At 60.8% G+C, this 119,883-nt stretch overlaps 1 protein-coding gene across 10 annotated transcripts; it reads right to left on the minus strand.

Moving 5' to 3' along the window:
- Positions 1 to 1,791: 1,791 nt before the first annotated feature.
- On the minus strand, positions 1,792 to 70,801 carry PTPRS (protein tyrosine phosphatase receptor type S). Of its 10 annotated transcripts, XM_042928115.1 has the most exons (36): positions 70,699 to 70,800; positions 64,477 to 64,670; positions 57,978 to 58,123; positions 57,348 to 57,489; positions 52,263 to 52,451; positions 49,254 to 49,271; positions 46,714 to 46,824; positions 35,698 to 35,967; positions 33,698 to 34,279; positions 32,608 to 32,741; positions 32,208 to 32,352; positions 22,504 to 22,562; positions 22,257 to 22,371; positions 20,956 to 21,149; positions 18,117 to 18,234; positions 15,827 to 16,432; positions 15,279 to 15,376; positions 14,377 to 14,630; positions 13,724 to 13,817; positions 13,417 to 13,632; positions 12,874 to 13,031; positions 12,358 to 12,369; positions 11,978 to 12,090; positions 10,506 to 10,553; positions 9,321 to 9,418; positions 9,110 to 9,233; positions 8,450 to 8,625; positions 8,252 to 8,371; positions 6,758 to 6,912; positions 6,394 to 6,679; positions 6,061 to 6,239; positions 5,300 to 5,426; positions 5,037 to 5,162; positions 3,964 to 4,118; positions 3,634 to 3,769; positions 1,792 to 3,097 (listed from the first exon to the last, which is right to left on the minus strand). In XM_042928115.1, the coding sequence occupies exons 2-36, from the start codon at positions 64,565 to 64,567 to the stop codon at positions 3,029 to 3,031; spliced, it is 5,664 nt and encodes a 1,887-aa protein (XP_042784049.1). In that variant the 5' UTR covers positions 64,568 to 64,670; positions 70,699 to 70,800; the 3' UTR covers positions 1,792 to 3,028. The 10 variants fall into 10 exon arrangements, with proteins under 10 accessions (XP_042784049.1, XP_042784040.1, XP_042784041.1 ...); XM_042928106.1 differs by having other exon boundaries at positions 22,257 to 22,562; XM_042928107.1 differs by lacking the exon at positions 70,699 to 70,800 and adding an exon at positions 69,916 to 70,091 and having other exon boundaries at positions 22,257 to 22,562.
- Positions 70,802 to 119,883: the final 49,082 nt, after the last annotated feature.

Below are 119,883 nucleotides of genomic sequence, written 5' to 3' on the forward strand. Positions count from 1 at the left end.
TTGAGGGCAGGATTCTCTGCGCAGAGCAGTCTTGGTCAAGTCCCGAACGATTCAGGCACGACCAGGCTTGGGTCAGAATCTGCCGGTTCCGTCCGTCTTTGTCCCACAGTCTGTTACTAAGAAGATCCCTTCCCCCCTACTTGTCATCTGGGCTCAGGAACTCTGATGTGGTCCTGCTTCTTCCTAATCTTTTTCCCTTCACTGTCCGCGCCCCCCTCCCCCCCCCCCATCCCACAGTGGGACAAGGGAGACCCACACACCAGCTCACCACCTCCGCCGGCGCCCCTGATGCGTTTCACAAGGAAAGAGAAGCGAGCTTCCATCTGTAGTGATTTCCACCTTCCTGGTTACTCTCTTTTCTTGATTGTTGTACTTAGCTCAGATTTATCTAACTTCTGGGGTTTTCAAAGGTTTTCGTTCGGTGGATGCAAAACGATAACCTCGGGGGGGCACCTGAGTGGCTCAGTCAGTTAAGCATCCGACTTCGGCTCAGGCCATGATCTCACGGTTTGTGGGTTCGAGCCCCACGTCGGGCTCTGTGCTGACCGCTGGGAGCCTGGGGCCTGCTTCCGATTCTGTCTCCTCCCCCTCCCCACCCCCCCTGCTCCTCCCCTGCTCATGCTCTCTCTTTCAAAAAATATTAAAAAAAACCCAAAAAACCTCGAAACCGTCCAGAAGTTAAATCTTTTTAGCTTGCTTTCTTTTTTACCGACATTTATTCTTTTTTAGTTAGTTGAATCGAAAGCTTGGTTCAGGTCTTTCTCGTTTTCAACATGTTCTAGGCTGTACATGTTGCTCTGGGTCTCCCTCTGTCTGCGTCTGACAGGTTACATGATGTCACCTACTATCCGAATTGCTGTTTCAAAAGCTTTGTAAGTTTCATGTTGATTCCTTCCTTAACCTGTGCCTTGCTTAGAAATGTGCTTTACGTTTTTTTACTTTCCATTTTTTTTTTTTTTTTACCTAAGCCCTTCTTAAGGGAGGCTAACACCCCTTGAGGCCAACATCTGGTTATCTACTTGTTTCTTGGGATTTGTGAAGATCTCCACTGCTGATCTGTAGAAATGTTCTGCGTGTGTCTGAGATCCTGGGGGTGGGGGATATAGGGTCTGATAAATCTGTTTGACTAAGCTTGTTAATGGCGTTACTTCCAGCTACGTTATAGACTTTCTGACTCCTGGATCTGATGGTTTCTCAAACGGGTGACCCTACCCTTTCCTAGGCTGGGCCCCTGCCCCAAGGCCACCCTTTCTTGTCCCTGGAGCTCCTCTGTGACCACGGGAGGGATCGTTCAACCCACCCCCCGGCACCCCTGCCAGAGGAGGAAGGCTCGGGCACACCCTGCAGCCCCCAGCGTCTGACCAGCTCAGCGTATGGATCCACTCACTGGGTGGCCCATGGCGTGGGGGAACAGTGGCTCCAACCCCGTGCTTCCCTCCACGGACTCCGCTCCGTCAGGGGAGGGCAGCATGGCGTGGCCTTTGGCGGGGCACGAGTCCCAGCTCTGCTTTAAACCCACTGTGTGACTTGACTTGCAGGCAGCACCTGTCCCTCTCTGAGCCTCTGTTTCCCCATCTGTAAACTGGGCTGATGACTGCCCTGTCAGAGCTGGCCCGGCCCCTCTGGTTCTGGGTTCTCAGATCCCAGTACGGCCCTTTAGACACCGTGTGACCTTGGACGAGCAACACGACCTCTCCGGGCCACATTCTTACAGACCAGCTCTCCGGGCACCCGCCTGCCCCAGGGACGGGACGGGACGGACGGGGTTAGGACAAAGACTCCACCACCGGCCGGGGTCAGACGATCTTCCTTTAATACAAAGTTGATATATCTACATACGCAGAGGTGGGAAAACCACCCAGCTGCTTCCGTTTGAATAAACAGTGTTGAAAGCGACGGCAGACCCACTCTTATACAAAGAGAAAAACTCACTTTCTCGGGGGTGGGGGGGATCCCAGTCTTCCGCCCCGTAGTCCCAGAGGGAAAGGGTCCCCGATCCGCGCAGAACATGGTCTCTCTCTCTCCCAGAAGAAGTGGGACCCCCCCTGTTTTGTCCAGTCCCCCCTCCACAAGGGCGGGAGACGGCTGGGGCTCAGGCGGCGGGGTGGGGGGGGGTCGCTGCCCTCTCCTCGGAGGCAGCACCCACCCCGGTGGGTTTGAACCTGACGCTGGTGGGCCGGAGTCCCCCCGCTGCCCCACCCTCAGAACGGTCCTTGATATGTTTCAGAATTAAAAAAAGAAAGAAAAGAAAAAAAAAGAAAAATGCAAAAAAAGGGAAGAAACCAGGAGCAAAAGGGCCTTCTGTTCTTAAGTGGGGCCCACCTTCCGAAGGCAGGAGAAGGAAGCCAGGCGGCCCTGGGGGCTGGCTGACCGACCCCGCACGCGCAGGCCTGGGAACACAGCCGTCGCTCGAGAACGTTCTCTACGGTGAAAAAATAGACTGTCTGTGAATGGAACAGGAATACGCAAAGTTCTTCTTTTTAAATTTGTTGACTGGTAAGTCTTTTTTTTTTCTGTTTGTTTCTTCTTTAAAAAAAAATGAAAAAAAAAAATACACTATTTAAAAAAAGAAATGTCACTGGATACAGTTACACTGAGTTGGAAAAGAAAGCTGAATCCTGAGCCCCTTGCCCAGTGGGACCCCCCACCCCCCACACCAGGCTGCAGGGCAGGAGGGCTCTCCGGGGGCGGGGGCGGGGGGAGGGGCGGGGTAGGACCGGGGCTCGAGCTGGCCGCCCTGCCCGCCTCCGGTTCCGGGGAGAACCCCTGTTTGCTCACCGCCCCCCCACCCCCCCACCCCGGAATCTCTCGGTTCAGAATCGGAAGGAAATGAGGAATGTGACAGTAGCCGGAGGCGGTGGCCGGGCCGGCGAGGCTGCGGGGGGCCGCATCGTTCCTGGAGGCCGAGCGGAAACGTGGCCGCTGCCCGCTCCTGCCCTGGCGGCCGGGGGTCCAGGTCTCCGGGGGCCCACCCGGCAGGGGCAGAGGCATCCAGGCCGGTGGCACGGGGCCAGCGGCGACCATGGCGTTAGGTTGCATAGTGGTCAAAGCTTCCGAGGTACTCCAGCGCGGCCTGGTAACAGAACTGGTACTCGTCCTGCGGGAGGGAGGGAACCGCGGCTCAGGTCGGCGCCTCTGCACCTCCTTAGCCTGCCGGGGCTCCCCGCTGCCCTCGGGAGCAAGGCGGGCGCCCGGCTCCTGCAGCAGGGGCAAGTCGCACCTCTGCACGGTGGCGGAGGCTGGGCGCCGTCCCCGCACGCCCTCCCCCACTGCAACAGTGCCCTCGGGGCTGGGAGTCCCACTCCAGCACTGTCTCCCGAGCGACGGGACGGTCTTGAGGGACGCGGTCGCAGAGAAGTCCCTTCTAGCTCTGGGCCTCGCTTTCCCCATCTGGGGAGCAGGGGGACTTCGGGGGCCGTGGCCTGTGTCGGGGCCTGGCTGAGCCATGAATGTGCTGTGACTTGGGAAGCTGCCCCCCGGCTCTGGATTTCGGTCTATCCTCGTGTCAAAAGGGCCGACTCATCCCCTTCCGGCCCCAAACAGGTGCCGAGGACCTTCCCAGACGACCCAGGATGCAAGGTGACCGCCCCCATCTCCCAGAACAGGAACCTGAGGCCCGCCCGCCGCCCTCACCTCTGTCTGCACCATGGCCGGCCTCTGGGTTCGCAGCATCTTCACGGTCTGGAAAATGTCCACGACGCCCTCGTACCGCATGCGCTCTAGCACGATGCTGAGTGTGATGAACACACCCGTCCTGCCCACGCCGGCGCTGTTGGGGGGGGAGGGGGAGGGCACAGCCGGTCAGGGGCCCGGGCGAGCGAACCCCGTGTGACCGCCCGATGCCTCAGGGACGCAGACAGCCCCAGCGGGACCGCCTGGGTGGGGCTCGAGGCTGCGCTCGCTGGGCCTCAGTTTCCCCAGCCGGGCAGCGGGCGCGCTGGGGCCTGAGGGACAGCGGCTCACCTGCAGTGGACGGAGATGGGGCCGTCCTGGCCGAACTGTTCCTTGGTCTTGTGCACTTGGCCGATGAAGTCGATGAAGCCCTCCCCCGACTTCGGGACGCCCTGTTCCGGCCAGTCCGTGAACTGGAACTGCCGCACGGTCCGGGACTGCCCGTCCTGCAACGGAGGGGGTCCGGCCGCGCCGCTCAGGTCGGCAGCGGTCACGGCTGGCTTCCCGCCCGGGCCCGCCTCCGGCCCCGCCTTCCGTCACCGGCCAACGCCACCCTCCAGCAGCCCCCTCGTCCAGTGCTGCCATCTCACGAGCCGCCACCCAGAGCTCCTGTGTCCCCTCCCGTCCAGCGGGAGCCCCACGCCACGCCGTCGCCTTTCGCTTTCATCCTTCACCACCCACGGCTGCCACCCTCGCCGCATCCAGCAACACCATCCACTGATTCTCCGGTCCCGCGTCCCGCCAATCCCGTGGGCCCGCCCCGCCCCGCCCCGCCCCGCCCCGCCCCGCCCCGATCGCCGCGACCAACAGCTGTTCGCTGTTCGTTCATCAGCCTTCGCCACCCGCTGGCAACGTCTCGACTGACCCGCCCCTTCGTCCCAGCCAATCCCCGCCCCCTTCCACCCCTACCCGCGTGACGCCCCGTCGCCCCTCCCCACTGCGGTGGGACCACCCCGTCCCCGCCGCTCGCTCGCAGCCCCCGGCCCCGCACCCTGTGTCACGTCTCCCCCACCCTGCTTTCAGCGCTGCGACACAGAGCTCCGCAGACTGCTGCTTCCAGGGGACACCCCGCTCGCTCCCTCTCGCACGGCCCCTTGGGCCTTGTTCCCTAGGGAGCAGCGCGGCACACGCTCGACTGTGGGACCCGCACGGGACACAAACCTCTCTTCCCCCTTGTGGTGGTACGAGTGACCGTTCAGCTCGAGGACCCGCTCTTCCTCCTCCCAACCCCCAATGCTTACTCCTACCCCCGGGCCTTTGCTTCTACCCCCAACTAGGGAAGCCTTCTCCACCTCACGAGGTGGTGCTGAGCAGAGTCCGGCCCGGGGTCCCAGGCCCTCCCAGCCACCCCTCCCCATACTCACCCGGGCGTCTGTGACCTTGAACTCCCGCAGGATATACTGAGGCATGTTGTATTCCGCCATCGGATCCACCACGAAGTACTGGTAGCGGGCGGAGCGCTCGGCAGGCCAGTACTGGTGACATTTTTCCTGTTGAGAAGGCGGGCTGCGGTCGGCTCGGGCCCCACCCCTGCTCCCTGGCCCCACCCTCGCCCCGCCCCCGGCCCCGCCCCAGCCGCGCCCCGGCTCCCGTGGCCCCGCCCCACCAGCGGCCCCGCCCCGCTCACCCTGCCCATCTCCCGCAGCTTGGTCAGCATCACCACGATGGTGGAGTTGTTCTCCCACAGCGCACGCCAGAAATCCTCCGTGGTCTCCGCCAGCGGCCCCTGCGTCGCGATGTAGGCCTTCTGCTGCCTGCGGTGTGGGGGTGGGGGGCATGTGAGATGCAGTGCCCGCCCCTGCCACGCCCCTGCCGACTCAGGACCCCCCGGTCACTGCGCCGTCTCCCCGTCTGTCTCGTTCGGTCCTCTCCGTGAGCCCGTTGTGCACCCGGGGAAACCGCCAGCCTCGGGAGCTGCATCACCTCCCAGAGGCTGCCGGGCCTCCCCCGACCTCCCCCACCTCGTCAGGTGCCCGGAAACTCCTTCCGGGTGTCTGCACAGGTTGTTTCCTGTCACCCTCCAGCCTCTGAACAGGCGGGGACTTCTGCTGCCACACCCCACCCCTGTGCCAGGGTGTCTCAACCTCAGCACTGACATTTGCGGCTGGGTCGTTCCCCGGGCTGGGCAGTGCGAGGCGTCCAGCAGCATCCCTGGCCTCCACCCACTCCCATTAGGACCAGCATGTCCCCAGGCACTGGTCGGTTTTCCCTGGGCGGCAGAACCGCCCAGGTTGAAAACCAGCGACGGGAGAGGACAGAGGGAGACAGCAGCCATCGGTTAAATACCCAGCTAAAGAGCCCCTCCCCCTCGGCCGCGCCTGCCTGTGTCCAGCTCCGTTTCCCCTGTGAGGCTGGAGGCCCCTTGGGGGCGGGGCGAAGGCGAGGTACCTGTAGCCGTCGATGAAGCTGGCGTTGATGTAGTCGGAGCCCTCCACGCCACGGATAGGCTGCAGGCAGACCCGTGTGCTCTCATAGGGCATGATGTTCACCAGGCGGTTCTTGAACTTGTTACAAGGCAGATTGGCACTGATGAAGCGGGATGTGTGGGCTTTGGAGTTGGCCAGCCGCTGCGGAGACCGGGAGGCCCGGGGTCACCGGCGGGGCGGCCTCCGGCCCCCGGGGCCGGGCAGGGCTGTGTGTTTTCCCAGCCGGAGCGCCAACGGCAGCCCCGATCCCGATCTCGCCGCCCCCGCCGCCCCCGCCGGCGTCCCGCCTCCCAACCTTGAACTCGAGCTCCATGCCGGTGACGTGCTCGCCGGGCTCCACCTGGGCCAGCTTCTGGATGTAGGCGTAGAGGCTGCGGGCGGGCACCTCCGTGTTGCCGCAGCCCACGGCCTCCAGCAGGGCCTCGTGGATGAAGCTGTACTGGTCCTCGGTCTGCACCATATAGTTGCGCTGGGACCGCATGAGGGTCACGTGGCCGTACACGTCCACCGTCTTCTCCGGCTTGATCCGCTCCAGCATGGCGTCGATGACGATGAAGCAGCCCGTGCGGCCCACGCCGGCGCTGCGGGGACACGCGTCGCGGTCAGGGGCCCCCGAGGGAGGGCCGGGGGCGGGGGGCGGGGGGGGCGGGCAGGGGTACCTGCAGTGCACGACCACGGGGCCCGCGTCTGGCGGGTTGCAGGCCTTCACCCTCCGCAGGAAAGCCAGGAATGGCGTCGGGTACTCGGGCACCCCGTGGTCCGGCCACGCCGTGAACTGGAACTGCCGTACCTCGCGTTTCTCGCTGGAGCCGTTCTGGGGGCCACGGGGACACTGCCCGTCACCGCGGCCCACGACGCACGAGCCGAGGCGGCCAGCTTCGCGCCCCACCTCTCCCCCCAAACCCACCCCCGGATCTCGGCCGGGGGCAGCTCCCTCCTCCCAGGTGTTCTGGCCAGAACTCAGAGGAGGAGTGGCCCTTGACCCAGCGGCCCCCCCCCCCCACCCCGCATCCAACACAGGAGCCCAGACTGGTGGCTCTGCCTCCGTCTATACTCCCTGGTCCAGTCCCTTCTGCCCTGGTCCCGCCGCTCCAATCCTCACCGCCCTAGTCTGTCCTCCCCGTAGTAGCCCCCAGAGAGCACTTGTGAGCACCTGAATCAGGTTGGCCCTCCTCTGCCCACCACCCTCCAGGGCTCCCATCCACCTTGCGGCGAGAGACCAAGTCCTCCCCAAGGCTCTGTATTCTCTGCCGGGTCCCCTCCCGGCCCTCCCCTCCTCGGTCACTCTGCCACAGCCATGATATAGGGCCTTCTCACTGGTGGTTCATCATGCCAGGCATGATCCTGCCCCAGGACCTTTGCACAGGCTGAGCCTCTGCCAGGAATGCGGTTTTCCCAGACCTCATGGCTCCCTTCCTCACCATCTCCAGGTCTCCCGACAGATACTTTATTTTTCTCCTTCTATGTGTTAAGATTTCTTATTTGACGTATTTGTTGTCAGTGCCTTGTCAACTAGACTTACGCTCTGAAAGAGCAAGACAGTTTGTCTGTCTTGGTCCTTGGGGTGTCTCAGCACCCAAATCAAGCCCTGACATACCACGTGTGCTTAGTTTTGACAGAAGACCTGGCTGGAGTCTGGGGAACGTTGGGGTACCAGTAGCACCTCCGCTCCCCATAGTAACAATTAAAAAATGCCCTCCAGATGGCAAACTGTCCCAGTTGAGAACAACTGATATAGAGAGACACATGGAACCATGTCACTGACAGCAGCCATCAGTTAAATACATGTCTAAAGATTCCCTCTGCCCCAGTCCTGACTACCCCAGCTGGCAGGGACTTTCTAGCTTTGTTTCCCACCCATCACAGGCCTAGACTGTGCGAGGCCAGAGGGCAAGGAGACAACAGGTTCATTGCTAAGTTGGGTTCTGCTGGTTTTGTCCTTCTGGTGTGGCTGGAGAGGAGAGGTGCCCTCCTCTGAGCCTCAGTTTCCCCATCTACGAAGTGGGCTACAAGACCATGTGGTCAGCCTGGGCCGACATGCCTGGTTTTCTGTGTCTCTTGGGGAGCTCCCAGGGCAGAAGCTGGGGCCTCCAGTCTTCCTCTTCCGCCCCCACCACCCCCTCCCACAGCCCCAGCCCCAGCCCGGGTCCTACCTTGTGCAAAGAGAAGGTCCGAACGCAGAACGTGGCCAGCTCGATGGTGTCGAGCAGCGTCACCTGGATGAAGCCATACGTCTCCGTGCCCCGGTTGGGCCAGTACTGATCACACTTGACCTGTGGAAGGCAAGAGAACGGAGGTGAGCATGGGCGGGGGTTGGCCGGGGGCTCGGGGGCCGCAGGGTCCAGCCTCACCCGTGATTTCTCCTCTAGCCGCGTCATCATGACGATGGTAGCTGAGCGCTGTTCCCACACCATGCGCCAGAAGTCGCCGAAGGTCTCGGGCAGCGGCCCCTGTGTGGCAATGTATGCGTTCTGCCTCCGGTAGCCGTCCACATAGTTGGCGTTGATGTAATCGCTACCCACAATGCCTACAGCCCGGGGAGAAGCCAGAGATCAACAGGGGTGCTGTCGTCTCCTACACTGGTTCTCTCTGGCCCACCGCTTCCTGCAAGTCCTCCTAGACTGCCCCAAGCTCTCCCCAAAGAAACCACGGAGCATGAATTTTGTGGTTTCTCCTCCTGAGCGCTACAACCACTGGGGGCCAGCTTTCTCTGTGGCGGGGCTGTTCTGTGCATCGCGGGGTCGGAGCGGCGTCTCTGGTCCACCCTCGAAACGCTCCTAGCTTCCTCTCCCCCAGCATGTGAATGCTTCCTGGGCATTGAGAACAACTGACACAGAGGGACGTGTGGAAACCGATTACGGACAGCAGCCATCAGTTAAGTACGTATCTAAAACACCCGGGTGGCTTCTGGCTGGAGCCATGACCAGAATCAGGCTTCAGCTTCCCCCTCCGTGTCCTGGCTCGTCCACACTTCAGAACGGGCAAGGGCGGGACGGGGCCCAGACCGCTACCTTCGATGGGCTGCAGGATGACGCGGGAGTGGTCGTATGCGATGACGTTGGCGTAGCGGTTTTTGGGCTTGTTCACCTCCAGGTTGGAATGTTCCCACGTGAACTGCTGGCCTGGATCAATGGACTGCAGGGGAAGGGGAGGTGGGGGGCGTCAGGACGGGCGCTGGGGGGGGCGGGGGGGCGGGGGGGGCAGGAGGCGGGGCTAGCTCACCTCATACTCCTGGGAGAGCTTGAGGCTGTCGTTGGCCTTGAGGCGGTCCGTGTGCTCTGCCATGTCTGCGATGGGGATCGGGGGGTGGCTAAGCATGCCTGGGGGGAGAGCAGACCCCGTGGTGCGGGCCGGTCACTTGGGAGCCGGCCCGGGGACCGGGGGGCGGGGGGCGGGGGGCTCTACAGTGTGAGTGTGCAATGGACGAGCCGCGGTTAGAGGGAGTGGCGGGGGAGGGGAGGGCTCAGGTCGGCCCACGCCGGGGCCAGGACCCCCGGCCTGGGGGTCTGTCTGCAGGTGGAGCGTTCGAGGAGCAGCTCCAGCCGAGTCTGACAACCCCGGCTGACGCCGTCCACCCATCTCAGTGCTCCCAACCCAGCTGGGGACGCAGGGGCTGGGGAAGGGTCGCCCTGGAGGACCTCAAGCTCCCGGAGCCTCATGGCAACAAGCGGGCAAGTGACACAGAAATGGAAGAAGCAGACGGGGCTGGCCAGGCCTTTGGAGAGACACTGTTCCCCAGGGCAGGGGCCGGAGACGCCACCCCTTTCTGGGATCAGATCCTTCTGGGATCAGAAGGACTACAACGTCTTCTGCCGGGCAGAGCTGGGGAACTGGGGAGCAGGGGGCAGTGTGTGTGTGTGTGTGTGTGTGTGTGTGTGTCTGTGTGCGCTCGGGGGTCCCCGTCTGTCTGTGCAGCTGCTTGGAGCAGGTGCGGTGAGCCCCTGACCTCCGGGGGCTCATTTCCTCATCTGGCACATGGAATGGTGGTGACCCTTCGGCGGGAGGGGTTGCTGGAGGGAACGGGGCGGGGGCCTGGCTCTTTCTCCCCAGTGTCTGCGTCTGCACGACCCCTCTCCTCTCCTGGGGCCCGGCAGGCCGAGCTACAGGCCGGGACAGACGTAAAAGACTGCCAGGCGGGCTTACGTACAGCTGCTGCCCTGGGCGCTCCCCAAGAGCCCTTATCTAAGGAGCGAGGGCCGTTTGCCCAGTGGATCCCCCTGCCTGTCACGCCGGAGGACCCCCCCCCCCCCCAGACACACAGTCACAACCAGCAACCTACGGGCCCAACGGACCAGACCCCCGACTCCCTTGAGAAGCCAGCACAGGACAGGTGGACAGAGATGAAAACAAACGGGGGTGTGGGGGTGCGCGAAAGGAAGCTGAGAACAGAGAGACACAGGAACTAACTTTCAAAGTGAAACCCCGGCTCCCTGAGGGGGCTGCTGAGGCCTGAATCTGCAGAAACAGCAAACAATAAATAAATGAAAACACGCAGGGGCCCCGCCTCCCCCCATCCCCCGCTGGACGCACGCACAATGGCCAGCCAACAGACGCAAAGGGCAGAGCAAACTGAAACGACGAGGGACGCACGCTGCCCGGGCCCCGACCCGAGAACCTGCAGCAGCTGCCGTGTACCCCCTCTGACTGGACTTCAGCCGGTCCTGGCTCTTAGCCGTGACCTCGGGAAGATTCTGAGGCCCTAGGCTCTTTTAACGCATCCCCCCAGACCAACCTGGCCTTGGCGCCCGTTAGGGTCAGCAGAGACTTTAGATGAGTGGCAGGATGGTGAGGGAGGAGCTTGGGGGCAGGGGAAGGACATATGGGCCCATGCCGTGAGCTTTAAGAACAGCAGCCGTCAGTTAAATACGTGTGTTAAAAATTAACATCTGGAGGGAAATGGAAAAACCGATGTAACCCAGTCCAGACACAGAAGAAGGAAAGTGGTACGTGAGAGGTGCCGCAGGAGACCCTTCACGATCCCTTATGGAGGACTGCAGCCATCAGTTACACTTTGTCTCAGCCAAAAGGCTGAGCAGTGACTGCAGCCATCAGTTGAATACAGATGTCTAAAATCTCCTTTTGGTCGGAAACAGTTAATACGAGACAGGAGGCCGACAGGAAGCAGAGACTGGGTGCGCATAGATGGTGGATGTAATCATGCTGTGAGCCCAGAAGGAGAACAGCAGCCATCGGTTAAATTAAAAACCCCTTATGTGGTGAGAAGCAGCCGGCATGAGCCCAGTAAGAGGGAAAAGATGAGAAAGTATGTGGGTCACTGCACGTAAAGACGATCGAGGACGAGACCCTGGTTCGTTCAGTCTCCCCGAGGCACGGCAGGCGACTTTAGCTCGCTCCCGTGACTCTACAGGGAACCGTCAGGAGGCGGGGCCGCACACAGGAGCCAGGCAGGGCAGGGGGGAGGGGGGAGGGGGGAGGGGGGGAGGCACCATCGCTGTATCTCGCCACGGGGACATCCCACGGGAGGACGGGCAAAGGCCACGGAAAAACCCGAACACCCACCACTGAGGGGCCCGGAGACCAGAAGTGGGGACGGAAGCATGGCCCTTTCTGCCAGAAGAAAGGAGGGGGTTTCGGTCGGTTTGAGTTTGAGGTGTCCTTTCTGCTCCCAGGGACGACCCCGACCGCCAACGGAAGGCAGCGTTTTGTTTTTAAAAGCCTCACTCGGCTGTCATGGGAACCGGTCTGTGGAATCTCCAAGCTGAGGTCCACGCGGGAAGGTGGGCAGCGGGCGCTTAACTGCGCCGGAGGGCGCAGCAGGGGCAGAGGAGGGGCCGCCGAGCGCCAAGGCGGCTGCTTCCTCCTCCGCTCTGCTACGGCCCCCGGCGGTGAGGATCCCGGCGCCTGCGGGAGGCACGTACCTGGGGTCTGGAAGTTAATGCGTCTCATTTCCACGGGGTCCTTGGGGTGGTGGGGGGCGAGGTCAGCGTTGTTCAGGAGGCATTTGGTGCGGGGCTCTGAGTCCTTGCGTTTACTTCGAGGGAGCAAGCAGAGGAGCCCGTGAGCGTGCCAGCGTGTGCCCAGCGTGCCCAGAGACGCACACGTACGCGTGTGAACACAGGGGCTGTGAGCGACCCAGCCGGGAGGAAAGGGACCGTGCACACGTGGGACTGGGGTTCCCGGGACCGCGCGCAGCCTGCCGGCACAGCCGAGGGTCCCCTCGCCCCACGGGCACGGTGCCACCCCGTTCCTCCTCCTCAGCGCTTGCCCTACGTCTCCTTAGGATGGGGCCAACCCTTACCTGTCGGGCTTGCTGCTCCCGAAAGCACACGCGGGTGAGGAGGAGGGAAAAGAAGACAGGTGAGGCCATGCTGGCCAAAAAGGGCCTGTTCGGGGACGCTGGGTGGCTTGCTTAACCCCTCAGAGCCTTGGTCTCCTCCGGAAAACGGGGCTAATGCTTCCTGCTCGGGTCCCCGCCACGAAAAGGAACGTCCCAGCCTTCCCTTTCCAAGCTGAGACGTGTCCTGTGTGGCCACTACACTCACTGTCCTTGTGAGACTAGGCAGAGGCGGCCTCCACCCCAAATCGTCCCGCTGAGCGGAGCGTGGACCTTAAGAGGAACCGAATCACGAGCCCGCTGTGAACCCCGGCCCTTCCCCAGGCTGTGTGACTTTGACCAGGTGGCTTAACCTCTCTGGGCCGGAGTTTTCTCGTTTCTGTTTCTTCTACGAGAGAACCCTTCCCTGGACCTTCCGGACCCGCCTTCCTCTTCCAGGAAGCCCTCCCTCCTATCAAGCGGGGAGTGCGAGGGGCTCACTTCTTGTAGAGCAAGATGGCGATAACAATGCAGATGATGAAGACCACAGCCAACACGGGCCCAATCACCCAGATGAGGCCCTCCTCGCCGTCCACGATGGGCTGGGGGTCCGGGTTGTCCAGCTGGAAGGGATCTGAGAAGGGGCTGGCCGCAAATGTCTGCAGGAACAGGGCGCGAGGGGCCTCCGTCAGTGCCCGTCCCGCGCCTCGTGGCCAGGTGGGTGGTCCTCAAACACAAACCTGTCTCCCTCCCCTACTCTAAAGCCTCTGATGGCTCCCGAGGACCCCTGACCCCGGGGACCCCCCCCCCCCCCCCCCGAGGACCCGTGACCCCGGGGACCCCCCCCCCCTCCGCCCCACGGCCTGGCCCTTGCCAATCTTTGCTCTCTCCCCTTCCCCCCTGCTCTGCTTCAGCCCGGATCACAGAAGGCAGGGAGGATGGGGGTCCGGCTCGGAGGCCAGCGCCCTGGGGGCTGAGGTCGCTTCGGGGCCTGCCCGCTCAGAGGGCGAGGCTGGACGCAGGCAGGCACCACTCGGGACTCACCGGCTCGCTCTTCTGCAGCACCGCAAGCACGAAGAGGACGTATCGGTGACCGGGCTCCAGGCCCCTGTTGTCAAAGCCGCCGTACTGCTTCTGGTCGCCCGGGTGGAAGGTGGGTGGCAGCACCGAGAAGCGGGCTGCGATGTAGGGGCGGGGCGCCTCCAGCTGGCGGGAGTGCCGCAGGCTGCGCCTCTGCAGCCGTGAGATGTCCTGGATGAGCTGCGGGAACAGAGGCGCGGGTGGCTCAGAGCCCGGCCGGCAGCGCCTGGGCACACAAGAGGCAGGACGGGCCTGGGCCCCGGGCCCTCACCTCCTCCAGGTCCATGTCTTCTGGGCTACCCAGAGGGGCCAGGAACTGGCCACCGCGAGACTTACGCAACGGCACCATCACAATGAAGTAACTCCTGTCGGGAGAAGGAGGATCGGGGGTGCGTCCGAGGGATGCCTTGGTTGGAGGTGGATGGGGGAGCCCCTGCTCTCTGCGTCTTCCCTCCTGCTACTCCCCTGGAGCCCCAGCCATACAGGACTAGGTCCTGACTCAAGCCTCCAGGCTTTTGAAGGGGTGGTTCCTTCTGCCTCGAAAGCCTACTCCGGTTCTGTTTCTTGAACTCCTACACATCCTTCAAAGCCCCAGCTTCCACACCCACAACGTCCCCGGAGTCCTTAATTCTCCTCTGCTTCCCAAGCTGAGCCCTCCTCTCCCCGTTGGGAACCCTCAACCCCGGTTGGATCTCATTCCTGGTATCCGGAATGGCGGAGGAGAAAACACAAGGCCGCCTTTAGCGACGGTGCCCGTGAGAGGTACCAGGGCAACCACGCGAGATGGGGGCTGCTGTGACTCGCGTTTTATAGACACGCGAGGACACCAAAGCACAGAGAGGTTGAGCGCCTGGCCCCGGTCACAAAGCTGGCTAATGGGGGTGGGAGGAACGTTTCGGGGCACTGGGGTGGTTTGGATCATACTGGACAGGCACGGGGCTCTGGCCGTCGGGCAGATACACCATGATGAAGCCGTCAGAGTCGGGCTTGGGGGCCACGCTGGGCTTGGCACTGAGCAGGTTGAAGGCGGTCCAGGCAGTGACCGTCTGCTGAAGGCCACCCAGGCTGCTGCCTCGGTTGGTCAACACAAAGTTGTAGAAGGTGTTGGGCTTGAGGTGCGTGATGAGCTTTTTGGTGGTACGGCCATCCACGTCCAGCGTGAGCCCGTTGTATTGGATCTGTGGGCCAAGGCTAGCTCAGCGGGGGCCTGGGGTGAGCCCCCGACCCTGGCTGAGCCTTGATCCCAGACTGAGCCATAATCCCAGCTGAACCCCAACTCTGAGCACCGATCCCAGAAGCAGCCTCAACCCTGGACTAAGCCCTGACCCTAGACAGACCCTCAATCCCAACTGAGTCCCAGCCCCGACCGAGCCCTAATCCCAATCCTGACTGAACCTCGACCCCAGGCTAAAACTCAGTGCTAGACAGATCCTCAATCCCAGCTGAGCCCTGACCCCAGACTGAGCCTCAATCCTAGCAGAGTCCCCACCCTTGTTAACCCCTAACCTCAGATTGAGCCTGATCCCAGACTGAGCCTCAATCCCTCAAGGCCAGCTGAGCCCTGACCCCAGACTGAGTTCCCGTCCCAGGTTAAGTGCTGACCATGGACCGAGTCTCAACGCCAGCTGAGCCCTGGTCCCAAGACGAGCCCAGCTTCTGAGCCTCAGTCCTCGCACTCGCCTGATCTCAGCCCCGAGTCCAGCTGAACCCCCAGCCTGGTCCAAGCCGCGACTCAAGACCGACGGCCAGCCCTGGCCAAGCCCCAGCCCCTAGCCTGGGCCGCCTGTTGCCGGTGGGGGCGGGGGGCGGGGGGGAGGGGTGAGCACCTTGTAAGGTGTGGGTGAGTTATAGTTGTCAGGAAACTCCCAGCTGAGCAGGACCGACGTCTTCATGATCATCTTCACCTTGAAGTTCTTGGGCGAGACTGTGCGGGGCAGCAGCCAAGTGGGAGAGAGCAGAGGAGAGGCCCCGTGAGTGCGGGGAGGGGCGGGGCGGGGCGGGGCGGTGGGGCGGGGTGGGGTGGGGCGGCCCAGGCGCTCCCTGCCATCCGCTGTGCCTGTGCCCGTGGCCTTCCTGCCTGGCCCTGCCTGGCCCTGTCCCAAGTCCCTGCCGGGGAAGACGGCGCGGCTGCAAGAGAGAAGGAGGGGCGGAGGGGGGAGGGGAGGGGGGGAGCGGGGGTGGGGGTGGGGGGGCGGTGGGGGCGCTGGTCCCACCTTTGCCAACGCCGGAGCCTCGGGGTCCGGACTCGCCTTGAGCGTCCACGAGGAAGCAGAAAAGTGACCACTTACCTGGGCGGGGGGAGAGGGAGGGGGCTGGGGTGGGGGTGGGCACGAGGCCCGGTCCGGCTCTGGTGCGGGGATCGCCGCGCGCCTACCTTGGTCCCGCAGGAACGTCCGGTAGCGGACGGGGGGGCTGTAGGGGCCGGGGCCCTGGCGCGTGTGGGCCCGAACTTGGAGGTCATAAGCCGTGTCGGGCTTGAGGCCCTGCAGCGTGAGCACGTTCTCGGCGCCCGGCTCGGCCACTGCCGGCAGCTCGGTCTCTCGGGCGGGGCCCAAGGCCCCGGCCTCCCGCACGGCCACCGTGTACTTGACGATGGCCCCGTTGCGCTCGGCGGGCACGGGCGGCAGCCACCGGAGCAGGACGGTGCCGGCCGAGGCGTTGCCGGCCGCCTCGAGGATCTGCGGGTGGCCGCGGGGCGCGTCCTCGGGGATGCTCAGGGCCTCGGCCGCCTCCTCGCCCAGGCCTCCTCGGCTGCGGGCCGCCAGCCGGAACACGTACGTGGCCCCCTTATGCACACCCGGCGCCGTGTAGTGGTCCTCGGTGGGCGGGAACTCCAGCGTGGCCAGGGGGGAGTCCTCTCGGCCGAACTGCAGACGGTAGCCCAGCACCTGGTCCTCAGCGGTGCCGGCCGGGGGCTCCCAGTGTGCCAGCAGGCTGCCCTCGGGGGTCTGCTGCACCGACAGGGTGGGGCGGCCCAGCACTGCGGGGAGACAGGGCGAGCGTCAGGGCCACAGGGCCATCCCGGCCTGGGAGCAAGGGCATAGGGCCGCCGAGGGTGGCAGCGGAAACGGTGTTCCGGGCAAGGGAAGCAGCCTGTGCAAAGGCCCTGCGGCGGCACTGTGCCGGGCGAGTGGGAGGGCGGGCGAGGAGGCAGGGGACTCGGGGGACCTGATGCGGGAAAACATCTACAGATGTCAGAAGACGCCCTCGGACGCTTCTCTTTTCTTTTCGTTAGGAAGTGAGTCATCTTGTGCCTCACTGATCTGCCCCTTGCCTCCTGCTGGCACAGGATTAACACCCATGGGACACAGCAATGTCCACGACCCTGCCCTTGCCCCGTGGTTCTCGCAAGCAACGCGCCAAGGTCCTGCTAAGTCCTGCAGTAGAGATGCTCTACAAAGAAAACCAACCCTGAGGTGCCTGGCTGGCTCAGGAGGTTAAGCATCTGACTCTTGGTTTCAGCTCAGGTCATGATCTCACGGTTTGTGGGTCAGAGCCCCGCGTCAGGCTCCCGCAGCTGGCAGCGGGGACCCTGCTTGGGATTCTCTCTCTCTCTCTCTCTCTCTCTCTCTCTCTGTCTCTCTCTCCCCCTCCCTCCCTCCCTCTCCCTCTGTCCCTCTCCCGCTTGCGCGGTCTCTCTCTCAAAATAAACAAATAAACTTTAAAAATCTTCAATAAAACCAGGCTTCTTCCCTGCAGGACTTATCAGGACCTTTTGGGAACTGTGCTCTGAGCAGCCACAGCATGTGTAGTGGGTTCTGTGATGCAACGTCCCTGAGAGAAGAGGAAACGATCAGGGGAGGCTGCTTGGAAGTACCCGGGTAACGAGGGTGCTGGACACAGAAGGATACAGAGACCAGGCAGACAGAGGGAACCACATGGGCAAGGATTGGCAGGAGCGTGGGGAGGGGTTGTCCCGCGGGCCAGGAGCATCAAGCTATGTGGGCAGAGGGAGGGTTGCTGGGGAAGGGGTGGGTGCGGGATGCGTGGGGGAGGCCTCGGGACCCGTCACTCCTGAAACACAACCAACTCGTCCCCCACCCCACACCTTTGCCCGGGCTGTGCCTTCCGCCCAGAACCCTCTCCCCTTACACGGCTGCCTCTCCCTCGTCAGCGTTGGCTGGGGTAAAAACAGTCCCTCGGGACAGGTGGTAGGGGCCTGGAGGGGCCGGAGGGGGAAACTGAGGCAGGGCTGCACGGAGAAGAGGCGTCGCGGGCAGCGGGGACGATGGGCACGGTAACTTTCAACCACAACCCACTCGGGGCCATCACCGCTGTGACGGGGGCAGCATGGGGGTGCTGGGGGTGCCCGGAGGGAGCCCTGGACCGAGGCTGTGGCACGGGGGGCGGGGTGGGGAGGGCTTCCCGAGGAGGGGCGGGCGAATCAAAGACCTAAGGACGGGGAGCAAGCAGCTGGCCCGGAGAAGGGTATCCAGGCAGAAGGAACAGCCCCGGAGAAGCCCGGACGGGACAGAGGCCTGGTAACGGCTTCCACCTTTCGGGAGCTAAGCGGGCAGGGAAGCCAGGGATTAGGACGTGGCAGGGCCGGACGCCCTCCCGGGGAGCCCCCGCACCTTGCCTCTCTGTCCCCGCTGCCCAGCGCACGAGCTCAAGGACTCCGCGGGACGGTCTGGGGACGGGGGGCCCGTGCAGGGGTCTCGTACCTGCTCCCTTGGTCACCACCACCTTGGGTTTGCTGCGAGCACCGTCGCCTTTCATGGTGTAGGCGGCTACCGTGATGGAGTAGGCGGTCTCGGGCTGCAGGTTTGTGATGACCATCTCCTGCGGGCAGGGACGGGGAGGGGTCGGCGACACAGTCGGGGCTGAGAGCAGCCCTGCCCATCCCCCGCCCTCCCCAGGCTGGGGTCAAGCAAGGCAGGCGGTGGGGGGGGGGGGGGGGGGGCCCGGTCCGCGGGCAGAGGCGTGCATCCGAGCGCATGCACACCCCCCGACACGTCACACGTCCGTGCTAAAACGGGCACACGCAGCCCGGCACCCCGTCGTCTTCCACCCGGACGGGCGCCGTCACCCGGGGCTCCCACGCTTGCCGCCCCCGCCCCCCTGTCCTGGCCCCCGGCCCCGCAGCGGCCGCCAGAGGGCACCTGCGAGCACCCACCCTCCTCCCACCTCCCTGGGGCAGAGGGGCTACAGGTTGATGAGGCACCCCGCTCTCATAGGGAGCCTGGAGGTGACACGGTGGGGCAGTATTTACGTCACAGAAGTGGGGACAAGCTACAAATCAGGACTGTCCCCCCCCCCGCCCTGCCCCCAAGAGCTGATGAGTAAACCTCTGTATCACCGTCGATACCCTGCCCCAGCCAGACTTCTAACGAGACGCATACCGTTGACCCTTGGACAACATGGGGGGGAGGGGCGCTGACCAGCCCCCCCCCCCCCCCCCCCCCCCCGCCTCCCGCCCTGTGCAGCCAAAAATCTGCACACAACTTCTGACTCCCCCAAAACTCGACTACAATCAGCCCCCTGTTGGCTAGAAGAAGGCTTACAGGTAACATACTCGATTTCACGCATCCTGTATGCTTTTTTTCTTTTAAAGTTTATTTTGAGCGAGAGCGAGTGTGTACAAGCGGGGGAGGGCCAGGGAGAGAGGGAGGGAGAGAGAATCCCAAGCAGGCTCTGCACTGACAGCACAGAGCCCGACGCGGGGCTCGAACTCACAAACCGTGAGATCACGACCTGAGCCGAAGTCGGACGCTTAACCGACTGAGCCACCCAGGCGCCCCATACACCTTATACGTTATACGTACCAGATGTTGTATATATTTTTAATGTTAATTTTTGAGAGAGCGCGTGCACTCATGCGCATAAGCGGGGGAAGGGCAGAGAGAGGGAGATACAGAATCGGAAGCAGGTTCCAGGCTCTGAGCTGTCAGCACAGAGCCCGACGCGGGGATCGAACCCACGAACCGTGAGATCATGACCTGAGCCGAAGTCAGATGCTTAACCGACTCAGCCACTCAGGTGCCCCGTTCTACACTGTATCCTTAGAGTAAAGCAGTTAAAGAAGAGACAGGAGATCTGAGGAAGGGAAAATACGTTTATGGTGCTGTAGTGTGTTCGTAAAAAAAAAAAAAAAACGTTAACCCAAAAACAAAACAAAAACCCCACATTCTGCATAAAAGTGAAGCTCTACAGTCCAAACCCGCGTTGTTCAAGGGTCAAGTGTATTCACGGCCCTCTCCTGCACTGGACTGTGACCCCCAGGGGGGCGGCCTCAGGTCGGTCTCGGTCCCCTCCACACCTGCAGCAGCCCCTGGCTACACGGGATCTACATACAGTAGGTGCTCGGTAAATGCTTCTCTGGCAAACGTCGGAGCCCTCCAACCCGCACACGTATCTGCGTCCACCCTCACGCGGCTGCACGTGTGCCCACGTCCCCACGCATGCACACTCACAGACACGGTCCAGCATGCCAGGGAGCTGTGGGGCGGCCCCGGGTCAGGGGCACGAGGAGGGGGACAGGGATGCACGGAGAGAGGGTCTCCTGCCCCTGAGCCCCACGTTCACCCCCTCCAGGGGTGTTGGTGCGTGGGAGGGGCTGGGCCAAAACCCCGGTGGGAACTCCCCGCCCCTCCCTTCCCTGGGGGGTGGGACGGGTATCAACTGAACATCAGGCTTGGGGCTCTCCTAAGAGCCCGCGCCTCTGTGTCAGGGCTTCTAGAAAGACAGACGGAGGAGAGGAGGCATAGCAATGCCAACCGGCCCAGGGCCTCCTGAGAAAGCCCGGAGGGGTGGAAAGGGTACTGCAGGCCTCCTTTCCTGCCCTGGGCCCACTGACCCTCTGGCCACTCAAGGGCCCCGATCAAGTGGACACTTTGGCCACAGAGAGAAACTTCGAGGTCAGAGAAGACCGGGAAGGGTGATAAAAGGGTCAGGCTGGGTTGGAGAGAGAGGCCCAGTCTGGATCTGCCAGGCCTGGGTCCAACCGGGGAGGCTGTGGGGTGCAGGGGTGGGTCGGGGCTGCAGGAACAGCTCGAGCCACAGGGAGCAGCGCTGCGGGCTGGACGGGCAGGGGAGCCCGGTCCTAGGGGCCATCCAGGCAAGAGGGCTGACATATACAACCTGTGGGTCACGTCCTGTGCCCTGCGTCCGGGACCCCTGCGGGGTTCCTGTGCCCATTTGCCTGACTTCAAAACCGAGGCTGCCAGCTCCAAGAGGTAACCAGTAGGCATCTGGGGCCCAGGGGGGGAAGACCCTCTTACCAGGGAAGTGCAGGGGAGGGGAGGTGGGGACGGGGTCACGTCACTGCACGGCCCGCGGGAGAACACTGCAATGGCCGAGCAGGGGTGCTACTTACGTATTCGGCTGTGTCATCTGTCTCCCACTGAGCGTGGGAGGAGGCGGCAGGGGAGAGAGGAGTAGGTGAGCAGGTGGCCAGAGAGAGAGACAGAAGCAGCAGCGAGAAGGCAGGAACGCAGGGTCTGGGGGCCGCCCCGCCCACCCGGCGCCCCGCCCGCCCCGGCCCCGCCCCGGCGCCCCGCCCACCTGGGCATCGGCCAGCATGACGTCCTTGATGCGCGGCGGCCCGCGGGCCTCGGCGCCCTCCATGCGTACGTAGTGGACCTGGTAGCCGCGGATCTGGCCGTGCTGCCGGCCGGGCGCGGGCGAGCGCCACAGCACGCGGATGGCCGTGGCGTTGAGCGCCTCCGCCTCCACCTTCCGCGGCGGCGCGCTGGGCACTGGCGGGGGCAGGGGAGGGGCGGGCAGGGCCGTTACTGGGGCGCCCGGCCCTGCCCCGGGCAGCAGCGCTGCCCCGTGCCAGGGAGCCAAGTGGCTGCCGGTTAGCTGGGATGGTCTGAGCGCTCACCACCAACGGGGGAGGCCGTGTGCCCCACTTACAGGTGGGCAGCCGAGGGCCCCCCCCCCCCCAGAGCCTAAGCCCCCTGCCCAGGGCCACACGACTCGAGCGGGCCCCGCACGCTCCGTTCCCCGGGCTTCACCCACACTGCCTCGTCCATCCTAACAGCACCCTTAGAGGCAGGGGCTCTTATTCCCATTTTACAGATGGGAACTGGGGCCTCGATCGCAGGGTGAGGAAGAGGCAAAGCCGGGGCCCGAACCCAGGCAGCCCGGCTGCCCGTTCCCGTGCGAACCAGTATGCAGCTAGCCCCACACGAGAGCCCTCCCTACCTGACGGGGGGGTGGGGGGTGCAGGGGGGCTGCGGGCCCCACCTTTCAGGCAGGCCAGGGCCGGGAAGGCAAGCCGGACTCCCGACGCCCAGGAGCCGCCGTCTTACTGGACTGGCTGTTTGCTTCAGGTCCCCCCGCGCCCCGGCTTCTACCGGCGGACCCCGCGGCCGCGAACTTTCTAGCTAGAAGTCGGCCACGGCAGGAACGTCTGCACCACGGGGCTCGGCCGTGGCTACAGATCGGTGTCCGTGCCCCAGGAGCCGGCCGCATCCCCGGCACGCCACCGCCGACCCACTTGCCCGCGGGGACGGCTCAGCCCAAGGGAACTGCCGATCCCGGCTCGTCCCCTAAAAGCTAGGTTTCCGGGGCCAGCGAGCATCGCGAGCTTGCGGTGAGCAGGCACCGCTTCCAGGCTTTGCCAGCGCCGGACCAAAATGCGGGGCTGCCACGCTCCCCTTCCCAGGCACGGGGCTCGGGGCGAAAATACTGCCCGGAGGGGCCGGGGACGGACGATCCCGGGAGCGAGGAGCCCGGGAATCCTCGGGACGGCTCTCGGTCTCACGCCCGCCCCTCGACACCGGGGCTGCCACCTTCTGACCGCCAGCCAGCCCCGGCTGCGCCGAGGCGGAGGGGGGTGGGCCGGGGTGGGTGCTCACCGTCCTCGTCGGTGCGGATGACCACGGGCGAGCTCTCGGGCCCTGGTCCCACCTCTGTGTGAGCGACCGTCGTGATGCGATACTCCGTCCACTTGTCCAGCGCCTCCAGCAGGATCTGAGTGGCGGTCGGGGGAATGCCGTTCACCTCCTTGGGTTGCGGATCCTCCGAGCCCAGCGGTCGGTAGCGGACGCTATAGCTCACCAGGGCCCCGTTGTGCGTTTCCGGCGGCGGCGGGCGCCAACTTACCAAAATGGCCGTGGAGCGCGTGCTGACGCATTTAACGTCTTGAGGGGGGGCTGACGGTTCTATTGGAGGGGGGAGAACGTGGGGGCGGGGAGGGGAGGCGGGATGGGCGGGGGGAGGGGGGCGGGGAAACAAAAGATGGGAAAGAGAAAATAAAACAGAAGATGATAACAAACAAAACAGAACTAAACCAAAGAGAAGTCGAACCCAGAAGAGGCGGGTGTCAACCAAAGGTGAGATGGACGGGTGGGGGGAGGGGAGGGGCCGGGAGGGCTGGCCAAGAACGCTGCGCTCAGCACCGCCGCCCGCCGCCCGGCGCGCGCAGGCGGCCCTGGGGAGGGGGCGGCCACAGTCCCCGGGGAGCGCGCGTGTGTGCGCGCGCGCGCGTGTGGCTAGCTGTGCGCAGACCCGCAAGAAAAGCCCCGGTCGCGAAGCACCCGTCACACACGGGGCAGGTGCCAGGGCGGCACGGGACGGCCGTAGAAGCATCTATTTATTGAACACCTGCTACGCGCCAAGCACCGGGCCAAGGGCGCCACGGGGTAACGGTAGAGGTACTTAGCGAACACCTACTGTGTGCCAGGGGGATAGCACGGTCAGTGTAGAAGCAGGACGGGTCCCATCTGTTGGGCACCCACTGTGTGCTAGGCAGTGTGAAGCGCTCCACAGGTTTGGGGCACCTGGGTAGCTCGGTCGCTTAAGCATCCGAGTCTCGACTTGGGCTCAGGTCACAGTCTCACAGTTCGTGGGTCTGAGCCTCGCGGCAGGCTCTGCGCTGACGGTGCGGAGGCCGCTTGGGATGCTCTGTCTCCGCCCCCTGCTTCTAGCTCTCAAAACAGGTAAACTTAACACAGAAAAGCCGGTTTTGTTGTTTTTTAAAGAGCGTCGTAGGTTAACGGCAAAAACACCTACGTGGCGGACACCAGTTGGAATCGGGGGCTCCGGAGGCCACCCTAGGGCTGGCTCCCCCTAGGACCGCCCTCTCGGCCTCACTGAAGACAAAACAGCGCCCACGTCTGAGCACCTACTGTGTGCCAGTGAGCATGCCGAGGGCTCTGGAGAGTAATAGCACGAGGGCCTGCTCGCTGGACACCCCTTCCTTGTGCTGGCACCAGGCTCGGGGCCTCACAGGGCGCACAGCCCAAATTAGGCAACTACTGCATGCCAAGGTCGTGACGGACGACAGCTCTTCTGCGTGGAGCCCCTACTGTGTACCTGGCACCACACGACGTCCTTCACAGATCAACGGCAGATCTCATTTACTCGGCACCTACTATGGGCTGGGCATCCTAATCACCCTCTAAACATAAAAATAGACCATTATGTGGCACCTACTACGTGCCAGGCACCGGGCTGGGGGCTTCATCGGATAACAGTACTAGTCCCCACATACTGAGCACCTACTACATGCCAGGCACCGGGCTGGGGCTTCATCGGATAACAGTACTAGCCCCCACATACTAAATACCTACTATGTGCCAGGCACCAGGCTGGGGGCTTCATCGGATAACAGTACTGGTCGCCACATACTGAGCACCTACTACGTGCCTGGCACCGGGCTGGGGGCTTCATCGGATAACAGTACTAGCCCCCACATACTGAGCACCTACTACGTGCCTGGCACCGGGCTGGGGGCTTCATCGGATAACAGTACTAGTCCCCACATACTGAGCACCTACTACGTGCCAGGCACCGGGCAGGGGGCTTCATCGGATAACAGTACTAGTCCCCACGTACTGAGCACCTACTACGTGCCAGGCACCGGGCTGGAGGCTTCATCGGATAACAGTACTAGCCCCCACATACTAAATACCTACTACGTGCTAGGCAGCGGGCTGGGGGCTTCATCGGATAACAGTACTAGTCCCCACATACTAAACACCTACTATGTGCCAGGCAACGGGCTGGGGCTTCATCAGGTAACAGTACTAGTCCCCACATAATGAGCACCTACTACGTGCCAGGCACCGGGCTGGGAGCTTCATCGGATAACAGTACTAGTCCCCACGTAATGAGTACCTACTATGTGCCAGGCACCGGGCTCAGGGCTTTATCAGATAACAGTACTAGTCCCACATACTAAGCACCTACTACGTGCCAGGCACCGGGCTGGGGGCTTCATCGGATAACAGTACTAGCCCCCACATACTGAGCACCTACTACGTACCAGGCACCGGGCTGGGGGCTTCATCGGATAACAGTACTAGCCCCGACATACTGAGCACCTACTATGTACCAGGCACCGGGCTGGGGGCTTCATCGGATAACAGTACTAGCCCCCACATACTGAGCACCTACTACGTACCAGGCACCGGGCTGGGGGCTTCATCGGATAACAGTACTAGCCCCGACATACTGAGCACCTACTATGAGCCAGGCACCGGGCTGGAGGCTTCATCTGGTAATAGTACTAGCCCCCACATAATGAGCACCTACTACGTGCCAGGCACCGGGCTGGGGGCGTCATCAGGTAACAGTACTAGTCCCCACATACTAAGCACCTACTATGTGCCAGGCACTGGGCTGGGGGCTTTATCGGATAACAGTGCTAGTCCCCACATACTGAGCACCTACTACGTGCCAGGCACCGGGCTGGGGGCTTTATCGGATAACAGTACTAGTCCCCACATACTAAACACCTACTACGTGCCAGGCAACGGGCTGGGGGCTTCATTAGGTAACAGTACTAGTCCCCACATACTAAACACCTACTATGTGCCAGGCACCGGGCTGGGGGCTTCATCAGATAACAGTACTAGTCCCCACATAATGAGCACCTACTACGTGCCAGGCACCGGGCTGGGGGTGTCATCAGATAACAGTACTAGTCCCCACGTAATGAGTACCTACTATGTGCCAGGCACCGGGCTCAGGGCTTTATCAGATAACAGTACTAGTCCCCACATACTAAGCACCTACTACGTGCCAGGCACCGGGCTGGGGGCGTCATCAGGTAACAGTACTAGTCCCACATACTGAGCACCTACTACGTGCCAGGCACCGGGCTGGGGGCGTCATCAGATTAACAGTACTAGTCCCCACATACTGAGCACCTACTACGTGCCAGGCACCGGGCTGGGGGCGTCATCACATAACAGTACTAGTCCCCACATACTGAGCACCTACTACGTGCCAGGCACCGGGCTGGGGACTTTATCAGAAAACAGTACTAGTCCCCACATACTGAGCACCTACTGTGTGCCAGGCACCGGGCTGGGGGCTTTATCGGATAACAGTACTAGTCCCCACATACTAAGCACCTACTACGAGCCAGGCACCGGGTTGAGGACTTTATCAGATAACAGTACTAGTCCCCACATACTAAATACCTACTACGTGCCAGGCACTGGGCTGGGGGAGTCATCAGGTAACAGTACTAAACCCCACATACTGAGCACCTACTACGAGCCCGGCACCGGGTTGGGGACTTTATCAGAAAACAGTACTAGTCCCCACATACTGAGCACCTACTGTGTGCCAGGCACCGGGCTGGGGGCTTTATCGGATAACAGTACTAGTCCCCACATACTAAGCACCTACTACGAGCCAGGCACCGGGTTGAGGACTTTATCAGATAACAGGACTAGTCCCCACATACTAAATGCCTACTACGTGCCAGGCACTGGGCTGGGGGAGTCATCAGGTAACAGTACTAGTCCCCACATACTGAGCACCTACTACGAGCCAGGCACCGGGTTGGGGACTTTATCAGATAACAGTACTAGTCCCCACATACTAAATACCTACTACGTGCTAGGCACCGGGCTGGGGGCTTCATCAGATAACAGTATTAGTCCCCACATACTAAACACCTACTACGTGCCAGGCACTGGGCTGGGGGCTTCATCAGATAACAGTACAAGCCCCCACATACTGAGCACCTACTACGTGCCAGAGACCGGGCTGGAGGCTTCATTGGGTAACAGTACTAGCCCCCACATACTAAATACCTACTACGTGCTAGGCACTGGGCTGGGGGCTTCATCAGATAACAGTACTAGTCCCCACATACTGAGCACCTACTACGTGCCAGGCACTGGCTGGGAGCTTTATCGGATAACAGTACTAGTCCCCACATACTAAACACCTACTACGTGCCAGGCACTGTGCTCGGGACTTTATCAGAAAGCAGTACTAGTCCCCACATACTGAGCACCTACTACGTGCCAGGCACCGGGCTGGGGCCTTTATCAAATAACAGTACTAGTCCCCACAAAATGAGCACCTACTACGTGCAAGGCACCGGGCTGGGGGCTTCATCAGATTAACAGTACTAGTCCCCACATAATGAGTACCTACTACGTGCCAGGCAGCAGGCTGGGGGCTTCATAAGATAACAGTACTAGTCCCCACATAACAAGTACCTACTATGTGCCAGGCACCGGGCTGGGGGCTTCATCAGATAACAGTACTAGTCCCCACATACTAAGCACCTACTACGTGCCAGGCACCAGGCTGGGGGCTTTATCAGATAACAGTACTAGTGCCCACATAATGAGTACCTACTTTGCCCCAGGCACCGGGCTCAGGACTTTATCAGATAACAGTACTAGTCCCCACATAATGAGCACCTACTATGTGCCAGGCACTCAGGGCTTCATCGGGTAACCGTACTAGTCCCACATACTAAGCACCTACTACGTGCCAGGCACTGGGCTGGGGACTTTATCAGAAAACAATACTAGTCCCCACATAATGAGTACCTACTACGTGCCAGGCACTGGGCTGGGGGCTTTATCAGATTAACAGTACTAGTCCCCACATAATAAGTACCTACTATGTGCCAGGCACCGGGCTGGGGCTTCATCGGATAACAGTATTAGCCCCCACATACTGAGCACCTACTACGTGGCAGGCACCGGGTTGGGGGCTTCATCAGATTAACAGTACTAGTCCCCACATAATGAGTACCTACTAAGTGCCAGGCACCGGGCTGGGGCTTCATCAGATAACAGTACTAGTCCCCACATACTAAGCACCTACTATGTGCCAGGCACCGGGCTGGGGGCTTCATCAGAAAACAGTACTAGTCCCCACACACTAAGCACCTACTATGTGCCAGGCACCGGGCTGAGGGCTTCATCAGATAACAGTACCAGTCCCCACATACTAAGCACGCACTACGTGCCAGGCACTGGGCTGGGGGTGTCATCAGATAACAGTACTAGTCCCCACATACTAAGCACGCACTACGTGCCAGGCACCGGGCTGGGGGCTTCATCGGATAACAGTATTAGTCCCCACATAATGAGCACCTACTACGTGCCAGGCACCGGGCTGGGGGCTTCATCAGAAAACAGTACTAGTCCCCACGTAATGAGTACCTACTATGTGCCAGGCACCGGGCTCAGGGCTTTATCAGATAACAGTACTAGTCCCCACATAATGAGCACCTACCATGTGTCAGGCACTGGGCTGGGGACTTTATCAGATAACAGTATTAGTCCCCACATAATGAGCACCTACTACGTGCCACGCACCGGGCTGGGGGCTTCATCAGAAAACAGTACTAGTCCCCACGTAATGAGTACCTACTATGTGCCAGGCACCGGGCTCAGGGCTTTATCAGATAACAGTACTAGTCCCCACATAATGAGCACCTACCATGTATCAGGCACTGGGCTGGGGACTTTATCAGATAACAGTATTAGTCCCCACATAATGAACACCTACTACGTGCCAGGCACCGGGCTGGGGGCTTCATCGGATAACAGTACTAGCCCCCACATACTGAGCACCTACTACGTGCCAGGCACCGGGCTGGAGGCTTCATCGGATAACAGTACTAGCGTCCACATACTGAGCACCTACTACGTGCCAGGCACCAGGCTGGAGGCTTCATCGGATAACAGTACTAGCCCCCAGATACTGAGCACCTACTATGAGCCAGGCACCGGGCTGGGGGCTTCATCTGAGAATAGTACTAGTCCCCACATAATAAACACCTACTACGTGCCAGGCACCGGGCTGGGGGCTTCATCAGATAACAGTACTAGCCCCCACATACTAAACACCTACTACGAGCCAGGCACCGGGCTGGGGGCTTCATCGGATAATAGTACTAGTCCCCACATAATAAACACCTACTACGTGCCAGGCACCGGGGCTGGAGGCTTCATCGGATAACAGTACTAGCTCCCACATACTGAGCACCTACTACGTGCCAGGCACCGGGCTGGGGGTGTCATCAGATAACAGTACTAGTCCCCACATAATGAGCACCTACTACGTGCCAGGCACCGGGCTGGAGGCTTCATCGGATAACAGTACTAGTCCCCGCATACTAAGCACCTACTACGTGCCAGGCACTGGGCTGGGGACTTTATAAAAAAACAGTACTAGTCCCCACATAATGAGCACCTACTACGTGCCAAGCACTGGGCTGGAGGCTTTACTGAAAAGCACAGCAAGAGTTCCCAGCTACTAAACACCTACGATGTAAAAGGCACTGTATTCCGGGCCTTGTAGAACATGAATAGTTCTCACTTCTTAAGCACCTACTGTGTGCCAGGTGCTGTGCTAAGGGCCTTATACATAAATCGGAGCAGTTTTTCCTTCTCGAGCACCTCCTGTGTGCACACAGTGTCAAAGGCTCTGCAGGTAACGACTTCACGTTTTGAGCAGAACCTGCGGACCCCAAACCCCATGCTAGGTCCTGTCAGACTGACAACGGTTCCTATCTGAGCATATGCGCCCAGAGCAAGGCCAGCCTCTTGGAAGAAAATGCCACTTATCGAGCACTTACTGTATGCCAGGCATTCTGCCAGGGGCTTCACGGAACAACGATCATGGGCCCCGTGTCTGGGGTTCCTACTGTGCAGGGGACACCAGGGTAAGCTTGTTGCAAATGACTAGCAGCTTCCATCTGGTGAGTGCCAATAAGGGGCCTCGCGCCATGACGATCTGTGTTTAGGTTTAAGAGAGCACTTATGAAGCACCTATTGTGTGCCAGGCAGTGTGCTAAGGGCTTTGCTAAGTAACAGTGATAGTTCCCACATATTAAGCACCTACTGTGTGTGTGTTACAGGCTTTCTGGAATAACACTAAGTCCCCACCTGTATCGTAGCATATCTGCTACGAGACTGGGCTTAAGGCTGTTACTGACGTTAGACCTCACGGTCCGTGCGTCTTCTGGACACCGCACACCCTGAGCCCTTTATGCTCAAAATGTGCCCCCCTGATTAGCCATTCAATTCTCAAGACACTGTAAGTGGCTGAAGCGATCACCCCTCCAGCCTCAGGCCCTGCTCCAGGTGGGGAAACGGGTGTCCAAGCCCATCTGCCTGCTTTTCTATAATCACTTTTTTATCTCCTGGCTGCCAGACCCCACCTACCCGGGGTGCCTTTCACAGATCACCTCCCACTTTACAGATGAGGAAACTGAGGCCCCAAGCCAGCAGGCTGCCTTCCCAAGGGCATGTGGTGAGAGCCGGTATTTGAACCGGGCTCGGCCGTTGTCCAGGGGCTGTCTTGACTTGAGGACGGGGATTCGGACCTCAGCCTGTGTCCTTATCCACTCAGGCCAGTTGAGGACGGCTGGAGCCACCCTACCTCAACTGCCCGTGACTCCAGAATTCTCCTTGCCTAGAGGGAGGCCCAGAGAGGTCACTGGCTTTGCTTCACGGCAAGGCATATAGAACCCTACCATCATGGCAACCCTATTTGTTCACTGAGCACGCGTTTACAGGGTCGTGGTGGGGCTACCCGGTGATGAGAGACGTCCTCAAAGACATCAGGCTACGAGACGTCTCAGACGCCACTCCAGGGTCCACTAAAATGACCCTCCGGGCCCACTTAAAGTGAAATACCGGGGTTCCTTCCTCTGATACTTGGGGCCCTCTCCCCCATTTCTTGACCAGCCACCCCAACCAAAAGTGCCTGGGGGAATCAGGCAGGAGTGGAAAAACCAACCAAGGGATATGCCGGAAGGAATGGATTCGCTGAGAAGGGGGGGGGAGGAAAAATAAAACCAAAACCATAACAAAATAAGAAACAACGGTGATGGTGATGATGATGAGAAAAACCATAATAAAAGAAAGAAAGACGCCTTCCAGAAAAAACTCCCAGTCTGGTTACCTACCTTCCGCTCTTCAACTGCTAACTTATAAGACTTTCTTACGAGGGAGGGAGTGGCGGAGTACCGAGCTACAAGGCCAGACCGAGCTCTGGGTGGGTCTCCGGACGCAAGCAGGCCCCCAGTGTGGGCACGCTGTGGTTCCGGACTGGCGCCGACGAGGCGGGAAGGTGAGACGGTGTGGGGAGACCCACGGCTGAGCGGTCTGGCCTCCACCTACCCTTGAGTTCAGCCTAAGAAGCCCGCAGTCCCCGGGGGGGACATGCCTGGCCCTGAGTCTCGCTGTCAGCTCTCTCGGGCCCCACCCGCCTCGGGGGGAGAAGTGGGGAGCCCCTTCTCCCCCGCTCCCTGTCCTGGGCCGCCCCGGAGTTTCGCGTGGCTGGGCCAAAGCCGCTCTCCTGACGACCACGGAGGCCGCCTCCTTCACAATCCGGCCCAACCTGCGTGACGTCTTGGGGGGGGTGGGGGTGACGGACCCACAGACAGGCTCTCGTGGGAGGTAGCTCCCGGGCCCCCATTTCTGGGGCAGGCGTGGCTCTCGGCCGCGGGGTGGAAAATTTGGGGGGGACCGTGGACCCTGTGCAGCCCAGAGCTGCCGGGGTATGCGGGGCACAGGCCGGGGGGCACGCAGGGTGGGCCGTTTTTGTGAACCTGCTTGAGACCAGCGCGTACTCACCTTCGTGGCACCTGTGCCGGTCTCTCACGTGGCCGCCCAAGCCACAGGACACCCTCACTGATCGCCTCACGCACAAACACGCCCAGACGCCTGTGAGCTGCGGAGCTCTCGGCTCGGCACGCGGGAGGGGGGAGGAGGAAAGGGGGCCGGGTGGGGGAGGGGGGCAGGGGTGCCGCGTCTCCGAGGCCCCTGGTCCGCAGCGGCTCGGACCCCCAGGCCCAAGCTGCTGTCACCCGCGACTGACCCGTGACCCCCTGTGTGCACACATCCGGGGTGGGGGGCGGGGGGGGACTGGAAGGTCTGGACGCCGAGGCTGCTTCCGGAACAAGGCCTGGGGTGGTGCTCTGCGACTGAGAAGGGGGAGGGGAGGGGAGGAGGGCCACGGCGGCGGAGGCCACGGCGGGCGGGGGTGAGCGCGGAGGAGGGGCAGAGGGAGAAGGGGAGGCAGACGGGACAGCGGGATCTGGGGCCTGTCCAGGCCCTGAGCTCCGAGCAGGCCAGGAGGGCGGGGGCAGGGACCCCAGCGGGGCCCAGAGCCAGCTGCCGGCTGCAGAGTTCTGGCCAAAAGGCGACCACGGCAAAGAGCCCCAGGGACTCAAGAGCTCCTGGAGCCCGCACCCCCTGCCCTCCTGCTCCTGCCCCTGGCAATGGGGGGCCTGGTCTGGGGGGCAGGGCCATCTGGGGAGGCGTCTGGTCTCTGGGCGCCGGGCTCTCCGGGAACGACGGGGTGTGGGCGGGGACAGCCTCACACGGCCCTCCAGAGCACCGACCTAGGGGGGAACCTCGTCCCCCAGGGCGACGGACACAGCGGGGCCCGCGGCAGCCGCCGGCGCCGCGTGGGGGCGCACGCGCGAGGCCAGGCGCCCCCCCCCACCCGCTGCGGCGTCCGGCCAAGGTCAGCGTGGGCGGGTGGGGGCGGGGCCCCGCAGAGAAGGGCGGGGTCCGCGAGACACCTACTGGACTGGAGCGTGCGCTGTCGCACCACGGAGGTGAAGGCGCCCAGGCCCTGCGGAGACCGCGCTGCCAGGCGGAAGGCGTACTCCGTGTTGGGCTTGAGGTCGTCCACCACGAACGCTGTGGCCGGGTCGAAGGTCCTCCCCACCTGGGGGCGGTGGCGGGTGGAGACAAAGAGACAGAGACACGGAGATTGTGAAAGAGACACAAGGCCAGCAGAGACCGAGGAACAGAGACGTCGATGAATCAGAGAGCAGAGCACAAAGTAGGGCAGAGGGAAGGAGGAGGAAGAGGGGCGCAGCGGCATCCACGGAGGCGGGGGGCGAGAGCGGAGGAAGAGCGACATCGAGTCGGCGAGACCCGAGGGCGCCGCGCCCGGCCCTCTCCCGCCGGTGCCCAGTACCTCTCTGCCGTGGTCGCCTTCCCGGAACAGGAGCTCGTATTTGATGATGCTCTCCTGCCGTGGGGGGCTCCATGACAGCCCGATGCTCGTCTCCGACTTGGCCTCCGCCCTGAAGTTCATGGGCTGGCCGGGCACTGCGGGGAGGGGAGAGGGGAGGAGGGGAAAGGGGGGGGGGGGGCGTGGGTGACTGGGGAAGGGTCCACTCCATAGGGTGCCCAACCCGCCAGGTGTCCCCAGGCTCCCAAAAAGGGTCCCGTGATGCTCAGCACCGCCCCGAAGGAAAGGCTGCTCTCGATGGTGTTCTGGATGCTTCTGGAATGTTCTCCACTGTTACTTATTTTCCCAGGAGCTCCCTAACTGACAATTTCAATTTCCCCACAAAAAACCTCAAACACGAAAACAAAACCGAACCAAAAAAACCCTCCTTTTCAAATCATGCCGGTGCTCTCTTTGCTTCCCCTACATTAAATGGCAGAGAAATCGTGGGGACGTTTCGAAACACGGCCCCTCGTCCTGTGCCCGCTCTGTAAGGGCAGTTCCAATGCTCCCGTCCCTGCACTTGGACAGCTGCTGGGTCTTTCTGGACTTGAGGTCCTGAAACCTGGGCCCGTAAGGAAAGGACCAGAAACCCGCGGACAGCTGGGGCCCCAGACACCTGGATGCCCCACCCCCACCCTGCCCAGTGGGTGGCCTGGGCGGGCAGGCCGCCAGCCACTGCCTTTGAGCTCATGCGTTTCCCCTTTACAGTTTCAATCTCTCCGAGGACAACGGAGAACGGCAGTTCTCCAACTCAGACACGGCCGCCGGGACCTGTCTGGATGTCCCATCACAGCCCCGGGGCCTCGCCAAATCCAATTTCCCGAGAGAAGAGAGAAACGGGGGCTTTCTGGGACGACCTCCTGCTTTGAGACGCCAGCACGAAAATACCCGAAAGCACCCCGCGCCGCGGTGAATAAACCAGCTGCGGGCCTCCGGGCAACATCAGCCAGCCAGCTGCGCGCTGCGGGGACACAGGACCCCGGCCCCTAATCCCGCTGTCCCCGCCCCACCCCCACCCCCGCAGAGGCCACGCCTCCCCCAGGCCCCTCACCTCCCTGCTGCGTCTTGACCTGGATGGGGTCCGAGAGGGGCCCGTCGCCCACGGAGGTGAAGGCCAGCACGCGCACAGTGTAGGTCTCGTCCTCCAGCAGGCTGCCCACGGTGGTCAGCAGACTGTCATCCACGTTGTGTTTCTGCCAGTTGCCCACGGGGTGCTCAGGCTCCATGGTGTAATAGATCCGGTAGCCCCGGATCAGGCCGTTGGGCTCCACGGGCTCTTCCCACTGGATGATCATGGTGGTGGCGCTCAGCATGCGGGCCTGCACGTTCCGCGGGGCGCTGGCCGGGGCCTGTTCGCCCGTGCGGGTGACCACCGACTCACTGGGGGGCCCCTGGCCGATGGAGTTGACGGCCGACACCCAGATCTCGTACTCCGAGTTGGGGCTCAGGCCCCCGATGCTGTAACGCGTCGTGGTGATGTCCTCCTTGATCTGGTACGGCCCGTCTTGGCTCTTGGATTTATATTCGATGACATAGTAGGACACGGGGTCTGGATTGCCGGAGTCCCACGTGATGGTGATGCTGGTGGCTGTGTTCTCAGTCACCACAGGCGTCCCCGGGGCTTTGGGGAGAGCTGTGGGTGGCAGCCACGGTCACAGGTCAGGCACCCTGGCTGCGGAGCCCGAAGGCCCTCGCTGCGCCTTGACTTCCTCGCCAACGACCCCCGGGCCCGGTGACCCCCGTTCCCACCATCTATAGGAGGGTTCGGCAAACTATGGCCCGAGGACCAGCAGCTGCTTTTATAAATAAAGTTTTATTAGAATACAGCCGCGCCTACGTATCACAGGCGGCTCCTTTCGCGCGACAGGGGCAGGGCTGGGGGGGGGGGGGGCTGCAGCAGAGACCACGTGGCCCATAAAGCTGAAAATGCTGACTTAAAAAAAAAAAAAATTTACTCTTGAAGAAAAACATTGACTTTTGAAATCGCTGGTGCCCGGTCTCCGTGGTTTACTCTGCTCAGCCACGCTGTCTGTTCCCACAGCACACTTGCTGTTCCCTGTACCTGAAATGCTCCAACCCCAGAGGGCCACACGGCCAGCTGTTTCTCGTTCCTTAAAGCTTCCCGCACCACCCAGGCCGCAGGCACCCTCGCCCAGTGCTTAGCAGAGGCCGGAGTTTTGTTCACGATTGTACGCTCCTAGCACCTAGATGATCGTGCCTTTCTCTCCCACTCGTCCCAAGTTCTTACACCACACGGGCCCCAGGAGAGGCTCACTCGCTCAGCAAGATGACCAACAAACCAGCCGATGCTCATGTTTTCCATGGCCCTAGGACAGGGCTTGGCAAACTCCGCCTCCAAAGGGCCACACAGTAACTATTTGAGCTTTGCAGGCCGGAGAGCTGCCACCGACAAGGCATGGATGACTGGGTGTGGTTATGTGCCAATAAAACTTTATTTATAAAAAACAAGGGGAGGGCCAGATTCAGCCCGCAGGCTGTAGTTTGCTGGCCCCTGTTCTAGAGCTAGAAAACGATTTGGGGGCACCTTCCTCTGAATCTCATCACAAACTTGAGCCATCAGGAGACCCCCGCGGTCCCCTGTCCCAGCTCCAGCTCTCTGAGTCTGCACAGGCTGTTTGCTTTTCTTAGAAACACTCTTCAACTTCTTTGGCTCATTCCTGTTCAACTTTTAATCTTTCTCTGACCTAACTTTTCTGGGGGGCCGGGGGGGGGGGTGAGACCCTCGACTCTGGGGGGTCTGAACAGGGCCACACGGTCCCCATCACAGTCTTGATCAACTTGTGTCTGGCTACCTGGGCGTGTCACACGTCGGGGTCTCTGCTCGGCACAAGACCCTGCCTCAGTCCGCGGGGCCGGGCCCAGGATAATGGAAAACCGATAGACGTCCATTCACAAAACAAGCGTCCCCTTCCCAGCCGCGAATGACCAAAGCCGGAACGGTAACTCAGAGGCTCTCTACCTGGACCCCTGACCTGTGCCCGGGGCCCAGGGATGACCTCGGCCTCCCTGTGCCCCATGGGCCACACTTACATTTCACTGTGATCTGGGCCACAGCCTCGATGACGCCCAGGCTGGACATGGCCACGCACGTGTAGTTGGCCGAGTCCTTGACGTCTGTGAGTTCCAGCACATTCCGCCCCACGGGCATGTCGTCTTCGGGCGTCAGGTCCTCGGCCCCCTGCATCCACTTGACGTACGGCATGGGCGAGCCCACGGCCACGCAGGTGATGTTCACGTTGCCGCCTGGCATGATCTCGTGGCTCATGGGCAAAATGGAGAATCGCGGGGCCACGCGGCGGACTGGGGGTGGGCGGCGGGCGGGTGGGAGCGAGATGCACAGGGTGGGGGGTGGGGAGACGGGATGCAGGGGGGAAAAGAAAGAAAAGCAGGAAGAAAGAAAGAAAGAAAGAAAGAAGGAAGGAAAGAAAGAAAGAAAAAAAGGAAAAAAAAAAAGCGGAAAACAATTTAAATATAAACAAGGCTGTTCCCTTCCCCCCAGCTGAAGTTGTTTTTTTTTTTTCTTCCAAATGAAAAGAAAAGAAAAAAACCAAATTAAAAAAGCAAATTCCAACACAAAGAAACCAAAAACTTCAAAGGAAGGTACTCCACAAACAATATAGAGAGAGATATATCGATATATAATAAAAGAGACACAAAGCATTATTCCATAGCAACAGGGTTTCAGAGACCAGAGTGGCTGGTCACAGCACAGTTACGAACACAAAAATTTATCAGCTGTTTCTCATCTTTGCTGACAGACGTGGCTTCGGGGAGCAGCCCCTCCACCCGCTCCCCTAAGCGGGGAGCTGCGGAACATTCAGGCTGCAGGTGGCGGGGGCTCTGAGGACGTCGGGGAGCAGGGGGGTCACGGGAACCAGCGGTGCTGGAAGGCAGAGGGGGCCGGGACCTCGGCCCCCCACCCTCGTCCCCTCCGGTGACTCGGGGGCCCTGCCCACTTCCCGGGGGGGGGGGACCCTCAAGGAAAAGATGAGAAACTCTAATGAAATTTTTGTGGTTTTGGGGTATAGAAACCCTTCTAAAAGCTTCTGTCGGATCTGACAAGTTTCCATTGATAGATGCAGCTCTCAGAATCACAAACAGCATGCAAAATAGGTTGGTTGAGAGAAGGACAGAGAGAGAGGAAGAGAGAGAGAGAGAGAGAGAGAGGGAGAGAAAGAGAAAGGCAGAAGGAGGGACAGAGAGGTGATGCAAGGAAGAAGCCTGGTTTCAGGGGCCTTCGGTGCACATTCGTGGGTGCCAGAGACGAGAGACAGGAGCCACGGGAGAGACAGAACAGGAAGAGAGAGGCCCAGAGAGAGGGGGGCAGAGACAGAGGAGGAGGGAGGAGGGGGCCCACTGCAATCTGCATATTAATTCTAGCGGATGTGACCCAATGTGACATGTCACATTGTCACATCACAGCCCTGGCAGAATAGGATATTAATAATAATAATAATAATAATAATAATAATAATAATAAAACGAGGGAATGAGCTTGAACGTTGAGAAAACAGGGACATGTTCTGTGCGTTTCTCAGCGGGGGAAGCGGGTGCAGCCTTCTGTCCCAACCTCGCGGACCGTGAAGGCGGCAGGAAGCATTTCGGGGGCTCCATTTTCGGAAGTTGGACGGGTTTCGGGGTGGGGGCGGGGGCGGGGCGCGGATGCTAGCGGGACGCCTGAACTTCCAGAAAGGCGTGGCTGCTCCCCAGGAGCCGTGTAACTAACTGCAGCCCGAAGGACTTGGGCTGACCCAGCAGATGGTTCGAGCCAGGAAGAGGCCGTCCCTGGCTAAGAATCGCGGGACCTCCAGCCACGCGGGTGGGTCCCCAGCTTCGGGTAGGTCAAGGGGTCTCGTCTCGCACTAGAGAGAGGACAGACTGGAGGCTCGACAAGGCCACACGGGGGGGCCACGAAGTGACGTGTGGCACCCTGCCCCGCCTGATGTCACCTGCCGTCGGCAGGGGGTGGCTGGCAGGGGCCTGACTTGCCCTAACAGAGGAGGGGGCTCCGGGGGGAACCGGTTCCCGCTCTTCCAGCCCGGGGTTCCGAGCTGGAAGCCCCAACCCTTGCTCCCTGAATCCGGATGGAGGCAAAGAGGAGGCGGGAGCTCCGTGGGGGTGGGAGGCAGAGCAAAGCGGCGGCAGCCCTTCGGAAAAGGAAGCCCCACGAAAAGTCCAGTGTCACGTTGGAGACAGGATGGAGGCCGTAGAAGGTATCGCTGGAGGGGGGGAGTGGGGGGTAGGGGTGGGGGGAGACAGAGGGGCCATGCAGACGGACTGGGGGTGAGGGGCGGGGCGCTGAGATGGGGGGGCGGCTTTCTGGCAGGGCTGGGTGGGGGGGGGGGGGGGAGTCAGAGGGAGAACGGGGTCTGGCCAGCCAGCGGACGCGGTCCAGGCCAGCCGCCGGCATCCACAGCGAGGCACGAGCGGGATGCCCGACGCTGCGTTGTCATGGAAACAGAACATGATGGGGGATGAGTGTGGGGAGCTAATTAATCAAGGACAGAAAACGGCATCGACGTCCAAAGCAAAACCAGGAGAAACAAATGAAAGAACAAAGCGGAAAAAAGGAAAAAAAAAAAACAAAACAACTCAAAAAACCTCAAAAAAAACCAAAAACAAAACCCAACTGAACAACAACAAAAAATCCCCTCGGAAACACAACCCCCAGAAGCAAGAAGGAAAAAAGAACAAAACAAAAACAAAAACACATGGAATGAGTGTGGGGCTGAAAATCGGGGTCTGAAAGGAAGGAGGGCTGTGGATTTCCCAGGGAGGTGCCCCCCCGCCCCCAGCAGAACACAGGGTCTGGCCTGCCCGCCCAGCACCCAGGAGCCCCGGCTGAGGGTTCGAGGTGGCCACGGAGGTGAGATCCTCGCAGAGAAAGAACCTTCGGGGCAAACCAACCCAGCCCCACTTCTCGGGGACACCCTGGCCCTGGTCAGGGCTCAACGAACAGCCCTGATCACAGACTCGCTGACCACACAGCAAGGCAATCCCTCACAACCTCAGAACCTCCCAGAAAACCTCTCCAGGCGGAGGTGGGAGACGGTGACGTGGGTGAAAAAGCCCTGTGGTCTTGGGAAGGCCCCTCAACCTCCCAGAGCCTCGGTTTCTCCACCCATGAAATGGGGGCAATTGGGGACACGCTGAGGAGGCCATGAAGTTGACTGAGGCGTACCCCAGCACACACAAGGTACTCAGCCTGGGCGAGGGGCCTGCGAAGATCCCTTCCAGCCTTCCAGGGTGCGGGGTGGGGCAGGGAGCTCAACTAGATTCTCCACCTCAACAGGGTTTGGGATGGATTAGTTAAAAAGGAGACAGAATTTCTATCGAATGCCCATCTCATTTTATCCCTTCCAACTTTGTGTGGCAGATGAGACGAGGGACTGGAGGCTCAGAGAAGTGACAGGGCTAGCTGGAGGGCGCAAAGGAACTGGTGGGACCAGAGCTCCAAGCCAGGTATGCCTGGACCCTGCCTCTCAGGTAAAGCGGGTCTTGTCTCACCATGGCTAAGTGGTAAGACTTGCAGCCAGGTAGGTGTCTCTTCTTGGCACCTGGCTCTTTCAACTCATGTCTTTCCCTTCCGGGGGGCAGCAAAGAGGGCAAAAGTACCTCATCACCTATATATTCCAATCAAGTGAATAGTAACCAGTGGCCACCGGTTGAATACTACCCAGCAGCCATCATAATAAACATCCAGAAGCCATTAGTAAGACGCCCATATTGAAAGGGATTATGAGAACGTCAAAGGGAGAAAGAGCCAGCTTTATGATTTAAAGGTTAAATATGAGCCAACTTTATCCCCGTGTAAGGCTCAATATCTTGCCCCAAAGACCCCATACACATCTCAACTTATCTTAAAATATCTCCCCGTGGGGAGCCTTGGAAGGTACCTCTGACGTTTTTCAAAAGCACGGACAAAGCATGCTATCTCCAACATGTAAAAGACCAGCTGTACGAGTCGTTCGTGGTAAGTCAGTCCATGCGGAAGGGCACTGGTCAGCAGTAGTCATGTCAGTGCTCACGATCCCGCACATGGCCAGCAGCCATCAGTTAAATGGATCTGCCAAGATGCTATAAAGGCTGACGGTTGAGAACCTTTGCCTACGTGCTTTCTCATCTACCTCGTCTGCTTCTGAGGGTGTGCTGTGTAGGAAGAGGGCTGGTTTGCCACGAGTTTGGGGAGGATCGTGCCCACTGGCACTAGGTGGCTCAGAACCCCCTGGGGGGGGGGGCCTCAGTAGGCCTCTGGGCAACCTCCCAGCCAGCAAGGGCGGGGTGGCTGACACTGTGTTCTGCCCAGTTTGGTGCGGACACCCACCCACGACATCTTTCCACCCCTGGCTGCGAGCTTGAGGTGCGGGTTAGAAAGTAACGTGGGTGCAGAGCCCACAGGACGGAGTGGCCCCGCGGGACCCCCGCCCCCAATTACCGACCTGAATGGAGGGTCCAGGCAGGTTATAAGGGGACCACACCAGCCTTGGTCCTCAGCATGCTCCAGCTGGCTCTCGTTTCCAGCTCTTCTCATCACCGAGTAGCCGGGGGTCCCAGCGGGGGGGACCCGCATGGGTGAGGGGGTCAGGAGGGTGGGCGGTGGGGGGGTGGCGGGTTGGGGGGGGTGGGTCGCTTCAAACCCCGATTCACATGGAAAAACAACTCAAAAACCGTCAAAGCAACCGGGAGACGACCCCTCCCCCAGGCAGGAAGAGGCAGAAACTCAAAAACCAAAAGGGGGTGGGGGTGGGTTCAGGGGAGAAAGGGTGGGGAGGGGTGAGGGAAAACTCAAAAGTGAGGTGATCTGGTTGCAGCACTAGGTAGGGAACTCAACAGTGTCAGACATCTCAACGATTCGGCAAGCCGCAGCTCCAAGGGGGGGTGGGGGGTGGGGGGGGGGGAGAGCTCTGCCTGGCATTTTGGGGTCAGAGAAGCCACCGGGTTACTCCTCCAGACTCCAAAATGAGGGCGCGGGTGGGGAGGGTGGGGGGAGAGATGCCAAGAAGTTTTGCAGCCTCCACGGGTTTACTGAAGCTTAGATTACACCTGTCCGGGGAAGGGAGGGGGGTCCGAGTCTCATCGAGTCCAAAGCCGTTTCTCAGCCCCTCCGTGGAACCCCAGCCTGTGGCCCGGGGAGCGGGGGTGCTGCCCCGTGGCCTGCCTTGGGCGTCTTTCTGCTCCTGCCCCCTTTGCACAATCCTGCCTCCTCCCTCCCACCACCAGCTCCCTCCGCCATCGAGATAGCGTGCAAGGCCCGGAGGGACCTGGCTGGACCCCGGCCCACGGGCTGACCAGCGGCCTCGGCAAGTTGTTAAGCATTTTCAGCTGGATGTTTTGCTGTACTGCAGACATTGATTTTCCTTTTTTTGGTGCCCTCTCTCTCTCTGTCCCCACTTTTTTTTTTTTTTTTAATTTTTTTGTTTGGTTCTAGCAGAAAATGGGTTGACATCTTGCCAATTGAATGACTTCCTTGCCACCCCTCGCTGCGACCGCCAGAGACGCAGGGCTTTCCAGACGACAAGGTGTAATCTAATATTCCCCTCACTCCCCCCCCCCGCCCCCCAACCGCCCAAACAGAGGAAACAGCGATGCAAAGGGTGTGAGGCAGGCAGCAGGCGAGAGGTTCGAGAGCTCAGTGTTCCTGCGGAACGCCCCCTCCCTGCCGCCCGCCAAGCCCAAACAGAGGAAGCCTGCCTCCCCACCCTGGCGCCCCCTCTCCCCTGGGGATGAGGGTGGGATGAGAAGGGCTGGTCCTGTCGGGGTCAGGTCAGGGGCCTCGGGGGCAGGGTAGGGGGAGGCACGGCCAGGCGTGATCAGCAGGGACCAGGAAGCTCAACAACACGCCCCAACGGGAATCCTTCTGGAGATACGGGGATTTCAGGGGGCTTCCAGACCCAGTATCTGTATCTACTCCTGTTTCAGGGGGCCGGGGGGGGGGGGGAAGATCCAGGAGGTAAGGACAACACCTAGGCGTCATATCCACCAATGACACGGCTTGGGGGCCAGAAATTTAACTTGAAGAACAACCTGTCCCATAAAATTCCATGCTATGGTTTGATCTGCAAAGGCCTGGGGACGGGTCACAGAGTTCTGAGGAACAGGAGAAATCGGGGCAATCCAGACCCCCCGCGGGCACTGGGCATCGAGTCCTAGTTTCTCAGCTCAGCATTCGAGACCTGTCATTAAATGATCCCAGCCCCATCTGACTTCCTCCCAAACCCTAACGATACCCTGAGTCCCTGGAAGGTGAGCCGATCTTCCCCCAGAGGGCTCTCCCCGCAAGCTCTCACAACACCAGGAGGGTGGCACACCATTTAACTGGGTCCCGTGCACCGTGGGTTCGATGAATCTATGTTGTTGGGACCAAGTGCTAAAGCTGCCACCTTCAGCCACTGAGCGATCCCTTGAAGCCTGATGTTAAAGAGACAAGCAAGAAAATTCACAGCCAGAGGGAATGTCATCTGATCACCTCGCCGCCTCGTCAAAAACCTAAGCTGCGGCTCTCCCTAGGGGGCTTCTGGAAGGGGCACGCTGGCTGTATTAAAAAAAGAAAAGGCGGGGGCTTGGTTAGGATTTGGGCCTTTGTATCTCAGAGATCCATTTCAAGAGGAGAAGGACGTGGTCTGAACATCCCGCCCCCGGAACCACCGAGGGTCAGCAGAAGCGGGCTAACTAGGAATGGGAGTTAGGCCTGGGGGGACAGAATCCTTGCAGCTAGCTCTGCACTGGCAACAATGTAAAGGGAAAGGTACCGGTGAAAAATGACATCTGAGCACATGAACTGGCTTCTGCCCTACAAGTCGTTTCAAAGCGGTTTACCACGGCCGTCTTACCCAAACAGCGGATCTGTGAAGTAAGTACCTGGTGGGGCAAGTGGGGTCCCCAAGGAAGGAAAGGGACTTGCTCAGATCGCACTCGGGCATTTAATTAGCTCAATGGACTCTTCTGCCAACTACCGTGCGAGCCGGTGCAGGAAGGATCCTTCCGGTTCAGATCAATGGGACCCCAAGCGATCAGGTGACTGGCCCGAGGTCACACAGTCAGGGAGGGGCAGAGGCAGGCTTTGAATCCAGGCTGGCCGGAGCCCAAGACCCTCTGCCGCCCCTCAGTTTGAATTCACTGGGACCCAGGTTTGGCGGAGGTGCTGGGAGACCCGCTCCTCTGAGGGTCGGCCGGGTAGCTCTCGCACTGGGTTAAAAAGGAGACAGGAGAAACGAATCTCCTCTCACTGCATCTGAGGTCCTCTGGCCAACTTGGCCGTGGACTTCACAGTAAGTGAGAGTTTAGGGAAGGAAGGGGAGGGACAAGAGGGGAAAAACCGGTGACCCCAACAGGCTGGCCTCTTCTCTCAACTTCCACTTATGTTGTTGGGTAGGCAGCTGGGGGTGGGGGGGGGCAGGGGCTAGAAATCTAAATCGAGTTTTTATTTGGGGCTGGAGTAGTGTTCTCAAGGGCTTGCCTTTCTTTAGGGAGGGAGCAGACAGGAGTGTGCATCTCTGAAGGTTTGCAGGAGTGAGAGAGACTGGGGGAGGCAGAGACAGAGAGAGAGAGAAAGAGAGAGAGAGAAAGAGAGAGAGGGAGATGCAGGCAGTGGGAGAGCAGGGGAGGCAGAGGGGGAGGGGGAGAGGCTATGTCCAAAGTTCCCCTGGGATTCTCCAGAATTCCACAGTTCTGATGCTCAGGTACTCAGAAAGTGACCGTGCTGTGTTGCTGGACAAGACGTCTGTGACTGGGCCCAGAGCCTGGGGGGGCGGGGGGGGGGGGCAGGTGCGGAGGAAGCGGCCAACACCGCCTGGGAGGCGGAGGCATAGCACTGAAGGGGGGGATAAGCGGCCAAGTATTTCTTCCAAAGTCGGTCACGCTACACTTGCCGACAGGCAGTTTTGTACTCGTGCCCAGCCAGGATGGGAACGTCATCACACAGCTGCCATTCTGAGCGCTGCCTACGTGCCAAGCGCGCGTCGCTTCGGGAGAACGCTCCAGTTTAAGGTAGCCACTCCTCACATTTGGACCGCCGCCACGTGGATCTGAAAATGCTGGCTGCCCATTTAGCTGTGCTTCAAATGCCTGCCTTCTGGGTTGTCTGGGAGAGCGGGGAGGTGGTCTCACGCCGAGGCAGAAAGACGGGAACGTGCCTGCTTCAGCCCCCTTCCGACATGGCTGCGGTGTGGGGCTGAGGGCACCAGCTCTGGGTAAAAGGGGGCTGTCCAGCGAGGGCGGGCAAGCTGGGCTGCTCTCCTCACGCACCCCCAGCATCTGTCTATTATGCCACCTCCCTTGTGCCCCTTGAGCCCGGGCGGTCACTTTCTGCCCCAGCATCCCAGCTGTGGGACCCCGACCCGCCCTCCTGGATGGTAGCTGGGACAGGAACACTGGCTTTTAAATCACAATGCGTTTGGGGAACAACCACAGAACAGCTCAGCCCAAGAAACTGAAACCAAATAGCACGGAAACACGAGACAGAACCAAAGACGAAACGCTTCGGGGGAAGAAGGGGACGGGGCGAACGGGGATGGGAGGGGGAAAAAAAAACGAACGGATCGGTTTTTTCCCCCCCAAGAACAAAACAAAACCCAAATCATAGTAATAATACTTAAATAAAAGGAAAGAAAGAAAATACGAAGAAAACCAAAGGAGAAAGTAAACAGAACGGGAGACGAGAAACACTCCAACAGAAGGCGCTGGGAATTCACCAAACCGACAAGAGTGGCATGCAGAGAAATTTTTACATTCTCCCAGCATGCATCAGGCCCAAGTTACCATGACGACGAGGGGTGCAAAAAACTTAGCAACAACATTACCAACGGATGCATAGAGGCGACCACAATGCAAGCATCGCATGTGTGCGGCCGGCCCTAGGCCGGGCTGGGCGCGGCTGAGATTTTCGTGTCTTTCTGGGTTTTTGCTCTCGCTTGGCGGTTTTTTTTGTTTTGTTTTGTTTTGTTTTGTCCGCTTTGCGCTCACGATTCGTTACTCCGTCTTTTTCGTTTTGTCTGTGTGTTTCCGTGTGCGTGTCTGTGTGTGCGCGCGCGCGGGTGCGTGTCTGTGTGCGTTTCGTGTGTGTGCGTGTCACGTTCGGAATGTAAAAATGTGGGTAAAGAAAGTAAAAAAGAAAAAAACACACCAACCTTCTCGAAGCTCTGAGGGATGTAAAGGGGGTTTGATGCAGAACACAATGACATGGGGAGGAGAGAAAAAATAGGGGAGATACAGAGAGTAAAAAGAGGACTTCTCAAGGCTAAAAGCTGCACGTTTGTTGTTTTTTCTTTAAACCAAAAAGAAAAATTAAAATTAAAAAATAAAAAAGAACAGCAATGAGACCTTTTTTCCTTTGCTCCATATATAAGATCTACATTTGTCCTCCACGATTCTCTTTTTCTTTTTTTCCTTTTTTTTTTTTTTTTTTTTTTAATTCAATTCGGGAGCGTCTGAGACCCAGGCAGAGATTGGGAGGCTGGACCCCCAAAAGATTGGAGGCTCATGCTGGGGACCCCACCTCCAGGGGGCTGAGGACGCGGGGGTCCCCCTCCCTCGCCGCACCCTCGCTAGAGGCCGCCCCCCCCCCGCCCCCCCCCCCCCCCCCCAGCCCCGCCCCATGCCTGTCGTCCACGCTGTCCTTAAACGCTGCCGGACTTACAAACCCCCATCCCAGGTGTTTGCAGAGAAATAAGCAGGTTAGACGAAGACCAGTCAGTTGGAGTCGTGGACGCGCAATACAACTCACCAGAGGTGCCGTGGCAGAGTGGGTCGGTGGGTCCCTGCCCACCCTCGCGCCCACGGCCCCCGCTCCCGCCCCCCGCGCGGCCTCCTCCTCGGGGACAAGACGTAAACCCCCAGGAGCATAACCAAGGAGCTGCTTCGGGGCCAGTGGGGGGGCTGTGCCCGATGGGGACCAAGGTGGGGGGGAGGGGGGGGGGGAGCACCCAGCCTCCCGGCTGGAGAACGCCGGGCGCTTGGTGCCTCAATTGGGGGAAACCGAGGCCCGGAGAGGTGTGGGCGCGGCCACGCCTGCAGAGCCAATCGGGGCCGCCCCCGGGGTTTGAACGGGGGGGCCCTGTTTGCCGGCAGAAGCGGCTGTTTCTAGAAACCACGGATCGGATCAGAAACAGCCACCGGGAGGCGGGAAAGGGAGGACGGCAAACGGTGGAGGAGGAAGCGGGTTAAAATTTTCTGGAAGAACGGAAGAGAACCAGCGCGGGGATAAGAGGAGGGGCGGACGACAGAGGCCCCCGGGGACAAGGGGAGCACCCCCCCCCACCCTGGCGCCTCTGAGGGCACCCCAAGGGGCCCAGGAGGAAGTCCGCGCGCGGCCTCCTTGGGTGGGGGCGGGGCGCTGGGGGCGGGGGGCGGGGCGTGCCGTGCCTGCCGTGGCCCTGGCCTCGGCCTCGCTCGGGCAGAAACGCGTCCTTCCCCGGGGCAACTAGGGGACAGAAGGGCACCAGGCTCTGGGACGGCCGCAGGTGCGGGGACCGGCGAGGGGGGCGGGGCCTCAGAGACCCCTCCCCGGCTCTCGGATGGAGGGCGCTGGGGAGGGGGTGGGCGCGGGGAGGGCGGGGTGTGAAGGGGGGGCTACGAGAGGCCACGGAGTCTGGAGAAGCAAAGCAAAGCACACAGCAGAGGGCAGGCACGATACACCACAGAAGCCGACTCGGGTGGGCGGGCAGGCGGGCGGGGCGGGGCAGAGGCCTCCAGGCTCCCCTGGCCCCGTGGGCCCGAGACCGACCCCCCGGCCCTGCCCCGTTCCCTCCTGCCTCCCCACCAGGTCCTGCCGCCCACGGGGTGTGCGTCACCGGCACGGGGGTGGGGGGGTGGGGTTCGCTGCCCGCCCCCCCCCCGTCTGACAGGTAAGGAAACTGAGGCCCAGAGAGGGATGCCCCCCTCACCCGAGGTCCTGCCGTGACCAGGGGGTACAGCGGTGGTGGTGGGGGCGGGGGCCCTCCTGCTCGGGTCTGCAGGGAACAGGGGAGCCCGGAGGCTGTGAGCCCAAGGAGGGAAGGGGAACAGGACAGGACGGGTCCCTGCCTTCGACCTGGAAACGGCGTTCCCTACCTCGCACGTAGAGGTTGGCGGGTGAGGAGTAGCGCACGCCAGCGCTGTTGGTGGCCACGCACTCGTATTTGCCTTGGTCCGTCTCCTCACTGCTCTCGATCTGCAGGGCCCCTGCGGGGAGAGGGGAGAAAGCCCGGCCAGTCAGGGCAGGCCCGGGCCTGGGCTGGGCGGGCCGTCCCAGAGCCCCCTCCGGCCCGTCTCTCGGTCTGTCTGGGCCAGAGAGGCAGACAAAAGACAGGAGTTAGCCTAGAAACCCTGGGGGGGGGGGGGTGCGGGGGGGGGGGCCTCACCTGGCTCATCTCCCCCCACCCCGAGCCTAGCCCAACACCAGCCTGAACACACTGCGTTCTCCTGCAAACCTCCCCTTCTGTGAAAGCGGGAGGATGCGGGGCAGCGACCGCCCCGTCAAACTACGGAGCCGGGGAGGTCCGGGTCACGGAGGTGTCTTTGCAAAAGCGCGGAGTGAGGCGCTCCAGGCAGAGGGTGGGGGAGACTGAGCTGGCGTTCACAGCCCACAGCAGTCGTCTGAAAGACCCTGGGGCCGAAGGGGCGGCCACAGGATATGTGCAAGTTCGGGAAGCTGCTGCTTGCTCTGCTGGTTCAGGCAGTGCCCATGAGTAAACGAACATAGGTCTGGGTTCCTCCAGTGTGTTTGAAATGGCAGGTCCCAAAGCCTGCGGCCATAAACACAGACAAGGCTGAACTTCTCTAAGATTCACTGGACTTTTAGGACTGGGTTGCCTCTCACATCAGCTAAGGGAAAGGATGTTGAGACTGATACACATCAAGTATGTCTGAAATCAGAAAGCCTCACTCAAAAGCCTCCCGTCCCCGAAACTAATTAAAAAGGAGCTTGAATCTTCCCCGCGGTTGGATTCCCCTAAATAAACCTCAGGAAGCCCGAATTCACCCGCCTGTTGTAAAACCGACAGGCGTGGATTCAGGACCCTGGTGCTGATGGGTAACGAAGCGAACTTCCTCAAGTGTGTTTGCATTTACGGTCCCAGACCCATGGCCATCGTACGCGTGGGCTAGAACGGGAAACCTTTCAAGTGTCTGAAATCAGAGGTCTGAATGAAAAACCTAATGCCCACCAACTGAGGCTGCAACGCCACACGTGTGTTTGAAAATCACCAGCCAGGATCAAAGAATCTGTTGGTTGTGAGTGAATAAAAGTTTAAAGAAGAAGCCAATTCTCAAGCATATATTGAACATCACAGGCCCAAACTAAAGGTCTTGATGCCTAGGAAGGTACGAAAATGCGGCTGATTTCCCCTATGTTTGAAACCACAGGCCCAGATCAAACACCTAGCTCCCCGTCAATATATAAAAATGAACGCCAACGGCTCAGGAATATACAAAAGCCCGGGCCTCGATCAAACACTACAGTGCCCATGAGTAAATGAGAATGAGGCTAACGTTTCCCCCCAAGGATACCTGAAAACCCAAGTCTGGAACAAATGCTCATTGTCACAAGTGAATGAAGCTGCCCTAACATCTTTACGTTTAAAATCGCAGACCTCAGTTAAAATAGCTGAACGCCCAGGAGTAAATAAGAACGAGGCAAAGGTTTCCACAAGTATGTTTGAAATCAAAGGCCTGGATCAAAGTTTCCGTTTTCATAACTAAACAAAACTGAGTGAACAGCCTGGACCCAAATGCTTCTTGGCCACGAGTGAATGAATGAAAGGCGAGAGAGTTATCTCCGGGTGCGTCTGGATCCCAGGCATCAGCGTCCTTGGCACCAAGAGTCCAAAAATCCAGTCCAAGCTCCCCCAGAAGACCCCTCCGCCCAACCGTGTTCGTGGTTGTCTCACGGAAATGATGCGTGCCCACAAATCAGGACCCCAGATTAGTTTCTTTGGGGGCTGTGGATACAGAATCTTCTCCCATTTCACACTTCCTACTTTCCCCCAACCTCAAGCCTCTGGGGAGGCAGGCAGGCAGGTTACTGTGCAGGCCCAGAGAGGGCAGGGAGCCTACTCTAGGTCACACAGCATCTCGTGGCAAAGCGAGGACCAGACACTGACGCTTCCCTAGGGCTCCGACCCAGGCCCATTCTAGTCCGTTCTAGCCAGCACTTGGGGGTGGGGTGGGGGGCCTTTGAGACTGACGGTCTCTCTGCTCCCTCGGGCTGGACCCTCCGCTCAGAAGGAGCTGTGGAGCCAGAAGGCCCCCTCTGCATGCTCGTTTTAGAGAAGGGAAGACTGAGGCTGAAGACAGACGAGGTCCGTGTACAGAGCAGCGATAAGAAACCGGCCCCCAGAGCTCTGGGGGAGGACACGGGAGGCACGGCCCCTTCCTGAGGAGACAGCCCCTTCCCTGCAGCCAGGTGGCCTGGAGGGGCCTCCGTGGCCACACTCGGCCCCACAGCCACACACAGCGACACAGACACAGAGACTGGACAGACACTGGGCGGGGCGGCAAGGGGTAGATATGTGGGAGGGGCCTGGGTGCAGCCCCCCGCGGAGCCTGAGGGGCTGGGTGGGCAGCGAGAGAGCGCGTGAGTGGGTGGAGGGGGTAAGGAAAGAGCCTCTTACCTCGGATCGGAGTGCTTTCTGTAAGGGAAGCAGAGAGAGTCAGGTGAATTTCAGAAGGTGGTCCTCGGGGGCCGGGGGGCCCCAGGGAGGCCAGGCGGGGCCACAAGCCAGGCCTGTCCACTCTGCCCCCAGGGGCGTGGGGGACTGAGCCAGCCCTGAGCCTCTGGACCCTGCAGGCCTTGCCAAGAAGTCGAGGCCAGGCTCCTAGGAGCAGAGCTGGATCTGAGGGCTTGTCAGTCAGGAAGACTTCCTGTAGGAGGTGGAAATCTCCTGAGTCTAGAAACCCCTCTAGACTGGTATTAAATGGGCTGGAGTCCCTACGGCCCAGGGAGGTCTACGGCCCAGCCTGGGCCCGCTGGCTGCCTTCCTTCTGGGCTCAGGCAGGGAGGTCACGGACCTCCCTTCCTTCTTTCCTTCTCAAGAGGGACAGGGAGCGAGGGGGGACTTGGGAATCTTGTTAGTGACAGGGGGAGAGGGGTTAGTGCCCCAGGGCTGGGCGTTAATAGAGCAAAGGGAAGGCATTTCAGACAGGCTGAGTAATGGGGACAGGGAAGGGCAGCGAAAGGGGACAGAGGGCAGAGGGAGGGCCCTACGGCCTCCTCAACTTCCAAAAGGAAAAGAGGAAAGGGCCATCGGCTTGTTCACCCGGGCGCAGGGGGCAGGCGCGACTCGGGACACACACACACACACACACACACACACACACACACACACAAGGCAGTTCTGGGCTAGAGTGTTACATTCTGGGCCACATCATCCCGGGAGAGATCCAGCCGCCTTCCTGCTGGTGGATAGCTGATAACCCCAGGAACAAGGGGACCCCAGGCCGGGGCAGAGAGGCTCACGGGACAGAACGCCGGCCCCTCCCACGTGGCACAGGCACACCGGCGGACAGACAGACGGGCCAACCGAAGCCCAGAGGGTGGGCTGGGTGCTTTGAACCCAGCGCCCCAGCCTCCTAGGCCTCTGGACGATCTCTTACAAGATCCTCAACCCGACGAGGCCCCTTTCTCCTCGCTACCTGGGAGCAAATGGAAATCAGCCTCGGGCTGATGGGGGTCCAGAGGCCAAACAGCGAGACCTCCCGGGACGGCCAAGCAGCCCACGGCCGCTATCGGAAGGGAAGGACAGACCTCGCAGGTATGAAAAGGTGGCTCTGCTTCTGACCCTGAGGAAGAGGAGAAGGAACTTTCCCGGGCCAACATCAGTCACTCCCACGGTTGGTTCAGGGGAGTCAGGCTGGATGTTGGGAAAGGAAGTGCCTGGTGCCAGCCCGGCTAGAAAACTCCTCCTCCGTCCCCTGCCCGTGTCCCAGCTCCCAAAACTTCTGTCATTTCATCATTTTCCAGCCGTGTCAAGGCTGGGGGGGCTGTGCGGTGCAAAAGCCCCCTGACCCTAGGATTCCCTTAATCTTCCCCTTAGCCTCCGATCTGGGGTCTGAACGGCCCCTTGTGGCCTTGTGGGGTTTTTTTGTTTTTCCTCTTTTCCTTTTGGGCTCCTCTCTCTGCAACCCCCTGGAGCCTGATTGGGGAGGGCTGGGCGGCCGGTGGGGGACGGACAGATGGACGGGAGGGGGGGGGGGAGGGTCGTTAGTAAACATGCCACGTGGAGCGGGTCACAGTTACTGTCACAGTGGCTGTTAGTCTGGGGGAGGAGAGGGGGCGGGGGAGGGGTGGGGACGAGGAGGGCGCGTTAGTCGTTGACGCGGTGAAGAGACAGGACTTACCAAAGGTTTCTGAACGTTTACAACAGAGGGACAAGAAAAGAGAACAGGAACATTAATGGGCGCTCGGCGGACGCCTGAATCCTCTCCGGGGGTGGGGGCGGGGCGGGGAGGGGAGGGGAGGGGGGACTGATAATCAGATTTACTCGGATCAGTAAAGCAGCTTCTGTTCGCCGAGCACCTAGTACGTGCCAGGCACAGATGGACCCCTCGGAGGAGGAGGGGCAGCGAGTGGGGGCGGTAGGAACAGCCAGGAGGCCTTCAGGCAGGGGTGGCTCAGGGCGGGCTCCTCAGGGGAAGGGGGGAGAGAAAGCGAAGAGGTGTGCCCCAGCGTGTGTCAGCACGGTGGACCGCAACACACGCGAGCGCACGCCCGCGGGCACGTCCCTACCTCGCGTCTGCACGCAGGCGGCCTAGGGGTGGGGCCTCGACGTGTGCAGGCCGGGACTCACCCAGCGTGCACGTGCCCGGGAGGGGCGGGAACGTGGGTGCACGAGCAGCCAAGATGCAGGGGGCAAGCCTCGCTCTGGGAGGGCGCGGGCGAGCCCACGCGCGGCTGGCGGGACCCGTGCTCGGTGTTGGCCCGCACTCGGGGTGGGGGGGTGGGGGCGGGGGGCAGAAGCCGGTCAGGCCTGCGCCGGGGAGCCCAGACACGCACACGTGGACGCGTCACGAAGCAGGGGGACGAGTGACACGACACACACACGCCCCCCCCCCCCCCCGAGACAGACAGACTCACAGATGGGGCACGTGGGTGCTATGCCGAGGCACAACCGTGGACTAGCCATCCCAAGGTGGCCGAGGCCCTGAGCTGGGCTGCCCGTCTGTCTCGTCCCCTCCTTACTGCTTCAGTCTTGGGAGATGCTCTCTGCCTGTAGCTCTCTGTGGCTCCCCACTGCCTTACCTGTCTGAGGCCTCCAACGTCCTCCCGAGAGGCTCACGGCCTCAGCACTGGAAATACTCACTGGCCCTTGCCTTAGACACCTCCCCTCTCTCCTCTGGCCTGGCCGGACCCGTTCTAGCCTCACTGGACACACCTACGCCATCAGCAGAGAAGGCGCTCTCCCCCTCCCGCCTCCCGCGCCTCGCCATTATCTTGACGGTCCGAGCCCTGTGACGTACCCCGTGGCTAGGCACAGAAGACGGCCATCCTCACCGTTCCCCGTGGCTCCCCACACCTCTGCCTGTCCGTCTCCCGTTAGTCCCCAGGGCTCGGGCCCCGGAGACGCTGCCCTCCCCCTACTGCCCTCTGTGGCTCCCGCGTCCTCCCAGCCACCTGTGCTCACCTGACCGCAGCTGCTTTATGCGCCCGTTGCTGGCGCTGGGGTCCACGGGCAAGAAATCCTTGAACCAGGTGATCTCGGGGTCGGGGTTACCGCTAGCAGCACAGAGCATCGTAGCCGTCCGCGTCCGCTCCACCACCTTCAGCTGGGGGCCCATGTCGATGTTGGGGAAACCGGGGGGCAGCTGGTCCTCTGAGGGCGGGGACAGGGGAAGAACAGGGCGGGGGCCCAGTTGCCGCACGGCCAGCCCTCCAGGGCGGGCTCGGGCGCCGGCAGGATCTCGGTCCGGCCCCTGCCTGGCCGGGGGAGCTCCTGTGGCCCGTTTCCTCCTGTGCGACGTGGATCAGCGCCACACGACGGGGGGGGGGGGGGGGGCACCAGGCCAGAGCTGCTCACCCGGGGCGAGTCTGGGGATGTCTGGGCATGTTCTGATCGCCACAGCTGGGGCGGGGACCAGGGATGTTTCTCGACACCCCATGATGCCCCTGCTGCCCCCCCACCCCCCCGCAAATGATCCAGCCCCGATGTCAGCACCGCTGACCCTGGGGGTACTTTACAGCATCCAGAGGGAGTTTTAAAAACGTAAACCGCGGGCGTCTGGGTGACTCAGTCTGTGAAGTGTCTGACTCTTGGTTTCAGCTCAGGTCACGATCTCGCGGTTGTGGGTTCGAGCCCCACGTCGGGCTCTGGGCTGACAGCTCGGAGCCCGGAGCCCGCCTCGGGTTCTGTGTCCCCCTCTCTCTCTGCCCTTCCCCTGCTCCCGCTCTGTCCCTCTCTCTCTCTCTCAAAAATAAATAAACATTAAAAAATACATAAAAACATCAACCGAACCCCACCCCTCCCCTGCCACACGTCCACTGTGACCCAGGACCCTCGCCTCCCACTGCCCCACTGGTCTCGGCTGTCCCATTTTGAGCCTCCCTCACTCCAGAATATCTCAGTGACCGACTCTATGTATCGTCACGTATCTGTGTCACCGCTGTGTCCCCACTGCCCAGCGCAGGGCCTGGCACACAGTAGGCGCCCAATCAATGAGTGAACGGCTCAGTCCCAGCTGCCGTTAGCCTGGGAAAGTCACCACGCCTCCAGGTGTCAATGTCCCCGTTCCCTGGCCAAGGTCTAGTTTCTCTCCACGCTAAAGGGGGCAGGAGGGACACCAGGAGGAGAAAATGCCCCTCTCCCTGGAGACCCTCAGCCCCCAACGTCCAGTGACCGGCAGGTACGTGGCCGCGGGCTGAGGCGATGAGGCGGGCCGGCTAAGTGCCAGGCGGCCTTCGTCTGCGAGCTTGAAAATCAGAGCAGACTCTGTGGCCTGATTGAGCTGGGGTCTCTCCACGGAAGGGTGGCGGCTCGGGGACCTCCCCCCACCTCCACCTGCTGTCCCACCTCGGTTCTCCCTCTCCTGCACCTGGGCTCCAGGCCCCTTGTGCTCTGACCTCTAACACCTCCAGCTCCGCTCTGGCCTGCCACCCACAACGGACACAGGACTCCCCAGGCCCAGGGACCAGGCTCCTCAGTGCGAATCGAAACAGCCACTAGCCCCGGTGTGGCCGAAACGAGCCCTCCCGCCACCCACAATTCGTACGTCGGACCCCGAACCCCCGGGACCCCAGAATGTGGTTATTTGGAGATCAGGTCTCCACGGGGGTGATTAAATTAGAATGAGGCCACTGGGGTGGGTCCTAATCCAATATGGTGTCCTTACAAGGAGACGTGATGACACAGGTGTGCGGAGGGACGACCCCCGTGGGGACACGGGGAGAAGACGCCGTCTGCACGCCGCGGAGAGCAGCCCCACGAGGAAGCAGCCCCGTCCTGATCTCAGACCTCCCACCTCCAGGACCGGGAGAGAATACGTTAAGCCGCCCAGAGGGGGCGCTACGGCCTGTACTAGGAGGGGAGCTTTGGTGCCACCGGCCAGAGACCCCCAACCCCCAGCTCAGCATCTACGGTTTCCACAGGGCACATGCACCGGAGATGGAATGCAGCTACTCGCAATGGCAAAAGGCCGGAGACAACCTAAACATCCGTCAACTCATTCCGTACAGGCTGGGCCCCCGCGGGACGCGATGCTGAAATTTGCAGACGTCACCTTACGGAGCCTCAGACGCGTTGCTCAGAGCGCAGGGATCAACGGGAAAGACGGTACAGGCCAAGGATCAAAAACTACAGCCCCCAGGGGCCAAATCCGGCCCCTTGCTCACTTTTGTGAATAAAGTTTTATTGGCACACGGCCACGCCCATCTGCGTCCCCATCACCTACGGCGGCTTTCCAGCTGGGGCAGCGGAGCGGAGAAGTTGCGACAGAGAGCGTCTGGCCTGCAGAGTCCACGATATTTGGTCTCTGGCGTTTTACAGAGAACGCTTCCTGCCACCTGGACATCGCTGCTATTTGTGTAAAGAGAAACGATGCACACGTATTTGCTTACGAATGCCCAGAAGGAGCAGAGGCCTGGTGAGTGCTCTGGGGGACGGGCCTGGGGGGCTGGGGAACAGGTTGGAAAAAAGCCCCCGTGGGGGAGAGGTCTGAGCCCCGGGGAAACGGTCAGGGGACAGGAAGCCAAGATGGGGCCAGGGAGAGGCAGGCAGGCGTAGCGCCGTCCCGTTCTTCCAGGGGGACAGGAAAGCGGTGGCCCGCGTCCAGCCGCGCGTGGAGGCCCGGCGGCCCCCGTCCCAAGTCCCGTCCACTGGGTAACCAGGCGCCGTGCAGGTATTTTCCTGTGCCCTCCTCAAAGATGGGAGCTATTTCACAGCGGGGGAAACTGAGGCTCGGACAGAAACATACCCGCCCCGGGTCCTACGGCCAGGACGCAGCAAGGCTCGGACTGGTACCCAGGCCCGCCTGAGCCCTGAGAAAACCGGGAGGGGCCGGCTGCAGAAGTCCCAACCCCCCAGACTGGACCCGTTCGAGTCTGAGGACGTGGCTGGACCCTGTCCAAGGTGGGTCAGGCCCGGTTTGTTCTTCCTGGGCCTGAGGCCTGAACCCCAAAGGTGGTTCTGACCGGCTCCCGGTGGCGTCACGGGAAGTTTAGGCCCAGACCACCGGGCCTCAATTCCTGGAGCTCAAAGCCGGCGTGCGCCCACCCGGGAAGCATCCACACCCCACGCGTGCTCACACGTGAGCCCTTCCCGCGAGCGTGCAGCCCTCGGGGGTCCCCGTGAGTGCGTGTGGGCGGCAGCCAGCAGGGTGGGGGGCAGGCGAGCGGGCGCCGGGGGAGGCTGGGCCGTCTGACGGCACCAGGAGCTCCTAATTAAACAAAAATGTTCGTCGCGTACCACGTTGCGCCCGATTCCTCGGAGTTTAATTAAAACAACAGCACGGGAGGCGTGAGCGGGGTCCACAATCAGATGGTGGGGGGAGGGAGGCGGGGAGAGCCGGGCCCAAGAGCCCAGACCTTCCCCGCTCAGCCGGGGGACCCTGCGGCTCGGGGCCCGGGCGGGGGACGCCCGGAGGACGGGCGCTCCTGGGTCAGAGGCCCCGGGGCTGGGCACCCGGCCCGGGCCCCGCGTCCTCCGGGCGGCCGGAGCGCGGAGCGCAGCCAAGGAGGCCTCGGTGGGGGGCGGGGAGAGCAGCCGGGTCTTTCCCAGACTCCCAGCGACTGGGCGGTTAATAGATTCACAGCGTGTCCTTTTAACTCTCCGAGCGCTTACAATGGAGGCTGGCACGGGACAGCGGGAGGCAGGCTGTTCCGTCTGTGCCCGGGAAAGGTCAGGGCAAGAATATCTATTGGGCAGAGGCGGGGCGGGCCGGGCAGACTCCCCCCCCCCCCCCCCAGGCCTCCCCCTGCAGGGTCTCGGGACCCACGCGAAACAAAGTACGGGGCGTCCTGTTAAACAGACGGTGGGGGCAGAGCCTTCTGAGGGAGGGGCTCCGTGCAGATGACCCCCAGGGTCTGACACAAAGTGGCCCTGACCCCTGGGGTCCGCTGCCCTGGGTGATGCCAGAGAATGCCACCCCGGGTAGCCACCTCCCACCAAAGGGCTGCCTGTGGCTCACGCTTAAAGCTAGGAAAGGGCCAGGGTGTCCCTGTAGGAGACAGGCAGGACCCACCCACCCGAGGGGCACAGGGGGGCTGGTGGCAGCCGCCTGCTGAGCACCGGAGTGAGAAGAATGATGCCCGGTAACAGGTCAGCCAAGCGCTCCTTCCTGGTTCACGTAGCTACCCCTTGCGGCCAGCGTCATTTCCCTACTTGGGGGGGTGAGGAAGTGCAGCTCAGAGGGGTTTATTAACTTGCCCGGGCCACACAGCGCTAGAGGCTAAAACCCCCTCTCTTGGGGGGGGTCTGTGGCGAGGCTGTCTGAAGGAGGAGGCTTTTTGTAAGGAGACAGTGATTTCCTGGTGCCCCCAGCCCCACCCCCCCCCGAACGAGGCTTAGAAAACAGCCCAGCAAAGCAGGGTTCCCGAAGGATCTATGTGAACGTATGGGAAGGGGGGGGTACCTGTTTGTGCCCGTCCATTCCTTTGGGGGAACCGCCCCTTACTGACCCTGCCTGGGTGGGCAGACACACCCCGGACTCCAGGGAGAACTCTGCCAAGCAGACTATCTGCTCCTTGGGGACGGTCATCCGACCCAAGCTGGGCCAGTGAGCAGTCATCCTGGGCCACCCCGTCCTCTCTTTGGGGTGGTGGCCCCGGAGCCTGGAGCGGATGGGGGGAATCCCGAGGATACAGTCAATATAGAAGAAGACAAACCCAGAGGCAGAGGGAGGGTGAGGGCTAAGAACACCGGACGAGCTCCTGGATCTAGCTGAACCTGAAGCCGGCCACAGCGTGGCCATTTTAATGACACGGATCGACGAATTCCCTTTGTTACGTGAACCAGTCTGAGGTGGGCCAGGCTCTTGTAATCAGAGGGGCAAGACCGAGATGACGAACGGTGACCGCGCTAGTCCCTTAACACGGCTCTCCTGCAAAGGCTCAGTAAATCCCTCCCGCCAGGCTCTGGACCCCGGTGGTGTGACAGGCTGGGGAAGGGACATCACGGTGCCCCAAAGAGACAAATCCAAAGCAAGGCTTTCGATGCTTCTTCCTCTCAGGTTTGTCCCTCCCCCCCCGCCCCCCCCCGGCCCCCCCGGGAGGCCAGTACCTCGGAGGACAGTGAGTTTCGCGTGGACCGTGACCTCCCCGACCGAGTTCTGTGCCACGCACTCGTACACGTTCTCATCCCGGGGTGTCCGCAGCGGCTGGATCCTCAGCACGGCCCCCGCACTCTGGTCAAACTCGATCGTCTGCCGCGGGCGAGGGGACAAAGGTGAGGCCGACGACCGGGACGGGGGCCGGGCCTGCGTCCTCCACAGGCACCCTGTGCACAAATGCGCCACGGGCAGAGACTGGGCCCGGGGACGTGCAGGAGGGCGTGTGGGCATGTGGGTGCGTGAGCGGCACAGGGGAGTCCGTGCGACAGGCGCGTGAATCGTGCCGCGTGTGCAAGTGTGGCTGATCCTGTGCGTGAGACGAGACAGAGAGGGCGGGGCCTTGCCTGAGGCCACACAGCACACAGCCTGCAGGGCCGGCCGGCCTGGCGGGGTCCTCCCTGAGCCGGCAGGCGGGGACACACGGCCGGGGAGGGGAGGGGGGACAGTTGCTCTGGCCACGGACGGTGGCCGCCCGTGTGACCCCTGGGAGATATTTCTGCGACGTCTGTGGCCGAGCTACGGCTGCCCCGCGTGCGGAGGGGGCTCTGCCGCCCGACTGTCTCCCCTCACCCCAGACTCACCTCAAAGCGTTGTGAATTGACCTTCTTGCCTTTCTTGTTCCAGGTCACCCGTGGCTTGGGGTCGCCCGTGGCCTGACACACGAAGGAGGCCACGCCCCCCGACACGCCGATCTGGTCCTTGGGTTCTTTGATGAACCTGGGGGGCTCTGGAGATACAGCGGGAAGAGGAGGGGTGTGGCGGGCCCAGGCAGGAGGCCAGGACCCCACGGGGCCACGCAGACGTGCCCTCTATCCCCGACCCAGCCACAAAGTACCACGTGGGGCCCGGGGAAGGGGAGGGAAAGGAGGAAGGCAGAGAAACGCTGAGACCGAACGCCCTCCCCACACCCACCCCCGAGACCACAGCTGCACACGCTCCCATGTGTGCCTGAGACACGGCAGATGGGGAGCCCTCCCCCAAGACTCTGGGGTCCTGAGACTTAGCACCTGGAGGCCCCCGGTGGCGCCCGGCCAAACCCTGGAGGGTCCTTGGCCCTAACGACTTGGAAGGAGGTGACTGGTCTGATCCCTGCTGGGACAGGTGGGGAAAGTGAGGCACCACCAAGGCATGTGAGGTCAGAGCCCGCATTTTCAACCCAGGGCTCCAGCCTCTCAGTCCCTGGGAGGCGTCCGTCCCAACAAGAGGGGTCAGCGCTGGGAGCAGAAGTTCAGAAAGGGCGGTCTGGTTTCCCGAGGCCCAAGATGCTGACAACCAGCACAGCAAGCACTTACTGGGCGCCTAGTGTATGCAGGGGGCTAGCTCCGCAACGTTTCACCCTCGGACAGCGCGGAGTGCCGGGGCCGCCACGGTCCCCACACGATAAAACTTTAGGCGCAGAGAAGCAAGGCCTTTGCTTCGACGCACGGCCAGCCGGCGGCCGAGCCGAGCCGTGAAACGGGCTGGCTCACAACTGATCTGACGGACTCAGTCTCCCCAGGAAGGTCTCAGGCTGGGGGCCTGCTGCGTCTTTAACCCCGTCCACAGCCTCAGCTCCGCCCCTTGGACACGTGACAGTGTCCGTGGAGGTACATGGCCATTACTTTCTTTCTTACTGACTTTTCACAGTAACCTCCAAATGGCCCAAAGGGACAACGGATTTCCTCTCCTAGCGATGCTACAATGTATCTCGTTCAACGAATTCAGTCACTCCCGAGGCTTTTCCCAACAGCTTCCAGGGCTGGACCGGCTGGCAAGGTCCCTCGGGAAACAACGTCCGTATCCAACCAAAGGGGACCGGCTGAACGTATCCTGGGACCAGGGTGCGCCTCTCGCTACTAGGGAAGGAACAGCAAGGGACAGATGTTGTCACGTGGGAAAAAGGACAGCGGATGTTCCTGTTTGCGTGAAAAGAAACATAAAAAGGGCCAAAGAGAAATGGGGCGGGGAAAGGGAGCCCGCGCGTGTGTAGATATGAGGGCCGCCCCAGGAGAGAAACCAGGCGGCTGGACACAGTGGGAGAAGCCCTTCCGACCTGCTACCTTTTTGAGATTTACAACTATTTAACGATAAATAGAAATGATTTTTTTTTTATTTTTTTAAATGTTTATTTATTTTTGAGGCGGGGGGGGGGGGACGGGGCATGAGTGGGGGGAGGGACAGAGAGGGAGACACAGAATCCGGAGCAGGCTCCAGGCTCTGAGCTGTCAGCACAGAGCCCGACGCGGGGCTCGAACCCACGAACCGTGAGATCATGACCTAAGCTGAAGTTGGATGCTTAACCGACTGAGCCACCCAGACACCCCAAATAGAAATGATTTTTTAAGTTTACTTTTTATTCTGAGAGAGAGAGAAAGAGAGCGAGTGCACATACACGGGAGGGGCAGAGAGAAGGAGAGAGAATCCCGAGCCTGATGTGGGGCTCGAACTCATGAACTGTGAGATCAGGACTTGAATGGAAACCAAGAGTTGGACGTTTAACTGACCGAGCCTCCCAGGCGCCCCAGAAAGGATTTCTTAAGAAACAAGATTTTGAGGGGCCCCTGGGTGGCTCGGTCGGTTGGGCATCCGACTTTGGCTCAGGTCACGATCTCACCGTTCGTGAGTTCGAGCCCCGTGTCAGGCTCTGTGCTGTCAGCACAGAACCCCCTTCAGATCCTCTGTCCCCCTCTCTCTGCCCCTCCCCTGCTTGTACTCTCCCCAAAAACATGCATATTCTAAAAAAACGCAAGATTTGGATAAAAAGGTGAGCGATACAAGAAAAATATTAAGGAAGCAAAAGGCTGGGGTCCGAGGAGGAGCAGACAAGGGGCCACCTCAAGCTACGTACAGCAATCCCGGGTCCCTAAGCCTCCGAGATCAAAGGAAACAGCAGAGGCCCACGTGGGTTCGCCTGGAAAATTCTGGATGCCTGGAAGCCTGAAGCAGCTCAAGGAGGCCTCGGGAGCCCGGTCTTGGTGCCCACAGGCCCCGGCTTCTCCCACCCACGGCTCAGGCGAGGCTTTGAACAAGGGGTGCCCATCCCAGCGGCCCGAGTGGCCTCGCCTCCCTTGTTCAAAGCTCTGCTCCCCCTGATGTGACCGTGTGGGACTCTAGCGGCCATCTCTTGGAAACTGGCCGCCGTGTGCAGCCCCACGAAGCCGTGATTGTTCGTCATCTCGTGCTGATTCAGGGTTAAGAAGCTTCTGTGAGACGACACCACCCGGGTTTGAACCCGGGGTCCTTCTGTCCACAGGCACACGTCTTAGGCTCCTATCGCCTCCAGGCCGTGGGCCTGATTCAGATGTTTTGCTCCTTGCTGAGCCCGGGGCTGGGCCGGCCCCTCCCCGGCTCTGACGGCCTCGGCCACCCCTCCTCCAAGCCTCGGGAACGGTGACTGGGGCCATATGCGTCCCCAGCCAGCGTCACGGAGGAAAGTCACTGTGGCCGGGGCAGGAATCTCACTTCTGGGGAAATCCTCTCTCGGGAGCCCCTGGAAGGAGGGACGGAAGTGGGCTGCAGGAGGATGAGCCCGGACACGCTCCCCTAGGCCAGCACCTCCCCTGGGGAGCCTTCTCAGATTACCACGGGCTGGGTCAGGAGCTCCTCTGTGCACACGGCCGCCTGGGCGTCCCCCCTCACAGCCTCGACCACGCTGGGCCAAGATACCTGGTCCCGTGCCACTCGGCAGGGTGGGCACGGGGCCGCCCCCACTCCCCGGCGACCCTTGAGAAAATGGGGCTCTTGACCTGAGGCCCCCCTCTCTGCAGGGCAGACGCCCTCCCAGGCTACCCCCAGGCGGCTCTGGGGTGACAGACAGCCTGGAAGAGACCTGTCTGCTCGCCGCGCCCCCACGCGAACATTTCGTGTGGACGCCTGCAGTCTCCCGTTTGGACAAACCCTCCCCTCCTCCTCCTGGCAAAGGGGCCCCCCCGACACAAGAAAGGCACTCGGGTGCGGCCGTCCGTCCCGGGCCAGGGGACACCCAGCGTGATGCTTTCGCCGGGGACCCAGAGAGGCAAAACCAAGGCTCAGAAAGGGTGAGACCTGCTCGGGGTCACCCAGCTTGGGATGCACGAGAAGCTCCTGGGACCCCACCCGGGGCCCGTGCGGCCCGCGGCCCCTGGAAACAGCACCGTCGACGAACGGGGAGGTGGGTCCTCGGGACCGAGAGCGCCTCGGTGTCTCCGTGTCACCCACGAGGAGACCTGAGGGTCAGGGGGGTGACACGAACAGCACGGAGGCTGCGTGGAACGCCCCGGCCCGAGTTCTGTGTTTCCAGCTCGGGTTCTGCAGAGCAGAAGCGGGACCAGAGCCAGAGACCCCACCCGCCGGGCCCCTCCAACCCGCCTGGGCCTGCCCCACGGCATCCTGGGAAGGCCCCGCAGGACCAGAAGCCCTTGCTGGGGCACAACTCGCTCCTCTTGGAGCCGGCTGGGGGCTCCCGCTGCCCACGTGGGCCCTCTGTGGCCTGAGAGCCCCCACCCTCAGTGGCTCCCCGAGGACCGGGGCCATTCCCTGGAGCTGGCGGCACAGATCACGGTGCCTGTAGCCCCCCTCCCCCCCCGCGGGGTCCCAGAGGACAGAGCGCCTGTGAAGCAGACCCGCCTCCGGGGGCAAGATGCCTCGGCCTCGGGGAGGAAGATCTGGGTCTGAGGATCGGGCAGGAGCGACACCGCAAGTGACAGGGCAATAACGACCCAGGGCCCACCAACGGAGCGCCCCCTGAGCCAGCCCCAGCTGCCCACCTGGGTGACACTGTGCACCTGCTCCCTGGGACCAACGCGGTCACCTGGGCCCTGCCCTCACCCCGTCTGTGCTCCCTGCGGTGGCCACCAGAGGGCGCCCGTGAGCACCCGAGCCAGGTGCCGCCTTCCTCTGCCCGCAGCCCTCCAGGACTCCCATTCTCCCGGAGGAGAAGCCCCAAGTCCCCTCTGAGGCCCCCAAGGCGCTCCCCTCTTCCCTGTCTCCCCCTCGCTCACTCTACTCCAGCCACGCGGGCTTCCTCCAACATTCCTGGGTCCTGCCCCAGGGCCTTTGCACATACTGTTCCCTCTGCTTCGGACACTTCCCCCCCACCAGATGCCCACAGGGTGCACTTCTCAGCTCCCTTAGGTCTCTGCTCAGATGCCACCTCCTTCCCTGATGTTCCCCCATCCCTTTAAAATGCAGCCCCCACCCTTCCTCTCACACCCACATCCCCAGATGTCCACCATTCAACACACGCAGTGCTTCTCCCTCGCTAGATGATGAGCTCCGGAAAGGGGTGGGACGTTTTTGTCCCGCGTCTAAACCAGTGCTCGGCACACAGTAGGTGCTTATGAGAAACACACCGAATGAGGGAGAGCAGAGATCTGCCGTGGGCACACGACAGAGCCAGGACGTGAACCCAGGCCAGGGTAGTCCCCAAATTCTGTGGCCCCCCTCAATCACAACGGGTCTCTGGCTCTGGCAGCCTCAGTTTCCCCAAGGCTGGCAAAAACCACCGCGGCAAGATGTCAAAGCAGTAACCACGTTATTTACTCAACTCGCGTAAGTAAAACTCGTAGTTCTCAGCTGGGGGCGAGGCATTCTTGCCTGGGGTCACCTGTGGTCGGCACAACTGGGGGTGGGGGTGGGGGGCTCCTGGCGGAGAGTGGGTGGGGCCAGGGATGCTGCTATACCCTCCCCCCCCCCCCCCCCGACAGTGCCCGGGACACCCGCCCCAGGGAACACGCTGACCCTGCATTAAATACATGAATGAGGGCCCCTGGGTGGCTCGGTCACGGGGCATCCGACTCTGGTTACAGCTCAGATCGTGACCTAACGCTTCATGGGATCGAGCCCCGCGTTGGGCTCCGTGCTGACAGCAGGGAGCCTGCGTGGGATTCTGTCTCCCTCTTTCTCCGCCCCTCCCCCACGTTCGTGATCTTTCTCGCTCTCTCTCAAAAATAAGTAAACGGACGAACGAACGAATGAATGAAATACTCAAACACCTAGCACCTTCGGCTTGCTGGAATGTTCCACTACCGGGAACAGAGCCCAGCGAGGCACAGGTCCACGGCTGGAAGCTACTGGCCCGGGGGGGGGGGGGCGGTGAGTGTGGTGTTGACAGTCAGGAAACCGGGGCTCTCACAAAACACAGCCTGGCCACCTCCTGGCCGTCATGGAACGTCACTGTGGCTCAGTTCCCCCATCTGTACGACGGGAACAGTGACAACAGCGTTCATCCCGTCAGGCTGCGGTGGCTGATCTGAATGCGTTCGGCATTTGCTAAAAAACAGCACGAAAACAAGGAAAAGCACAAACAGACGCGGCAAGCGTGCGCGTCTCTGTGCTCGCCCGGCGGCAGTAATCACCGCGCCCGTGGTAACATGGGACCGTGGGCCTACTACGTGCCACGCAGCACACGGGGCCTTATTGTGCGTCCTTGCCACAAGAATGCTGGGACGCGGACGTGTCTGAGTCTCGTTCGGGTGGAAACGGAGGCTGAGAGAGGTTGAGTCACCAGCCCGAGGTCACACAGCAGGTGACGGCAAAGTCAGGATTCGCACCCAGACTAACCGCAGATCCCTGCGTCCTTCCTGCTGCCCTGACGGATACCTCTAGGCCCCTGACGGTAGGTCGGGTCTTAGTGTCGGGCCCAGGGCTGACCCTCATTCTTTCCACGTTAGTGCCAATACCGGAGCCTCGCCCGCCCCCAGCGACACCAGCCCCTTTCTTCACCTCCAGGCCTTTCTACGTGCTCGCACCTTCACCAGTAACGCTCTTTCCACCAGCGAACTCCTACACACCCACAAAGCCCCAGCTCCAATGCCCCCTCTCCCAAGAAGCCTCCCCTGGCTCCACCTGTGGAAGGTCATGGAACCAGCACGCTCAGCTCTAAGCAGGCCAAGTGTGTATTTAGCACCCGGCTCGGCACAGAGCCGATGACATCGTCGTTACCGGTATTGCTGTTTATGCCATCGTTATCACTGGCCTCCGAACCTCCCAGGACCGGGGTCCAGTGGGCGCTTCAGGCAGCCTCATTCGTGGAGCACAGAGGCCCCGGGGAGGAGGCGGGGACACACGTCCACTCGCAAACGTGTACACTCAGACGCCCGCACACCCGTAGGGGGCGCTTACCTTCTGCCGTGCAGCCTCCGACCAGCAGGACCACGAGGAGGCCCACGGGACCGACCACAGAGGCCACTCCGGGGCCCCAGGCAGGCACCATGCTTGGCAGCCGCCTGCGACCTGCGACCTCCGACCTCCGCCCTGGAGGGCGACGGCCCCCCCGGTCCCTCACGAAGAGGCCTCAGCGTCAGACGGGACAGCGTCTGCAGAGACAACGGAGGCGCCGTGAGAGGGGAGAGGGGCAATCCGGGGGGCCTTCGTGGCGGAGGGAGGAGAGGAGGGTCATGGGGTTGGGGGAAAGGGTTACGGGAGAATGGGGCGGGGGTCGCGGGGCGCTGGGGAGGCAGAAGGAAGGTGCGTGTCCCCCCACATCCCCGCCCTGAAACCCACCCTCCGTGTGACGGTGTTAGGAAGCAGGGCCTTTGGTCACAAGGGTGGGGCCCTCGGGAACGGGATTAGTGCCTAGAAGAGACCCCAGAGGGCCCCCTCAGCCCCTCTGCCTCGTGAGCACGGGGCCACAGGACCCTTGATCTTGAACTCCCAGCCTCCAGAACCGTGAGACACACGGGGCTGCTGTTCGTAAGCCACGGGGCCTGTGGGATTTTGCGCGGCCGTCCCAGCGGCCTGAGACGGGCCCCCCCGGGCCGCTGGCTGAGTCCTGATCCCAGGTGAGCACCCCCCCCCCCCCCGACGGAGCCCGGACCTCAGAGCCTCGCCGAGCCCCCAGGCAGGACCGAACACCAGTTTCCAGGCGCGCGCACCGGCTCCTGCCCGCCCAGGCTGGGCCTCCGGAAAGACGAGGCCCCAGCTGGTGCTGCTGGCCGACTGGGCGCCCCACCTCGGCCCCGTTCAGCCCCCAGACAGATCGTCCCCCCACCCACCTGCCGGCCCCTGCCCCCTGCCCTGTTCTAACGCCTCCGCGGCTCCCGCTGCCCCCAGAGGAAGCTGCTTCTGCTATGACTTCCTCTCACGGAGGCGCAGCCACACGGAGCTCAGTCCCGCCGGCGAGCCCTGGCCCTGCTGTGCCCTCTGCTGTCCCCCCACGGCTGCGTGACGGGTCTCAGCTCAGCTGTCACTTCCTCCAGAAGCTCCCCTCCCCACCCCCGCCGCCCGGTTCACATCCCACAGCCTCCGACGTGAGTAAGGCCGTCCTCCGCACGTTCACCCCAGGGTGCAAATCACACGCGAACGCGCATCGCTCAGAATCCGTTCCTCCCAGAATCTGAGCTCTTCCAGGGTGGAAGGGTCCCTGGTCACAAGCCCCCTCCCCAGTCTTCTCCGCTTTGGCCAGAGCCAGGGCAGAGGGCCGGGGAGAGGCAGGGAGGGGCCCAAGGATGAGGCCCCCGTGGCCGGGTCGGCCCCACGTCCGCCCCGGGCTGTGCCCCGGGCGGGTCCGGGCCATGACCACAGGGATAGGTGCCACATAATGATGGGGCAAGTCCCTGTGATTCTGGCTCCCAAAATACCCAGCTGCGGTCGCCTCGCCCGGCCCCAGAGGGGCCCCAGGAGGAGGCTGGGCTGGTGGTGACCTGATCATGGCTCGGGGTCAGGGGTGGGGAAGCCAGGATGGGTGGGGGAGGGTCAGGGGGGCCCGCCCTGCACACAGTCAGACCAGACAGGGCGAAGGACGCCTGCACACGGGCCACAGACAGACCCCAGACACACGTGCGTTCGCACAGTCAGGCGACAGAGACGGGTCCGCACGCGGAGTCGGGCAAATAACACCCGCACGCGGGCCACGAAACAGGCACAGAATCAGACCTCAGACGCACACACGCACAGGGTCGCGGGCAGGCCTTCGAACCGCGTGAAAAGCGGGGTCAGATCCGGGCCAGCGGCACCCGCGCACCCCGGACCCAGACGTGTGCCCGCCGTCAACCAGACGGACGCGCAGACAGGCACGCGGCCTCACCACAGACACACGGCAGGTGGGTAAAGAGAAGCCTAGGGCACAGCCCCGTCCCCTGTGCCCCCCGCCGTGGGCAAGAGGGGCCGAACAGGAAGGTGGGGGCCCCAGGTGGGGAAAAGCGCCCACAGCCAGCTGCCCACCGCTGGTCACGCCTGAGTGGGGGGGGGCCTCCGGCCCAGACAACATGGGTCAGCTGGGCGGGCCCTCGGAGAGCCTCTGGGGAAACTGAGGCCGCACAGAAAGCCTGCCCGGGGGAGGGGCGGGGGCTCAAACTCGGGGCTGCTAGGCCCACCACGGACCCCCGGGAGGGTGACCTCCTTCTCCCCCTCTGCCTGCCCCCCCCCCGAATGCAGGCGTGGCGCAGAGGTCCCAGACGGGCCCTGTGCCCGGGAGGGGCTCCAGGAGCAGCCGCCTTCAGAACAGGGCGGCCCCTAATTACCCCCTGGCTCCCAGAGCCCCGGCCTCGCAGGGCCCACGCCTTCTCAACGTCTGGGCAGGACGGGGCTAATCCGGGCACGGGCGCCTCCAAATCTGCCCCGCCAGCCCGTGCAGGAGGGAGGGCGCAGCCCTGGGGGCGTCCAGGGCCCCGGACGGCACAGTGGGAAGGGGGGGTGGGAGGCGGGGAGGGGAGCGCCACACGCCCCACGGAAGGGACAAGGTTCCAGGCTCCCTCGGGCCCCCATCCCCCCCTCTCCCCCCGAGGAACTTGCCACGAGGCGGGCCCCTGGCGCTGGCGGTGGGGTCTCCTGCAAGGGGTCGAGGAAAAACATCACCGAGTCCCATCAGTTCTGCCTTCAAACGCTAGCCCGTCTCTGCTCACGTCTCACCCCTTCCTCCACCTCCACCCGGTCCAGCCCCATCCTCTCCCTGTCCTTCCCTCCTCCCTCATTCTGCTCCAGCCATGCGGGCCTCCTTACTGTTCCTCCAACATGCCGGGCATGGTCCTGCCCCAGGGCCTTTGCATGTGCTACGCCCGCTGCCCACATTTACTATCACTCGGCTGAAAATTAAAGGGCGAATGGGAACAGGGAGGGTGTCTCGGCACAAGGAACAGCACGAGGAAGGGCAAGAAACAGAACCCAGAGATCCTAGGAGAGGGAGGGGAGAGATTTGGGCAGAGAGGTAGGTACGGACTGGACCCACAGGGCATGAAGGAGCCCTTGGCAGCTCTGAGCTGGGAGGGACCTGGCCGGGTTGACACCTGACCGAGCCTCCTCCCTGCCCCTCTTGCGGTAAAGCACCCTGGGCCGCCAATCCTGCCCCTGTCAAGAAAAAGAAACTGAGGCAGGTGCACTGGGGCTGAATAAGGCGGCAACCCCAAGCTCCTGGAGATGGCGTGGCCGTTAACAAGGAAGCAGCCACCCGTGGGAGTCGCAGAAAATAACTCAGATGGCAAACGAGGCTGGGCTCTGGGGAGGGGGGGGAGGGAGGGAGGAGAACCCTGGGAGGGGCCCCGCCCACCGCGCCGGGCCATCAGCGAGAGCGGCCTCCGTGGCAGGGGCTGCCTGTCGGAGGCAGGTGCCCCCCCCTTCACAGATGAGAAAACTGAGGCTCACGGAGGCGCGGGGACTCGCCCCAGGCCCCTGGGTGGGACCTTGGGTCCAGAGCCCACGTTTAAACACATGACCGTGTCCTTCCCTGGCCGCTGTGTGATCTGAGGAAAGCGGATGATCCTCTCTGGGCCCAGCACAGGCTTCCGGGCTGCCTCCGGGGGCTCCGAGGCCTAGATAACAGGGCGTGGGTAGATACCCATTCTGGCCGGTCACCAGGGTGCGGGTCACGAGATCCCGGAGCCGGCCTCGTGTACCCACGCAGAGCAGGGAGCATAAAGGGGCAATTATGACCCAGGCCTGGGCAGCAAACAGGCTCCGTGCCACATGCACGAGGCTGTCCCCTGAGGCTTGAGGACACCCCAGTGCCTCTCCCTGCCCCCACCTTGGGGTCTGCCCTGGCCTGGGGGGGGGGCTCACGGGCACAGGCCACCCGCCAGGGGATTTCCACGGCCCGTGGCCCACGGCCAGGGGCAGCAGGTAAGGCTGGAAACCAGGGAAGAGTCCCCAGCTCTGCACAACCTCCCCCGCCCCCCTATCCCCTCCCTCCTGCGCCCGGAGACTTTCCTCCTACCCAGAATCCCTCTTCTGAGGCCTCAGAGACCCTCGAGGCAGGACCTGGGGTTCCAGGCTTCCTGGATCCCTATGTCACCAAAGTGTTAAGGAGGGTCCAAACACCTCTGTAGTCACTGGTGGCCTCAAAGCGGGTCCAGCCAAGCACCTCTCCCCCTTGGGGCCTCAATGTCCCCCACCTCACCCAGGAAAAGGGCTCAGGGCGGGGCGGGGAGGGCCCGCCCTGCCACCTTCCGAGAATGGGCTGAGACCAGCCAAGGGAGCCGCCTTTAATTAACCATCAAAACGCTCTGGGTGCTGTGTCCCCAGGGGTCCCCCGCAGCCAGGAGTGGACAGGAGGGGCGGATAGGGAGCCAAGCCCAGCCCCACAGGGAGGAATGGGCAATGCCAGCTGGGTGTCCCCACCGTGTGCTGAGCCCTCTTAAATGCTACCTGTGCGTCCTTCTGTTTGACAGATGAGGAAGTGAGCTCAGAGAGGGGCGGCTGTAAGGTGAGGGGCACACAGCACGGAGGCCACCCGGCTGGGCGAAGACCACAGGCCAGAGGCCAGCTCTCAGTCGACCTCCGAGGTGCCCCGGCTGCCAACTCCACCCTTAAGGGTGTGACGCTGGGCCCACCCTGCTGCCCCTTCCCACAGCCTTCCACAGCCCCCAAGAGGCACTGGTCCGCCTCAGGTCTCTGGGCCTTTCGCAACACGGGCACCCTGACCCGGTACACCCTCCCCAAGCTGGCCCACCCGTGGACTCACCCTCCAGGGCACAGCCACAGATGTCCCCACCCCAGACTGAATCTTGACCCCTCGGGACTCCTCCCCCTATCCCAGGACCCTTCCTTAGCCCAGCCCTGACCCACCGCCCTGGGGCTGGGAGTGGCCGTGTCTGACTCTGTCCCTCCTCTGCTCTCAAATATTCCATGGCTCCCATCGATGTCCGTTAAAATCCAGACTCCGATCCTCAGCCTTCAGAACTGCTGACCCCATCATGTCGCATGCCCAGCGCCTTGCTGGGCCAGGCTGGTGCCCCTCGCCACTGCCCTCTGGCTCACACAGGGGTAGGAGTACATCCCAGTCCTACTACCCAACACACCCTTCCTAACCCCCATCAAACTCCAGCGTTCACACCCATCCTCAGGTCTCAACTGAGCTGCCGCCCCTTCCAGGAAGCCCTCCTGGGTGTCCCAGCCTGGATCAAGGGCCCCCTCGGGGCTACCCCCACACCATGTGTGTCCCCCCATCACAGGTCTGTCGTCCTCCAAGATGGCAGCCCCGTCTGCACCCTGGGAACGTGCCCGGCCACTTGGCACTTTACCCACATCATCCCTGTGGTCACATCCATTTCAGAGGGGGAAACCGAGGCCAGAGGGAGACATCACAGGAAGAAGAGGCTGACAAGGACACGGCCTCCAGCTGTAGCTTACTCGCGTCTGCTCTGAGGGTTTGCTGCACACTTAGGGGTGGAGAGGAGGCTCAGGACAGGGCGGGCAGGACTTGGGTGGCTGGGACCCCTAGCCCCAAAGTCACACAGCAAGACCCTCTGGGTGGCCCACGGCTCTGAGAAGGAATCCTGGGAAGCAGGACGCTGGAGGGAACAAAAGGGGGTGCTGAGATATGAGTCTGGTGGGCAATGACGGGGGACAGAGGCGTGGAGCTTAGGGACAGGAGCAGGAAGTGGAAAAGTGGGAGCTGAGCCCCCCCCCAGTTCATTAAAGCCCCCAACAAGGTACAGCCTTAACCTGAGATCTACAGACCCGAGGGGGTACAGGGACAAGTAAAGAGAGGAAAACTTTGTGAGTTTTTTGGGGGGACCCCAGTCCGGTTCCCAGCGGAGGGATGCAGAACCCCGATCAGGGCGCCCCTGGGCTGGCAGAAGGCCGCCCGGACCCTGGCTCCGCCCCCAGGAGGGTGGGGGAGGAGGTCGGGCTGGGGGCCAGGCGGGGGAGGGGACCCCACGGAGCATAACGGTCCGGAGTTTTCCTAAGTCCCAGCGACTGGCCTGAATTGGGGGCGGGGGGAGGGGCGCCTGGCAGCAGGGGGCTGAGCTGTCCCTGGAGGGTGGCTGGACCGGCCCGAGCAGAGCGGAGGTGGGGGAGAAAGCGGGGGTCACCCCCCCCCCTCCCGGGAGCCCGGAGGGGAGGCAAGGAGGGGGACAAAGCCCAGCGCAGCCCGGGCCTCGAGGCGGAAGGGGATCCGGGCGCACTCACCCCGCGGATCTCGGCTCGGAGATCGGGGCCCGGGCCCCCTCGGCTGGGCCCGCTGCCGCCCGTCCCTCGGTCCGCCCGGAGCGCGGCGCGCAGCGAGGACTCGGGAGAGGCCAAGGCCCCGCGAGCTCGGCCCGGGGGCGGGCCCGGGGGCGGGGACTGCAGGCGGGGCGGCCAGGGGGCGGGCCCAGGGAGGGGGCTCCGGAGCAGGGCGGGGCCCCCGCCGGAAGTGGGGCGGGGGGACTAGCGGGGAGCACCTTCAGGGGGCGGGGGGCAGCAGGAGGAGGCCTCCAAGGGGGTAACCGCGCTCCCCCAACGTGCACACGCACGAAGCGGTGCCCCAAGGGGCACAGCCCCAGATACCCCCCGCTTCGTAAGCCTGATCCCAGAGGGAGCCCCCACCCCGCCCCCCCTTCTCTGGCAGGCGCTGATCGTGGCCATGGCAACGGATGAAGGGGCTGGATGCGGGACGCGGCGGCAGAGGGCTCCCCAAACACAGCCAAACACAGGAGGTCGGGGAAGGGGCAGAAAGATGCCCTCCCAGGCTGGGCTGGAAGACAGAGGCCACGCCCCCTGCACTCCGAGCACCCCCCCCCCCCGAGGGTGGGGGAGGGGCGCGGGCAGAAGGCAGCTCCCCCCGCCCTCCCCTGCTGGGGTCCCGTAGGATGAGCGGGGGACACCAAGGCAGAGGCCCCCACGCCAGCCACAGCCCTGAGGAGGGGGCGGAGAGTGCGCACAGGGCCAGATTGGAAACAGATGGGGCCACCGAGCCAGGTCCCAGACACCCCGGGGGGGCGGGAGGGGTGGGGGGGGGGGCGGGAGGAGGAGGGGCAGCCCCACGCGGGCAGCCAATCCGGGCCTGCGCTGCCGCCCCGTGCGGGTTTGAAAACTCCATCCGAGGGGCAGGGCATACAGAGGTCCCGCGGGCCCAGGGCGCTCGGGGAAGCGGGGAATTGGTCAAGGGGGGCCGGGGACCCTGGCGGAGACCCAGGAGCCACCGCAGGGGGCCGGCTTCCCCATCTGCTCCGATCCCTGGTGAAAATGCTTCCCGTTCCTTTAGGAACGTGTATTGATTGGGCTCTTAGTGTATACCGTGCGCACACGTACGCGCTCCCGTTACCCCCACCATCACCCCGCTTTGCAAAGGGAGAAGAGGGAGAGAAGTTACTTGCTCGCGGTCGGGAGGAACAGGGAGTCGAACCAAGGTTTGGGTCCAGAGGCTGAGCCCTTACCCACAACGCTGCAGGAGGCCTAGAGCCCAAAAAGAACAAATCGCTAAAATGCTAAGCCCCCTCTCGAAGCTCACTGCCCAGTGGCGAGAAGGAGGCTGGCAGCCCAGGGGAGACCCCGATCAAGTTCAGGGACAACCCCCTCCCCTGGTGGCCTTTCCACGCCCAGCTATGGCTGCCTTGGCCAGGGGTCCACCCCCCACGGCTCCCCGGCATTGCTGCTGGGTGATCTGCCCGTTCGGCGCTCCGTGCCTCAGTTCCTCGCTCTGCGAAATGGAACATTTAACCCCACCTCCTCTGGCACTGGGGAGGCCCGTACTGGAGTCCCCAAAGTACCGAGCACACAGTAGGCGCTCTGCGAAGTGTGCGGCCGCAGACTGTTCACCTGCCCCCTTAGGTCCCACTGAGCTCTTTGACATCGTCTCTCCCCCAGAGCCCGGACTCTGGGAGGCACACAGTAGGTGCTTTAGGAGGTGGGCCATCTGGCACCACAGCATCACGCGGGGCATCCGGGAGGCGCTCTGTGTCAACACGGGTGTGGCGTCCCCCCAGTTCAGCTGGGCACACAGTGGGCCCTCAGGAAATGCAACCGGGAGCACAGTAGGTGCTCTGTCCAGGCACGGGGCTCATGCAGACCTCGGTTTGAATCCAGGGACTCCCCACGCGATCTCCAGTAAGAACCCGTGCCTCTCCGGGCCTCGGTTTCCCCATCTGTAACTTAAGCCAGCTGTCAGCACGCCCAAGGCTGTGTGACCCGGGACAAGCATGCGGGAGGACCCGCCACCCTCCTCCCCAACTGGCCCTGCCCCGCCTGGGCCTCCTGCCCACGTCCCCCCGGAGATGACCTCTTGCCTCCCTGCGACGGTGTGACCGCAGCGGGCTGGGAACACAGCCACCCCCCTGGTCAGGGTGGGGGGATCTGGGGCAGGAGTGAGGCCTGTACCTGGCCTCTCCCAGCAGAGGGGCCCATATCTGCACGGTGCCCCATTCACCCCTCATGGTGGCTCTGATCACCCCCTCTGTTAACTGCCTGGTACGGGTCCACCTCTCCCGCCAGACTGGGGCCTCAGAGGGCAGGCAGCGCTGGGGCTGCCTCTGCCTCGATCAGAGCACATGCCCAGCACGGGGCCTGAGGGCACACAGTAGGTGCTCAGCAAACATTTGCATAAACAGTCAGGACCCTCCTCGCCCAGGAGAGGCCTCTCCAACCTTACTCTCCCCCCCAGAGGCCACACTCTATGGTGTCCTCGTGATGGATCCGTTTTCCCCCACGTTCTTTTTTGACACAAACATTTCTGAACACCAGGCCCAGGTGAGGCCCTGGGGACACACGGCAGTGGCGAAGACTGACAAAGATCCCTGCCCTTAGGGAGCCGACACTCCAGGGCAGGCAACAGATGGGAAACAGAAGAGGTAACAACCGCTGTGGGTCAGTTGGTGGTAAGTCCTCCAAAGATTTACAAAAAAAAAAAAAAAAAAAATGTGTGTGGGGATATTCACGGCGGTGGGGTGTAGTATGAAAGAGGGGGCGTGGGGGGTAAGGTGGTGACATCTGAGCTAAGACCTGAAAGAGCTGAGAGAATTTGAAGGAGACGTGGATGTTGGGGAGGAGCCCTCCAGGCTGGGGGCACAGCCGGTGCAAAGGCCCTGAGGCAGGACCTGGCTGGCATGGAGGAGGGGGAGTGAGGAGGTGTGTGTAGCTGAAGCAGAGTGAGCGAGGGGGACAGCGGGGGAGGGCTGAGAGAGGACGGGGAAGGTCATGCAGGGCCTTGGGGGCGACAGGAAGGACTCGGGTTTTTTGCCCCAGGGGAGGCGTGAGCCCTGGAGGGATGTAGGCAGAGGGCAGGGGAGGACTGAGGTGCTCACAGGCGCCCTCTGGTGGCTGCTGCGGGGAGGACAGACTGGAGGTGGGGGCCGGGGCCGAGGGGACCGTCAGGGCTCAGACCAGCGATAAGGGGGCTGAACCAGGTGGAAACAGGGAGTCGGGGAGGAGGGGGCACATTCTGGACAGACCGAGAAGGTAGGGCCGGCCGGTTTTTCCCAAGGGCTGATGACAGCCCCTGGAAGGCTGGGACAGCCAGCTCCGGGCAGACCCTCCCGGCCGCGTGGCCCGGCCGGTGCCCTTGAGGGCCGACCCTGGGAGCCCCCTGAACGCGCAGTTGCCGTGTCCTCTGAATCCGCCCAGAAGGCAGCTGCCCTTGGGGAGGAGCGCGGGGCCCGATCACGTCAGCTCCCGCAGCTGGGACATTTGGGGGTAATTTTTTTCAAAATAACTTTCCTTCTAATTATAAAATAGGCGCGTGCAGCAGAAAATTAGGGAAAATCAGCATAAAGAAGAAAATAAGACTGGCTCCCAACCCACCCCTCGCCCGGAGAGACACCGCCAGCACGTGGTCGTGTTCATTCATTCCGTCCACAAACGAGATATTGGGCACCTACTGTGTGCTGGGCTGAAGACACGGCCGGTGGGCCGGCCAGAGCCAGCTCCCCCGCCCCCCAGCCCCCCACCCCCGGGGGGCGGGGATGGGACACCCACAGAGACACGAACATTGTCCATAACATCATGCCTGGGCGGTTACGCAAGAGGCCAAAAAGAGAACAGGATTCACCGCGTGGCCCTGAGAGCGGGGAGAGGTCTACAGGGGCCTCTCGGGCGGCCGGGATGAAGTAAGCCAATCAGACATACAAACACCTACGGGAACGGAGTTTCCGGCAGGAGGAGCAGCAAGTGCAAAGGTCCTGAGGTTGATTGCCTCCTCCCAGTCTCCTCCGGGCGCAAATGGGCACTTTTCCTTTCCGAGCGGGGATCAGTATTACGCGGCCAGTTGCCCACAGAGTTTAATTGGTCCCCGCTTGATCTCCATTAGAAGGGACGTTGAGAGACAGGGACATCCACAGATGAGGCTGCGCCTCATCATTTCCTGCCGATAACCTTCCGCCGGCAAAGGAGGACTCCGCCGGGAGGCCCTCAAAGCCTTTGAAACGCGTCCTGATAGGGCTGTGGGCAAACCTGCACCCTGGGCACGCGTGGGCAGGACCCCCAGCCCTCCCCCGCCCCGCCCCGCCCCAAGCCGTCCCACATTCCTCACATTTGCGGCCAAAGTCCCTGGAAGTTTCATTGAGGGGCAGTCACCAAACTCCACGTCCTTTGCCTCCTGAGAAGGGACACTGGTCGGGCAGCTTTCTCTGTTCTCCTCTCCACCAGCTTGCCCCACGGCCCCTCCCACCCAGCGTGGCACTCACGACCCGGGGGCCCTGAGTGTGGACCCGCGAAAAGCCCACCTCGCCCACCTCACCTCAGGCTCCTGGCGCCGTGTCCGCCTCCCGGCTACACGGCAGGCAGACTGCCCACCACAGGTGCGCCCTGGCTCCCCGGCTGCCCTTCTCACCTGCTGGTTCCCCCGGGCCCCCCGCTTTCCTTTCCCTCTGGACAGATCCAGCACGGGCGCCTTCAGGTGTGGCTGGATCCAGCAACTCTGCTCCCTTTCTCAGCCGACGGCAGCCCCCTCCTTTCAAGTTTCCGTCCTCAATGTCTTGGGACTTCGTCCATCTTTCTCCATGCAGCCTTCCCGCCCTGCCCGGCGGGACCGGGGCGGTCACCCGGATCCCCCAGCTCCCGCCCTCATTCCCCGAAGCAGCTACCGCAGGGCGCCCGTGAGCACCCGAGTCAGGTCCGGCCCTCCTGGGCGCACCAGCCCCCTGCCTGCTCCTCCAACCCACCGGGCCCAGCCCTGCCCCAGGGCCTTTGCACATGTTGTCTATGCCACCTGGAACATCTTCCCCGGATTTTCACGGCCGTTTCTTCCTCACCGTTCGGGTCTCCCTCAAACGTCACCTCCTCAGAGACGCCCTGACTAATCGCTGCAGCTCAGGCAGCCACCCTGTCACCGTTATCATACATCCTTCTATTTTTTTTTTGTTTGTTTCTTCTTTCGACAACTTATTTTCATCCGAAAGAATCACCTGTTTACTATCGAGATCTCCGCTGTCCCACGTGGCTCGTTACGTTAAAAGTGGATAAAACCGAGCAAAATTTAAAATTCAGTTCACACTGGCCACGTTGCCAGCATGGCTGGGGCGGGGGGAGGGGGGTCAGATACAGCACATTTCTAGAGTCACAGAAAGTTCTGGGGGCCCCCGCAGGAGACTGAGGTCGGGGAGGCGGGAAGGGTGGGGGGTGGGGCCGTGTCAGTTCTGCTCACGGCTGCGTCCCAGGGCCTGGCACACAGGAGGTGCTCCGTAAATGCTTTCTAAGTGAACGATTGAACACACGAATGGCTTAAGCGACTTCGGGAAGCCCGGAGGGGCTGATTCGCGAGACGGGGCAGAGGCCGGAAGCCACCATCTGGGGCCACAAGCTGCGGTCTGACCCTGGGTCTCTACCTGGCTTGCAAACCAGCCGCCACATAAAGGACCGCTCCAGCCCCGAGGGCAGAAATGTGCCCACTGCTGCCCGAGCCGTAGCCAGCCTCCACTCTGCAGCTGACTCAGCTCTAGAAGGCGGTAGAAGGAGTACTCCCCATGCCAGGCCCGGTCCGGCCTGGCACCCCATCTCCCACCTTAAACCAGCCGCGGTTGGCTTCTTGGATCTGGCTGTGTCCTCTCTGCACTCGCCAGGTCCCCAGTGAGGACGTGCCTGGTGTCCCCCCCCCCCCCAAACCCTCCCCTCCTTCTGCCACATCCCCAAATCCCTCATTAAATCTCTCATTCAACTGGCTCATGCCTCTCCCTTAAACTAATTTACTTTAGGAACTCGGTAATGCCGGGCGCTAACTGCCAAGCCTTGAAAGTCGCCAGAAAAAAAATTGTTACAATGAAAATATGTACCCGGTTCTCCCATTTTCCCTGGATACTGTTGCTAAAGCCAGCAGCCGGCATGGTTATAAAGAGACTGGCAGGTGTTGGTGTTAAAGATCACTCTGCACCCGACTGAGCTTTTCTCCTTGAACTGTTGCAAAATGAAAGGGGAGTCACTGCTGGTCTGTGCAGCTCCGCGAGGCCAGATGCCTCCTTCATCACAGACCGCCCCCAAACAGCCCCATCCTGTGGCTGTGTCCCCCCACCCTGCCTTGCCCTGTCCCCACGGTGCTCTGTGGTCTTGAACAAGTCCTTACCGGCCTCTGGGCCTCAGCTTTCCCACCTGTGCAGAGGACTGGCTGTTCTGATGCCTGGGGCCGATTTTTGTGGGTTCGGGGCCTTTAAAGATCACAGAAACTGAGGCACAGCCCAGAGAGGTGTCTGGGGCCAAGGTGGGTGCAGCCCTCGAATGACCTCCCTTGGGAAGGAGGGAGTGACCCAGTCTCGGTCACTGCTACACCAGGTGCTATCCTGAGTCCGGGGATCACGGCAGACGACCTGCGAGGGTTCTCTTCCAGGCAGGGACAGGGACAAAAGGCAGCCATGCAAAGACGGGAGTAAAGAGGAAGTTCCGGGCAGAGGGAGGTTATGGGCATGTGCAAAGGCCCTGAGGTGGAAGCCGGTACACGGAGCTCTAGGGACTGAAGGGACTGGTACAGCGGGGAGACGGGATGACCGGGATACGGGGTGGGGCATGTCCTTTGAAGAATGAACATATCTGAGGGATGCACCATCAGCACACTCCCGTAACAACTCTCCTTTTGCACACGCACCTGCATTTATAGAGCACCTCCTGTATACCCATGTACCAGGCTGAGCACAGGATGACCCAGGCGGCCCCTGCCCGACCTCAGGGAGTTCACCTATGGAGGAGGCAGGCTTCCAGGAGGAGGTGAAATGCTCGCTAAGCACGTAGGATGTGCCGAGCGCTCAGAACCGAGCCGGGCACGCGGCAGATTGTCGCCGAGCGCGCTGGCTGTTACTCCCGCGCTGGGTGTGCAAGAAGCAGCTCACTGAACCCCCTCAGAGCCTGCTACTGTGATCCTCCCACTCTCCAGGTGGGGAAACTGAGGCACGGGACTGGGGCCCACTAATGACTGGAGGAGCTGGGACTTGAACCCCAGCTGCTTCCCAACTTCTCCGAACGACTTCTCCGGGCCTCAGTTTCCCCTCCCCAGCCCTTGCTCTCCTGCCGCACCTCTCCAGTCCCAGGGCCCCGGAATTCACAGCCTCTCTAACGGAGCCCATCTGGGGCTAAGCCGTCTACACTTGGGCAGGGGCTGGCTGCCACTTGGGAGGCGTAAGGACAGACCACTGGCTCCCAACGTAGTATCTTTATTATTAGTCGTTAATCATCGCCCAGCGGCTGCCTCGGGCAGGCGGTGCTCCCTGGGAGCAGTGATGGGAGGGCGCACAGGCGCGCAGAAGGTCACCAGCTCGGGCTCAGCGAATGACTGGGGAGGTCTCGCCACCAGGCCTTTTGCACCCTCTGTCCATCCGCCAGGAACGCTCTTCTCCTGAACCCTCTCTGGCTCCCTCTCCCTCACCACCTCTGTTCAAGCAAGGCATTCCCAGACCCTTTCCGTAAAATTCTGCCTCACTCTGGCACTCCCCATCCCCTTTCCCTGAATTTTCTCTTTCCTAGAGCAATACACCAGCCCCTGACATCTGACGCGGGGTTTTTTTTTTTTTTTCCTTCTGTGCTTTGTTTATTCTCCCTCCCCAACTGGAGGGCTAGCTCGCAAGAGGGCAGGAAATTTGCTTTTTTTTAAAAAATTCTTCCTGCCTGGAACACAGAGCAGCTGGCACACTGCAGACACATTTGTGGAAGGGAGGAAGGGAGAGTCCCTCTTCTCTGCCCCCAGAAGCCACCTCTGCTGCTGCTCGGTGCCGATCTCTGCGGATCTTTGCCAGGAGGTCACGGAGCAGAGGTAACTCGAGAACCGAGTGAAACCGTATTATGTATCCTGTTTGTATCCTGTTTGTATCATTTCCCTGCCAGGCGCTCTTTCAAGTGACATGGTATCTACGGAGCCCACGCATCCCCAGACCCTCTGCTCGCCTGCTGTGCAATCCCCCCTCACAGGGCTGCGCCCCTCTATCCCCTGCTGATGGACCCTTAGGCTGGCTCCATTTTTCTCTCGACCTCACCCAATGCCGTGGTCAATGCGACTCACGCATCGATCAGTTGTCAATGCCTCCCGGGCCCCGCAGGGACCACCGTCTCCTTCTTGGCGCCCAGGGGGTCGGGGTGGGAAGGGGGCTGCGCGCTCCCTTTGGGCCTGCTCCCACCGCCTCTGGGAACTCATCTGACGGACACATCACAGCAAAAGACTTGACAGCAACCCGAGTCCGCCAGCGGGGGACTGGCTCAATACGTAACAGGGCAAGGAAGCAAAGAGTCATGTACAAGCTTAGCATCTCTTCGCATCATGAGATTAGTATCACAGCTGTGAAAAGAAATGGGGAAGCCAGATGTACAATTATGAAATTACTTGTAAGATGCTATATTTTTAAGTGGGGGGGGGGGGGGGGGGGGGAAGACACCACCAAGGTACAGAACGGCCCGGAAAAGATGCTACCACGTGCTTAAACACAGGGATACACATCTACCCGCCCACTGAGCGCTCACAGATCTCTCTAGATAACCGTCCAAAATGGTAGCCGTGCCCAGCAGCGGGTGGCTGTTGACGTTAAAATGGGCTACAATGTATCGCTTCTCAGCCTTTTGGCTGAGATCAGGCGGAGAACGGAATACGAGGGGAAATTCAAGGCCTCAGGTAGGCTAGCCACATTTCAAACGCTCCCATTTCAACGGCACTGGCAGCCAGGGGCCCGCCTTATTAGAGACCCAGGTACAGAGCGTTTCTATCAGCGCGCGGCGGACGGACGCTGGACAGACCCGAGGCAGCGCGGGGGCGGGGCAAACTTCAACCCACAGGCCAAATGGGGGCCCTCCGGCTGTTTGTATAAATAAAGCTTTATTGGCACACAGCCACACCCATTCACTCCCCTATTGAATCCCGCGGCCTTCGCAGAGACCTGCAACCTACAGAGCTCAAAGTCTTTACCCTCCGGACCTTTACAGGGAGTCTACTGACCCCTGTCCCGGAAGGAGGGTGGCCGCTTGCAGGGAAGGAGCAGGGAGGGGGAGGCACTGTCTCCACCGCGCATTCTTCCCTATGCCCTCAACTGTGTCCCACGTGCATGGGTTCTCTGTCCAGAAAGATAAATGAAAAATGAGAGACGTTTCAAAGCGGCCGTGCTTCATTGGTCTTCCTGCTGGTGGCGCCCAGAGGGTCTGGTCCCCCACCCCCACCCCACCCCCCGCCGTCGCCTCTCTGGATATCACAACAGCTCCAGACATTTTTGCCAAGCGAACGGACAAGGAATGGGATCTTGTGGTTTTAATTTGCGTCTCCTGGGGAAGAGATGGGGAATCTTTAAAGACGGATAAACGCTTGCCTGCTCATCGGCCGGGAGCCCCCAGACTCTCAAACGGTAGCAGCCGTCTGGGTCACCCAAGCATCCCACGTGGGGCCATGCAAACAGTCGGAGCCCAATAAATGTGTGTTGAGCGGAGGAAGGACTAAGGGAAACCGGGCCCAGGGCCACGCTGCATCACAAGGCGATGACGGTGGGCACTGAATGCCAAGCCAAGCATCCCCGAGACAGTGCCCCCGATGGGACCAGTGCTGGTCTGGCGCCTGAGAAGTGCCAGCCCGACAGCCTTCCTGGGGGCCTGCGCTCAACGGTGGGGAGTATGGGTGGGGTGGGGGGGGGGGTCCCACAGCCACGGGGGGGTGGGGGAAACCGTGGGCTCCAGGCCGGGAGAGGGATTATATATTCCTCAGAATCTTAAACAAAAGCCCCACAGCCGCCTGTCAGCCAGGCTCTGGCTTTTATGGTAATCGGCGATGAATTACCCACAATGCCCGGCCAAGCGCAAGTGGTTCTTGGCCCAGATCCTAAACTAATTTTTATATGTTCGTGTGTATATAATTTCGCTTGCTCCCTCCCAATCCTCGCCCATCATTAGCGGGAGCATGGGGGGGGGGCGGGGGCAGGGGCAGAGGAAACCCTGGGTGTAAAAGGGAGGAGGGCGCTCACCAAGACCCCCGTCCCTCGAGCCCGCCTGGCACCAGGCCCCGGGCGCGCGGAGGCGGGAGGTGAGTGCCAACCTGGAGCCCGGGGGAGCCTGGAAACCACCAAGAACTTGAAGCTGGCAGCCCTGGGGGTGGGAAACGCAGAGGGAGAAGGGAAAGGAGCAAGATAGGAGGGCGCGTGGGCCCGCAAGTGGGGTCCGTGTCCGTGGGCAAGCGCCTCAACCTCGCTGGGCCCCCTTCGTCGTCTCCAACGGGAGGCCTCCAGCAAATTCCGCCACTTTTGACCCGCGAGCCCCCCTGGAGCTTGGTGCTGACAGCGCTCCAACCTCGGCCTTACCCGCCTCCTCCAGGAAGCCCGCTCCAACGCCTCCGGGAAGCAGCGGCCCCTCGGCCTTCTGGGAACTTTGGCGGGGGTAGCACAGGGGCCCCCACGCCTGCCCCCGCTGTCCTTGAGCGGATGCTCGGGCCAGAAAACTAGGAATCAGCTTGATCCCGGCTCAACCCCCACCCTGCAGCCCCTGCTTCCCTCCACCCTCCTCTCCATCTGGTCCCGCCCCCTGTCACCCGCTCACCTGGACAAAGGCAGTCTCACTCCTCCTTGCCCCTCTCTGACCTTCACCCCCACCTCCGTCCCCCCCCCCCCACCGCGGCCACCAGAGGGCGCCCGTGAGCCCCTGAGTCCCGTCTGCCCTCGTCTGCCCACGGCGTTTCCAGGGTAAAAGCCCAAATACGCCAGGTGGTCCACAAGGCCCTGTACGACCTGCCTCCTGCCCGTCTCCCCCCTGCCCTCCCACCTCCCTCTCTCTCCCCTGAGCTGATTCTGCTCCAGCCACACGAGCCCCCCCCCCTCCCCCCCGGTTCCTCCCTCCCATGAACAGGCCTGGTCCCATCCCAGGGCCTTTGCAAAGGCTGTTCCCCCTAACCAGGAACACTTGTCCCCCAGAACCCCACACTGCTCACTCCCTCATCTCCCGCTGGTTTTACTGAAACGTCACCTCTTCAGGGAGGCCTGCCTTGATTCCACAGTTAAAATAACCCCTACTCATCATCTGCCTGCCCCCCCCCCTGCCGTGGCTTTATTTGTCTTACAAGCAAGGCATTCAGCAGGAACCTAGTTAAAAACTTTGTTTCTCGTCCTTCTCCCCGCGATTCTCCACGAGAGCAGGACTTTTCTCTTTTTTTTTTAATATTTACTTATTTTTAAGAGAGACAGAGAGAGGGAGACGGAAAGTCCCAAGCAGGCCCTGCGCAGGCAGCACAGAGCCCGAGACGGGGCTCGAACTCCCGAGCGGCGAGCTCGTGCGTGACCCGAGCGGAAGCCAAGAGTCAGACGCTCAACCCGGGCTTTTAACTCTTGTCTGCTGCCCTCCGTTCCCAGCGCGTGGATCGGGGCCCAGCACACAGACCGTGTCCAACAAATGCCCACCGGTGAATTTCCCCGAGAGACGCTCCTGTTGCTCTCAACGCTCCAAAGCCCTTCTCGGGGCGCGGGAGAAAAGTCGCAAGCCCCACGCCGTCCCCGAGGCACAAGTGTCTCCGCGGGGGCAGCCAAGGGAAGCCGACACCCCTTCCCGTCCCGCCTGGCCGTGCAGGGGGAGGCCGGCGTCTCCGTGCGGCCGACCGGGAGGGGCCCAGCCGAGGCTACAGGCTGCAGTCCGCACGGAACCTCAGAGTCGCGCCCGACGCCCGCGTGGGACCAGGCTCGGGCCGTGGCAACGGGGCAGCGGTGGACGGGGCTCTGTCCGCGCCAGGGGCGAAGCACGCGGCCCGGAAGAGGAGGCACCGGTCATCGGTTGGCGAAGGCGCGCAGCGTGGGGCCGTGGGCGTGGGGTGCGTGCAAAGCGGGGAGGTGAACCGGGGGCCTGTATCTGCCGCCCGAACAGTAGGGACAGCACTGGCGGGGGGCGCCTGGGCGGCTCGGTCGGCTAAGCGTCCGACGTCAGCTCGGGTCATGATCGCACGGCTTGCGAGTTCGAGCCCCGCGTCGGGCTGGCTGCATCAGCACGGAGCCTGCCCGGGATTCTCTCTCTCCCCCCCCTCTCTCCGCCTCTCCCTGCTCGTTCTCGCTCTCTCTCAAAACGAACAAACTTAAAGACAAGCAACAGTACTTGCTAACGTTTAAGACCCCACGCCGTGTGCCAGGCGTCGCTCGAAATGGTTCGCACGTTAACGCCGCGCCTAATTCTCTCCGTTTGGCAGAGGAGGAAACTGAGTCACGGAGGCGTCAGGCCACCCGCTCAAGGTCACAGGCTGGAGGTGGCGGAGGGGGATGTGGAATGACAAAGGCCGCCAGCGGCCAAGCCTAACACCCGGTACACAGTAGGTGCCCCATAAGTGCCACGAAGACGCCCGAGGACGAAGCAGACCGAGGCAGGGCCGTGCCCCGGTGGAGACAGCAGGGGGCACCAAGGAGTCAGTGGGACAACCGTGGGGAGAGGGGACCAGGCCTGAGCAATCCGTGCAAACGTGTAGGAAACTGGGCATCGGGGAGCGAGGCGCCTGGCTCAGAGGGGAACAATTGGCTGCCAATCTCATTTCCTCCGGTGGCAGAGCTGGGCAGGCCTGGCCGGGGCCCATGGCTGGCACGGGGCCAGGGTCGGCAGGGACCTCCCCACCTGTCACCCATGATGTGTTCATCAAGAGCGAGGACAGCGTCATAACCATCCGCGGCGGCCAGCAGGAGGGACGTGAGTGGGCGCCTCTCGGGCGGGGAGGGGAGAGCTGGCCCAAGGTCAGCGTGGCCTCTGGCAAGCCTGTTCTCTCTCCCCGCCTCGGCTGGACCGATCCACCACTGAACTTGTGGTTTAGGGGGAACCACGTGGCGGGAGGTCTGAGACCCTGGGTTTTAATGTGAATTCAAATCCCAGGCTCTGTTCCTTGCTTACTGGGTACAGTTAAGCAAGTCATTTCCCTTCTGTGAGCCTCAGGTTTCCCATCTGCAACATGCAGTGGCTGGGACAACCTTCCCAAGCCGTGCGCTTTAGGTTCAGAGCAAGGGGAGTCTGACCTGTGGCTCAGTCTCCTCCCGGCTGTGTGGCCTCAGGCAAGTGGCTTGAGCAACTTGGCTCCGCTTTTTTTTCACCTAAAGAAGAAGACACCTCGTTTGAGCGCCTGGATCAAGCCATGCCTGAAGCTCGGCTACTCTAACATCAGCCTTCTCGGTTACGAGAGCCGATCGGTTCACTGGCTTTCTTAACGCGTTGGATTTGACTTTCTCCTTTCAAGCTGCGGGCTCGCTGTCCACCTGATAACAGAGCCTCATCAGTTGTGAGGCTGAGCCGAGGCGAAGAGAGAAACCCTGAAGGTTATCCCCGCTCAACAGAACTTGTTGTCGGACTTCAGAAAGACCCAGACCTCTGGGCCTCCGGCCTTTCAGAATGCAGTCACCCCAAAGTGACGCCCACACGGCATCATCCAGATCAGGGACGGAGGGCAGCGCCTGTTTACTGAGCACCTATCACGTGCCCGCTGGCTTGAATGCCTAGCATGGACCCATTAACCTGACATCTACCGTGATCTCTTGAGTGAGCGCCTGCTGTGGCCAGGCCCAGCGCCAGGCACGGGGGGACACTGTTACGTAAGGGGGAAGCGTCAGTGAAACATAAGACTCAGGTCCCGAGCCCGGCTCTTCTGAATCGCCTTCCCCCCTGGACTTGTCCAGCTGGGGGTTCGCACCCAGCACCGGTCTCTCCTTCCAAGCCCCACGGCCTCGCATCTTCCACGGGGTGACCGCCCTGGGGTTTGACCTCTGAGCGGCCGACACCCCTCCCTTGGCGGGCTCCTACCCACCCTCGCGGGGCCCGAACCCTGGGCTCTGTCGACCGACCCTCGGGGGGCTGCGGGGGTCAAGGCAGGAAGAGCCCCTCGGCCTGAAACTGCCCGGCACGCGGAGCAGGTGCGCAACAAATATCCCTGGTGGGAACAAACAGCAGAGTCCGATTCCACGGGAAAGGAGAATTCAGAGAGGGCAGGCGACAGCCGCCAGGTCACACAGCTGAGTAAGGGGTGAGGGCAGACTTTGAGTCCAGGCCTGACAGAGGGCGTTCACGCAGCTGACAGCACTCACCGAGTATCTTCCCACAACCGGACGGGGCAGGGACCCCGGCTGGCGTCTCAGGTAAGAGAACTCAGACGCACACAAGCCTTTAAATGCGTGTGGCCGATCTATAAATTAGCAAAAGGCGATGGCTGCCAAGGGCTCTGGAACCAGCTGCACCCCAGCCGGGCCCAGCAGAGTCGGCCGGGAAGGCCAGCCGGCCACCAGGCGTCACCTAGCTGTGTGACGCCGGGCAGATGCCCCGACCTCTCTGGGTCTCAGCGTTCCCACCCGTCGAACGGCTAGAAGCGTCCCTCACAGAGCTGTCGTAAAAATGAAACCCACGAAGTCTGCCTTCAGATTCTGCCCCAAATCTGCCTACTTGTCCCCGCCTGGTCCAGCAGCTGGACCCTCCCGCCTGAGCCACCTCAGACGTCACCCCTCCCAGCCCACCCTCCCGGCAGCCGCCTCCAGAGGGCGCCCGTGAGAAGCCGAGTCAGGTTTCCCCCCTCCTCTGCCCACAGCCCTCCAGGACTCCCATCTCTCTGGGGGGAGAAGCCCAAGTGTTCCCTGAGGTCCCCAAGGCCCTGTCCCCTCCCTGCTCTCCCCAGAGCTCACTCTGCTCCAGCCACACAGGCCCCCTGGCTGTTCCTCCAATACACCAGGCCTGGTCCTGCCTGCCCCAGGGCCTTTGCACAGACTGTGCCCTCTGCCAGACCGTTCTCCCCCCCACAGATCAACTTGGTTCCCTCCCTCACCTCCATCAGGGCTTTTTCACACTGTCACCTCTTCAGTGAAGCTGTCCCTACAACCCCGTTTAAAATGACAACCCTCATCCCTCACTCCCAAATCCCCTTTTCTCCTTGCTTTCTCTCCTCACCATCTAACACGACGAGTATTTTATTTGGCTCCTAGTGTCTTCCTGATCGGACCGTGAGTCCCACCCAGGCAGGTGCTTCCTCCCCTACTGGGTCCCGAAGAGAACCCAGCGGCCGGTAGGTGTCCCAGAAACTCGGCCAGGTGACCGGAGGACAGAGGTGTGAGGGAGGCAGCGGCCACCGCTGAACCAGCCGCCGAGCCTCCAGCGGAAGCTTCCACGCCTCCTCGCGGGCGGGGGCCCTTCCTGTCCCCGTGCGCGCGGGAGCCATCCCCGGACTCTGCCCCCTGCCCTTTCCTGAGCCGCCAGCCCCGGTCGGGGCCATCCGGCAGCCCGACACCTGCTGAACAAGGCAGGAAGCGGAGGCGGCCCCCACGGTGCCTGCGGCCCGGGCCGGGCACGTCCCTCCGGGCGTCATAATCCCTGCCCGGTGGGAGGCAGGGCCCGGAGGCTGAGCCAGGGCCTGGAAGCCAAACACACCGACAGACAGACTGGAGGAGCGTCTACCTCCCTCATCCTGTTCCCAGGCACAGCCAGCACTTGGAAGGCGCCCGACATTCAGTGGGAAAACGTACTATCTACAAGCGCGAGATGGCCCTCACTCTGAGCCCGGCCCTGCCCTAGGGTTTCTCCTTTGCTAACTCACCGGACCCCCCCGTCCCCTGCCAGGGACCCAGGGAGGGGAGGGTCTCCATTACCCCCATTTTACAGAGGAGGACACTGAGGCTGGGAGAAGCGAAGTCACAGCAAGGAAGCAGCAGCTGGGCCTCAAAGCCAGGCCATCTGGTCCTCGGGTCCGGTTGTTAGCCACGGTCTACGCGGTCTCAGTCAATGACAAGAATAAACATGGCAGGAAGGGGTCCGTGACGTCTCCAGAGCATTTGCTGTGTACTCGGCCGGGAGATGAGGGGAAACCGCCGGGGAGGCGCCTCTCCCAGCTGCCTCCTGACAGACAAGCCAGCGGGATGGGCCCATTTAAAGGATGAGGACAACTGAGTCCCTGAGGGGGGAAGTGATTTCCTCAAGGTTCCCGGGAGTGGCAGGTACACAGCTGGTGCCACATTCACACTCACCACACCCTCCCCTCCGCGGGGTGGCGGGCGTCATTTCAGAGGGACTGGATACCGCGAGGTGGGCTCACATCTCAAGAAAACCCACCGTGGGCCGGGCCCCGAGGGGACGCCCTCAGGCATCTCGTTTCCAGGTGGATAGACTGAGGCACAGAGAGATTCGGCCATCTGCCTAAGTCCCGCGACGCCCCCATTCCACAGGCGGGTAAAACCAAGGCCCCGAAAGGTCCCACCCTGTGACCAAACCCCAATAGGTCCCCTTTCCAAACACACACACACACACACACACACACACACACACACACACACACACATACGCTTCAAGGGAGTGTCCCCAGGGCCACGCAGCACACAGCCCAAAGGGCGGGTGTCAGGGATGGGACACCGGCCCTGTGGATGGCTGGGCATCCTTAGGCATAAAAGGGAGGAAAAACACCGAGCACCAACATATTTTTAAAAATCCCACAGCAATAAGGAGGCCGGCCCGTCAGCACGGCGTCACCACCGTGGGCAGGCAGAGGAACCGAGGACGCGGCTATTTTAAAGGGGCTATTTCTGGAGGCGAGGTGAGAACGCGGGGGCGGGGGCGGGAGGAAGGATCAGGAGCTCCGCTGGGACCAACTTGCCAGTGAACCCGCCGACTCTGGGGGGTGGAGATGACAGGGGAGAGCTCGGGCCACGGCCATCGGCCTCCTGGGGAAGCCTCAGGCCTGCCTCCCTCGCCCCCCCCACCGGAACAGAGACCTGTTTACGCAACACCCGTGCGCTGAGCCCTACTGTGTGCTCACCGGCTGCTGTGGCCACCAGGGAGGAGACGGGCAAAAAAACCGCCTCCCCCCAGGAGCCCAGACCAGAGCGGGAGGCAGATGATAAGATACATTCGGCAAGGAGCTCCCGTCAAAGCAGAGGGGGGTCACGGGGGGAGATGGGCGGCAGAGGACAGGCCACGCTCTGCAAATGATAATTTTACCCATCGCCGTGCAGATAATAACGGGGAGGGCACAGAAGCCTCACTTAACAGGGAGCGGAGAAGAGGACTGTGTCTGGAGGCTCACGTACTACCCCTATTAGGACCAAGCTGGGCTGCGGGAGAGGCGTGATTTCTCTCCTATATAAAAGGAAGCTTCCAGGGTGGCCTTTCACGGCCAGGGGGCCCACCTCACAATGTTTGGGACCCAGGATCCTTCATTGGTTTGTTTCCCCATTCTCATCCATGATAGCTGCCTCCTGGGCCAAAATAGCTGCCTGGATGCCTACCATCACCTCTATATTCCAGCTGGTGGGGGGCTGGGGGGGGGGGAAGAAGGGAGCATGTGCTCCGCCCTTTGATGGCATTTCCAGGAAATTCCATTCATTTATCCCACTGGACAGATCCGAATCACGTAGCGCAGACAGCTGCAAGGTATACTGGGAAGTGATTTGTTTGGTTTTTTCCCCACCAGGTGGCCATGTGCCCAGATAAGTCATAGAGGAGTTCAACTGCCAAGGAGGGGAGGAGAAGGGATATGGAGAGACCCCCGAGGGGGTCAGCTCTCAGGTTTCAAACTGGTGCATCAGAATTCAGCCCCGGGGGGAAGAAGAGGGAGGTCCCAGGGCCAGCCGGCTGCCTCCAGGGCCTCCAAGCCGGGATGATTTTCACTCACCCCTGGGTCTGCCTCCCCAGACTCCAAGGTGGGCAACAGCGGCCAGAAGCCCCCCAAAGGCAGGACCCCAACCCACGGTCCGTGCTCCGTGAACGCCAGGGCCCGAGGCACCTGCCTGCCCGGGGAGGCCGCCCGGCCAACCCATCTCCTTCTCCCCAGTAAACAACTGTCAGGGAAAATAAATAGTTTTTAACAGGCTCATTAATCGAATTCAGGGAGAAGGAACCTTCTCCCCAGGCCGCTGGGAAAGAAAACCCTGGATGTCACCGGGAAGTCCAAGCATCTTGGTCGGAAGGAAGGTGGGAGGGGACCCAGGCGCCCCGCGCGGCCGGGGGGACCCCCCCCCACACACACACACAGGTCCACCGCATTCGGGAACACTGACACAACCAGCAAGGGGGCCGCTCCGTCCCGGGCTCCCTCCAGCCTGCCGAAGGGTGAAGTCTCCTGTGGGTGCTAACGCGGCTTTAACGCCTCAGTAACCCTTGGCCTCTGCTCTAAGCCTGCAGCGGCAGCAAGATAATTTAACGTCAGGCGTTTTTGTTTTGCTTTGTTTTTTGGCTTTTTTGTTTTGTTTTGTTTTGTTTTGTTTTACTCTCACATTTATTTTTAAGGTTTCACCTACTTATGTCAAGGATGTATCAGGTTCCCGTTCACGAGAGTAAGACATAGTTTTCTCTTTTAGGCTTTAAAGAGAGAGAGGTTTAAAAAAAAACTATCAGGTCGTCAGGAGGACCAGGCAGCCGCAGCGAAAGGTACATATTACGACGGCGGGTGGCTGAAATTTGAGGGGTGCCGGGCAGAGCACTGGCCAGGGAGTCCGGGGGCCTCGTGCAAGGTCAGGACTGACCCCCCCAAGGCCTCCGAGGCCCATGGCCACGCTGGCGCGATGGGTTTCCCCACTGCGGCTCAGGGGGGTCCTGGGGTAGCCTCGTGCCCCCATCAGTCACAGGGTCAGTATGACAGGTGCCTTCGTCCGCCCCGGGCTGGCCACCGGCTCCCGCCAGCCGCCTCTGGGCCCTGCGGCGGGGAGGCTCCAGACATGGCTTGACACCCTCGGGAGAGGCCAGACGCGGACCCAAGCGCTTGCCAGCAGCCCCGAAGCTTTTGTTCCCCGAAGTTCTGTGTGCAGGTGCCCCGATTTGCTCCCACGAGCCATTAATCATCACCATACGGTTCCGGACGATGCCGGGAGCCGCTTCCCCGGGGGGCCCTCCACGCACCAGCACGTTCCAGACACGCTCAGCAGGGACCCTTCCAACCTCCCAAGAGACCGTCTCACTCCCATCTTATGGACGAGGAACCGAAAGCCCAGCAGGTGAATCCAGCGGCCCAGGGTCACGCTGCTCACGGGGCCAAGCCAAGACCCGAATGCGGGTTCTAAAACGCCCAACACGGTCCCCCAACGAAAGCCCGGCCTGTTCCAGGGGGCTCCGTGGCAACTTCTCTGCCCGTCTGGCCAGACACGCAGAGTCTCAAAGGCACATCAGGGCTGGCTGAGTCTTAAAATCACCTGGCCCCACTACTAGGCACTTTGGGGGATCCCTGGCCTTTGGGCTTCTTACCTTCTCCCCAGGAAGGTAAGATAAGAAACCTCACAGACTGTTTCGGGGCTCCCTGGCCCCCTGACACCGATCCTCAGGACCCCTGGATCTCAACGGCCGCCCATGGCTGCTTCGGGGCCGGACATCTCAGACACGTAGAGACTCAGAGAGGGCAAGCAACTGGAGGGAGCCACACAGCACCCGCCCTGGGGACCTGCTCTCCTGGCGTCCCTGCCCGGGGAGCTGCTGACGCAGGGCCCTCCCCCACCACGACCTGCGCAATCTGGGCAATGGGACACGCCGACACGAGCGGGAGATGGCAGTGGCTCCCAAAAGCCAGGCGGGCTGGTCCAAGGAGAGCCCTGGTAGAGCTCCCATTCCGGAAGGGGCAGACAGACAGTATGAAACGACAACCGAAAAAGCAAACATGAGGCCGCTGGGGACACCGGCAGGAGGCTTAAACCGAGGGCAAACCTTCCTGGTCTGCACAGGAGTGACGCCCCTGTTTGCCTGCGGCCCGACAGGCAGCCCCCACCCAGAAGGGGCTCCACTCCTTCCAGTGTCTCATCCCATGCCGTGCCTCAGTTTCCCCATCTGCAAGATGGGGCGACAGCTGCTACCTTCTAGGGCCACTCGAAGGATGCAAGGAGCAAACAGCAAAGCTGGAGGGAGGCCAGGTGCAGGGTGCGGGCTGCACAACAAGGGGACTCAACGCCTGTTGGGGCAGTTTCCCCTGTGCTGCGGTTGTCTGGGAAATCGTAGGCTGGGGGCTCTGTGCTCACCTGCCCTGATTGCTCGTGAAGTCGAGGGGCGGGAGGGCACAGCCACACAGCCCCTGTTGGTGCAACCCGGGTCCCCGCTGCGATATTAACACGACACCATTTCATCCCCGTGATACAGCAGGGCAAGACGCACCCCCATTTTATGGATGAGAAAGTCAAGGCTCAGGGTGCAGGGAGTCACGGGTCGCCTCAGCCAGCTGGGAGGGACTGCGTGAGGATTCCAACTCAGAGTGTTCAGGCCTCCGTAAGCCGTTCCCGGTGAGGGCAGAGTCCAGGCTCCCGGGGCCAGGTGGAACGGAAGAAAAGAGGCCTGGACGGGGCGCCCCTCCGTGTTCCGGAGCCAGGAACCCCAGCCAGCCACGCTTTCCAGAATCCATACGTCAGGGGCAATTACCCGCTTCTGAAAATCAATTGGGCAAGCGGGGCCGGGACAGGTGTGCGGCGGGACCCCATCAGCAGTCCCAGCACGATGGTGTGAGCGTAGGAGGCTGGCGGTCGCGGGCACGCCAACGGCCGTCCTGCCTCGTTTCTCCCGCCGCCACAGGTCTTGGGCGTGAATCGCGGTTTCTGAACCTCAGCGTTATTGACAGCTAGGGCCAGATCATTCAGGGGGGCGTCTGGGCCCTGTGTGTGGGGGGGGGGGGGGCTGAGCGGCATCCCTGGCCCCACGCACTCGGTGCCAGGAGCCCCCCACCCCCAGTGCTGACGATCACAGATGTCCCCAGACACGGCCCGGGATCCGTGGGTTACGAACGATAAAGCCTGCAAATGACGCTGGTGACCAATGGCCCGGCCCCAGACCAGACAGGTATGTTCCGGAAAAGATGAGAGCGTGAGCCCCGGGTCCTGTGGCCAGAAGATAATTCACAGCTCTGCCCCACGGGACAAGCCGGCTCCCTCTCCGCACGGCATTTCATCTAAGTCAAGTTTATCATCATGACCGATATTAATATAATCAGAGCCAACGTGTATCGAGCGCGAACGCTGGCCCGGGCGGTCCTCAGCCCTCCCCCGCGAGTTATCTTGCCCGGGCCTCTCAACCCAGCCAGGTGGCAGTGACTCTGACCCCCGCATTGCCTCCCAGGAAACCGAGGCTGAGGCGTAGCAAACGAGGGTCGAGGTCACAACCGGCAAGTGGAGGTGTTTTAAGGAAAGGAATGGTCCAAGGATGCAAAATGTCACGTAAAATCGGGATTTCTGGTTTTTCTCAGAAGAACCAGGAGATCAGGCCGTGGAGACGTTTGGGGCCGGCGGGGCAGGGGCGGGGGGGGCCTACCGGGTGCACGTCACCCAGAGGCATCACCTGCCCAGCCCTGATGGGCACTGGGGTTTGAGAAGGACATGCCTGACCCGCCTTCCTGCCTCAGTTTCCTGCTCCGGACTTGTGTGAGTCTGACAGTCAGATGTCCCTGTAGGCAGGTGTGGCTGGCTGTGTGTCCGGGGCCAGCTCCTCTCCCTCTCTGGGCCTCGGCCGGACAGCTGTTTCACACGGTGTTTCCCCAGCTCCCAGGTCTCTGTTGGGAGTGACATTCACACCCCAGCTCTCGGGGACGTCCAGCAACCTCTGGCCACACTCGTTTAAAGGTCTTTTTCTTGCTTATTTACGTACTCAGTCTCCCCCATTAAACTGCAGGATCCAAGGAGCACGGAACCTCGAGACTGCCTCGTTTACTGCCGTATCCCCAGAATGTAAATTTAATTTGCTTTTATTTGAAACAAACCAACAAAAAAGGACAAAGAAGGTACACAGGCCTTTCGGTTTGCGGGGCAGATTTTAGTTCCGACGTCCCTCGCGGAGATCTCAGAGCTGGAATTCGAACCCAGAGCCTGGCTCGGGAGCTCTCCTGCGGCCAGCACTGAACAACTACTCGCCGAATGCATGAACTCGTGAATGAATGAATGAATGAATGAATGAATGAATGCACGCCCTTGCACCCGAGCCTGCAAAGTGACCCCTTTCCAGGGCGGCCCTCAAAGCCAAGACCTCTCCCTGGGCACTCGCTCAGACCCGCCACGGGCTTTGCAAGCCGAGGGGGGGGCAGGGGGCCACCACTTGGGGTCTCAGAGCCTCCCCAGGCAGCCGCCTGCCCTCCCCGCCTGCCTGGCCGGCCCTCCCGCGGCTCCGGTCCTGCCGCAGAGGTGGGGTGGCCTTGATTAGGCAGCCAGTGACGGGGAACGCCCCAGTTTGCAGGGACTGAGTCATCCTGACATGTCTCGCGTGCTGGACCCCATCGAGGGGCTGCTGGGGAGCCCCTGCCAGGCAGGTCTGGCCACGTGTCAACGCGTTGCTTTACACGTATTAACCCACCCGGTTCCCCCAACGACATCGCACGACGGGTACCAATTATCCTCCGCTGTAGAGAGGAGACAACGGCAAGACGGGACTCGAATAACCGGCCCCCGTCACGCAGCCAGAGCGGGGATGCGGGCCCCAGGGAGCCCCAGTCCCGCATCTGCGCTCTCACCCTCCGAGGAAGGAGCCCTAACGTCTCCCAGGTGCCCCAGCAGGTGGACCAGCATCACGTCTCTGACAACTGGGCAGAGCCGGCCGCCTGTCCCCGGGAGTTGAGGTTTCGGGTTCCAGCATCCGTTGGCCCTGGCAAAGATTCCTTGCTGTGTCGCTCCTCTGTGCGACCTCAGGCCAGCGAAAGACCTTCCTGTGCCTCAGTTTCTCCCTCTGCAAAACGGGGCTCTGAGCACGAAAACTGCACTAACGGGGGGCGGGGGGGTGGGGTGGGGAGGTTAAAGGCGACGAGGGCGCTCCTGATAATGCTTGCTCAGCAAAGGGCCTGGCGCGGGAATCCGCTCCAAATCGGGCGGGGCGGCTATTATCATCCCCCCGACATCCCCTCATTTGCTGATCACGGGTTAATTATAAGCGGCATTAAATTATACACACACAGATGCGTCGACCTCGCTTCCCCAGAACCCCTGAATTACTACCCATGCGACAGCACGACAATAGAGCATCTTCCCAGCCCCTCTCCACGCAGCCTGCCTCCGTCCAAGGGTCCTGGGCCTCTGGGGCCGAGGCCGTGGTGCCACACGGGGTCCTGGTGTTGTAGGACCTACACAGCCAGCAAGGGTCCCCTCCGAGACCCGAGGGAGGTACTGTACCCGAAGCATCTCATGTCCCGGCTCGCCGTGAAGCGGGCTATGATCGTCCCGATTTTAGAGACGGAAGAAACAGAGAGAGGTCAACCAACCTGCAAGCCTGCACAGATCCAGCAGGACAGGGCGGGGGCACAAGTCAGGACCCCGAAGCCAGAGGCAGAACCTCATTTTGCAAGCGAGGAGGCTCCCGTACGGAGAGAGGTGAAGGGGCAGAGGCGAGGCCACACGCAGGGGGGGAGAGAGGAAGGAGGGAACCCGGCAGGAAAAGCTGGGATTTTCGGTTCCCCCGGTGGGACAGGAGACTCCCGGCCTTCCTAAGAGAGGCTAAGAGCAAAGATTTAAACAAACACACATAAAACTCAAAAGCCGCAAACACCACCCAGGGAGCTGGGGACAAAATGGGCCCCTTGAAAAAAAGACATTGGGGATTCAACCCCAGTGAAGGCAACGGAGAAGGAGCCACAATCGAGGAACCCAAGCTCCGAGACACCCCCCCCCCCGCCCACACACACACACACACACACACACACACACACACACCCGAGGACACCCGGGTGTGAAAGGCAACACAATGCCAGACAAAAACCCGGTGTATTTTCAGGTACGGAACCCCTCTGGCCTGGATTCCAGGGACGGAAAAGGGGATTCGCGGGAGCCCAGAACAGCGCCCCCACCCCGCAAGCCCACCTCTGGCCCGGCCAGGCCCCCCCACCCCGGAAGGGGTGGGGGACCAGCGTCTCGTCGGAGGAGGGTACGGAAAGGAGAGACAAAAATGTGGCAGTGCGAAAGTCGAGGCCCTGTCCATGAGTCACGCCCGCCCGCTCGTTAATTTTCGCCTTTGCAGAAGTGTAAGCCAATTGATTTTTCATATTCCCCACGCACAACCCCCCCCCCACGCTTCTGAAATATCAGCCAGAGACAAGACAGAAATAAATGGTACGTCGGGGTTCTTTTTTTTTTCTTCCTTTTTTTTTTCTTGAGTGTCTTTTCTTTCCTTAAAAAAAAAAAAAAAAACACAAAAAACCCATATACTACACTTGATGGCTTGGGCTTCCGGGAGGCTGGGTGCGGGTGGGGTTGGGGGGGGGAACAACCTGGACCCCAGGGCTGAGACCCAGGCGTCTGGGCTTCCTGTGTAGCTCAGAGCTAGGGCGTCCCTGTCTCTGGGCCGTCCCTCCTGCCCGTGACGGGGTAGCGTGCACTTGAACCTTAACCCTCTGCCAGCACCCTGTGCTCCCCACCCTGCGAGCCGAGCAGGCAGCTTTCTGGTGCCCGACCAAAGCCAGGGGAGGACAAGACAAAATTTTCCAAACGTGTGAAAAGCCCTGGAACCCTCATTCTCCCCCGGGGCAGGCAAAGGTGCGACACCTGTCCACGGCCCCGATCGGCACGGGGAATCCTGTGCAGGCAGGACCGTGATGCCCTCATCTCGTCCCCTGCTTGTCCCCACCAGAGGCTGGGCCCACCCCGCCCGGCTGGCAGCTGGGGTGTCTCCCATTACCCGGGGAATCGCTTGCTGAGGGGAAGGACAGAGCAAGGGCGGTCTGAGCCACCTTCGCTGGAGAGGGGTGGCCTCCTCCTTGCAAATCCTGGGAAAGGGGGTGCCCGCCCATGGGAGGGGGTGCCGGGAGGCTGGCCTGGCTGCACAGGAGAGCTGGGGACCCTGGCATCTCAGCACGAGAGTCTCCCTCCAGAAGCACGAGACCTCTGGAGAGGGACCACAGACCGCCACTCGCCCACGGAGTCCACTCCACCTCAAGAACCTTCCGCGGGCTCCGAATGACTTCGCAAATGGGACTAATGCAGTGGAGGGCGGCGGGGGGGGAGGGGGATCGCTCTCAGTTGAAAACATGAAGCTTTGTCAATTATCCCCCAAACCCGCCGGGTTTATAAATATCCACCTTTATTTTTAGGGTTTTCCTCCCAATCCCGAACCCTCTAAATGTCCCCCTGTCTCCCCCCCCACCCCCCCCCCGCCCCACAAGCACGCGGTGGCTGTACTAGTCACGGGAAGCAGGTGAATGCAGGGCTACGCATCCCTTGCCCCTCGTCCCTCCCGGGCCACCTAACTGACCAATCACCAAAGCCACAGGTCTCCCGGCACCGGCCTCCAGGAAGCAGCAGCTGGAGGTGAGGGCTGTACTCCCAACACCCGTGACACGCTCCCCAGTGCCGACCCAGAAGGCAGGCGGGGAAACCGAGTCATGCCCGGGAACCCCAGGCACAGCCCCAAGCTCCTCGCGGGGTGACCCAGAGAGAAAATAGATGGACGGCGAGAGCTCCAGAAATGCCCACCCAGATGCTACCGCTATATCCCCGAGGTCCAGGGAGCTCCCCAGGGAGCTGCGCCCTCGCACCTGCTCCCCAACACCCCGGTCCAGAGCTACGGTCCCAGTGTTGGGAGAGAAATGCCTTAAGTCTCCACCTGTGACCCACGGACATTTCGTGAAGACGCCTGGAATCCCCTGGGAAGCAGAGAAACAAGAAAGGCGCTCAGAATCTCCGCTGGAGGGGACAGGGACAGAAGCACGGTCAACGCGCAATGACTTGTGCGGGCAGCGGACAGGTGCCTGGCTCTCAGGGACCCTCTCCCTGCACCGCCCCCCCACCCCGGAAGGGACCCAGGAAGAGGAGGGATCCCCCAGGGGCCCAGCCACCACCCCGGCAGCGTCCTCCAAGGCCATACCCGGCCACGCCAGAATGTCCATCCCGTCTCCCGTCTCCCGTCTCCTGCGGGGGGTGGCGGGTGGGCCAGGCCACTGGCGTGACAGCACCAGCCCCGCTCACCCCCTGGGGGGGCCGATGTCATCGGCTGGGGTGGCAGGAATAGAAAAGCACATGAGCTCACCAGGCAGGCCGGGTCTCCCGCGACGATTTGTTTGCCTGAGCCCAATTATACCAACTCTCAAGGCAATCGACGGTGGCGGGTGGCATCCCCCAGGGGGCTGGGGGGGGCCCAGGCCCCAGGCAGAAGTGCACCGTCATGGTGAAGGTGCCCCCCCAGGCCCAGGGGATTGGGCAGGAGGATGCTTTCTGGAGAAGAACGGAGACACACACAGACAGCAAGGCAGCCAGAGATGCTGGGCGGAGGGCACTGCAGGGGGCAGGGGGCAGGGGGCAGGGGGCTCGGGCCGGAGACCCAGGACCAAGTGGGTGGGCTCTGGGGTGCGGGGGCGGTGAGCAGCCGCCCCCAGCCCCAGCTGCCTGCCTTCAGCAGCCAAAGTATCAGCTGGCAGAGGAAGAAGAGAGCTGAGGGACAGAAGGCGGGCGAGATTGGCAGGAGGAGGGGGGCACAAAGGAAGGGACCCTGGGAGGGGGAGGGGAGTTATGCAAATGGCAGAATCGACCGAATCCCTCGGCCATTAATAAAAGCTCCAGCAGCAGCAGCTGGTATCACACAAGAGTAGAGGCGCGGACTGGCTCTCTCTTCTCACGGGCGGAAGGCGGCACGGAGGGAGAAGCAGGGTGCCCCAAACAAAAGGGGCCCTTGCCCCCCGCGCCCCAGGAACAGCAGTGATGGGGGACATGGAGGGAAAGCTAGAACACAGGCGGCCAAAGTCTGAGCCGAGGCCGCTGGGGCCCAGAGCAGGCTGGTACCTGTCCTTGGGACTCTCGGGGACCCTCCAGCTTTGTCCCTGCTGCTTAGACTGTTAACACGCAACCTGGACAGCTAGGTTGGCCAGGCTAATTTTTCAGGGGGGTGGGGGATTGGCCAGTGATAGAAGGACCCCATGCTCAGAATGGGGACTCCCTCGGATTGAGGTGGGGGAAATGGGGAATCCCAGCTGAGTCTAGGGAGGGGAGGGGAGGTGTCCCCCAGTTGGAGGCGCTGGGGAGGTTTGTTAATTTGGGAAATGAGGTCCCTAGGGGGTGACGAAATTTGATGAAGGGGCATTCTCAAAAGCGGCACAGGTACGGTACCACAGGAGAATGGGAAATAAGGGGAAGGGTCACTAAGAAGGAGGTTCCAGATTTGGGGGGGAGGGGGGATAGGAACTGTGGCTGGAAAAAAAAAATCCCAGTTTGCGGAAGGGTTCGCTGATTTGAGAATTCTGGAAAAAAAAAAACAGCTGAAGGGGAGTTCTCCGATTTAGGGGGTTTTCATGGAGGAAAGTGTCCACGATTTACGGGGTGCTAAGGGGGATCCTAAATTTCGGAGAGATTTCCATAAGGAGCAATGAACTTGGCCGCAACCTGGCCGAAACCCCTGCGCCCAGGACTCCGGCACACTAACTCCGGGGGGGCTCTCCTGAGGGCACGCCCCCCCAGCCCCCCCTAACCCGGTTCCGACGGCTCCGCCCCCCCGGATGACGTCACCTCCCCTCCCCCCCCCCCGCCGCCCCTAAGGGGGCTCCCGGGGCGCGCAAAACCCCCCCGGGCTGCTGGCTCCAGGGGCGGCTTCCCCTCTCCCGGGATCCCCAAGGGGCCCCTAGCGCCGCGGAGAAGTCGGGGACCGGTGCGCGCGCCCGTCCGTCTGTCCGCCAGAGTCCCTGGGGCTGGGGGCTGAGCCTCGCCCCGCCTGGGGGGGGGCTGGGAGGGGGCGCCGGGGCCGCAGAAGGGTGGGGCAAGGCCAGGGTGTCGGAGGGGCGGCCCCCCTCCCCAGGGATCGACGAGGCCCGGAGGGCGCTAGGGTGAGACGGTGTTGAGTCGGAGGTCTCCAGGGGAGGGGGACTGGAGAGCGAGGGCGGCGGGCAGAGCAGCCGCCCTGGGCGCACCGGCCGGTCCGCCCTCGCTCCCAGCTGGAGCCACCCGTCCCGGGCTGGTCTCCGCTCGGGGCGCCCGCGAGCCCCCACCCCCACCCCCGGCACAGCGCCCCCTGCCTCCAGGACCCGCCCGGGGAGCCTGGCCGGGAGCCGCCGGGGCCAGCTCCCCCTCCGCACACACGCGCGTCCCCCCCTCCGCGCCTCTGCCCCGCCCGCAGCCCGGGGTGGTGCAGCCGGCGGCGCTGGGCAGCTTCCAACGCCGCGCTCCGGGCGATTCCGGCCCAGCCCCCTCCCCCGCCGCGGCGAAGCCCCCCAGCCCCGCCCGCGGAGCCCTCCCCGCGGCCCCTACCCGCCCCGGCCCAGCCCCTCGGGGGCATTGTTCGGACGCCGCTAGCCAGGCGCAGCGGCTGGGCGTGCAGCCGGCTGCAGCGGAGCATCCTCCGAGCACAATGGCCGTGCAGGCTTTCCCGGCACAAAGCCGGCGCGCTGCCCACTCCGCTGCCTCCGAGACCCCCCACTGGAGCGGCTGCAGGTTTTTTTGCGCTCGAATTCACGTTTCTTTCCCCCTTTACCTGGAGGCTGGCTGGGCTGGGCTCCCCCGGCTCTGCCCCGCTTCACATCCTGGCTGTTGCATGGGATTCGAGCGGAGCCCGAGCGCCAGCGGCTCCCGGCGTGCGCGCGCCGGCCGGGCTGCCGGGCGGGCGGCGCGAGGACACTCACTGCGGCTCGCGCTCCCCTCGCGCCGGATCGCGCGCCCCCCCAGCCGGTGACGTCATCCCTTCCGCCAGCGCCGCCGCCGCCGCCGCCGCCGCCGCCGCCGCCGCCGCCGCCGCCGCCGCCGCCGCCGGCCGGGGGCGGGGCCGGGGCGGGGCCGGCCCGCGCGCGTCACTGCGCAGCCGCGCGGCGGCCACGCCCCCCCGGCCAATGACACGGCGTGGGTTGGTCACGTGCCCCCGGGGCGTTTAAAGGTCCGCGAGAGCACGTGGGGCGCGGGGCGCTGGGTTACGCGGGACGCGCGGGCGGTGGCGTCAGCGCGAGGGACTCCTCGGGCCCCGGTTTCGCGTCCGAGACCCCCCGGACGCTTGGCATCTAGGGCGTGGTGCCTGCCAGGCCCTGCTTGAAATGCCGCTGCGGCTCCCCCGGCACCCTTCGAACACATCCACGTTCGCACCCACTACCTGCCTGGGAATGTCCGCGCTCCAGCCCCCCGGCCAGCTCGCTACGGTTCCTCCCCCCTGCGCCCTCCTGAACCGGGGCCCTTGCCCCTGCTGTTCCTTCACCTGGAAGAGCGTTCCCCCGAGATCTTTTCCTTCTCCTTAGGATTTCTGCTCAAATGCCAGCTCCCGGGAAAAGCCCTCCCAGATCGCCGCCACCAGCCGCCCCACGCTCCGTTCCCTAATCCATCATTGTGGTTTAATTCTGGTCACACTAGGACGTGACTCCAAAGGGCCGAGGGAGCCCTGTGTATTGGCTGAATGGATGAGGGGGCATTTCCTACAGGGTGAGCGCGTTACAAACATCCCACCTAATTGCCATTCCCTGCTGCCCTGGAGTCAGAACGGAGCGCCATAGGGACCCCAGCTCAGACCGTGACTTGCCGTGTACGTCCCTGAGCCTCCGTTTTCCCACTTGCGAAATGGGTTTGCCCCTTTGGGTCTCAGCGTCCTGTCTGTGAACTGGGACAAAGTAGTCCCTGCTCATAAGACAGTGGAAGGATGAACAGTGGATAATGTGCTGCCTAGCCTGTAGTTGGTGCTAGAAAATGGGATGAGGAAAAAAAAAAAAAAAAGAAAGAAAAAAAGACACACCAAACAAGAGACAAGTTTTGAACACCCTGAGAGCGTTTTATTTCTCCAAGGTATGTCTTTGGACAGGGCGTTGTGCCCACAAAAGGACACAAGTTTAGAATTTGGGGTTTTTTTCCTCCAAAATCGTCGATTCATTCATTCCAGGCCAAAGATGCAGATATAAACAAAAGGCATTAACCCCGGGAACAAAATGAGAAGGCGGAAGTCATAAATAGGAGAAGAGAGAGGAGAGAATGAATAATTAAACAAGGAACCTAAATTAAGCTCGGAGTTTCCCGGCGGCCAGTGCAGCGGCCAGGTTTGCAGAGCCTATCCGGTTCTCCTTCCTAGCTGCATGACCCTGACCTAACCATTGACAATCTGGCCTTGGTTTCCTCATCCAAGCAATGGAGACCCAACCCCGTCTTGATGGATCAAACAGGATGGTCTGTGCACAAACGCTTAGCACGGTTCCTTATACACAGCAGGCGCTCAAGCCTTGCATGCCCCATGAAGGCAAAGTGAGAGGAGACTGCTGGCTCTGGAAGGCTGGATATGGCACGAGTCCCAGCCTTATCACCTATGAGGGGAGGGGACCTTGAACAAGTCCCTCTGAGCCTCGCTGTTCCCATCTGCAAAATGGGGCAACCTCGCTGTTCCCATCTGCAAAATGGGGCAACACCTCTACCTCTGAGAGTTCCTTTGTGAACAGCAAAGGCGTAAAATACAGTGCAGCATATGCCCCGGAAACCCACCCATTCAGGCCATCATCGATCTGTGTGCCATGCCACTCTAAGCATTGAGGACACAGGAGCAAACAAAACGAGCTAAAAAATTCCGACCTTCCAGGAGTTAACAGTGCAGGGAAGGAGATAGATAATATCTCACTCAGGGCCAAATCCCAAGTCCTACACGTGGTCCTGAATGACCCGGCCCCTGTCCCCTCCCTGCCCTCACCTCCTTGCTCACTCCACTCCGCCCACAGCTTCTCTTCATTGTTCCTGGCAAACATCAAAGGCCTTTGCAGTGGCTGTTCCCTCTGCCTCGGATGCGTTTTCTCTTGCTCTTCCCAGGGTCAGATCCCCCTCATCCTTCCAATCTCCGAGAGACCCTCCCTGACCGTCCTGCTGAAGTTCATTTCCACCTCGGTGCCGGCTTATTTGTTACAATTTGGAATGATTTTATCTTTTGGTCAGTTTGCTTGTTTTTATCTGTCTCCGCATGTTGGCTGTGCCTCCATTTGCCCATCTGTAAATGGGGCAGAGTAATCGTCTCCATCTCCTAGGGTTTTGGGGAGGGTTCAATGAGTTACAGCATGTCAAACACCCCCACGCCTAACCCAGAAGAGGTTCTTGACAAATGTGTCCCTTGTAAATGGGAAAAACAGGATAGCTAGCCGGGTGACCATAAAAATTTAATACAAGGAGAACAGAACAGTCTAGTCTGATATCGTCGCAGCCCCAGGAGTTTGACGAGTGTCAGAAAGGTGTTAAGGATTCACCAAACCAAGCCTTCCCGTAAGCCTAAGAGAACCCAGAGGGAATGCTCTCCTCAGGGGCGTGGCTTAAGCCTCAAAGCCTCAAAGTGGAAAACTCGGACTGGGAGGTGGGGCCTGGGGGGTTCTGGGTCCCTTTTGGGTCTGCTTGCCTGGCCAGCTGTGGGTGTGGCTCATTGTTTGTTGGGGGAAAAGTTCGGGAAGTGAACATTTGCATCTTCTGCTGGAGGGTGGGGAAGGCCTCCTCCTCCCTTGCCAGCCCAGCCTCCGCCCCAGCGTCTTCCAGAACCTGGTAATTAGCTTTGATGGAGGCCATGGGAAGGGAACCACGGAACCGTCAGCCGTCCATTGCTGTATATAAACAGGACCCCTCACGCCAAGTTCAGGATTGTCTGCGCAGAACCCGGCCTTAAATCCCTGCAGGATTTGCCCCAATGGCAGCGATTTCACCATCATGAGACATTCCTTCCGATTAAACACTGTGCGCGGGGGCGCCTGGGTGGTTCAGTCGGTTAAGCGTCCGACTTCGGCTCAGGTCACGATCTCGCGGTCCGTGAGTTCGAGCCCCGCGTCGGGCTCTGGGCTGATGGCTCGGAGCCTGGAGCCTGCTTCCGATTCTGTGTCTCCCTCTCTCTCTGCCCCTCCCCCGTTCATGCTCTGTCTCGCTCTGTCTCAAAAATAATAAATAAACGTTAAAAAAAAAATTAAACTTTGTGCGCGCTCTCCCTTTGCAAATTAACCTCAAATGCCAAAGAGAAAGGGGGTGTATGGGGACACCCCATTTGCTGATGCCCTGCTCCTTACTGGGCTCCTCGTGGGGCTCCTTTGGGAGGGCGGGCCTGCTTGTTTACAACATGAGATAAGCATGAGGGCTCTGGAACCAGAGGAACGTAGGTTCGGATCCTGGCTGTGGCGTTTGACAAAACTCACCATCTCTCCCTGATGAAACGCTCAAGGCGTGGGAGGGCACCGGACCAAGTGCATCTCTCCTTAACATCCTTAATGGTGCAAGACTGGACCTCTTCCCCTAAAGATCAAGAACAAGGCAAGGATGTCTGTGCTCACCATTCCTACTGAGCCTTGTCCTGGAAGTTGTAAGTTGGCAATTAGGCAAGAAAATGAAATCAGAGACACCCAGCCTGGGAAGGAAGAAGTAAACCTACCTCTGTTTGCTCCTGACATCATTTTGTATAGAGAAAACCTTAAGGAACCCACTGAGAGAGTATTAGAGCCAGTAAACCAGGTCCTCGGGGCTGCGGGATCTAGGATCAGTACGTACAAAAGGCATCGTACTTCCTGTGCAGCGGCCACGAGCTAACAAGACAAGGTGAAGAAACCAATCCCATTTACAACTGATCAGAAAGAATAAGGCATACATTTACCAAAAGAGATGCGAAACTTATGCTACAAAAACAACAAAGTTTCGCCGGCAGGGGCGGGGGGTGGATTAAAGAAAAGATAAATACATGGAAAAGTGGCTCATTTGTGGCTGGGCTGGAAGACTTAATGTTGAAATGGCAACGTTCCCCAAATTGAACTACAGATTTGATCTCATCCCTTTCAGAATCCCAATTGGAGTCTTTGCAGGATTGGACAATCTGATCCTAAAATTCACATGGGAATTCAAGGGACCCAGAATAACCGAACAATCTTGAGAAAGGACGCAGGTGGGGGGCCCACACTTCTCAATTTCCCAGTGGTATTACAAAGCTAGTCACTAAGACCCTGTGGTCCTGGCACAGGAACAGACATGTAGATCCACGGAATAGAATTGGGAGTTCGGTGGGGCGCCTGGGGGGCTCAGTCGGTTAAGCGTCTAACTTTGGCTCAGGTCAAGGTCTCACTGTTCGTGGGTTCGAGCCCCACGTCCGGCTCTGTGCTGACAGCTCAGAGCCTGGAGCCTGCTTCGGATTCTGTGTCTCCCTCTCTCTGCCCCTCCCCTGCTGGTGCTCTGTCTGTCTCTCTCAAAAATAAACATTAAAAAAAAAAAATTAAAAAAAAAAAGAATTGGGAGCTCAGAATAAACATCTAGGGTCAACTGATTTTCAACAAGGGTGTCAATTCAGTGAGGGGAAGAATGGTCTTTTCAACAAGTGGTCCCGGGAAGGCTGCATATCCATACGCAAAAGTGTGAATTTGGACCCCTACCTCACACCGTATATAAAAAATTCACTCAGAAAGGATTGTAGACCTAAACATGAGAGCTAAAACTCTTGGGTGAAAACATAGGCACAGATCTTTTTTTTTTTTTAATACTTTTTTTTTTTTTTTGAGGGAGGGAGAGAGAGAGCGTGGGAACAGGGGAGGGAAAGAGAGAGGGTGACAGAGAGAATCCCAAGCAGGCTCTGCACTGTCAGCACAGAGCCCGACTCAGGGCTCAAACTCATGAACCATGAGCCCAAGACCTGAGCCGAAATCAAGAGTCAGATGCTTAACTGACTGAGCCACCCAGGCGCCCCTAGGCATGAGATCTTTGTGATCTCATTGAATGAATACACTTCATATGGGAGAATTGCATGGTGGGTAAATTGTATCTCAATAAATTGTCATAAAACAATCTTGGCTGTGCCACCGCTGCGTTGTGTGACCTTGAACAAACCACCTGTGTCTCCTTTTTCAACCTCAGTTTCTTTGCCTTGAAATCAGGTATACAACTGAAGCACCCTGACTTGGTCTTTTTGCAGAGGGGTCAATGGAGCCGTGACAGAGGGAGTTATTTGGAGGAGTGTAAAGAAATAATTGAATCCAAATACCCATGAGGAGGGAACGAGGTTGACTTAACCAGGTCCAACCCCGCCAGGGAGTAGTATACAGCTATGAAAAAGGATTTGGTAGGTAGCACGGAGCCATGGGGAATAATTGAATCCAAATACCCATGAGGAGGGAACGAGGTTGACTTAACCAGGTCCAACCGCGCCGGGGAGTAGTATACAGCTATGAAAAAGGATTTGGTAGGTAGCACGGAGCCATGGGGAAGGATCTCCAGGATAATTTGCTAGTGGCGAATGCAAGTGGAGAGCTTTGATTATCATGTTCTGCTTTTTATCGAAGTTTTTAGCTTATTTTTCCATTATTTTAATATGGAGTGCATATATTTGCATGTTTATAAGCCCAGGTCAGCGCCACCATCCACATTAGACAAGGAGGACTGATGGGTCCTTCAGGTAATTCTTTCTTAAAGCGGCATGTTTCTTTGTGGTGACAGAGAGTTGTGCGTCTCAGTTGGGTTGGGGTCGCATGAAGCTGAATGTATGATAAAATGGTAAAGAATAATGCACACGGGGCACCTGGGTGGCTCAGTTGGTTGGGCGTCCGACTTTGGCTCAGGTCATGATCTTGCGGTCCGTGAGTTCGGGCCCCGCGTCGGGCTCTGTGCTGACTGCTCAGAGCCTGGAGCCTGTTTCGGATTCTGTGTCTTCCTCTCTCTCTGACCCTCCCCCATTCATGCTCTGTCTCAAAAATAAATAAACATTAAAAAAAAAAAAAAAGAAGAATGCACACGGGGCACCTGGGGTCCTGATGTCACGGCTGGTGAGGTCGAGCCCTGCCTCAGGCTCTGCACTGACATTGAGGAGGCTGCTTGAGATTCTCTCTCTCTCTCTCTCTCTCTGCCCCTCTCCTGCTCAGTCGAATGGCCACTCCTCTCTCTCAAAATTAATAAGCTTTAAACACACTCACACACAAGAACGAGGCCCGCAGGCACGCCTACGTGTGAGTGCATGGAAACTTCAGAAATCTGAACGAGGTCGGTGGGCTGCAGAACGTCAGTTTCCTGACGGTGACCGTGTTCCATGATTTTGCCAGATGTGACCCTTGGGAGAAGCTGGGTGAGGGGCCTCTGTACTACTCTCGCAACTCTTTGTGAAGCTATGATCATTTCCGAAGAAAAACGTTTGTAAAGGAGCGTACTGAAAGGCTGAGCAGCACCTCGCGGTGTGTGTGTCCCGGGTGGGGGGGGGGTCTCCCGTGGCTGGGCGTGGGTGTGGCTTCTGACGGTTGTGCCTGTCAACACTGCCTCCCTGGGGACCCGATGACGGTCTTCAGAACTGGCCTGTTATCTCCTACCGGCTGGTGCAGACAGGCCTCTTGTCTTACCTGTTCTCGGGGACACACTCCTGGGTTTTCCACTGGGGGGGTGCGGTGGGGGGGCTGTGCTAGACGTTGTATCCAGGGCCCAAGGGACACTCCCGGCCTCGCCGTCCAGACCCAGACGCGAGCCTCACCAAGCCAGAGTCCCCCACCCCCAATTTTAACACAGGCCCCAAGCTTGGCCACCTGGATGTTCGAGGGGAGGGGGGGCACACGGGGTGATTTTGGCGTCTTCACATCGAGCACGAAAATGCACAGAATCGCTGACTTCCAAAGCCGTTCGCTTCTATTTTCCTTCCAGGAGAAAGTCTTAGGTGGGTGCCGGGTGGCCCCCGAAAGCCCGCCTGCTCCCGTTTGCTGCCCGCCGTTCCCAGGAAGGAGAGCGCTGGGCTGGCTGGGAGTCCGTGCAGAGAAGGCGGGAGAACACAGGCCGGGGCTCCCAGGCCGGGGCTTCTCCGACGTGTGTTGATTTCGCCGCTGGCTTTTCCTTCCTCGTCTCCGTCAACTTCAGCCTTAGGCGCCTTTGACTTGCTAGTCGTGCTCGCCTTTGTGGGCTCCTTCCGTTTGGACTCGCGCGCAGCCCTGGCTGGCGAGGGGCGACATAACGTGCCTTTTCAAGCACGACGTTTACACCGCCCCAGAAGCAGGCGAGTGGGTCGAAAGAAATTACGAAAGTAACCGGTGGTCAAGCGCTCCCGAGAGACTGCTGTTTGAGGAACACCGAAGGCCGATCCGGGCTGAATTATCTTGCTGAAAGTTGGCGATGCCCCAGGTAGTACGGGCCTTCCTGAGACCCATTTTGCAGATAAGGAGACTGAGGCTCCGGGACATCACGGGGTCAGGGACAGGACTGGGGCAAAGACCAGCCTGACTGCAGAAGCTGTGACCTTTGCTTCCCGGACCGTGTTCCCTCCGGGCTTTTCCCCCCACCCCGGCCTGTGCCTCCTGCCAGTCTTGCCCTCTCTGTCCCTTTCTGCCCCGATTCCCGCCCTCCCGACCCTTCCAGCCCTCAGCCCTCGGCCTTACTTACGACTCACTTACTGAAGTCGCTATGAAAGCCGGGCTGGGGCCCTGGGATGGCGGGGGGCCCATCACCCCGTCCACCCCACAGAGCCACGCACAAGGCGGGGCTTGCTGAACACCTGCTGCGTGGGACCTCCCCTCTGCAGGAAAAGGGTTAACTCCCTTCATTTGCATACCATGCCCAGGTGCATCTTGGGAATAGACTGCGGCGCCGCCGCGGTGGGGTGGGGGCTAGTCCTGGGGCACCCGGACAGGTACTTGAAGAGGGAGGGCTTTCTTCCGGGCACAGACGGGAGGCTCCGGGCTGGCGCATGTGGGCGGGATGAGGCACCGGTCACCCTTACCGCTGTGGGATGGGCCAGAGTGACATCCTCCTCCCCACGACAAGTCCCTCCGGGGAGGGGGGGTAGGCACTCGGAGGGGCGGTTCCGCCCCGGGAGGTTATGAGCGTGTCCTGAGCCCGTGCTTGGGCCCAGTGGCGCCTCCTGCCAAAAGGCGCGCGAGGGGCAACCGGTGGCAAGTCTGCCCCACCTGCGAGGGTCGCTGTCCCTGTCGCAGGGCTGGCCTTTGGTTGACCTTCCTGGGGCGGTGCCCCGCGCCCAGTAGGCCCTTGGTGGACGTGATGGTGTCGTTAGCTCACCTCCCAGTTAGCTCACCTCCCAGTTAGCTCACCTCCCAGCCGACGCCGGGCTCCGGGCAGGAGCGGGGGGCGTGGCGCACGGTGGGCAGTCTCGCGGGGGGCTGCGCTTGGCCCTTCCCCCGCCCCCCCAGCTCCCACCCGGCCACGCGGCGAGTGGGATCGTCCTGGCAGCGGCGATGTCGCGCAGGATAAAACGGGAAGTGCTAAATAAATCCGCTCGCCTGCGTCCCAGTTACCCGCGCGGCTCCTCTCCCGGTGCCTGGCACTTCGGGGGCCCTTGAGGGGGGCGCTTTTCCTGTGCCCGAGGGACTCGAAGGCAATGCAGCGTCGCAGGTGCGGCGCCTGGCCCTCCCCCCCCCCCCACAGCCTATGGCCACCGTCTTTGTCCCCCAATATTGTCATGACTTTCCTCGGAACACACACACACACACACAACTGAAAGATTGGGACGTTCCGGAGCCGGGAGCCGGTGGCCCAGGGGAGGGGGGCAGGTGACAGACGCAAGACCTCAGGGACGTTTCATCTGACGGGCACCTGGCTGGGGGGGCGGGGGGTGGGGACGGGGGCTGCGGGCTTCCCGTACAGCCGAGCAGCAGGAATCGTCTTCATGGAGTAAAACTGATGTTTTCTGCCCCTTTTACAGCAGAGCAAACCGAGGCTCGGAGGGGGCGGCGGTGCCCGGAGGCTCGCATCGCTTGGGAGACGCAGGGCTGGGCTTTGGGCCCCGCGGCCCCCGGAGCTCATGCCTTGATTCGTCCGTGCATCTGACAGATGCTTCCTGGGGGGCACCTACTGTGGGCCAGGCCCTGGGGACGCAGCAGGGGACACAACAGGCCACACCCCCTGGCCGACGTGTTACTAGGAGAGACAGACGTGGAAAAGGGCAGATAAAAATGTACGGTGGGAAGTTCTCGGCCGGAGGGCGGGGCAGGAAAGGGGAAGGGTTTTAAACAGGGGGGTTAGGGAAGGTCTCGTTTTGATGGGTGAACGGAGTCCTGAAGGCCGTGGGTGAAGAACGTCCCAGGCTGTGGGCACAGACACGCAAAGGTCCTGGGGCAGGGCAGGGCCAAGCATGTTGGAGGAGGAGGCCCTTGCGGCTGCAGAAGAGTGAGAGAGGGCAGGGGGGCCAGGGAAGGCCGCGCAGGGCTTTGGGGGCTTTTACCTCTTGCTTTGAGGAGGGCGGCCCCTGACCGAGCTGCTCACGGGCGCCCTCTGGCTGCTGAGGGGAGGACGACGGGGCCGGGGAGGGAGAGAGGGAGCCGGGGACCAGCGTGGCGGGGACTGCGCGGGCCCAGGTGCTGCCGCCTGCCCAGGACCCGGCCTGTGGGGTGTACCCGCCGGGGGGGAGGGGCGCCCACAGCCCCCCGAGTTCTCTGGCTCCCGCCGCTGATGCCCCAGGTTGAGGTGTTCGAGCCCCCATGACTGAGTGAAGGGGCGCCTACTCCATCCCGGAGCACTTGAGCAGGAGTCCCCAGAGGGCGGAGCTGGGGACACTGATGACATCGCCCCTAGAGGCCTGTCAGACGCTGCCGGCCACTCCCAGTGTGTCCCAGACCCCGCCAAGGCCCCAGTGACAACCACGGTCCCCCGCTGATGACCCGAGTTAGAGATGTCACCAGAAATAGCATTTTCTGAGCACTCCCTGTTCCTGATGCTTCCCGGGGCCCCCTCGCAGCCCCGGGAGGGCTGTGCTGTTATGACCCCATTTTACAGGAGAGGCACAGACAGGTTGAGGGCTGGCGCAGGTCCACACAGCAGACCTGGAATTGGAAACCGGGTCTTGGGGACACTGAGTGGAACTGAGCCCAGGCGGCCCCGGGGTCACGGGTGGGGCCCCCTCTGCGCCCCGCACCACAGGCCCCCGGAAAGTCGAGGGGTGCGAGGAGGACAGTGTCAGCGGAAATCCCTCCCTGACATAGCCGGCCTTACACACCTCTAGCGATGGGACCCTCACTCCCTACATGGGAGAGCCACCTTCGTTTGGGGCATTGCTAAGAGTCATTTTCCTTTAATCTGGCCAGTCTACACCTTGTCCCTGGCCCTGGTCCTGCTGCCTGGAGGGTGCTCCGAAAGTCCCCCCTCCTCCCCAGCCCTTCCTCCCTTCCCCCCTTTCTCTCCTCCTCCAGGCAGCCCTTCTGATTTTCTTCTAAGGACCAGGATGGGAGACCAGATGAATCCCAGGTTTTGGAGTCACACGCTTGCCACCGGGCAGCTCTGTGGCCCCGGACAAGCCACGTCGTCTCTCTGAGCCTCAGTTTCCTCGCTATTAAAGACAGGCCGATATTCCCTGTCTTGGTTGCTCCCGCGGCCCCAGCAGCCAACTCGGGGCCCGGCAAACAGCAGGTGCTCAATAAACGTTCGTCAAATGAATGTTTTCCCCTTTCAATCGATGATTCCTCCCATGCCCCAAACCCGACCCTTCTCAAGAGCATCCTAGGGCTCCACAGAGCGACTCCCCGTCCCCAGGACCCACAAGGCCCAGCCAACCTCCCTCTGCCCTGTCTCCTTCTCCACCATGAGCTCCTTCCTGACTCACGGCCTTCGCACATGCCGTTCCCTCTGCCAGGAATGCTCTTCCCGAGCGCTCGGCTGTCCCTCCTCTGCCCGGTAGCTGAGAAGTCGGCCGTGGCCCTCCTGGCTTCCTGCCTCCTGGAACAGTTCGTGTTTAAATCATTAAGGGTGAGAGCTAATTGTGGAATTAACTGCGTAACATCTGTCTTCCCCTGCATCGTGCGAGCCACGAGGGCGGGGCTTTTTAATCGGCTTGTTCACACTTGTGTCCCCAGCCCCTAGGGCTCCGCCTGACACACATCGAGTACTCAATAAATACTTGGGAGTGAAAAAACTGAAACACACGTGTTATGCCCAGTTCCTCCGGCTTCTTACCCACCTTCCGGTTTATCCGAGTTTTCTGAATTAAACACCCTCCCCTCCCGGTGAGGTTCCCAGCAGAGAACGTGGCACAGTCACCTCCCTATTTTTACACTCCATACTCCTGTTAATACAATCAAACTGTTCTCACTCCTCCCCCCACCCCCACCCTGCCCCGTTTTCTGCTTTTCTCATTCAGGAGACGAAAACGTTAAAATGTGTTGACGTAGTCGGAAGTGTTTTAAGCCTTTAGACAATTCAGGCCCGAGAATCAAGTGATGGCAGAGGAGCTAAAAAAAAAAAAAAAAAAAAAAAAATTCTTGTTTATTAGGAGAAAGAAAATGCCGTTTCAATGAGACCGAGGCTCGTTCACGCCGGAATATAAAGATAGACACTTCCTGTCCTCGACACGCAAACTTCACCCGCAGCTGTGGGCGCCAGGCCCCCGAGGGACGCTGGGGAAAGGTGGCCACAAAGAAAATGTAATTGCTGCGGAGTCAAAGCCCTACGTGTTCGCGGAGCCATGCCAAGACCGAATGAAGGTCGCAGAGGATGTGGGACGTTGTGGGAAGGGAATTGTCCTTGGTGCCCTCCCAGGAGGTCGGGAGGGCAGGGGCACAGCCCCCCACAGTCGGAAGGGGCCCTCACGTCCTGTCGTCAGTTATGCACGGGGTCTTGTCTCCATCCACGGTCTTGCATGGCTGTTTATCGTCTGGTGAAAACCTGGGTGCTTACCTGCGTGAGCTTGGGCAGTCCACATGCCCTCCCTGTGCCTCAGTTTCCCCATATGCCACATATGGATGATGTTTACTGTTGAAATTTTAATATTCGCTATGATTCCTTGCTGTTATTATTAGCTCTACTTAATTGTTTTATTGTTGCTTTGAAATTAAAAAAAAAATTTTTAATGTTTATTTATTTTTGAGAGAGAGAGAGAGAGTGCGTGAACAGGGGAGGAGCAGAGAGAGAAGGAGACACAGAACCTGACGCGGGCTCCAGGCTCTGAGCTGTTGGCACAGAGCCCGACACGGGGCTCGAACCCACGAACCGTGAGATCATGAATTGAGCTGAAGTGGCCGCTTAACCGACTGAGCCACCCAGGCGCCCCTACAGTTGCTTTTCTAATACCTTTTCTGGGATGTCTGCCCAGCCCCTGACCTGTCGAACTGCCCCTGACCTGCTGCCCCAGGAAGACACTGCCCCCAGCCTTGTCCGCAGTGTCACCCCCACCCTGCTGTCTCAACAGATGGGAGCCCCAGCTGAGCCATTGGGATTATTTGCTCTGGGAGTTTAGAGAGAGCCTCCCAGACACTGCCGACCACACCCTGCCTTGCGGGAGGGACAAGCAAAGCGAGGCACAAAGGCGACAATTGTTACCAAGGAATAAAAAGCACGGCGACACAACGGAGTTGGAGGTGTCAGGAGACTTTAGCCAGGGTGGCTGGGGGCGGGAGAGCTCTCTCAAGAGCTAAGAGATGCCATGGTGGGCACAGAGGACAGCAAGGACAAAAGTAGGACCGGGAGTTTGGATTTCATCCTTGGGGTAATGAAAAGAAACTGAAGGGATTTTTTTTTTTTTTAAGAGGGAAAGGAATGCATTTTGTGACCTAAAAATTTGTCAGTCTGGAAGACGAAGCAGCAATGTTTCCTGGAAAGAGGAGTCAGCCTGTGTTTGCCCCACAACGCCAACTGCACACCTGCTCACTGATGGGAAGTTGCTGCTCGGGGGCTGTGTTGAGAGAGGTTCTGAGCCTGCGACCCGGTTCTGCAGTGGAAAGAGATGCGGCAGTCCATTAGTGATGCCTGGATTCTGTCTCCTGGGGAAAGAGTTCTGTCGTTGATTGGTGATGCCTGTCATGGCAGCTGCATTGCCCACGGCGGTGTGTGTGCTACGAGCGAAGGGGTACTTCTGCCCACAGAGAGGCCTTCACACCTTCCTGGAAAGGGCAACGGGATAGATTCTGGACTCAGACAGATCAGGGTTCAAGGGTTGGCCGGACGGCTTCTCCCTCGAGCCGACTTTAGGCAAGTTGCTTCCCTGTCACCGGATCGCATTCCCTCCTCTGCAGAGAAAGAACAGAGGTCTGGCCCTCGTGGAGTTGTTGTGCAGAACTGCACGAATCGGTCCGTGCGGCCCGCCCGGCCCGCCACGGGGCTCGGCTGCGGCTGACGTCGGCCTCCCCAGACCCCCCTTGCCGCAGCCCGGGGTCTGAGACCAAATCAGTTTCGTGTCCAGACCCAGCCCGGGGCTGGTTCCAACTCTGCCCTCCAGGCCTGGCAGATACCCTCGGCTGCACCTTGCACCTGGGTTCTGTCTCCAGAACTGCCAGAGCCTCGGCGGCCACCATCCGATGTCATGTCCCCACCTGGTGCAGGCACACATGAGACAAAGGGGGGCCCAGGGACAGATGGGCCTTGGACTCCACTGTGTGTGTGGGCAACGGGGGGGGGGGGGGCTCACACCTGGCCTCCGCTCGCTTCCCACCCCCCACCCTGGGCCAGCCAGGGAGGGTGCTCCCTGCCAACCTGAGTGGGGACTGTCCCTATCTACGCCTGACCGCCTCCCAGCTCCTGGCCTGCTGTCCCATCATCAGTGTTTATGTGTGCAGGTGGCCGGGACCACTATGCCGCCTCTGCTTTTTGGCACGGACTGGAGGGATCTTGGGGGGACTGTGAAGAGGGGGACCCCTCAGAAGCACCTTGCGGGAGCCTGACCCAGGGTGACTTGGGAAAGCAGTGCGTGTGGAGCTCGGGGGAGAGTTGGGACAACCGGGGGACCAGAAGGCGGGGGCGGCCTCTTCCAGCTCCCCGCCCCCACCCCCACCCCCCAGGCCGGGCCCCTTGACTCCCGCTCCCACCTGCCGCCTGGACTGTCTCCACTCAGCAGCCAGAGAGAACATTTCAGAGCTCAAAGCCTACGCTGCCCTGCTCTGCCTGGATCCATCTATGGCTGCCATCGTCTCCGAGACTCCACTGCCTAGGAGGCTCCCGCAGCCCCTGAGACATCCTCTTCCTCTTTGTTCCGCTCGCCTACCCTGTCTGGTCCTCTTTCCGTGCTAAGCTCTGAACTCCCCAAACTCGCTCCGTGCCCTCGCGTGGGCCATCTCTGGTCTCACCTCTAGACGTTTGCATACGCCGTTCCTTCTCCCCAAACGCTCTTCCTTCCCCTTCGTACCCGGCCGGCTCTTCAACCTTCAGGCCTCGGCTCCGATGCCGCCCCTCCACGGAAGCGCCCTCGATGCAGTTCCCCCCGGGGTGGGCCGGATGTCCTTGCCCGGGGCTCCCAACAGCTGCCCGTGGGTCTGCCGTCGGAGCTCTGATTGTCCCTCGTGTCCCCTGCTCGCACGGGCCGTCTCAGTGACGTTCGCCTTGGAGCCGCTTCCCCGAGGGTCCCCCTGACTCAGACGCAGACCTGCGGCCGAGGGAAGCCGACGCTTTGTGGCAACTGGACCTGGGTCCGCCTGCCAGGCGTGGGTTCAGGTCCCGCTGTGGCGCCCACGTGCCGTGCGACTTCGCATCTGTGGTTCCAGCTCTCGCGGATTGTTTCCTCACCTGCAGGTAGGGCTTGTTCAGCGAACACCTGCGGAACGAATGAACGGATGAACGAGTGAGTGAACTGTACCCGTCAGTCTGTTTGACACACGGCAGCCAGGGTTTCCTTAGAACTTGACTCAGAAGGTCAAGTCACTCCTTCCCTTCCCTGCCCTCACCTCTTCCCTCTCCCCCCCCTCCTCCGCCCCCGCCGCCTTGCTCATTCTGATCTGGCTACCCAAGCCTCCTCACTGCTCCTGCAACACGCCAGGCATGGTCCTGCCCCAGGACCTTTGCACGTGCTGTGTCAGCCTGACACAGTTTCCAAAAGTCTTGGCTGGACTCCCAGCTTCTTATCACTGAGCCCTCAGCCTACATGTCACCTCCACGGAGAAGCCTTCCTTGATCGCCCTGGGAACACGCCCAGTTGTTTTCCCGCCCGTATTCATTTCCTTCTTAGCTCCAACCCCCGGTCGCTAAAAATCCCCGCGTTTGTCAGCGATCATCTTGCTGTTTAATACCCGTGTCTCCCGCGTCACCTCGGGCAAGTCCCTGCCTTCCTCTGCGCCTTAGTTTGTTGGTTTGTCAAAAGGGGTGGGGTATGAGCCACGAGACGGTGAGCCCACAGTTGGCCATCTTGTTCTGTGCTGTGTCCCAGCACCCAGAACAGCGCTCGGCACACGGTAGGTGCCCGGGACGTAAAAGGATCCGTGGAGAACCCCCCCCCCACCCCTGCAAACTGCCAGCCTGCTCCCCCCACTAGTTTTCCCCTCCCTGCCACCACCACCCCCCCCCCATTCAGCCAGCCAGCGGACCTTCTGGAGCAGGGCAGAAGGGCTAGGCACTTCCGAACTTCCCAGGAGGACGAACACTAATTAAGCACTTACTGTGTACCTGGCCCCGTTCCAAGCCCTTTATCAGTCTCCACAGTTACTTCTCCCACCGTCCTACAGGGTGAGAAATAATACGAACCCCATGTCCCAGGCGGGAAAACTGAGGCGCTAAGAGAAGGAATGCCTTCCGGAGGCGCAGGGCTGGAAAGGACGCGTGGAACAGTGTCCTCTGCAGAAAGCAGGAGGGAAAGTGCCGACGACGTAACTGTCCGTCCCCGGGGACCGGCTCCAACAGTCTGGCTTTCATACCCCCCAAAGCGTTGCCGGCAGGTGTTCCAGCAAAAACTTGTGCGCGCCTGTTCTGGGCGGCGGGATCTCCGGTCGCCCAAAGGTGGAGACGGCCCATTAAATGTCCATCGACAGATGACTGGATAAACACGACGCGGTCCATCCGGGCACTGGAATATTATTCATCCTTAAAAAGGAAGGGAATTCTGCCACCGGCCACCGCGGGGATGAACCCCAAAAATATTGTAAGTAAACTAAGCCAGACGCCCAGGGGGTCCCCAGAGGAGTCCCGTCCACAGAGACAGAGCGGACGGTGGGAGCCAGGGGTGGGGCAGGGGGCGGGGAGTCCGCGTTTCGTGGGGACAGAGTCTCGGTTCTGGGAGATGGAAAGTTCTGGAGGCGGGTGGGGGGGTGGTGGGGCTGCACGACAGTGTGCTTGTGCTTAACTGAGCTGCACCCTTAAAAATGGTTAAGGTAAAAAAAAAATAAATTAAAAAATAAAAATAAATTAAAAAAATGGTTAAGGTGGTGACTTTTATACGGTGTGTGTTTTAGCCCAATAAAGGAAAAAGAGCCTGGTTGATTCTCTCCGGGCGGCGGCTCTGCGGGGACAGCGTGGAGGCTGCTTGGGATTCTCTCTCTCCCTCTCTCTGCCCCTCCCGTGCGCGCGTGCACGCACACACACACACACACACACACGTGCTTGAAGAAAGCAGGTAGGGAAGGAAAATACACAGGCCCTTGTGCGTGCACACGCGGTCTTGAAGGGAACATAGAGGACCCGTAACAATGGCTGCCTCCGGGGATGGGTGCTGGGTGGCTGGGGCCAGGGTGGGGAGGGGAGGAGGATTGTTTTGGTTCACCCTGTGAGTTGGCTTTCGGAGTCTGAGAGGCAGAAAAGCATGACGGTAAAAAGCCCAGCTCTGCCTTTGACCAGCTGTGTGACTTTGGGCAAGTCACTTAACCTCTCTGTGCCTCGGTGTCCCCACCTACAAAACAGGAGTGGTGAGGGCTGTTCAGGTGAGGATAGAATGAATTAACACCAGGCAGGGGCTGAAAATAGAGCCTGGCACATGGCAGGTGCCACCCAAGCATTGCTCTTGACCTGTACACACTGTTCCATCTTTACCAATCCAAACAAAACAATATCTAAGACTAAATTTTTTGAGCATTGAATGAATGGCGCGTGGGGAGCGCCTGGCACCCAGCCCACGGTCGGCATCTGCCATCTCCTACCTGGTGAGCTCACCCCTTCTCCTCCCTCCTCCTTCCCTCAGCCCCCAGGGACCCAGCCTCAGAGCAAGTGACGCAACTTGGGGAAACGGAGTCCCTCTGGCCACAGGCGCTCCTGCGACACCTTGCCTGCATGGGGTGTTGCAGGGGAGAGGGAGGGCTCTCCTCGCATTTTGTTCTCAGGGGAGGGTTGAAGGTGGGAATCAGCTCCCACTTGCCTTAATTAGCATCTTGAAGGAGCCGGTTGCTGCGGCCTGGGGTGGAGCCCTGCCCAGGGCGCCCCGGGAGGAACCCCATTCGCCCTGGCACCAGCGGCCCCGCCTGGGCTGCCCACTCAGCCTCTGGGCTCAGCTTCATCTACGTTCTCCTCCAGACTTTCTTCTCGCCGTGGGCCCCTCTTCTCTTCTGTGAATTAGGGCTAATAAAAACGTCTCCTTTCTAGGGCTTTTGGAGTATCGTTGTGGTTATTAATTATGTCATTGGGAGAAAGTGGTTTTAAATATGACCCCACTTGTGATCCCCGAACTATTTCTATGCGTAGAAACATGTCTAAAGAACACACGCCACAATGTCAGCAGTGGTTATGTCTGCGAGCTTCAATATAAACAATAAGTATTGTAAATGTTTTTATCATCATTATTATATAATAACTTAAATAACACTTGTAATTTACTTATTAAATAACAACTTAATAATAATGCTTATTAAGCAGCTACTATGTGCTACATGCTTTAGATGCTGAACTCATCTAGTCTGGAGGTGGGGTGTGATGGTGACCCCATTGTACAGACAAAGAAACCGAGGCTCAGAGAGAGGATCTGGCTTAAGGTCACACAGCATGGCAGGACAGAGCTGGGACGAGGCGCCTCTGCGAGGTACCCACTTCCCCGACGTATCCAATTCTGTCCCCTGCCCCCTGAAGGGATTTTTTTCAGCTGATGTGAATGCTGTGGGCCCCAAAACTTGAACCCCAGAACCGGTCCTTCAGAGAAGGGCTCAGTTGGAGGGAGCTCTGCCCAACCCTGAGCACAGCCCACAGCCAGGGGGCAGGAGGGGACAGCTTGGCTGGCTCTGATCCATTCAACAAACTCAGGGTGATGATGGTGGGCAAAGCAATGGGGGAGGGAAGCATGGAGGCAAACCTTAGCATTACTTTGAGGATCTCAGGAGAACAAGGGGGGGCAGGGGAGGGAGCAGGACAGGCCTGGAGGTTGAGCACAGCATAGGACCCAGCATGTGTAGACACTGAAGTGATGGGCGAAAGAATGGATGGATAAAAATGGACGGACAGATGGATGGATGGATGGTGGATGGATAAAAATGGACAGATGGATGGATGGATGGATGGAGGATGGATAGATGGGTGGATGAGTAGAGGGCTAGTGGGATGGATGAGTAGGTGGGTGGATGGATGGGTGGGTGAGCGGGTGGATGGGTGGATGAGTAGAGGGGTAGTGGGATGGATGGATGGGTGAGTAGATGGATGGATGGGTGGGTGGATGGATGGATGGATGGATGTGTGAGTGGTTGGATGGGGGATGGATGGATGGGTGGGTGGGTGAGTGGTTGGATGGGGATGATGGATGGATGGGTGGGTCGGTGGGTGGGTGGATGGATGGGTGGGTGAGTAGAGGGGTAGTGGGATGGATGGATGGGTGAATGGATGGATGGATGGATTGATGGATGGGTGAGTGGTTGGATGGGGGATGGATGGATGGATGGGTGGGTCAGTGGGTGAATCGGTAGGTGGATGGATAGATGGGTGGGTAGGTGGGTGAGTGGTTGGATGGGGGATGGATGGGTGGGTGAGTGGTTGGATGGGGATGATGGATGGATGGATGGGTGGGTGGGTGGGTGGATGGATGGGTGGGTAGGTGGGTGAGTGGTTGGATGGGTGGGTGAGTGGGTGGATGTGTGGATGAGTAGAGGGGTAGTGGGATGGATGGATGGGTGAGTAGATGGATGGATGGGTGGATGGATGGATGGATGGATGGATGTGTGAGTGGTTGGATGGGGGATGGATGGATGGGTGGGTGGGTGAGTGGTTGGATGGGGGATGGATGGATGGATGGGTGGGTCAGTGGGTGAATCGGTGGGTGGATGGATGGATGGGTGGGTAGGTGGGTGAGTGGTTGGATGGGGGATGGATGGATGGGTGGGTGGGTGAGTGGTTGGATGGGGATGATGGATGGATGGGTGGGTGGGTCGGTGGGTGGGTGGATGGAAGGACGGATGGATGGATAGATGGGTGGATGAGTAGAGGGGTAGTGGGATGGATGGATGGATGGGTGGGTGGGTGGATGGATAAAAACGGATGGACAGATGGATGGATGGATGGTGGATGGATAAAAACGGACAGACGGATGGATGGATGGTGAATGGATAGATGGATAAATGGATTGGTAGAGAGGTAGTTGGATGGATGGGTGGATAGACGGATGGGTGGGTGGGTAGAGTGGTAGTTGGATGGATGGGTGAGTGGGTGGATCAGTGGATGGATGAGTGGATGGGTAGAGGAGTTGTTGGATAGATGGGTGGGTGGATGGATGGATGGATGGATGAGTGATGGATAGAGAAGTAGTTGGATGGATAGGTGGGTAGTTGGATGGATGGATGGATGGATGGATGATGGATAGATGGGTGGATGAGTAGAGGACTAGTGGGATGGATGAGTAGGTGGGTGGATGGATGGGTGGGTGAGTGGGTGGGTGAGTGGTTGGATGGGGGATGGATGGGTGGGTGAGTGGTTGGATGGGGATGATGGATGGATGGGTGGGTCAGTGGGTGGGTGGATGGATGGGTGGGTGAGTGGGTGGATGGGTGGATGAGTAGAGGGGTAGTGGGATGGATGGATGGGTGAGTAGATGGATGGATGGGTGGATGGATGTGTGAGTGGTTGGATGGGGGATGGATGGATGGATGGGTGGGTCAGTGGGTGAATCGGTGGGTGGATGGATGGATGGGTGGGTAGGTGGGTGAGTGGTTGGATGGGGGATGGATGGGTGGGTGGGTGGGTCGGTGGGTGGGTGGATGGAAGGATGGATGGATGGATAGATGGTTGGATGAGTAGAGGGGTAGTGGGATGGATGCGTGGGTGGATGGATAGATGGATAAGTGATGGATAGAGAAGTTGTTAGATCGATGGGTGGGTTAATGGATGAGCAGATGAACAGAGAGGTAGTTGGATGGATAGGTGGATGGATAAAAACGGACAGACGGATGGATGGATGGTGGATGGATAAAAATGGACAGATGGATGGATGGATGGATGGTGGATGGATAGATGGATAAATGGATTGGTAGAGAGGTAGTTGGATGGATGGGTGGATAGACGGATGGGTGGATGGATGGATAGATGGATGAGTGGGTGGGTAGGGTGGTAGTTGGATGGATGGGTGAGTGGGTGGATCAGTGGATGGATGAGTGGATGGGTAGAG

This window comes from Panthera leo, chromosome A2, assembly GCF_018350215.1.
Source record: "Panthera leo isolate Ple1 chromosome A2, P.leo_Ple1_pat1.1, whole genome shotgun sequence".
NCBI lineage: Eukaryota > Metazoa > Chordata > Mammalia > Carnivora > Felidae > Panthera > Panthera leo.

What these genes read in the sequence shown, in the direction of transcription:
- PTPRS (XM_042928106.1), bottom strand. Translation starts at nt 64,567, where the DNA reads ATGGTGCCTGCCTGGGGCCCCGGAGTGGCCTCTGTGGTCGGTCCCGTG. An exon ending in GCCGGGGTTTCACTTTGAAA is followed by an intron (nt 9,419 to 10,505) that starts GTTAGTTCCTGT and finishes CTCTCCCCCCAG; the next exon opens with GCATGCTTAGCCACCCCCCG. An exon ending in TCAAGGTCACAGACGCCCGG is followed by an intron (nt 4,119 to 5,036) that starts GTGAGTATGGGG and finishes CCTCCGTTGCAG; the next exon opens with GACGGGCAGTCCCGGACCGT.